Raw genomic sequence first — 144,179 nt, forward strand, 5'->3', positions numbered from 1 at the left:
CCTGTAGCTTGAATTTCACTTGACTTGGGTCTTGAACAAGATCACATCTTTGTAGCTTGTACTTGCATTTCTTGAAATGGATTAAAGTGGTTTTTCGTTCTTGACTTGAAGCAAAGTGTTTATAGCGGTGATGCAATGTCTTGATCATATATACGAATGAGCTACACAAGACATAGATTAATGTTTTGGCACCACAAAATTTCACAACCAAAAGAGCATAAAACTATAGCACTTACAGATTGCCTGGACTACATCGTAGCCCCAATCACACTCCAAAACAATAGCATTCACATGTGATAGTCCAAGATGACATGTGATAACCAATTTAAATATAAATCTCATTTGAGCATTTCAACAAACCCATAGTGCACATGTTATTATACACAGGTATTTCATCCATAAGGCACATAATAGTAAGATAGGTTATAGGAAGGAAATTGTAACTATAGATAAGGGGGTTGAGAATCCTATCTCAACATCCTCATTAAATCCATTTCAACAAGCATTTTCTCATTCAAGCATTTTATCAAACACTTAGGCTACACATATTAACATGCATGTAACAAATTAGTTATAACCTATATTATAGTAAATCCTTTCACAAGGGAGTTGCCACACATACGACACTCATGTATTATCAATCAATAATCATGGCAAGCACAAATCATAATTCCATATTCAATCAAACATTTCAACTAGCACATAGATTGTATTAAAACAACATAGTTTACATATATGTGTAATATACAGAAATATCGTAACTAAGCACATGTGATCGCAATCAAATCAGTCATAAATCATTAACTGACATTGAAAGCCTTGAAAATCATAACCTAAACATTTATAGTCCGCACCTTTTGCCAGTAAACTCGTATCGAACTCAGTTCGAACGCTATGCCTTTGTCTACGGCACAACGACTACTTATGGCATGAAATAGGTTAGCTATTTCACCATTTACTCTATTTGGATACCTAAAACAGGTTAGGGTTAGGATTTATTACCCAACATGAAATTGGAATTGCCGGTGAAGTGATACGGGAGAGATGAATCAGCACGTAGAGTGGTGGGATCAAATCTCAGCAACTATCTCTCACTCTCTCTCACTTTTCCTCACTTTCTCGTTCTCTTTTCTCTCTTCTCTCTCCTAGGGTTTTTAAAATTCGTATGACATGGGAGAGAGGGGGTTTAAGGGCCTTATATATGCTCAAAAGCGAGCTCAATGGCCCCAGGGCCATGGTATACTTAGGTTATAGCCAAATGGCGGCTGTTTCGGGCCAATGGAGGTCATCTGGAGGCCCATTACCTGCATACGGTTTAGAGAAAGTCTCCTAACAATGGATTTATGCTAGGTTACATTTTTTGTCCCATCAGATCAGTGGATTGACCACGGTGGACCTATTCCAGGTCAACGGTCGTCGTCACTCGATCAGGGTCACAAGTACACTGACCTGTGTAAGAAAATTTTCCTGATCCGAGGGTGTAGTTGGGTCAGAATCTGATGGTCTGAAACCTTAAATTTGGCTTGCAAGCGAATGACCCAATTCACTTAATTTTGAGTTCATTTTTTGAAGATGTTCGCATTTCTCACACACTTCGCTCCGGGCTCAAGTTGTGCATTTTTGGATACTATTTGGACTTGATTTTCGAGATGGTTGTCAAGCCCAATAAGGCGGTCATTATTGTATAGCTTTGCGTTAATCAGACTTTTGACGCGTGGTCCAAGTTCGATATAGAGTTTCGTGATACTCCCGAGAGCAACTGGGTTTTGAGATTGATCTTAGGTTTCTAGGTAATGTAGCGCTAACGATTCTACTGGTTTTGGCTCTTACAGATCATATAGAAAGTGGTTCAAGCTAATTTACCGATTAATTCAGCATAGTACTTAATTAATTTTTATCTGAATTTTAAAGGATTCGGTCCTTAGTGATTTCTGCCTGAGGTCATACTCGGGTTTTTGTACGGATTTTTTTCGAGACGTTACAATCTACCCCCCTTAAGAAAAAATTTCATCATCGAAATTAGTACCTTTTTGTACTCCTCGAGAATCTGAGGGTAGTTCTTTTGGATCTCGACTTCTGTTTCTCAAGTAGCCTCTTCCTCAATATGATGTGTCCATAGTACCTTCACAAGTGGGATAACCTTACTGCGCAGCACCTGCTCCTTCATGTCTACAATATGTGTCAGTCGTAGGACATAAGTAGCATCCTCACTCAAATGTACCTACTCCTATTTGATGATGTGGAAAGAATCAGGAACGTATTTCTTTAGCATCGAAACATGAATACATTATGCACGCCTGCGAGTGGTATGGGCAAAGTAAGACGGTACGCTACCACACCCACTCGATCTAGTATCTGGAATGGGCCAATGAATCTCGACGTGGGCTTCCCATTCTTTCTAAACCGAAGAACTCCCTTCATGGGAAAAACTTTCAGGAACACATAGTCCCCAACCTTGAACTCTAACGGTCGTCGCCTCGTATCGGCGTAACTCTTTTGTCTGCTCTATGCTACTAGAAGTCAATGCCTGATAATGTCAATCTTCTCTGAGGTCGCTTACACTAACTCTGGGCCAATCAAACTCTTCTCACCAACCTATGCCCAGTAATGCAGTGCTCGACAGGGGCACCCATACAGTGCCTCATAGGAGGCCATGCCAATACTCGCCTAGAAACTGTTGTTATAGGTGAACTCAACATCAGGAAGACAGTCATCCCAACTGTCCTTGAAATCAAGTGCGCAAGCTCACAATATGTCTTCCAATACCTGATTCACCCGTTCTGTCTACCCGTCAGTTTGTAGGTGGAACGTGATGCTGAATTTCAGTTTCACACCCATTGCTTCCTGGATACAAGTCCAGAAGATAGATGTGAATCACGTGTCTCTGTCCAACACGATCTCCATAGGAACTCCATGCAGACGTACTATCTCCTTAATGTATAACCTGGCTAAATCATCTGCAGAGTTCGAAACTCTAATGGGAGAAAATGAGCCAATTTTGTCAACCGGTCCACAATCCCCCAAATGGAGTCATGTCCCTTTCTCATCTTTGGTAACCCTGAAACGAAGTTCATAGAGATGAAATCACATTTCCATTTAGCTATGGGCATGGGCTGAAGCATTTCAGGAGGTTGGCGATACTCTGCCTTGACCTACTGGCACGTGAGATAACGAGACACATAATCTGCTATGTGAGCCTTCATTTTGTCCCACTAGTACGAGCACTTCATATCCTGATACATCTTTGTACTACCAGGATGCATCGCTATCTTCAAATTGTGAGCTACCTCTAGAACTTTCCTTCTCAAGTCATGAAGATTTGGGACACAGAGGTGGCCACGATAACGTAAACCCCCATCGTACCAACTCTCCATTCAGAGTCTGCATCGTCACTGACTCGCTTCCCCAACTCAACTAACCATTCGTCTTCCTTCTGAGCCATAATGATTCGGTCATCGATAAGTGGCTGTATGCGAATATGTCCGACGCTCTCGAACGACTTCTGCTCAAAGTCTCGCACAAACTCTACCATGTTCCACTCGTCTATCATTAGCGGAGCTACAAATGTTATAGTCTTCTTGCGGCTCAATGCGTCTACCACAAGGTTGGCCTTACCGGGATGGTAGGAAACCTCGAACTTGAAGTCTTTCAAGGTTTCCATCCATCGTCGTTGTCTCATATTCAAGTCTCTCAGTGTGAATATGTACCTGAGGCTCTTGTGGTCATAGAAGAACTCGAACTCCTCTCCATAGAGGTAATGTCTCCAAAGCTTTAATGCAAAGATCATGGCTGCCAACTCCAAGTCATGTGTAAGGTAGTTCTCCTCGTGTTTCCTCAACTGTCACGATGCATAGGCAATAACCCTGTCCTTCTGCATCAGAACACAACCCAAACCCACACGAGAGGCATCGGTGTATATCGTATACTTGACCCCTTGCTCTGACAATACTAGCACAGGGGCGGACGTCAACTTGTCCTTCAGTTCCTAAAAAGATGCTTCTGCCTTCTCACTCTAAGCAAACTTAAGACCCTTCCGAATTAGCTGAGACAATGGTCTGACTATCTTGGAAAAATCCCTAATGAATCGATGATAGTAGCGACCGAGTCTAAGGAAACTCCTCACCTCTGTAACCGAACCAGGCTGCTCCCAGTCCTGACCTGCTGCCACCTTGGCGAGGTCCACAGCTATCCCTTCCTTGGACACCACATGTCTCAGAAACTTGACTTCTTCTTTCCAGAAGTTGCACTTCTTGTACTGCGCAAACAACTGGTTCTTCCTGAGAGTATCAAAGACTGCTCGCAGGTGTTCCTCGTGATCCTCCTGACTCTTAAATTATATCAGGATGTCATTTATAAATACAATGATGAATCGGTACAAATATGGCCGAAACACCCGGTTCATCAGGTCCATGAACATGGTCAGTGCGTTCGTGAGTCCAAATGACATCACTAGGAACTCGTAGTGCCCAAAACTAGTTATGAACGCTGTCTTTTGGACGTCCTCATCCCTGACACGTAACTGGCGATACCCTGACTGTAAGTCAATCTTCGAGAAATACTGCGCCTCCTTCAACTGGTCGAACAGATCATCTATCCTGTGTAAAGGATACTTGTTCTTCACTGTCACCTATTTCAACCTGCGATAATCAATACACAATCGCAGGGAACCATCTTTCTTCTTCACAAATAGCACGAGTGCTCCCCAAGGAGACACACTAAGCCGTATGAAACGTGACTCCAAAAGGTCATCAATTTATCTCCTCAATTCCTTCATTTCACATGGAGGCATGCAATACGTGGGTAAGGAAATAGGTGTCACACTAGGCACCAGGTCGATAGTAAAATCGATCTCACATTGTAGAGGTAATCCAGGTATCATTTTAAACACTTTCCAGAAGTCCTGGATTACGGGTGTGTTTCCAAGCGTCAGACCATTATGATCTTTCAATAAGGCATCATAGCAAAGAACCCGGAAGGGGCAACTGACCTGAACGGGGAAAGTGAAGGCTGTATTTTCGGGCCCGTATGCCATCACCAGTCGGGTCTCGCAGTCGATCTCGACCCTCATTTCAGTAAGCCAATCCATGCCGAGGATGACGTCAAAATGGTATATCGAAGTGACAATCAGGTCAATGCATATCGTCCTACTCCCTAAATCTATTAAGCAACACTCACACAACTTAGTGGCATCTATAAAAGTTCATGCTGCTGCGATAACTCTCACCCCTACCATAGGGGTCGTACTCAACTCTAAATGTTTAACTGTCGAGCACAAAATCATCGAGATCGTAGATCCAGTGTCCACCAATAGAAATACTGGTGTACCTTGTATGTGGGCAATGAGCTCGAAAGCCAAAGGGACTGTAGCTGTTGACTCAGGCGCTTCAGTTGCAAGCGCATGTGCTCGCGTCTGTTGAGAACGGTTGGGCTGAGGTGCCATAGGCCATGGAGGCGGCTTAAAACGAGGTGTAGGCGGCTGAAAAGATGGGTGTGCTAGTGCTGACCATAGAGGTGGGGCTGCAATAGCTTGAGGAAGCTGGCGATTGATACTCTGAGGCAGCGAGAAGTCGTTGTCCCTCATCCTGGTGAAACAATACTATTCATGTAGCCTGACCTCTTACAGTAGGTGCACCACATGCCTGCTCACCTCATTGGGATTGGTGGAGCTGGAAGTCTGGGAGGCGAGTCTGCACGGGGCCTCTTGCCGAGAGACGGTCTGCTCGGCAAATCCGGTTGAGGCCTAGGAACCATAGGTACACGTGTATGAGACAGCCTGTCCCCATACTGCTCAGCTCGCAAAGACATGCCCACTAGTTCAACATAGTTAGATATGCTAGTGCAACACATCTTCGAGCGTATCTCAGGTCGCAGACCCTCAGAAAATCGCCGCATTCGCATCTGCTGGTCTACCAATATCAGGAGAGCATATCTGGCTAGCTTCGTGAACCTGTTCTCGTACTCTGCCACGGTCATCCCTCCCTGATGGAGGCGAAGAAATTCACTCTCCTTCTCATTATAATACGTGAGGGGAAAGTACTTCTCATGGAAGCATGTCTTAAATGCGGCCCACGTCCATACATAGCCAGTAGCCACGATCCGAAGGATGTTGTCCCACCAGAGACTAGCTTCCATCTCAAACATGTATGTGATTAGCTCAACTTGCTCTACCTCAGTGCAGTGCAGTGGCTTTAACATCTTAGAGATGAGGTCAAGCCAATACTTGGCCTCCTCGGGTCTGTGCGTACCCGCAAAAGTAGGAGGTTGGAAGCACTGAAATCGCTCGAATAAGCCGCTGGCGCTCATATTTCCAGCAGGCTGCACTGGTGGTGCAAGCGGGACCGCGTGTATGTTCTGGGCAATAGCCCCCGCAATGGTGGCCAAAAACTGTTGTTACTACTGTTGCATCAAGAGCATCATCTGCTCCAACCTATCAGGAGGAGGAGCTGACTGAGGCACTGAGGCGTTGAAGTAGATGTACGGTTCTACTTAAGAACTGGTGGTGCAACAGGTGTCCGCCCATTAGTGGGGCCAGTGGTCGGCTGAGAATTCGGCATAGTCTCGTGATCCGTGCCCAAACTGGAGTCCGTATGGCTATCACTGAGGGGAGGTGCCCCATCACTCGAGTCGCCAAGTGTAAGATGTGTCGTACTTCGTGTGGCCTTAGGTGGCATCCCCTATATATAACATAGGGTGCAACCCGTGTCAGATTCAGCATAAGAATATACACTCATCCACACATCATTCACATTCCCAACCAGAAGAAACTTCATGCATTTCATTTACCAAAATCGTCACAATACATGAGATATAGATTCACATGAGTCATGACAGAAGATGCATGTGAGCTAATTTAAACAAGCTTTAACCACTAAACATACTAACGACCAAACAAGTCTACTAAGGCTAGTACAAAGGAAGACTAACAGCAAAACAAACTAAGAGACGACTACACATGTGACTAGTCAAAATCTGGCGATGGTGGAGGAACACCCTTGTCTTGCAAACAACACAGGATAGCTCTCAAGGTGCGAGACACTTTACTCAATTTTCACTTCACAAAGGCCTAATTCTCTTCAACTTTGGCTTGGGTCTCTGTGATCTCTTGTTTCAGGATGACTTTGCCCTCCTCGATCTAAGCCAAACGGGCTTCTATAACAGCCCGATCATGGTGGGGCTCATGTGTAGTAGGTGGAGAGCCCCCACCAGAGTCTTGGGCCTCCTCTTCTTCCTCTTCCTGCTCCCCTCCTTCATCACTGTCCTCATCTTCACTGCCTTCCTCACCACTTTCTTCTTCGTCGTCACCACTTCCTTCCCCACCTTCACTTTCCTTAACATCATCACTTTCTTCTTTTGTATCATCACTCTGCTCCTTAAGGCGGGCTTGGCGTTGCCTTTGGCTAATGCCCATGTTGTCTTGCGTATTTTTGCTGATAATCTGGATCGGGGCAACGTCCTCCATTTGGAGTCGAAAACAGTAATGGCGGGCAATTTTGCAAATCAATCGACCAAAAGGTAGCAAGGAGCTTTCTCTCTCAGACCGCGCAGTGCGGATTATCTGGGATAGGACAAGCGTAGGCAGGCATACTTTTTCTCCTTGCCCAACTCTGAACAAGAAATCTACCATGAATCTTGTGCATTCGGTGTGGTTACTTCACCTAGGATACACGTTATACGTGCATATGTGGTGGAGCAGGCAGAAGTCGGCCGTCATCTTAGATGAAGCGAGACTATTTTCCCACCTCCAACGCTCGAGTTGACCGCATAGGAAACGTGTGCGGAGTCTCTTCTCTCACTCACTAGTGAGGTTCTTCTCACTAGCATGCACCACACCTCTTTTGACTCCTATAATGCGGGCAATCTCGTCCACACCAACTATGATCTCCTGCCTTCCCAGAGGGATAGTATACTGGAGAGGCTTCAATAGTGGATTCTGAATGAGGGCTAGAAGGTGCGCACAGTGTGTTCACTCGCATGAGTGTTCCCTTCAAATATGGGACCCCACCCATTATCCAGGAGAAAATCAATGGCTAGATACATCCTAAACATCTTCTCATCGACATGTGCCTCAAATACGACCTTGTGGTTGCGAAACTTACCAAGGTCGACGTTCGGCAATAGCGATCTCTCCAACGGAATCTAAGGATCGAGGTCCCGCTTGGACCTCCGTTCACGCTCGGCACTCATACTGGCTTTGGCATTCGCCCTCCTCATAGTACGGCGTGGTGGGCTCGGCCCAGCCTCATCCGGGGCCGCTCTCTTCTATCTCATGAGAGAAAGGAGCGTATAGATTGAGAAGATGACGGCGACAACCTCGAAGAAAGCCATTGAAAGTGGAAATGCTTGAAGGATGAGATGGGTTGATGGGTTTGAAAGGTTGTGAGCCACAAAAGAGGGCTTTTGTGCTCAAATGGGTGGAAATAGGGAAGCTAGAAAGATGAAAATGATGGTTTCATGGCAATGGAGGTGGGTAGATGCAATGGGTAGAGAATTTGGAAGATGGATTTGTATACAGGAGGGAGTTTGAGAGAGAAATGAGGATTTGAGGGGTTTAGGGGGGTTAGGAGTTGAATGAAATAGAAAAAGGGGAAGTGAGGGGGGTCAAATAGAGGCCTCACACATGTGACATGGCCCACCTGACCGGGCAGTGGGCAGCGTGCTGCAGACCTGGCGTTGTGAAGCCGGGCGATGAGCCACGGATCGGGCGGTGGCTCCGCCTGGGGGCGATGTCCACCCCTCCCCGGGGTGCCGAAAACACACGGGACCCCCCTTGGGTCCCTCTATAAATTACGGTGTGGCCCCCCACAATAGTTTGAAGTGCTTTCGGACTTCAACTCGCACGTATTCACGCTTTTTTGGCATGTTCTGAGCGTGGGATTCAGTGAGTCATTGCCCAAACCCGTCAATTAATAGTCTAGGAAGGGGTTGGGATCATTTTACATGATCTTACATGCCTACAGGGTGAAATTCAACGGTCAGATTCACTTCAATGGTCATATAAGCACCGACGGGCGAAACTTGGGATCCTAGGATCATTTTACATTTTAACGCTCCCTCCTAAGTCAAAGTACCTCAGTGTGCATCGTGTTACCATAAATCAGGTCCATTTTAATTCAAATCATGCTTTGATACCAACTTGTAACATCCTGAAAATTGGGGGTCGAGTAGGAGCCCAACTCCCGAATTCTAACACATCACTAATGCAACATAGATAATGATTATTAAATGTTGTCCATATTAGTGCATTAAACATGAGTGAGATTATACCAAATCAACATATCATACTCCATAGACAGTTAAATTATGCAAGCGAAAGACTGTGATAAGTACATATAAGCATATAAGTGGTAAGTCCCCAGAGTATCAGCATGTCGCCAGGTTAAGTAAATTACATGTATAATTTCCAAAATTACAAAATGATAAAATATAATGTCTGCTAATCCATAACCCTGTAGCCCCGGTGACGCAACTCCAGATCTACATAGACCCATCAGAGAGTTGTAGGTAGGAGAACTCCTCCTCATCATCGAAGAAGGCCAGTTCCAGATCGTAAGCTACATCATCATCTGCAACTACAACAGGGTCTGGTTGGTGTTTTAAAACACCGTCCCAGAGTGGGAGTGAGTGATCAACTCAGTGGAGCTATAAGATAAAGGTTAACATGTTATCAATTCAGTCAAGCAGTAATGATAAAATAATATAATAAGCATTCCTAGGTACTCTGGTTAATGCAAGGATGATGTATGTTAATGATGCATCCCCTCGCTTATACTCCCTCTGCGATATCATCTCACGATCGCGACATGCACCCCTTCCTCTATGCTCAACTCCAATGCCAAAGGCACATGCAATGTGGTGCATGTACGTGATTAGCCAAGTTCTTACTTAGTCTTATTCATACAGCAGGTTGAGAAGCTATGGCACCTCCCGTTATATCATTTACCCAAACAATGATCCATCTAGGGTCGTCAATCCTAGTTAATCTCATACGTTAACAGTTTTAGGTGGCTACGGAGAGGCTCATCACCTTACCGCATGCCTAGTTTATACTCGAAGTCACTACGGAAAGGCTCGTCACCTTAGCGTAGTCCTAGTGTATACTCGAGGTCACTACGAGAGGCTCATCACCTGATCGTAGGCCGACAGCTCGAATACAGTGTCCCATACCACCGTATTCGGCTCACGAGTTTGGTTTGCTCACTGGACACTACGGGGAGGCTCGTCACCCCAGCGTAGGCCGACAGCTAAACCACGGTGTCCCATACCACCATGCTCGACTCATGAGTCTTAGCGGATCGTGGTACTAAGGTTAAACGGATTTTTCACTGGTAGGTTGGTACTTTAAATTCAAGCAGAAGCATCCATACATGGTGAACATACATTAGGTCAATCAGGTTACTTGACAAGCTCGAATAGTACGAACGCACATTGGATTAATCGACATGGAGCGCGTAAGCACTCCGCGTGGCCTAACCACTGTCGACAAACAGCGTACGACTCGGATTCATCAAACATGTCTTGTGTGGCGAAACAACCTTGGCCACTGGTTCAGGAATCATTACTGATTGCCTGGACTACATCGTAGCCCCAATCACACTCCAAAACAATAGCATTCACATGTGATAGTCCAAGACGACATGTGATAACTAATCTAAATATAAATCTCATTTGAGCATTTCAACAAACCCATAGTGCATATGTTCTTATACAAAGGCATTTCATCCATAAGGCACATAGTAGTAAAATAGGTTATAGGAAGGAAATTGTAACTATAGATAAGGGGGTTGAGAATCCTATCTCAACACCCTCATTAAATCCATTTCAACGAGCATTTTTCTCATTCAGACATTTTATCAAACACTTAGGCTACACATATTAACATACATGTAACAAATTAGTTATAACCTATATTATAGTAAATCCTTTCACAAAGGAGTTGTCACACATACGACAAACATGTATTATCAATCAATAATTATGGCAAGCACAAATCATAATTTCATATTCAATCAAACATTTCAATTAACACAGAATGCATTAAAACAACATAGTTTACATATATGTGTAATATACGAAAATATCGTAACTAAGCACATGTGATAGCAATCAAGTCAGTCATAAATCATTAACTGACATTGAAAGCCTTTAAAACCATAACCTAAACCTTTATAGTACGCACCTTTCGCTGGTAAACTCATATCGAACTCAGTTCGAACGCTATACCTCCGTCTACGGCACAACGGCTACCTATGGCATGAAATAGGTTAGCTATTTCACCATTTACTCTATTTGGATACCTAAAATAGGTTAATGTTAAGATTTCTTAACTACAATGGAATCGGAATCGCAGGTGAAGCGATACGGGAGAGGCGAATTAGCACGTAGAGCAGTGGGATCAAATCTCAGCAACTATCTCTCACTCTCTCTCACTTCTCCTCACTTTCTCCTTCTATTTTCTATCTTCTCTCTCCTAGGGTTTATATAATTCGTATGGCATGGGAGAGAGGGGGTTTAAGGGCCTTATATATGCTCAAAAGCGAGCTCAATGGCCCTAGGGCCATGGTATACTTAGGTTATAGCCAAATGGAGGCTATTTCGGGCCAATGGAGCTCATCTGGAGGCCCATTACCTGCATACAGTCCGAAGAAAGTCCCCTGACAATAGATCTATGCTAGGTTACATTTTTGGTCTGATCGGATCAGTGGATCGACCGCCGTGGACCTGTTCCAGTTCAACGGTCGTTGTCACTTGATCAGGGTCACAAGTACACTGACTTGTGTAGGAAAATTTTCCTGATCCATGGGTGTAGTTAGGTCAAAATCTGATGGTCTAAAACCTTAAATTTGGCCTGTAAGCGAACGGCCCAATTCACTTAAGTTTGAGTTCATTTTTTGAAGATGTTCACATTTCTCACATACTTCGCTCCGGGCTCAAGTTGTGCATTTCTGGATACTATTTGGACTTAATTTTCAAGATGGTTGTCAAGCCCAGTAAGGCGGTCATAATTGTATAGCTTCATGTTAATCAGACTTTTGACGCACGGTCCAGGTCCGATATGGAGTTTCATGATGCTCCCGAGAGCAACTGGATTTTGAGATTAATCTTAGGTTTTTAGGTAATGTAGCACTAGCGATTTTACTAGTTTTGGGTCTTACAGATCGTATAGAAAGCGGTTCAAGCTAATCTATCAATTAATTCGGCTTAGTACTTAATTAATTTTTACTAAATTTTCGCATCACAAAGGCCTAATTCTCTTCAACTTTGGCTCGGGTCTCTGTGATCTCCTGTTTCAGGGTGACTTGGCCCTCCTCGATCTAAGCCAAACAAGCTTCTATAACAGCCCGATCATGGTGGGGCTCATGTGTAGCAGGTGGAGAGCCCCCATCAGAGTCTTGAGCCTCCTCTTCTTCCTCTTCCTGCTCCCTTCCTTCATCACTGCCCTCATCTTCGCTGCCTTCCTCACCACTTTCTTCTTCGTCGTCGCCACTTCCTTCCCCACCTTCACTTTTCTCGACATCATCACTTTCTTCTTCTGTATCATCACTCTGCTCCTTAAGGCGGGCGTGGCGCTGCCTTTGGCTAATGCCCATGTTGTTGTGCGTGTTTTTGCTGATAATGTAGATCGGGGCAACGTCCTCCATTTAGAGTCGAAAACAGTAATGGCGGGCAATTTTGCAAATCAATCGACCAAAAGGTAACAAGGAGTTTTCTCTCTCAGATCGCGAAGTGCGGATTATCTGGGATAGGACAAGCGTAGGCAGGCACACTCTCTCCTTGCCCAACTTTGAACAAGAAATCCACCATGAATCTTGTGCATTCAGTGTGGTTACTCCACCTAGGATACACGTTTTTCGTGCATATGTGGTGGAGCAGGCGGAAGTCAGCCGTCATCTTAGATGAAGCGAGACTATTTCCCTGCCTCCAACGCTCGAGTCGACCGCATAGGAAACGTGTGTGAAGTCTCTTCTCTCACTCACTAGTGAGGTTCTTCTCACTAGCATGCACCACACCTCTTTCGACTCCTATAATGCGGGCAATCTCGTCCATACTAACTATGATCTCCTGCCTTCCTAGAGGGATAGTAAACTAGAGAGGCTTTAATAGTGGATTTCGAATGAGGGCGTAAAAGGTGCGCATGGTGTGTTCACTTGCATGAGTGTTCCCTTCAAATATGGGACCCCACCCATTATTCAGGAGAAAATCGATGGCTGGATACATCCCAAACATCTTCTCATCGACATGTGCCTCAAATATGACCTTGCGGTTGTGGAACTTACTAAGGTCGACGTTCGGCAATAGCAATCTCTCCAACGGAATTTAAGGATCGAGATCCCGCTTGGACCTCCATTCACACTCAGCACTCGTACTAGCTTCGGCGTCCGCCCTCCTCATAGTACGGCGTGGTCGACTCAGCCCGGCCTCATCCGGGGCCGCTCTCTTCTTTCCCATGAGAGAAAAGAGCATAGAGATCGAGAAGATGGCGGTGACAACCTCAACGAAAGCCATTGAAAGTGGAAATGCTTAAAGGATGAGATGGGTTGATGGGTTTGAAAGGTTGTGAGCCCCAAAAGAGGGCTTTTGTGCTCAAATGGGTAGGAATAGGGAAGCTAGAAAGATGAAAATGATGGTTTCATGGCAATGGAGATGGGTAGATGCAATGGGTAGAGAATTTGGAAGATGGATTTGTATGTAAGAGGGAGTTTGAGAGAAAAATGAGGATTTGAGGGGTTTAGGGGGGTTAGGAAGTAAAGGAAATAGAAAAAGGGGAGGTGAGGGGGGTCAAATAAAGGCCCCACACTTGTGACATGGCCCACCTGACTGGGCGGTTGGCGGTGCGCCACCGACCGGGCGGTGCCGCTAACCGGACTCTGGTTCGCTTGCGGTGGCTCCACCTGGGGGTGGTGTCCAGCCCTCCCCGGAGCGTCGAAAACATGTGGACCCCCCTTGGGTCCCTCTATAAATTACGGTGTGGCCCCCCACAATAGTTTGAGGTGCTTTCGAACTTCAACTCGCACGTATTCACGCTTTTTTGGCATGTTCTGAGCCTGGGATTCACCGAGTCATCGCCCAAACCCATCAATTGATAGTCTAGGAAGGGGTTGGGATCATTTTACATGATCTTACATGCCTATGGGGTGAAATTCAACGGTCAGATTTACTTCAATGGTCATATAAGCACCGACGGGCGAAACTTGGGATCCTAGGATCATTTTTAACATTCATTCATGACATCAAGAAATCAGGTAGAAGATCACTACTAGTAATGAACATTATAAATTTTCTACAGACCAGCATAAATGTTTTAAGGAATTTAATGTAAGGGACTATGTGATGGTCTGCATCAGGCCCGGGCGATATCCTCTGGGGGCCGTTAGTAAGTTACACACGCGTAGCATTGGACCCTTTAAAATTATAAAATGAAATGGTCTCAATGAGTATGTAGCAAATCTTCCACCCTCCATGGAAATTAGTTCCACATTCAATGTGAAGAATCTAGTTGCATTTCAAGGGGTCATTGATGCATTGTCTAGCTTTTCGCTTAACCATTCTGATTTCCCAGATCTTTCCCTTGATCCATGGCCCCCTCTCGACTCATATTCCCAGCCTTTACCTCTCATACTTACCCTTCCCGACCAATTTTCACAGCCTCTACGTCCCACACCTAGCCATCTCCGTGCGGCCAGGCTCATGCGCACATGCGCCAGGTCCTAGCACTGTCCACACACATGGACTTTCTTCGGTTCAGGTTTTCCTCCTTATTTTCCCTCTTTTCATACCTATTTTCATAAACCCTAACCCTAGATTGCATTATCCTTAATTTATTTACCGCTTTCCTCACCCTAGGGTTCCTTGAGTTGAAATTAGTGAATCCCTTGGATTAGGGACTGATTACTGTGCATGTGTGGATGATTATTTCTTATCTTTGAGTATCATTTAGTTCATAATTTTTATTGATCTAGCCCTAACATGTGTAGGTCTGGACCTGCATAGATTCCCCTTAATTGAATGTTCGGATTTTTTATGTGAGATATGGAATTTGTGTCATTGTTTCTGAACTAAGGTGATCTTACACCCGAAATCTTACACATCATATTTTAATTTCATTTCCTGCATCACCATTCCTTGAGCTGGTCAAACTCAGCCTAGCTTTGCCCCCTCCCCTCAAGCGAATAAGGCCACACCCCATTCCAACCGACCACAACACATGGGAGACGTAGCCTACTGATATTTGGCACTCGGGCGCTCATGTATTCACTCGGTCTCGACGTTGGAGCAACCTCTTGATACCATAAGGGTTCTGGGACTTTCACCCAAGAACATCCTAAGTGCCCATAGTGCTAGAACTAAATATTTTTTATGTCCAATCCTGCCATCCACGATATGCCTGTGGAGGCCTTAGAAACTTTCCTTCTTTTTTTTTAAAAGAAATTAGGTTTTTTTTTTAGAAACTTTCCTAATTTGTTTTTAAAAACTTTCCTTTTTTGTTTTTAGAAACTAGGTTGCTTTTTTTTAGAAACTTTCCTTTTTCATTTTTTAGAAAGTAGGTTGTTTCCTTAAAAAAAAAAAAAAAAAAACTTTCTTATATTTTGATAACTATATTATTGAATTTTGGTAACAATGCGTAGTTTTCCTCATATAGAGTCTCATAGGATCATTTAGCCCCATTTAGTTGCATATAGTCCTAGTAGAAAGTCCTTAGGTGGAGTTAGCAGTCGTATGCCACACGCACGGGTCATGGTTTTGGCTTGCACCCTACACTAAACATGGAACAACTGCTAGAGTCACTAAACAAACTGTCCTAGAAGATTGAGTTTTTGGGTAAGCGTTAGGAACAACATATAGACCAATGCTTTGATCAATTTGAAGTGCGCATTACCCAACTAAAGGCCTCCGCCGGGACAAACCCCACCATTGGGGTAAATGTCTAATATCAGGTAGGTGGTCAGGATGATAGACAAATAAATGGAGTCAGCCAAGGAATCAGTTATGGGCGTGCACCCGTACACCTACCCCATGAGGGACATTACGACCACTATTTTGAGGGGAACAACATGTGCGGCCTTGTGGTTGGAGAGAGTGCACCAGAAGCTAGTGTAGAGTTACCCACTGAGGTCATTCCGGTAGTGGATGAGTTACGTGATATCTTTACTGATGATCTACCAGACGAGTCTCCCACTACGAGGGATATAGAGCACACTAGAATATGAGACACCGTAATACCTACAGCCGAGTTTGCGTTTAATAGTTCTATTGATAGGACCACAAGTCTCGGTCCTTATAAAGTCGTTCTTGGTTATAAACCTGAGAAACCTATTGATCTTGTCCCTATGTCACTGTCTCATAGGCCGTCAGAGCCTGTAGAGTCTTTTGTGCAACATATTCATTCATAACATCAAGAAATCAGGTAAAAGATCACTACTAGTAATGAACATTATAAATTTTCTGCAGACCAGCATAAATGTTTTAAGAAATTCAATGTAAGGGACTATGTGATGGTCCGCATCAGGCCCGAGTGGTATCCTCTGGGGGCCGTTCATAAGTTACACGCGCGTAGCGTTGGACCCTTTAAAATTATAAAATGAAATGGTCTCAATGAGTATGTAGCAAATCTTCCACCCTCCATGGGAATTAGTTCCACATTCAATGTAGAGAATCTAGTTGCATTTCAAGGGGCCATTGATGCATTGTCTAGCTTTTCGCCTAACCATTCTGATTTCCCAGACCTTTCCCTTGATCCATGGTCCCCTCCCGACTCATATTCCCAACCTCTACCTCTCATACTTACCCTTCCCGACCAATTTTCACAGCCTCTACGTCCCACACCTAGCCATCTCGACCCATTTTCCCAACCTCTACCTCTCATACCTACTCTTCTTGACCTTTCTTCCCAGTCTCTACTTTTCATACTTAACCTTCACACACCCAGAGAGGAAATAAATGATATCATGGACCATCAGATAGTTTCAACGTCGGACGGTGGGTTTCAGAAATACCTAGTTAAGTCTCTATGTCACTGAACCTTCCTTCGATGTCATCAAGCAAAGCTTCGATTCATCGAACATGTCTTTGAGTCATCGATAAAGTGTCCAAAATGGTCTAGTGAGTTGCTCCATAATTCCTCAATAAATGTCACCCCACAAACTCGGAAACTGGGCTCACAAAATTCCCGATCACTGAATTTGGTGTCGACAGCCTCCGTAGTACCCCATTCTCGGCTCCCAGTGTTCACACGCCAGATTCCAATCCTCAGATCCTACAAGGAGAATTTTTCAACGTACATTTATCTCGTAAGAAGCATAACCACAAGTTTACCCAAATCACAAAGGCAACATCATCATCACATATCCACTAATAAAAACATTTGAATACAGTGCTGAAAGGGAAATACATATATCAAAAATCAAAGCTTCAAAAGACAGCTGCACGCTTCAAGCTCAACGCTGCTGCGACTTAACGCCACCTGCACGTATTTATGGCATCCCATATAGAAAAAAAAATTCGGTGTCTCATCTGGCCATCCACGATATGCCTGTGGAGGCTATGACCCTGATGTCGTTATAGCGTACGGTGATTATATCACAAGTTGTGAGATGCATGAGTCAAACAATCCAGTCATGCATCAACCCTGCGTGTACCACGCGCTCATGTGGGACAACTCCACCTATCAGGGAGCTCCATAATTACCTACCCAATGGCACATGCTATGCTCAATCACTCATAACAAGCATGCAGATAATGCGTATGGACATGTATCCTGAAGTATACCAAGCATGATTATAATCGCATACATCACTGTGGGCTAGTATAAGATGGCCCATGGCCTGTATAGGTGAATGGGTGGTGTGCAATAATCACCTACACATGGTAGGCCTCATACATATAACGGTCCTCACACATATGATGGGCCTCATACATCACAATTGAGTCTCATACGATCATAATGAGCCTCATACAATCACACAATAGGCTTCATACAATCACCATGTGCCTCACATAATCACAATGGGTCTCATACAGTCTCACAATGGGCCTCATACAATCACAATATGCCTCTTATAATCACAATAAGCCTCACATGGTCACAATGGGTCTCATATAATCACAATGGGCCTCATATAATCACAGTGGACCTCACAATGACCTTATATAATCATAATGCTATGCTAATACGTACTTAGTGCGTAGATTAACATAGTTATAATCAATAATCGGCCTATATATGGCGGGTCCATAGAAGGACGGCATATCTGATCCATGATATGAGGATCGGTCCTCAACAGTGAATATACCACAGATTTTTCTACCTATGGCTAGAGGTGATGATGCATCCTCCTTATAACAAGGATGGGTCTAGATGGCCTACTCATGAGCCTTAGAGTGGACTTCTAAGTTTGAGTATTTCTATTAACATCAATGGGGACCCAAAGAATTAGGATAGCCCAATAAGGCGAGATGGATCATACTAACAATAATAGGGGTCCATCAATTTGAGCTAGTCCACTAAGGGAAATGAGAATAAGTCTAATACAATCACAATGGGCCTCGTACCATCTCAATGACTTGTATGATATTATACTAGCACGTGCTTATAGTCGGCATCGATAATCGGCTTGTACAAAAGGCGGGGTCCATAAATGGACAGTAGACCCATAACATGAGGGTTAATCCTCAATTGTGGATATACCAAATCTGAAAGCATGGATCCTTTCGCCTACGATGATGATGAACTCTCCTCATATAAAGGTTGGGCCTAGGTGGCCTACCTATGGTCTAAGGATCCGGAACGGGCTTTCTTCTCCATACTATCGTATGACCCACTAGATGCACTGGGGTCTTAAATGGACTCCAAGATTAAAGACAACCCTACTGGCAACCAATGGGGGGCCCAACATTATGGGTTATCCCAATATGAATAAATGGATCATGCACATATCAATGGGGCCCAATGGTTAGGGTCAACCCATTTAGAGAATAATGAGAATGGGCCTAACAAAGCCTAAGGGAAGGTCACAATATGGACATTTAACCATCATTGCCCCATCACTGTGGACATTCAACCAACATCGCTCCCAAGGAGTGGCCCACATAGAACCGAACATATAATGGGCCCATGGCCTCATACAAGGGCCTCATATATACCACATCGGGCCCCACTCATGGGCCACATATGCACCACATTGGGCCTCACCAAATGGACCTCTCATACATCATAATGGGCCTCATCATAAGGGCCATATATATGTCACATCGGGCCTCATCATATGGGCCTCATATACATCACATCAGGCTTCATTAAAGGCTACAAATATATCACAATGGCCTCGCAAAATGGGCCAAAATACATCACAATGGGCCTCACCAAATAGGTCACAAATACATCATAGTGGGCCGCATCACATGGGTTGCGCCAATGAGCTTCATATACATCAAGTGGGCCACATCCACGGGCCGTACCAATAGGCCTCATATACACCAAGTTAGGCCAATCATCCTAGCGGGAATATTTTCACCACTTATCTATTATTAGAGATCATTTTAGAGCATTACCCACAAAATGAATCATATCGGAAGATCATCTAGACCATACCACAAATAGCAGTGGAGATAATGATTTTCACCGTTTAAAAATTCTAGGGCCCACCATCACGTTTATTTTCCATCCAGTCTGTTCATAAGGTCATAAAGACCTGGTTGAGAGGAAAAACAAATATCATTTTGATCCAAAACTGTTGTGGTCCTAAAAGGATTTCAATGGTAGGCGTTCATCTCTCCACAGTTTTCTGCAGTGTGGCCCACTTGATAGATCTGCCTCATTTTTAGTCTCAGGCCTAAGACGAGCTTGCCAATTGGATGGACGGTTTGGATGTAACACATACATCATTTTGGACCCGCAGAACTTGCTGACGTTCGTACAGCAGTGGTGGGACCCACTGATGGACGGTTTAGATATGACACATACATCATGTAAGGGCCCCACAGATGGCGGTGCAGACCACACATGCATCTCGGTGGCATCTACCGTCCAGACATCTGGACGGTGTGGATGTAAGGAAATACATCATGGTGTGGCCTAAAGCAGGTAGGTTCCCACGTGGGGCTCACCAGATACCTATTATATATAATATATATTATTATATTTCCCTTTTTCTTTTCCTTTTTTCTTTTTTTTTTTTTTTTTTTAAACATCAGCGTGTAGCCCACTGTCCAGCCATCTGGACGGTGGATTACAACATATACATCAACGGTGGTCCACCGTCCAATCATCTGGACGGTTGGAATAAAACACATACATCACAGTATGGTCCAGATGAAAAATTGATGGACAGTGTGGGTATAAAACAGATGCACGGCGTTGATATAAAATAGATGGATGGCGTTGATGAAACATATATATCACGGTGGGGTCCACTGCTGGCTGCAATACAACATCCATATAACTGGTGTGAGGCGCACCAGCCAACCTACTTACATTCAACAGGTGGGTCCCACGTAGTGTGGCCCACCCACTATATATATAATATTATTAATATATAATTATTATACAAATCATGGCGGTCCCATGTGCAGTGGGCCACACATTGGATCGAGCTGCTACTTGTGCTCCCCTTGTCCATGCCGGTCAGCAGCAAGGTGGGCGGCCCACAGCTGGACAACATGGATACATACATTACAGTGGGGTCCATAATACATAGGAGAGAGAGAGAGAGAGAGAGAGAGAGAGAGAGACGCGTATGATGGGAGGGACCCCGGCACTATGGGTCTTCCCTTCCATGCATTACAAAGCATACATCAAGTGGGTCCCATTATATGTGGGCGCACCAATCAAAATCAATGGTGGAGATCCCTTCTCCGCCAAAATGTAAGGTCTAGTTGACCCTTTTTTCATACAAGGAAATTAAACATCATGATGGGGTCCATGGAGAATGGCCCCATCATGAGATGATCATAGGAATCATGGTGGGCCATCGGCCACACCTAGGGTCCAAAGTAAGATCTATACCATCAATCAGTAGGCCCCACTTGGCCCATCATTAAAAATAAAAATCTAAGCCTATCAAAACACCCACCTAAGGATCTTCTTGGTCCGATGGAATGCCAAACTCCTTCGCTCTCACTTTAATGGAGGTTGATGAGGAATGGAGGGCTAGGATGAGGGATCTTAAGGTAGGAAGTGGGCCACACACAAAGTTCTCTCTCCTTAGGATTCTTCTGCCATGGTTGCTTGGAAATGGTGGAGAATGGTGTGAAATGAGAGAGGACTGGGGTTGTGTAAGAAGGATGGAATGAGAGGAATGGGTAGTGTATGAGAGGGATGGGTGTGTGTAAGAGAGAGTTGACTTATGGGGGCTGAGGTGACATGGGTTATGGGTTGCTTGCCTTTGTTGGTAAGAAAGGGATGGAGAGGCATGGGTTATGTACTTGACTTGTGATTGATTGATTGATATGATGAGTTGTAGAGATTCTCTGGTAATTCGTAACGCGCAGCGTTTCTTCAAAATATTTGCGGGCCCACATCTCCTAACCAGGGTATCGCATCGGTGCGCAAGACGGAGCGTTGGAACCGCGGCGACGGCACGGTCGCAGGGGTACAAGTTTCGAATCGAGCCGATATAGATATACAAGATACGACTTAGGGTCACACGCAAACACCGATTATAGGTCGCGGGTTGCCGAAATTCGACCGGGAGGATCGCAAGAGCCTTAGGAACGGTACAGATTACGATACGGGTATTACAGAGGGCCCTACCGTTGATCTGGTTCGATGACGACATCTACGAAGGGCATCTTAGTTAGAGAATAAAGTTTTGGTTCATTAGAGTGAGCCCGATAATCAAGTAAAGTCTATCATGGGATCTTATGATCGGGGCCGACCAGTCGGATTAAGTTCATAATTTAGGTTTTGCTTATTTATATTATTTAGAACATCATGAACGCTTTATATTTCTTTAATTGGTTTTTATTTTAATTTACTTCATCGTAAAGTAATAGGTTGCGAACATGGCGCGAGTTTTGGCGTATAAGGTTTTCTTATAAATAGGCACCCCTTATAGTTCTTTTAATTCAATGAAGATTAATAAAAAATTCTGTATTTTCCTGCTCCTTTCCGAGTTATGAAAACCTAATTGGGTGCGAAGCCCTCCTTTCTTCGAAGGGCTAACTACCGTGGTGCGAAACCACATCTATCCCCATCCACCCCTACCCTATTCCATCCATATCTCTCACTTTCTACAATCATCCTTGCTTCGAATCCACAAGTTTTTGCAGCCGTTCTTCTTCCTACAGCCAGTTTCCAGCCTGGATAAAAGATAAGGGTTGACGACTTGACATCAATTAGGCGGCTCGTCCCAGAACTTTGCCAATGAATCATAAGAATAGCTTTCTTGAATATGATTGGAGAAAAATGATCCATAAAGCTGAACCCAAATAGTCGGGACAGGTATGATGATGATAATGATCAAGCTTTTATAAAAGAAGACAATCATGTTTTAAACACTAAGAACAAAAACAAAAAATAAAAATAAAAATTGTTAAATTAAACACTAAGAAGGAATAAGGTTCTGTTGAAGGTTTACAATGTGAATGTTTTTCTACAATAAACCAGAAAGAACATTACATAAACCAAATAACTATCTATATAAAGGCTAATAAAAGAAGGAAACTAAAATGCCACATAAAATCAATGCATTGTTCACCTGATCATTATGCAACATAAAGTACTGGGGCCTATCCACCAATGTTTATGTCCCATGAAACGATTTGAGAAGTTACAATCATGACATACAATCTAATAGAATATTATGAAAAACAGAAGTACAAGACTTGGACTTTTGAAATTATCCGGATATCACACTCACCAGATTTCATATATCCATCAAACTGCAAATCTTCAATCTTGGGAGGCAATAATACAACTCTCTTATTGAGAAACCAAATAAGCAAAAGGGTAACAATATACCTATAACATGTAAGTGCAATGATCATCAGAAAATTTACAAAACTGTTTGAATAGGTGATATAAATCTTTGTTTCACAACATATTGAATATGCATTTAACGTGAAAGTTCCAAGTTTGTATCCCATGAATATCATTAATATGACAAAAATATTCCTTAAAATCATGCAAGCATAAATATTTTGGTGAATAGCTCATGAATATTTCAAGTATCCAGCACTAGATAAGGTAAGATGGACAACTCAATTTAACAATAGATGCCAATGCACTTATGTATGCGGTATGCCACACCACATGCACTCAATATGCTAAGTTTCAAGGCTGAAAGAAAATTTGTAACAAAACCAACAAGAAAAACAGCCCACATGATTTTTCTACCCTAAGCAATATTGTCCCAATAGATAACATAAAGCATAAAAATGCCACACTCAGAGGCCTGTTTTCATCATCTTTCCTGAATTCAACTCAACATCTATATTTCGACTTCTAACGAAGACCTATAGACACCTAATTTTGTCCATTTCAAATTTCCTAATTCCTTCCTTTGAACAAGATTAGGGAATTTTAAACGGACAAGCATAGGTGTTTGTAGGTCTTCTATAATTTAACATCTAAAGAAGACCAATAAAGACCAACTTCTCCATTCGAAATTCTCTAATACCAAATTAGAACAAAAACCAAAACAACTTCCCCTTTAATTACAAAATTTATCCTTAACGAAAACCATTTCAAAACTTTTAAATAAATAAATAAATAAATAAAACCAACATAAATAGCTCCAAAATCAATGAAACATTCAACTGACAAATCTTCTCGATTGGTTACTTGGACCAGAGCCAAACTAGTCTCTCTTCTAATGTTAGCATGACGCAAGTAAGAAGGGTTGTTAACAAGCCTTCTCACTGAACTTCTTCCTCCCATTCAATGGTTGGGGGTTGTGAACAGTGGATCCACATGCTGCTTGAACAATGCTCCTATCAATTGGCATAAATGATGATAAGCACCCAGTGGCACATGATCAGATGGTGATTAGTCCACTGAAGTCAGCTTTAGCAAAGGGTGAGTCAACCGATTAATGGTGATTAAAACTGGCCATAACCCACCCACAATGTTTTTCATGGTGGATTCGAACCACATTGAGAGACCATTCTCAAAGATGGTGTCCACTGTCCAATTCCTCACAGGGTCTTCTCATCACCACAACATTCAGGGTATTGATCGCGGTCCAGAACCACTCGAAGTTGCTTTCCACCAAATTGAACATTGTTATAAAGAATTCCAGCCCACAATGCCAATGTTCATTTTCAGCATTTTTTCACTATTTTATAGCCGCAAAAAATTTGTTACACTAAACTGTAAATTTTATCAGACAATTCTAACATGCAAACTAAATTAAATTTTAATTATCCTACCTCTTTTAATTCTTCATATTTTTATTGATTACTTTGAATATAAGAAGCCTAGATGAACCTATTGAGAAAAGCATCAAATGTACCGTATCAAATCAATAGTGCATCAGATTGCCCGAGGTGCCAATATGATGCAAAGAATGATATTTTAACCCAATGGTATCAACATGCAGTGGGCATATCATATACAAATTTGTACTGTAGTGCCGTATATAACCATGTAATATTGGACTTCCTTTTATTTTAAGGGAATATTTGACTCTGAATAGAAGTCAAATAAATGAGATGAAAATAGTGTATCAGGTGGGAATAAATCCTTTGTAGAATGACTCACTGATGGAACATCAATCAGACATAAATTACAGTGGTTGATTTAATGGCTTACCAGTTTACTTGGTATTCTAAAGAATTACCAAAGAACTGCTAATATTCAAAACTCAATGAAAATTTCAGTTATCATTTAATATGCAATTCCGGTATATGTTAATGCTGATTCATAACCTAATCAGTACCACCTTGTGATTCTATCAAATCAAAATGCAAATCTGACCGGCAGATGCACAAGTCTAATGAGATGAATGGGTGAAACCAGAAAGAAGAACATGATACCACAAACGAAGAAATGAGTATTGAATAGGGATGATGTGCCAAGAAGCCAACCTCTGCAACTACTAAAGGATCTCACGGATCATCCGCAAGTGCATACCACAAGAAGAGAAGAAAGAAGAAAAGAGGAAGTATTGGGAGAAACCTTGTGACGTTTCAGTAGAGAATGATTTGATGATAATAATGTGAAGAAAAGAGGAGAAGATTGAGAGAGGAGGAGAGTTTGGGAAAGATGTTGTGTTAGGCTTGCTTGCCCTAACACACAATATTTTATTATAATAGAGCATATAGTACACCGCAGGAGAAGAGGAAAGTGTGCACATGCACTTACACTAAAAGGGCCACTACTAACCACATATACAATACACTAGCATTCTCTATACTCCCCCTCAAGTTGGAGCATAGATGTTGAACATGCCCAACTTGTCATGAACACGATGAAAAACATTTCAACTCAAGGACTTTGTAAGAACGTCAGCAAGTTGATCCCCAGATTGAACAAAAGGAGTGATGATTTCTTTAAAAGCTACTTTCTCCTGAATACAGTGATAGTCGACCTCAATATGCTTGGTTTGCTCATGGGAAACCGGGTTACGAGCAATATGGGTGGCCGCTTGGTTGTCACAGTGAAGAGGAACAGGATCCGAAGGAGGATAGCCAAGTTCTTCAAGAAGGTTGTGAAGCCACACGAGCTCACACGTCGGGTGAGCCATAGCACGATATTTTGCTTCAGCCGAGGACCAGGCAACAACCAATTGCTTTTTGCTCTTCCATGTTATAAGATTGTCACCTAGCTAGGTACAGAAGCCGGATGTAGAGTGGCGATCATAAGTACTACCCGCACAATCAACATCGGAATAGCTAGAAAGATGAAGATGACCATGCAACTGAAAGCAGAGGCCAAGACCTGGGGCCGATTTTAGATACCAAAGTATGCGATAGACAGCCGTGAGATGGGAAGTACAGGGAGCTTGCATGAATTGGCTAACAACGCCCACTACAAATGAGAGATTTGGGTGAGTAATAGTCAGGTAAATAAGCCGGCCTACAAGATGTCGATACATCACAGGATCAGTAAGGAGAGAACCATCATCTGGTCGAAGCTTCTGCGAAGTATCCATGGGAGTGGTAGCAGGCTTGCACCCTAACATGCCGGTCTCCATGAGAAGATCGAGCGCATATTTTCGTTGTGACAAAACCAATCTGGATGATGAGCGACCAACTTCAATTCTGAGAAAGTAGCGAAGAGGACCAAGATCCTTGATCTCAAACTCGGTCTTTAAAAATTCTTTGACCTCCCTAATTCCAACAGAATCACTATCGGACGAACAATATCATCCACATAGACAATGAGAACCATGATGCTCATCGATCGACGACATATAAAGAGAGAATGATCGGCATGACTATGAATAAAGCTGAACTCCAAGAGAACCTGACTGATTTTTTCGAACTATGCATGTGGGGATTGTTTGAGTCCATAAAGAGCCTTCTTCAACCGACATACAAGCGCAAGGTTGTGAGAAGCAATAAACCCAGGAAGTTGATGCATGTAAACTTCCTCTGCAAGGTCCCCATGGAGAAATGCATTCTTAACATCAAGTTAAAACAAAGGCTGCGATAAATTAACGGCCAAGGAGATCACAACGCAAATCGAATTAAGCTTAGCCACCGAAGAGAATGTCTCAAAATAATCCACATCATGAGTCTGTGTGTAACCCTCAGCAACAAGACGGGCTTTATAGCGATCAATGGAATCGTCTGGAAGAAACTTGATCGTATAAACCCACCGACATCCAACAGGTTTATGACCTAAAGGAAGTGGCACAAGGTCCCAAGTATGATTCTTCTCAAGAGCAAACATTTCTTCTATCATCGCATTCGTCCAGTCAGGACTTTGAAGAGCACGTGAGTGAGACCGAGGAATAGTCTTGATGAAACGGAAGCTGCAAACGACTGAAAAGACGGTGAAAGATGATCATATGAAACGAAATTACTAATGGGGTGTTGAGTACAAGATCGTGACCCTTTGCGTAAGGCAATGGGGAGATCTAAACTCGAGGTAGGAGAGTCACCTGAGCCAACATACAAAGTGAGCGGAATGGTGGATGGTTAAGTGTGTGAAGATTTATCTCGACGATGATACACCCGCAGAGGCTTAGGCTCACTCAAATCACCAATAGGATGCTAAATGGAGGGGAGAGGAATTTCCCCATGATCACTAGTGGAAAGAAGAAGAGGATAAGAGTCATACTCCCCCTGACTCAAGAGGATCACAGAGGGATCGGCTTGGAGCTAAGAAAAAGAAATATCCTCAAAGAAAGTTACATTGGCAAAGATATATTTCTTGCGAGTCAATGGGTCAAAACATTTATACCATTTCTGACTCCGAGTATACCCTAGAAAGACACATTTAATTGCCCTAGGGCTAAGTTTATCATTACTTCCATCCAAAATTTGAACAAAGCATGTGCAGCTAAAAACTTTAGGTGGTAGAGAAAATGGATTATCATGAGGATACAATATAGTAAATGAAGATTTGTAAGACAGAATATGTGAGGGTATACGATTAATAAGAAAAGTAGCAGTTAGAAGAGCATCACCCTAAAAATGTTTAGGTAGATGCATACCGAGCAGAAGGGTGCGAGCAACTTCAAGAAGATGACGATTCTTTCAGTTTGCATTACCATTTTGTTGAGGTGTACGAGCACACGACGTCCTAGACAAAATACCATGTTCCTGCAAGAAGGACAGAAAGGCAGTAGACCCCCCCCCTAAAAAAAATAAAAAATAAAAAAAATTATCAGAATGGAGGGTTTTGATAGAACATTGAAATTGAGTGCACACTTCATAATAAAACACTTTAAACACATTAAACACTTCACTTTTAGATGTTAAAAGATAAAGTGGTGGTAACCGAAGCTGGTCCCTAGCCATCCGAGTGAACCAGAGCAAAAGGTTGAGATTTCCTCCCAAAAGAGCAAGGAGGAAACGGAGCGCGATGATGTTTAGACAATTCACAAATATTATAGCATAACAGTTTAGTGACAAATAAAGAGGGAAACAAAATTCTCAATCTAGCTATTGATGGGTGGCCTAAGCGGCAGTGCCACAGAGTCATGGACTCTCGATCTAGAGAAATGGTACTAGAAGCGGCAACGGGTGTATCAGCGAGAAGATAAACGCCTCCTCGCTCATGCCCCCCACCAATCACTCTCTTCATTGTAGGTCCTGAAACAAACAGTAAGAAGGGAAGAAGGTAATGGAACAATTTAATGATTTAGTAAGAGAGCTTACAGACAATAAGTTTGATGGAAAACGAGGCACATGCAAGACTGAGGATAGAGACAAGAAAGAAGAAAGAGGGATGGAACCAATCCCAAATATGGGAGTTTGGGTTCCATTTGCGATTGTGACATACTGAGTATGAGAAGGAGAATAAGAGGAAAAGAATTGAGACTTACCAGTCATATGGGAGGAAGCTCCAGAGTCTATAACCCAGGAGGTAGGAGAGGATGACGCAAGAAGAGCAGTAACTAATTGGGCCGAAGCTGCGTGAGATGGCTCAGGAATGTGAAGCCGCATAAGGGCATCATATACAGCCCGAGAAATGATAAGAGACTCCCTGAAGTAGACTACTCAATTGTCGGGGTGGAAGACTGTGTCTCAGGAGCAACTGTGGATGCAACAAAAGCAGTGACATACGTAGGACGACCATGTGCTTGCCAGCAATAGTCAACGGTGTGATTAGTTCCACCGCAATGTGAACAAATGTGAGAATCATCACGTCCACCACGACCATGAAGACTATAGCCGCCACGACTGCGATATCCCCCACGGCCTCTACCGCCACCACCAAAAATGCGCCCTGAACTCAAGGATGGTACCCGAAGGCCAAGAAAGGACTGATCGCCACAACCACAAATGAATGAGAATGAAGAGTAAAGACAATTCATGCTGACACATGGCATAGACTGTCATCAATGGGAGGAGAGGATCCTGCATAACAACTTGATCTCGAACATGAAGATAATCGGAATTCAACTCAGCTAGGAACTGCATGATATGAGAATCATCTTGCTGCTTATGTGCATGTTCATAATCCTCTTTACATTTGGAGGGAAGAGGCTGATACATATCCAACTCATCCCACATACCCCGAAGCATCGAATAGTAATCTTTTAATGATCTGGAGTTTTGTTGGAACTGACCAATTTCTTGAATAAGCTGGAATACCCCTGAAAAATTCTAAGATTCCAAGAACATATCATGAAGCGTATCCCAAATGCCTTTAGCTGAGGATAAAAACATCAGTGAATGGCTAATCGAGGAATCTATACTATTCAACAACCATACAATAACTTGATAATTCTCTTTTGTCCAAGACTTGTAGGTAACATCTGTAGAGCTTGAGGGATCATCCAAAATATACGACAACTTCTCACGGGCTCCTAAGAACACTTTTACAGATTGTGCCTATTGAAGATAGTTATTACCATTCAACTTAGTGGAGGTAATCTGTAAGGGGTTGGATTCAAGAGACCATATACTAAGAGATGAGAGCCCATTGTCAGTCATAGGAGAGTCCAAGAGTGATAAACCTATGCCAAGAGAGGCCCTATGCCAAGAAAGATTGATTCAAACAACTCTATCTCACTCAATCCTTCAAGATAATAAGAGATAAACCTCAAACAAATAGCAATCATCCAAAATAACATGAAACTCAGTCAAAAACGGCCCAACCAAGTGAAAAACAGCCCAGCTGCATGTCCGTTTAAGGTTAAAAACCTCTCAAACATTGATCTTAAGTAAAAAATCCTCCATAGGTAGCTTGCGAGGAAGATTTCGATCCATCTTGAGGAAAGAAACTAAAGAAAAGTTTATCGATTTGAGGTAGATCGAAGAAAAATGGAAGATGGGACCGATTTTCGAATTTCTCTATTTCGCCCAAAATGTCATGAAAGGAGGTCCAAAAAATTTTGAAAAAATCATGACAAATCTTCTAAAATCAAGATTTATCAAACCCCTAGACCTTTAGCTCAAACGGAGTCCATGTGTCCGTACAACGTTAACGTCAGCCGTACGACTGCTGACGTCAGTAAGGTGACGTGTCGCCTCTCAATCTGTTGGATGCGGAATGCCTGAATTTATTCTTTGATACCAAGTAGAGAATGATTTGATGATAATAATGTGAAGAGGAGAAGATTGAGAGAGAAGGATGAGAGTTTGGGAAAGATGTTGTGTTAGGCTTGCTTGCCCTAACACACAATATTTTATTATAATAGAGCATATAGTACACCGCAGAAGAAGAGGAAAGTGTGCACATGCACTTACACTAAAAGGGTCACAACTAATGTAACGCTCTGAAAATCGGGTGTCGAGTAAAAGTCCAACTCCCGAGTTCCAACGCATCACTTATGCAACATAGATAATGATGATTAAATGTTGTCTGTGTTAGTGCATTAATCATGAGTGGGATTATACCAAAACAGTAATTCATACTCCAGATCAATTCATATAACGCAAGCGGAAGACTGAAAAATGTATATAAACGTGTATGAGCCAAAAGGATCACGATCGGTCTCCAGAGTATGAATACATCACTGAGTCACCATATACATGTAATAGTTCAAAATAGTTCAACTACAATAATAAACCCTATAGCCCCGTTGATCCGGATGGCCTAAACGAAACCACCGGAGAATTGCATACATGAGAACTCATCCTGATCATCATAGTAATCGGGCTCCGCCTCCTGAGTCGCATCATCATCTACAACTAAGACAGTCTGGTGGGTGTTCAGAACACTGTCCCAGAACGTGGGAGTGAGTGATCAACTCAGTGGAACTATAGAGCAAAGGTTAACATGTTATCAATTCAATCAAGCAGTAATGATAAAGCAGACATATCAGACATTCCTAGATACTCTTATTAATGCAAGGATGAGATGTAAGCATGATGCATGCCCTCGTCTACACTCCCTCATGCGACACCATCTTACGGTCGCGGCATGCTTTCTTCCCTCTGTGCTCTTCAACCCGGGGCATATGCAGTGCGATGAAATGAGCGTGATTACCGAGTTATAATTAGTCCCTTTCTACAGCAGGATCGGGAAGCTAAGGTACCTCCCTTATATCAATTCCCAAACAATGATCCAATCTAGGGTCGTCAATCCTAGTAAATCTCATACGATGTTACGATTCTAGGTCGCTGCAAAGGGCTCGTCACCTTATCAGTGCAGGCCTAGTGTACTCTTATTGCTACGTAAGGGCTCGTCGCCTCTACGCAGTCTTAGTGTACGCTCGAGGTCACTGCAAAGGGCTCGTCACCTTATCAGTGTAGGCCGATAGCTCGAATACAGTGTCCCATACCACCGTATTCGGCTCACGAGTCTGGGTTGCTCACTGGTCACTACGGGAAGGCTCGTCACCCCAGCATAGGCTGACAGCTCGACCACGGTGTCCCATACCACCATGCCTGGCTCATGAGTCTTAGCGGATCGAGGTACCAAGGTTAACGGGGTTTTCATTGGTGAGTTTGGTACCTTAGGTTCAAGCAGTAGCGTCCATACATGGTGAACATACATCGGGTCAATCGGGTTACTTGACGAGCTCGATTAGTACGAGCGTACGTTAAGTTAATCGACATGAAATGCGTAAGCACTCCGTGTGGCCTAACCACTGCTAACATCCCAAGTATGGCTCGGATTCATCGATCACGTCCTATGTGGCGAGACAACCTCAGCCACCAAATCAGAACCTGTTACCGATTGCCTGGACAATTTTATAGTCCCAAACACATTCAATTATAACGGATAATCATACAAGCTAATCAGAATAGCAATGGATCAACAATTCCAATCATACAAGCATGTGAGCATTTGATGGATTTTAACTTAAACATGAATTCACATATAGGCAGTGTCTAAGTAAAACAGACAAAGAATATAAGTTACATGGAGGAAATCATACACATCGTTAAGATAGTTGAGAATTTCTTCTCAATATCCATATAAAGTACAATTTATTACACACTTGTTCATTCAGACATTTCTACAAACACTTGGACTACATATTCCAACATACATGACGTATGTTGGTGATAGCACGTATTAGGGCAAATCCGTTTGCCGAGTTGTTACACATACAACTAGCACAAACACATGACAATTAATCATGGCAAGCACACGTTCAAATTTCATACGCATACGATACTTTCTACATATACATGGAAGACACTAATCTCAATATAGTTCATATATATCAGAAACGCGATACAAACATCGCATTTGGCATGTGAAATTGCACCCACATCAGTAATAAACCATTAACTGATATTGAAAGCCTTGAAAACCATAACCTATACGTTTATAGTCCACACCTTTCGCCAGTAGACTCGTAACGAACTCAATTTTAAAGCTAAGTCTTTGTCTACGGCAGATTGGCAACCTATAACATAAATTAGGTTAGCTACTTCATAACTTACACTATCTGAAACCCTAAAACAGATTAGGGTTAGATTTTCTTACCTAAGAACAGGATTGGTATCGCCCGTATAGCGACACAGGAGTGGTGGCTAAGCACGTAGAGCGTCAGGGAAAGATCCCAATATCTATCTCTCACTCTCTCTCTCTCTTCCTCACTTTCTTCTTCTCTTTTCTCTCTTCTTTCCCTTAGAGTTTGCAAAATTCGTATGGCATATGAGAGAGAGTGTTTAAGGTCCTTATATAAGCCCAGGTTTGATGGGAATGGCCCCAGGGCCAAGGTATACTTAGGTTATATCCAAATACGGACTATTCCGGTCCAACGGAGTACTTCTGGTGGCCCCTTTTCCACGTGCGGTCGGACTTAAGCTCCCTGACCATGGATCTAGGTTAGGCTGAGTTTTTGTTCTGATCGGATTTACAGATCAGCTGTGGCGGACCAGTTTCAGTTCAACGGTCACGGTCACTCGATCAGGGCCACAAGTACATCGACATGTGTGGGACATTTCTCCTGATCCGAGGGTGTATTTGGGTCAGATTCTAACGGTCTGAATCCTTATATTTGGCCCGCAAGCGACACGACTCAGATTACTTAAATTCGGATTTTTATTTCTAAATATTTTCACGTTTCTCACACTCTTCGCTCCAGGCTCAAGTTGTGTAGTTCTAGACACAATTAAGACTTGATTTCTGAGGGGGTTGTCAAGTCCAGTAATGCGGTCATATTCGTATAATTTCGGGGTAATCGGACTTTCGACGTGCGGTCTAGGTCCGATACGAAGTTTTGGTATGCTCCCGAGAGCAACTGGGTTTTGAGATGGATCCTAGATTTCAGGGTAATGTAACGTCAATGATTCTGCACGTTTTTGGTCTTGCAGATCATATTTAAAGCGATTAGTGCTAATCTCATAAGCACTCTAGTTTAGCACTTGCTAGCATTAACCTAATTTCTAAAGGTTTTGGTCCTGGGTAATTTCTGCCTGCGGTGGTACTCGGGTCTTTGTACGGGTTTTTCCGAGATGTTACAACTAACCACATACAAAATACACTAGCATTCTCTATAGTTTTTGCCCCCTTGAAAATTACAAATAAGACCTTATTCGAACCCATAATCCAAAAAAAAAAAAACCTTCTAACCACATTTCTCAACACTCCCCTTCAAGCCGAGCATAGATATCTATCTTTCCCTTCTCAATAGGAACAGATTCTAATTTCTCTTTAATAACTCCCTCAGTGAGAATATCAACCAGCTGGTTCGCAGTTGTTAATGAAAACTCATATGTAATCAAAAGAGGAAGAGAGAAGCAGGTTGCACATTATCAACCTCTCTTTCTTAATCCTTTATTTATAGACAATTAAACTAATCCTAGTTACAATTGGAGTCTAAAGGAGAGAAGAAAACAAAAGTGATTAGAAGACAAAGGGATTTGGAGACTAAAACCTAATCCTATAGTACACTGTGGACGCATACAAATTTGTGTTCACCAACACTCCCCCTCAAGCTGGTGTATGGATTTCATTCATGCCGAGCTTGATACTAATAGTCTTGAGATGCACTGTTGACATAGCTTTGGTGAAGACATCTGCTAACCGATCTTTTGAACGAACAAACGGCGTTTATAAAAGCTTGGCAACTAATTCTTCCCAAATGAAGTGGTAGTCAACTACAATGTGCTTTGTGCATTCGTCGAAAACCAGGTTGGATGCAATATGGATGGCTGCATAATTATTGCAATGAATTGGAATTGAAGAAAATGTTGTGAATACCATATCGTTTTTTTTAAAGGTGAATACACACACTTTCTTACACCCACACACACCACATGGGTTCTCAAACCCATGACCTCAAAGTAGAAACACACAATATCTACCATTGGGCCATGAGTAGAGACCTGCGAATACCACATCTTGAAGGATGGATTTCACCATAGTAGTTCGCCAGTTGCACAGTACATTGTATGGTACTTGGCCTTGGCAAAGGAGAAAATGACAATAAATTGCTACTTACTTTTCCAAGTTATTAAATTTCCTCTTATGAACATGCAATGCCCTATAGTCAAGCTTCAATACAAGGAAGAGCTAGCCCAATAAGCATTGCAAAAACCATTGATGTTCAAATGTCATAGTTTCAGCAGAGAAGATCATGACCACGAATAGCTTTTTAGTAACAAAGGATTTGATAGATTGCTTCAAGATGGTGCCGACAAGGTCATTGCATAAACTGAATTTCCAACAACATAAGAGATGTATGGACAAGTAAAGCTGAGATAAATTAGACAACCCACTAGTTGATGATACATGCCCAGATTATCAATTTCATATGACTGTCTCTCATGTAACTTATGATTTACCTCAATACGTATGTCAACAAGGCGAGCACCACGTAAACCTACCTCAGTTGAAAGATCAAGTTCATACTTACATTCAGATAAGAATATTCCATGTTTTAAGCAAGCCACTTCAATTCAGAGGAAATACTTCAGCATCCCTAAATCCTTCAGCTTAAATGATGTGGCTAAGAATCTCTTAACACTATATATTTCAATTATACTCGTGTCAGAAAGAATAATATCATCAACATATACGACAATAATTGTTGTGTTTCCATCCATGTGTTTTACAAACACAGAGTGATCAAAATTGTTCTCTTTTTAAATCCAATGTTGGAAATCGTATTACCAAGTTTTTCAAACCAGGTTCGAGGAGACTATTTGAGGGCATACTCATGCAGGACACATGATTTAATGCTAGCATGCAACATGGAGATTATCAAAGAGTCCATAAAGTAATTCAATTAACAAAAGATGCATACCTATCAAGTAATTAAGAGTAAACAATAGGAAATAAAATCTGATTTAACCTAAATCACATGCCCGCATGCTATAAGAAATCACATAAATTAATTAAAACTAGGACCGATGGAAGGATAGAACTTCCAATTTAGCTAAGGCACGTTCCATACTCAAGGGGCAGATTTGTAGGTTTTATGATTAGGGTTAGGATGGGAAAAATCTGAAATTTGAAGAATTAAGGTTCATGGAAATTGAGAATTTTGGAATTAGGGCTTTTTTAGAAATTGGGGAAAATCTAAGAAAGTTAGGGATTTTAGGTTTAGGGTTAGGGTTTTGGATTGTGGATGGGTATGGGAAGGTAGGGTTTGGGAGAAGACGAAGATCTGGGATGGAGAGAATGAATAACCTTAAAAAAATACCTGGATGAGGAAGAAAAGAGAAAATGGTATGGGGATAGCGGAATGGAGAGAATGAATAACCTTAAAAAAAATGCCTGGATGAGGAAGAAAAGAGAAAATGGTATGGGGATAGATGGAGACCTCGAACCTTCGTTGATGAAGATTAGACTCGCACCAATCTACCTTCCAAATCGCATGAAGATAGAGAAGAAAGCAACAACTTTTCTCTCTTTTTTTTTTCTTTTTTTTTTTTCTTTTTTTTTTAATCACAAAATCCAATAAGGTTGGATCTCCACCCCCCTGTGCTTTTATTATTAAAAATTCAGCATAATTACAATTATGCAACTCACTTAAGTAAAGTGGCCCATCGTCCAAAATAAGAAAACTAAAATATTTATTATCAATCTCAACCATTGAATAAATCTTAAAAAAATAAAATAAAATAAAATAAAGAAAGCAAGATCAGAGTCCAAAGGACCCATATCTAAAAGATCTGGCTGCCCGATGGCCTGATCGACAAGATCTAACGATCAGATCGACACGAAATAGAAATCCTAAGCATCCCACATGCATCATCCCAAGGTGGGGTCTTCCTGATGCACATCCAATGAATGTGGGATCTTTAAAGTGGCCCAGCAGGCCCCATCTGGAACTTGTCTCCCATCCACAAAGAAAGTTGCGCTAATGTGGATGGTCGTCTCTGTCTTTGGTACACCTGAGTAGGTCCTCTGATGTCCCCATCACATAAAAAACTCTCCAAAGACAACAAACTTTACCAGTCTCCTCCCTAAGCTGGAAACTAGGAGGAAGGGCATATATATTTCTTTATGAAGATCGTCATGAAGAAATTTGCTTTTGACATCCAACTAATGCAAAGGCCAATTACCATTTACGACGATAGACAATAGAATGTGAACAGAGTTTAATTTTTCTACTGGAGCCAATTACTCATCGTAATCTTTACCATGCTTTTGGGTAAAGCCCTTGATAATTAGCTAAGCTTTGATCCTATCTATCGATCAATCTGCGTTATATTAAATGTTAAATACCTATTTACACCCTACAGTATATTTTCCTGTGGGAGAGTTTCTAATTCCTAGATATTTTGTTTTTCAAGGGCAACCATCTCTTCTTTCATGGCTACTTTCCATTTAGGGTCGCCAAGGGCATCTACCATCTTGGTCGATATAGAGACGGGTGATATAGAGGAAAGGTATGGGTGATAAGAGGGGGAGAGATTTTTTTTATGAGACGTAGTTACTAATGGAATGATGAGTACATGACTTGGTTCCTATACAGAGGACAATTAGGAGATCCATTTGTTCTGGTTCAATCAAAGAAGTGTGATAGTGCTTGGGAAGAGTGGGGATTTCTTTCACTGATAATACACCTTGAGTTCTATTGTTGGGGGTGGATGAGGAATAAAATTAATTCAAAATAACCTCTAGTGCTTGTTAAAGGGCTAGAGAGAAAAATCGGTGCAAGGAGTCTTGCTTAACAGATCTAGAAGTAATAAATGGTCTATGGGTCTGAATGTGGTCGGAGCTTTGAATTAGACTCCAATAGGTGGCCCACAAGGCACTTCCGATAGTGATAAAGGCCCCCCTGCATTCAAATCTGGTCCAAAAAAAAGCCCCGAATAGAAAATCTTGTGGTTTATGACATCAACAAATGCATACCAGGGGTGGAGTTCCAACAAAGGGAAAATGAACTCTGGTGAGATCCAACAACCCTGGACAAGTCAAGGAATAGTTTCGATGCCAAAAAAAGGCCCTAGAATATTTTATGTGACTTCCGACAGACTTGATGAGGTTTCTGGTGAGATCCGACAACCCTAGACAGGTCAGGGTGCAATTTCGGCGACTTTCGACAACCTGAAATGGTTTTTGGCAACCCTAGATATGTCAAGGTGTTGTTCTGGCACCAAAATAAGAGTCTTGAGAATATTTCAGCAAATTCCGAAGATGTTGGACTGCGCACGATAAAGATCTAATGCCAAAAATCATATCTAGACTGATTTTCCGGTGGGTTGAGAGGGCTCTAAGGTGATTTCCGATGAGATCCAGAGGTGATACACTACTCCTTGAGAAGATCAGGCGCAGAAAATCAAGCTTGATGGATTTCCGTCGATATGAGATGATGCTTGTTATGGGTAAAATTGAACTGACCTAATGCCTAGGGCGTAGCAAGGAGATTATCAAAGGAAGCCCCCCAAAAAGGGTCAGGGTACCAACCCGACCTCAAGTGTTCACCCCAACCTCCGCGACTAGCCCAAGTAGTGGCCACAAATCCTGACTTCGGCTACCAAGCTTAAACCTCACATGATAGTCTCGGCAACTGACCTTGGAGGTCGGCCCCTGCTACCAACCTTAAAGGTCGGCCTCGGCTGCTAACCCCGGAGGTCGGTCTCAACTACCAAACTTGGAGGTCGGCCTCGACTGCCAACCATGGAGGTCGGCATCGACCATCGACCTTGACCTTAGATATCGACCACTCGTTCAAAATAGAAAACATCCAGAGAGGATCCCCACCATATATGGGTAGGATTGCCTAGAGAGATCTCAGCCGAGGATCACGCCAATCAAGGCGCAATCTGTAACGCCCTGAAAATCGGAGGTCGAGCATCGGCCCAACTCCCGAGTTCCAACACATCACTTATGCAACATAGATAATGATGTCAAATGTTGTCCGTATTAGTGCATTAAACATGAATGAGATTATACCAAAATAGCATATCATACTCCAGAGACAAGTGAGTTTTGCAAGCGGAAGACTGTAATACATGTATAAGATATATGAACTGTAGTAGGTCTCCGAAGTGTGATCATGTTACCAGGTTAAGTATATACATGTATACTCCCAAAATGTACAAAATGAATATACATGTGTGCTCCAAAATACAGAATAATAGTGTAAGGGCATCTAGTCAGTGTCCCTGTAGCCCCGGTGATCAGGACACGACTCACATGAACCCGCCCGATAACTGCATGTAGGAGAATGCCTCCTCGTCATCCTCGAAGTCTGGCTCCGCCTTGTCGGCATCGCCACCACCTGCAGCTAAGACAAAGTCTGGTTGGTGTGTACAACACCGTCCCAGAACGTGGGAGTGAGTGATCAACTCAGTGGAGCTATAAAGCAAAGGTTAACATGTTATCAATTCAATCAAGCAGTAATGATAAAGCAATACAACAAGCATTCCTAAGTACTCTGGTTAATGCAAGGATGTTATGTATTAATGATGTATGCCCTCACCTACACTCCCTCTGCGAACTTCATCTCACGGTCGCTGCATGCATCCCTTCCACAGTGCTCAACTCCAACGCCAAAGGCACATGCAATGTGGTGCATGAACATGATTACCGAGTTTTTAATAGACCTTTTCATACAGCAGGATTGGGACGCTAAGGTACTTCCCTTATATCATTTCCCGAACAATAATCCATTCTAGGGTCGTCAATCCTAGTAAATCTCATACGATATTACGGTTCTAGGTCACTACAAAGGGCTCATCACTTGATCAGTGTAGGCCTAGTTTATACTCTAGTTGCTACGGAAAGGCTCGTCGCCTCAACGCAGTCTCAGAGTATGCTCGAGGTCACTACAAAGGGCTCGTCACCTGATCAATGTAGGCCGACAGCTCGAATACAGTATCCCATACCACCGTATTAGGCTCACGAGGCAGTGTTGCTCACTGGTCACTACGAGGAGGCTCGTCGCCCCAGCGTAGGCCGATAGCTCGACCATGGTGTCCCATACCACCATGTCCGGCTCATGAGTCTTAGCGGATCAAGGTACCAAGGTTAACGGGGTTTTCACTGGTGAGTTTGGTACCTTAGGTTCAAGCAGTAGTGTCCATGCATGGTGAACATACATCGAGTCAATCAGGTTACTTGATGAGCTCGACTAGTACGAGCATACGTCGAGCCAATCGACATGGAGTGCTTAAGCACTCCGTGTGGCCTAACCACTGTCGACAACCCAAGTACGACTCGGATTCATCGAACACGTCCGGTGTGGCGAAACAACCTCAGCCACCAATCTAGGACCTGTTACCGATTGCCTGGACTATACCATAGTCCCAAACACACTCCAAATACAATAGGAATACGTATGTGCTAGTCCAAAACAGCATGTAGCAGCCAACTTAAATATAAGTCTCATTCGAGTATTTCAACGAACACATAGTATGCATATTAGCATACATAGGCATTTCAACCATAAAGCACATAGTAATGTATAGGATACATAAAGGAAAACTATAACCATGGTTAAGGGAATTGAGAATCCTATCTCAACACCCTCATTACATGTATTTTAACAAGTAGTTCCTCATTGAGGCCTTTTATCAAACACTTAGACTACACATATTACATACATGTAATAACTTAGTTAAAACACATGTTATAGCAAATCCTTTCACAAGGAGATGCCACATATACAACGATCATATATTTACAATCAATAATCATGGTAAGCACGAATCATAATTCCATATTCATTCAAGCATATCAACGAACACATGGATTTCACTATTTTCAACATAGTTCATATATATGTGTAAAGTGCGGGAAACATCACATCTAAGCATGTAGTATCATTCAAGTCAGTCATAAATCATTAATTGACATTGAAAGCCTTGAAAACCATAACCTAAACATTTATAGTCCGCACCTTTCGCCGGTAGACTTGTAACGAACTTAGTTTAAAAGCCAAGTCTTTGTCTATGGCACCACAACAACCTATAACAGGGAATAGGTTAGCTATTCCACCATTTACACTATCGGAAACCCTAAAACAGATTAGGGTTAGGTTTTCTTACCTAAGAATGGAATTAGAATCGCTGGAATAGCGACACAAGAAGGGTGGTTAAGCACGTGGAGCGGCGGGATTGAATCCCTAGAACAAATGACAGCTCTCTCTCTCTCTCTCACTTTCTCTCTTTCCTTCTCTTTCTTTTCTCTTCTCTCACCTAGGGTTGGAAATTCGTATGTAAAGGGAGAGAGAGGGTTTAAGACCCTTATATAGGCCCAAGACTGATGGAAATGGCCCCAGGGCCAAGGTATACTTAGGTTATATCCAAAAGGCGTCTGTTTCAGTCCAACGGAGCTACTCTGGAGGCCCCTTTTCTGTGTGCGGTCGGACTTAAGCTCCCTGACATTGGATCTACGTCAAGCTGAGTTTTCAATCCGATCGGATTTACAAATCGACCGTGGCGGACCAGTTTCAGTTCAACAGTCACCGATACTCGATCAGGGCTACTAGTGCACTGACATGTGTTGGAAATTTTCCCTGATCCGAGGGTGTAATTGGGTCAGATTCCGATGGTCAGAATCCTTAGATTTGGCTTGCAAGCGAACGACCCAATTCACTTAAGTTTCAGTTCGCTTTCTAAAGATATTCGCGTTTCTCACACACTTCGCTCCAGGCTCAAGTTGTGTGTTTTTGGGTACTATTAGGACTTGATTTCCGAGGTGGTTGTCAAGTCCAGTAATGCAGTCATAACCGTCTAGTTTCGCAGTAGTCGTACTTTCGACATGCGGTCCAGGTTCGATACGGATTTTCAAAGTGCTCCCAAGAGCAGCTGGGTTTTGAGATGGATCCTAAGTTTTAAGATAATGTAGCGTTAATGATTCTATACGTTTTGGGTCATGTATATCATATTTAAAGTGATTAGTGCTAATTTTACAGGTACTCTAGTGTAGCACTAGCTAATTCTCGTCTAATTTCTTAAAGGATTTGGTCCTGAGTGATTTCTACCTGAGGTGATACTCGGGTCTTTGTACGGATTTTTCCGAGACGTTACACAATCGGAGAAATATCTGAGGCCAAATTCATTCTACAATATGGGTCCCCCCAACTAATCCACCCTAATACGTAAGTGATCCAGAGGGCTTATAAAGAGACCCCCTACCATGGAAACAAGGTAGGCACAACTACCCTGATCCGACTACCCCCAATATGAGCCTGTCCATCTAATTTAAGCATTGGAGGGTCCCCAGCCATCACCGGTACCCCTGGTGTCTTCCTTATTCTCCACTGATTTGCAGGTACCCATCGGGCTTGTAGGAGGTTGAACAGGACCGTCCAAATTCAAGCATCAACAATGCTGACCTGATTTAGATGAAAATATGGTGCCGAACAGGACTACCCTAGGCTTCTCCAGTGAGTTCAACTTCCAAAGAACACTCCCAATGGAAGAATCCCTTCTAAATGAGACAATGGATGGTATGATTGTATTAGTAAGATGGTGATGGAAGCTTTATCCTACTTTCACCATCTTACAGAGAGAGGAAGGAGGTTTTGATTAACTTTCAAACTCAAGTTTTGTTGCAGAGAATGGAAAGAAGAAGAAGAATGATTGGAAAGAAGGAAAAAGAAGCTCTAGACCAGAGAAGCCTTGATACTATGAAAACTCAGATGTAATAAGAAGAAGAAGAAGAAGAAGAAGAAGAAGAAGAAGAAGAGAGAGAGAGAGAGAGAGAAGGGTGTTGCACGTTATCACCCTCTCTTCCTTAATTCTTTATTTATAAATAATTAAACTAATCCTGATTACAATTGAATCTAAAGTAGATAAGAAAACAAAAGTGATTAGGAGAATAAAAGGGATTAGGAGAATAGAACCTAATCCTATAGAACATTGCAGGTGCATACAAATCTGTGTGCACTAACAATTACAAATGGTAAACACAAATCTTAAGAGATAACTTGCTCAAGAATGAAGTGCCTGTCAACTTCAATGTGCTTGGTATGATCAATATTGAAATGGATTTTGTGTTATGCTAATGGCTACCCTTTTATCACAAAACAACTTCATAGGAGCATTTGCCTTGATTTCCATGTCATGTAACAAAATTCTCGGCCACGATAACTCTGTTACACCACATGTCATAGCCCTTTAACCTGCTTTAGCACTAGACTTAGCCACCCCACTTTATTTCCCGCTTCTCCAAGTGACCAAAATTTCCCCCACAAAAGTACAATATCCTATAGACTTTATGTCATCGACACTACCAACGAAATCTACATCAGTGAAGGCCTTTATGCATAGATGGCCATGATATGCAAACAAAAGACCCTTCCCAGGAGATGCCTTCAAATAGCCGCCTCCAAGTGAGGGACCCATGGATCTTACATAAACTGACTCCCCACACTTGTTGCTGCATACACTATATCAGGTAGGGTAAGAGAAAGAGTAGTCAACCAACCAACCTCTGATACATCCCTTTATTCAATAACAACTCCCCCTCACTTCAACTTAGCTTATGATTAAGCTTAATGGGAGTGTCTGTTGGTCAGGAACCTAGCTTACCAGTCTCCTTCAGTATCTAAGGAGTACTTTCCTTAAGATATAAAGATACCTTTCTTTGATTGAGCAACCTTATACCTAGAAAATATTTCAGATGTCCAAGATCCTTGATCTCAAATTCTTTTGCCAAAAAATCTTTTAATTTTTAAATATCTTGGGAATCATTTCCAGTCACTACAATATCATCCACAGAAACAATCAACTGTCCTCATCACCTCACAAAGAAAGTTTTGTCGCGACTCTAGGAATAACCAATCCTCTTCATGGCCTGACTAAACCTCTCAACCCAAGCCCAGGGAGATTGTTTTAGTCCATAATTAGACTTCTTCAACTTATAGACCTTTCATTCACTATCAAGGAACCTGAAACCAGGTGAAGGAACCATATAAACCCCCTCCTTCAAGTCTCTGTTGAGAAACACATTCTTCACACCTACCCGATACAACACCCAAGAAAATTTTTTTGCAAGTGACAATAGAATGTATATGGAGTTCATCATGGCTACAAGTGAAAATGTTTTCTTATAGTCAATTCCGTACATCTGAGTGTAGACCTTAACAACGAGTCTGGCTTTATACCTTTCAATAGAGCCATCTGCCTTGTGCTTTACTATGAAGACCCATTTGCAACTCACTGGCTCCTTTTCTTTGGATAAATCTACAAATTGCCATATGTCATTTTTCATCAATGCCCTCACCTCTTCCATCATAGCCTCACACAACTTTGGATTGGAGAACGCATATTCAAATCTAAAAGGCAAAGGAACAGAAGAAACTGAAGACAAGAAAGAATAATAGGAAGGAGACAAAGTTGCATATGAAAAAAACTTAGATAGGATGCAAAGTACACTGACACTTCCCTTTGTGAAAGGCAATGGGATGACTATCCTCAAAGGAAGAAGAAGCATTCGAAAGAGAAAAATTACCTAGTTCCATGGAGTCAGAATTAGTGAATGGGCCTGTTGCAGTGATCATCCCTTTTTTACTTCTCATGTATACTTGCAATTCCTTCGCCTATGAGTTTTGAACTGCATTAGTAATGTTATTATTAGGCAGCCCTGGACTTACTGGGACAGCAGGAGAATGACTACAAGAAATAGGAACAGGAAGGGGATGAACCGGAGGAAGGGAATGAACTGAAGAAGGATGTCTCTCTTTCAATTCACTCTTCCCTGGAAGAGAGGTAGGATTACAAAAAAAAAAAAAAAAAACAATGCATGGACTCCAAAAAAGTGGCATCCATAGCGACAAAACGTTTCTAGGACATAGGATCAAAACACTTGTATCCCTTTTGTGTGGACGGATAACCCAAAATAAACCCCGAATAGCTTCTGGGTCTAACTTGGCCCGATTAGGACCCAGGACAGAATGAAATGCACACACCCAAGACACAAGGTGGAACAATGAAAGGGGGTTGATCTGGACAGAGAATCTGATGTGGGGATTTCAACTTCAATACTCTGAAGGGCATACGATTAATAAGCTAGGCGGTTGTAAACACTACGTTAGTCCAAAATGCTTTGGAACATACGTCTCTGTCAAGAAGCTCCAAGCAACTTCAAGTAGATGACAGTTCTTCCATTCTGCCACTCCATTTTGTTAAGGACTGTATGGAAAAGAGCTTTAATGTATCATCCCATATAAGTCCCTATTTGAACCCATATTATAGAAAAATCATACAAACATGAGATTATCCATTCTAATAGGCCTGAGAAAGGATCCAGTTGGTCAACAGGCCAGCTGGCTCAAGCCTTTTCTTAGTCAAACAAGGAAAGGGTCATAATTAAAGATCCCTCCTCAAACAAATCTTACAAAATCGTCATACAAACATGCGACTATCCATTCCAATGGGCCTGGGAATGGATCCGGTTGGCCGATGGCCCAGATGACCCAAGCCTTTTCTAAGTCAGTTTCAGGCTTAATGGATTGCAGGTTGTATTTAGGCCAGAAAATGACCATTAAATAAACAGATCATGCTTGGACTGGCCCTAACCCAAGCTGCTTATAAGCACCTAATAAACAGTAATATTATTGTTTAATACCTAAACCTCTTAAATAGTAATGATGGGCCTAAGTGAGATCTGTTAAGTAAATGGGTCAAGTTGAGTGGGGCTTGGCCAAAAATTTGTTTACAGGCTGGACCAAAGGGTTGAATTCTATACCCCTTTAGTAAATGGGTTGGGCATGCCTTGCAGGAGGGGTTGTGGGTCCAGCTCAGGTTTAAATTCTTGGCCCATTTAGTAAACAGAAGGGGCCTGGACTGACCCTGACTCAACCTGAGCTGACATATTGCGACCCCAATTCTAAACTGTGCTTTGTGTATTGCTTAGTCTTGTGTTCCTGATGAACACCATATTTTATGGATCTTAGTTATTATCCCTTAGTTGTCTTTTAGATATCTTTTAGTTATTTAATTTGTTTTGGTAAATAATCTCTTTCTAAACAGAAGATTATCTTTGTAGTCAGGAGAATAAATAAAGGATTCTAGAGGAGAAAGCACACATTCGCTCCTCTTCTTTTCCCTATATCTACATAAACAGATTTTCCTCTACCGTGGTGACCATCTAAGAACTCTCTTTTTCGCCCCTCTAACTAAGCTAAACCTACGCACACACACACACACACAAAAAGGAGTTAACATCACACTTATTAATTCAAGATTCAGTATGGAACATATTCCTATTTGCCTAATAAGGGTGGAATATAGGATGTTCTAATGTTGGATTGCAGTGGCAGCCTCTACAATATGTAGCACGCTATTAAACTGTTGGGCCTCAATTTTACAAATCTGGCCATTGAATGGCATGCTGACATTATTGACCTTTTTAAGTAACTAGAAAAAAAAAAAAAGAGAAAAAAAGTGATACAATGGACTATAGAGAACATACTGAGATGCAATGGTAGCAATGGCAGCACCAGTTATACCGAGGCGGAAAGAATATATGAATAATGGAAGTAAAATTACAGCTGAAACATTACCCACTCCTGTATAAGACCACTCGTACAAGTTAGTATGAAACAGAAGCATGTTAAAATAAAGCACATGGCCAAGATGTGATGATGATTAGGGATGATGACAACTTACCATTTTATATGTAATAAAACACATGGCCAAGATGTGATTATGACTGTACAAAATCATCAAATTATTAAGGAATGGAAACCTCGCCAATTACACATGGAGGAGCTTGTGCCATTCTCAAAACGAAGCATCTTGATGTTCCAAATAATTAATATCTGGACCACAACCAGATGCTTGCTACTTAGCATCTAAAGGGACATTTTCAGTGGCACTCACTGACATAGAAGAACTCAGCATGTTTTTTGGTATTTGGATAGAAGCATGTCATGAAGTCCTTTATTACAAACATAGTAAAAAATAAAATTAATACAAAAATTGTAAATTTGTATTCTTGATAACCCTTGAGGGTATTCTGGTCCTCGTACGATTATGTTGAGTCCTTAGGATTGCATGGTGAGTTCAAGTTGTTTCAAGTAAATCCTTAATATCATGTACATGACATGAACATTTGATTAAATCTACAAAGGCAAAGCAAAGCAAAAACCATTGTTCGAAGTATCCTCGATATTATTGAAATATCCCCAATATTATCTGTATCTCCTGCTCAGCAATACCGCTAACACTGGTAGCGATGCTGATAACACTGGTAATATCAGAAATTCTAGGTATCGGTGATGTATCGCCATTGTATCAATATCACCAATGTATCGCCAATACTTTCGATTGTGTAAATTCTAGATGTCGCTTGTATTAGCAATGTATTGCTAATATTTTAGATTGTGTAAATTCCAGGTGTCTCTTGCATCACCAGTGTATCGGCGATGGCGATATTTCAATAATATCGGCAATATATCGATATCACGAAAAAATTGTTTATTAAAAAAATCCATTTCAATTTTTATTTTATTTTTATAATTTTAGGGGTGCATGGTTGTATGCACTGTTCAATTTGTTGACGATAATATCAATAATATCATGATATTATTGTTATTGCAACATGGCAATATCAAGACAACAATTTTTCGTTTCCTTTCTAGTTGTTAACGATTTCTCGACAAAAATATCAAGTGTTGTCAATATTCTGAAATATCGATTGATGTTTGGATGGAAGGTTGAATGGTTGGATGGGTAGATGGGATGGATAGATGAGATGAATGTGATGGTTGGACTGATTTCTCATGACAACACATGATTTTAGGCCCCCATTAATTGGAAATTTATTATGCATGCATTCTTTTTTGCAATTTTTTTATTCCTATATATGTAAATATATGTATTTTAGTATCTCCTGAAGTTTCACTGAAAAATTCCACCGTTTTCCCCAGGTTTCCCCACATTTCTGATTATTGTTGGTATTATTGGCAATATTGATATCGTTTTTGTTTCCCCAGCCAGCGAAACTTGTGGCAATATGGATACTTCGAACAATGGCAACAGACAAAGAATTACCAATGGAATAAAAAAAAAAAAAAAAAAATTGGAAATAGACAATTGAACAGATTAGGTGTCATTCAATTTACATTACACCACCATCCAGTTTGCAAGTAATCCTTCATGGCCTTATATCCCATGCCCCAAACTATGGAAGTGTGTAATTGGAATTGATCCATAAGAGGTGAATCACTTGGAGCCCTAAAAACTAATCCTTAGAAAATGCACAAAATACTAGGAACTTGATTATGTGAAATTTTAGCTCTATCTAAATTCTCCAATCACCTGCAACAAGATGATGTCATTAATAGGATGTATCAATGTTCCAAATATTAGTGATATTAAAGATAATATCACCGATATTATTGGTATTGCCAGCCTTGCAATACCGAAACCCCTGGAAACTGCGATATTTCCCTGTTGGGGATAATATCGCCGAAAGGGCCAATAAATCAATACAATGTCAATACAATGAAAATATCACCACATGCTCATTTGTTTAAATAGCTAGTGTCAGCCACACTAGCAATATTATTGCCGACACCACTTCTCATAGAAATATAGTCGTTCATGTAATAATACTTGAAATTAAAAAAATAATAATAAAATAGAAAATACATTCATTTGAGAGATTGTTTTAGGGGGATCAGTTGGGTGGTGGATTTCGACTTACCTATCTGATTTTTCTTAGCAAGAAGCTTCAATTTGGGGGAGATTCAAGCGACGATGGGACGGATCTTCAAAGGTGAGTTTTTTTTTTTTTTTTTTTGCAAAAATATTTATTTTTCATAAGATTTGAGGTTTGATTTCAAAAATACTTTTCTTAAGATTTGAGGTTTGATTTCAACCCAAATCTATATCTATGCATGATTCCCATGCATTGACATGAACTTGAGTTGAAAATCTCAACATTTGAGGTTCAAATTTGGGAAATTTTTGAGGAAATCTCATTTTTCCCCATTTTCTCCTCTAAAATTACTGATTGAGGGCCCATATGTTATTATGTTGATGAAAGTTGGTCAATCTATCCATTCATGTAAATTTTCTGATATTTCAGAAAATTTTAATTATTTAAAATTTTAAAAATAATTAAAAAAATCTACTTTACTTGGAAAGTTAACTATTTGTTTTGTTTTATTTCTTTTTTATTCATGGTTGGATGTTGATGGTTGATATGGTTCATTTTTTTAGATATATATTATATTTTCAAATTTTTTTTAAAATATGATAAATAAAAAATATGTTTATTTAAAAAATATTTTTCATTTCAAAATCAATTTTTACATGGATGTAAGGTTATATGATATATTTATGAGTGGATGGATGCATATTTTGAGGAATGGAGACATGCATGTACTATGTAATGAATGCATACTGCATGTATGTTTGTCTGCATGGATGGATGGAAGGACAGATGGATGGGTGGATGATGGATCAAGCATTATATATTTAAGTATGTACATACACATGGATGGATGGTTGGATCATTCATATACATATATATGTATGCATGGATGGATAGGTTTGAGGAATAGCCAGATAGGTATGCTTTTCATTCCCTTTAGTCTTCGGATGTCTTAACTATTGTTTATTACCTACATTTGTATGATATGAACTTATTTTGCTTACTATTGCACTGGCCTTTTACGACAACACATGGTTTAGGGCCGTATTAAATGGAAACTTATTATGTGTGGTTCTTTTCTTCTTCTTTTTTCAAATTTGTTATTCCTAATGATGTAAACATGTGTCTTTTAGCATCTCTTTTTATTTATTTATTATTTTTTTTAGAGAGCTTGATTACTCTTTCCTCTCACAACCTTTATTTATAATCATTCAGGATACAAAGCGACAATCCCAAATTAAATACAATACAACCATAATCCAATCATTTGCTCTCGCCGTTCGCTATCCCCTTCATCTATATGGTTCTTTGTAATTTTTTTAGTTTTTTAGAGAGCTTGCTCTCCTCTCACAACCTTTATTTATAATCATTCAGGATACAAAGAGATCATCCCAAATTAAATACAATACAATCATAATCCAATCAAATGAAATACAAAAGATATTCTCTAGTATGGTGGACTCCATGTACACTAATAAGATGGTGTACTACATTTACACACCGCAAACACACGGATTTGGAGAATGTTTTTCTGTATTTCAGACAACCCTAAAGGGTTGAATATATAGAGTTTTACAACAACTATACAAGGTAAGATGATAAATACAAAATCTTCTATACAAGGAATGTGGGCTGTCTAACATCCCCCCTCAAACTAATGCTTGTCATCAACAAGTAATAGCTTGCTAACTAGAAATGAGTAGGGTGCAGACGTGAGGGACTTCGTGAAAATGTCAGCAAGCTAATCATGAGATGTGACATGTGGTAGCGATATGATCCGAGATTGAAACTTCTCACGGATGAAGTGACAGTCAACTTCAATATGCTTTGTCCGTTTATGAAAAACTGGATTTGAGGCAATCTGAATGACACTTAGATTATCTACATGGAGTGGAGTAGGATCTTGCAGATGAACACCCAAGTCAGAAAGAAGTCCACGTAACCAAATAATCTCACTACAAGCTGCTGACATTGCTCTATACTCGGCTTCTGTACTTGATTTAGAAACAGTGGTCTGCTTCTTACATTTCCAAGAGATGAGAGAAGTGCCGAGAAAAACACAGTAGCCAGTGGTAGACCTACGTGTAAGAGTACAACCAGCCCAGTTAGCATCTGAATAAGCACGAAGGTCCAGAGGAGCCGTGGAGGAGAAGAACAGAGATCGATTCAGAGTTCCACGTAGATACCGTAAGATGCGCAATACTGCAGTCATATGAAGGGTTCGAGGAGCAGAAACAAATTGGCTGACAACTTGGACCGCATAGGCAATATCAAGACAAGTCATTATTAAGTAAACCAAACTCCCAACCGAACGACGGTATAAGGTGAGATCCGCAAGGAGTGTACCATCGTCACGGCCATATTGAACATTAAGTTTCAAGGGAGTCTAAACTGTCTTCTGATCCGTTAAGGAGGCCAAGGCAAGAAGATCCTTGGTATATTTATGCTGGCTGACCAGGATTCCACGTATAGAATGCGAAAATTCAAATCCAAGAAAGTATGTCAGATTACCCAAGTCCTTCATCTTGAAGGATGACTTCAGAACTTCCTTTGAAGCCGAGATGCCAGTATCATCGCTACCAGTCAGAAGTAGGTCATCAACATATACGAGAACAATGACAATTCCATGCTCAGAGGTGCGCAAGAATAATGATGGATCATGACCACTTTGAGTAAAGCCAGCTCCTGTAACAACATCATGAAAACGTTGGAACCATGCCCGAGGAGCTTGTTTGAGACCATATAGGGCTTTCTTTAAGCGACAGACTTTATTGGCATGGATTAAAGATCCAGGAGGAGGTTTCAAATAGACTGTTTCTTGGAGATCTCAATGAAGAAAAGCATTTTTCACGTCCATCTAAGTGAGGGGCCAAGAGCGAACTGATGATACTGCTAGAAGAGTGCGAACAGTTTTCATCTTGGCCACAGGAGCGAATGTCTAATCATAATCAATTCCGTATTCCTGTTTGTATCCCTGAGCGACAAGCCGAGCTTTGTATCGATCCAATGAGTTGTCAGACTTAAGCTTCACAGAATAAATCCATTTACTGCCAATTAATTGGTGGTCAGGAGGTCGAGTAACAATGTCCCACATATGGTTATCATCTAATGCTGTAAGTTCTTCTGCCATAGCCTTCTTCCAACAATCATGACTGGCTGCCTGATGATATGAAGTAGGAATAGATACAGTATCCAGGGTAGTATTCATGGCAGACAGAGTATATCAAGCGATCAGGCTGTCGATGTTTACGAGTAGAACAATGTACCAAGATAAGATCTGGATCGGTTACAGGTACAGCAGGTGCGAGAGTAGTGGGTGATAGATCTGTACGTGGTCGTCGTGAATAAACCTGCAATGGACAAGAAGGTGGACTCGATGCAATCAGAATGTCAGGAAAAATAGTAAGACCAAGAGAGTTTGGTGTGAGTGAAGGAGGACCAGATGAATGGAAGGCAATATGCTTAAGAAAAACAACATGTCGTGACTCCCATACACGACGAGAGACCGGGTCATAGCAACGAAAGCCCTTCTGAGTTTCTCCAAATCCTAAATACATAAATTTTACTGATTTTGGGGAAAGTTTGTTACGTTCACGTGAAGCGAAATGAACATAACATACACAACCAAAAACACGAAATGTGGAATATGTAGGAAGAGAACTGGTGAGAATAAAGTAGGGAGATTTACTATTCAGAACTGTGGTTGGCAACCGATTAATCAAGTAGATTGAATGCATCATAGCTTCCACCCAGAAGGAACGAGGAACACTCATAGCTGTCATTAAGGTATTGACAGTTTCAACAATATGGCGATTTTTGCGTTTAGCCACCCCATTCTGTTGTGGAGTATCAGAACAGGTGGTCTAATGAGTAATCCCATGACCCTGAAGATATGTACGAAAATTGGTGGAGAGATACTCTCCCCCTGAGTTAGAGCGAAGAGTTTGGATTTTTACTTGAAATTGTGTGTCCACCATAGAATGAAATATTTTGAATTTTTCAAACACCTGTGACTTAGAGTGCAGAAAGTAAATCCAGGTGTAACGGGTGAAATCATCAATGAATATAACATAATATCGTAGTCCAGAGAGAGACATAATTGGGGAAGGGCCCCAGACATCCGTATGCACCAGTTCAAACATAGATGATGATTTTGTAGTACTTAGAGGAAAGGGAATACACTTACTTTTTGAAAGGCAACAAGAAGAACAAGAATAATCCAAACCACTTTTATTAAGAGAAATATTCCCTAACATGCCAGAAGAAAAGAGCTGAATCAAACGATCAGAATGTGGATGACCCAGGCGAAAGCGCCAGAGTTTCCACATTTTATTTGTCGAACAAATATCCGAGGAAGAGGGAGAGAAGAAACAACGAGCTGGAGTAACTGATGAGTGAAAGTCCAGCACGTACAAACATCCATGCCGCCTACCCTTCCCAAGTACCTTCCCCATTGCCAGATCCTGCACAAAACAACAATTTGGAAGAAATATGACTACGTAGTTATTGGATGTAAGTTGACCAACTGAAATTAAATTTAAGGAGAGTTTAGGGATATGAAAAACATCACCAAGGGTAAACTAGCGATGGTCAGAAGGAGAGAAAGTTAACGAACCAACGGACTAAATTGGTAATTTAGTTCCATCTACAGTAGAAATAGCTTGATTGCCAGTGTAGGGACGAATATTACGAAGATGGGATACATCACCAGTCATATGATTTGAAGCACCAGAATCGAAGAACCATGGTGAAGTGTAATGCCCTGAAAATCGGGGGTCGAGCAAAAGTCCAACTCTTGAGTTCCATCGCATCACTTATGCAACATATTTAATGATGATTAAATGTTATCTGTGTTAGTGCATTAATCATGAGTGGGATTATACCAAAACAGTAATTCATACTCCAGATCAATTCATATAACGCAAGCGGAAGACTGAAAAATGTATATAAACGTATATGAACCAAAAAGATCACGATCGGTCTCCAGAGTATGAATACATCACTGAGTCACCATATACATGTAATCATCCAAATAGTTCAACTACAAAAATAAACCCTGTAGCCCCATCGATCCGAATGGCCTACGCGAAACCCCCAGAGAACTGCATACATGAGAACTCGTCCTGATCATCATAGAAATCAAGCTCCGCCTCCTGAGTCGCATCATCATCTGCAACTAAGACAGAGTCTGGTGGGTGTTCAGAACACCATCCCAGAACGTGGGAGTGAGTGATCAACTCAGTGGAACAATAAAGCAAAGGTTAACATGTTATCAATTCAGTTAAGTAGTAATGATAACGCAATACAAGCAAACATCCCTAAGTACTGTGATTAATGCAAGAATGATATGAATAATGATGCATGCCCTCGCTTATGCACCCTCAGCGACTTCATCTTACGATCGCGCATGCAACACTGCCACAGTGCTTGACCTGCTATGCCAAACGCACGCGTAATGCGGTGCATGAGCATGATTACCAAGTTCTTATTAGTCCTTTTCACACAGCATGATTGGGAAGCTAAGGTACCTCCCTTATATCAATTTCCAAACAATGATCCATTCTAAGGTCGTCAATCCTAGTAAATCTCATACGATGATACGGTTCTAGGTCGTTGCAAAGGGCTCGTCACCTTATCAGTGCAGGCCTAGTGTACTCCTATTGCTACGTAAGGGCTCGTCGCCTCTACGCAGTCTTAGTGTACGCTCGAGGTCACTACAAAGGGCTCGTCACCTTATCAGTGTAGGCCGACAGCTCGAATACAATGTCCCATACCACCGTATTCGGCTCACGAGTCTGAGTTACTCACTGGTCACTACGGGGAGGCTCATCACCCCAGCGTAGGCCGACAGCTCGACCACGGTGTCCCATACCACCATGCCCGGCTCATGAGTCTTAGCGGATCGAGGTACCAAGGTTAAAGGGATTTTCACTGGTGAGTTTGGTACCTTAGATTCAAGAAGTAGCGTCCATACATGGTGAACATACAATAGGGTCAATCGGGTTACTTGACGAGCTCGATTAATACGAGCGCACGTTGAGTTAATCGACATGAAGTGCGTAAGCACTCCGTGTGGCGTAACCACTGCCGACATCCCAAGTATGGCTCGGATCCATCGATCATGTCCTATGTGGCGAGACAACCCTAGCCACCAATCAGAACCTGTTACCGATTACATGGACTATTTCATAGTCTCACACACATTCAATTATAACGGATAATCATACAAGCTAATCAGAACATTAATGGATCAACAATTCCAATCATACAAGCATGTGAGCATTGATGGATTTCAACTTAAACATGAATTCACACATAAGCAGTGTCTAAGTACAACAGACAAAGAATGTAAGCTGCATGGAGGAAATCATACAAATCGTTAAGGTAGTTGAGAATCTCTTCTCAACGCCCATAAAAAGTACAATATATTACACACTGATTCATTCAGACATTTCTACAAACACTTAGACTACATATTCCAACATACATGACGTATGTTGGTGATAGCAAGTATTAGGACAAATCCTTTCGCCAAGGAGTTGTTACACATACAACGAGCACAAACACACGACAATTTATCATGGCAAACACATGTTCAAATTTCATACGTATACGATACTTTCTACATATACATGGAATACACAAATCTCAATATAGTTCATATATATTAGAAACGCAATACAAACAACGCATTTTGCATGTGAAATTGCACCCACATCAGTACTAAACCATTAACTGACACTGAAAGCCTTGAAAACTATAACCTATACGTTTATAGTCCGCACCTTTCGCCGGTAGACTTGTAATGAACTCAGTTTAAAGCTAAGTCTTTGTCTACGGCAGATTTGGCAACTTATAGGATAAATTAGGTTAGCTATTTAATAACCTACACTATCAGAAACTCTAAAACAAATTAGGGTAAGGTTTTCTTACCTAAGAACGGGATTGGTATCGCCCGTATAGCGATCCAGTAGTGATGAATAAGCATGGGAAGAGGCAGGGCAGAATACCAGGAATCTTCTCCAAGTTCTCTCTCACTTTCTCTCTCTTTACTCTCTTCTCTCTCCTAGGGTTTTTCTCAAATTCGTATGGAGTGAATGAGAGGGTTTAAGGTCCTTATATAGGCCCAGATTTGATGGAAATGGCCCCAGGGACAAGGTATACTTAGGTTATATCCAAATACGGACTGTTCCGGTCCAACGGAGCACTTCTAGTGGCCCCTTTTCCACGTGCGGTCGGACGTAAGCTCCCTGACCATGGATCTAGGTCAGGCTGAGTTTTCGTACCAATCGGATTTACAGATCAGCCGTGGCGGACCAGTTTCAGTTCAGCGATCACGGTCACTCGATCAGGGCCACAAGTACATCGACATGCGTGGGACATTTCTCCTGATCCGAGGGTGTATTTGAGTCAGATTCTGACGGTCTGAATCCTTATATTTGGTCCGCAAGCGACACGACTCAGATTACTTCAATTCGAATTTTATTTCTAAATATTTTCACGTTTCTCACACTTTTCGCTCCGGGCTCAAGTTGTGCATTTCTAGACACAGTTAAGAATTGATTTCTGATAGGGTTGTCAAGTCCAGTAATGCGGTCATATCCGTATAGTTTCGGGGTAATCAGACTTTCGACGTGCGGTCCAGGTCCGATACGGAGTTTCAAGATGCTCCCGAGAGCAACCGGGTTTAAAGATGGATTCTAGATTTCAGGGTAATGTAGCGTCAATGATTCTACACGTTTTGGGTCTTGCAGATCATATTTAAAGTGATTAGTGCTAATTTCATAAGCATTCTAGTTTCGCACTTGCTAATATTAACCTAATTTCTAAAGGATTTGGCCCTGGGTGATTTCTACCTGAGGTGGTACTCGGGTTTTTGTACGGATCTTTCCGAGACGTTACATGAAGATGCGGTTATACCTAACATACCGGCCGCAGAAAGGGCCTGCACGATCTGCTGGAGCATCACAGGATTTAAAGGTGAGGAAAGACCATCAACAGAACCAGTGGATGCAGTATCACTAACAGAAGGCTTGGAAGAAGTAGGCACAGAAGTAGCAGAAAGAGCACGACCACAGCCATGACCTCGACCACCATGTCCACGACCGAATGAGGATGCGTAGGCACGTGAACGACAGTCCTGAAGACCATGACCAGTCCTTCGACAATACGCGCACCAATCTTTGCACTGAGCGACGACATGTCCCACTTTATTATAGCCGCGACAAGTTAAAGGAGTGGAACCACGGTTTGGTGCAGAGGTGGATACAGTAAGTGCCAGGGCAGATGGTCCCTGAGATGTCCCCTGAGAGAGGACCTGCAGTCGTTGTTCCTCGGCTAACAAATCATTAATAACCTAATTCATTGAAGGAGTTGGGCTATGGTTCAGGAGAGCAGCCCTGCAATGCTCAAATTCCGGACGCAGTTTCATAAGAAACTGTCTTACTTGTGCACTCTCGCTCATTGTGTGGAATATTTTAAAGTCATTTGGGAAGTCAGGATCCATCATAGCCATCTCTGTCCAAATTGTAACCATTATAGAATAGAAAGATTGAATACTTTTGTCACCCTGAGTAAGGTGAATCAGATCTTGTTCCAGGCGGTATAACCTAGCCGCATTACTCTGTTGATATATTCTCTGGAGATGCTCCCACATAGCCTTAGCAGTGCGATGTGGCGTGAGGCCAACAGCTATTAATCGATCGACGGAATCAAGAATCCAGGTAATAATCAGTCCATTTTTCATTTCCTAATTAGTCATTTTGTGGATATCGATGGAAGCGGGAACAGAAACAGATCCATCAATCAGTCCCCACAAGCCACAATCCTTGAGAAAATTTTGAAAGTGGATGGCCCATAGATTATAGTTGGTGCCATCGAAACTACATCGTGGGGCCTCTATACGGGAGTCTTTGTCCATAGATAGGAAAAGATATAAACTACGCCAAGGAAGAAGGTACCTTGCAACAGGAGAGTTGGTTGCAGGCAATAGAACCGCAACAGATCAGAACAGCAATCAGCAAGAGGGTTTATATCACCACCAACAGATCAGAACCATAACTAGCAAACGGCAATAGATCAGAACAACAAAAGGAGGGAGCGCAACAGGGGGGGGAGCCGGATCAGATCAGAACAACAACAGCAGTAGGGGCATGTGCAATAGTAAAAGGATGAGCGCAACAAGGGCTTGCGTAGCAGCAATAGCAAACAGATCGGACATGCGCAGGGCGTGCGCAACAGCAACAGCAAGGGCGAGCGCAGCAGGGGTGTGCGCAGCAGGAGGGGTCGGACGCAGCAGGTGCGACCGCAGCAGGTGTAGCAGGGATCGGATCTGGCGAGCAGGATCGGATCTGACGAGCATAACCAAATCTGATGAGCAGAACGAGATTGTTAATGGAGAGCAGGACCAAATCTGATGTGGATCTGGAAGTTTTTGTGGTCGTACAGGAGGTATAGGCCGCCGGATCTGGAGATGGTAGAGACTGGCCGCAACTACAGCGGGATCTAGAGATGGTTTTTGACAGCGAGCACACTGATGGAGTACAATGGAGATGATGGCAGGTTGCAGAGAAGATGACAGAGCCACCGGAATCAATGGAGGAGGCTGTCGGAATCGTGGACTGCCGGAAATTGAAGAGGGACCACCGGAATCAAAGGAGGAGCGCCGGTTCAGAAACTTGGCTCTGATACCATGTAAACACACGGATTTAGAGAATGTTTTTCTGATTTTCAGACAACCCTAAAGGGTTGAATATATAGAGTTTTACAACGACTATACAAGGTAAGATGATAAATACAAAATCTTCTATACAAGGAATGTGGGCTGTCTAACACACACAGAACTATGTACACTAACATACTCCATAAACAAGCAATGCAATTATCGAAATTTGCTAGGAGAAGAGAAAAGAAGTATCAAATATGATCAGTTTAATTGAATAAAATCAGAGGCGTATTTTATTAGGACTTGGAAGCAGTAAACTGCATAATAACTTCAAACGTAGACTGACACTTGCCCAGACATAATAAAGGTGTTCTTGTATCCTTAAAACCGCAGAAGATGCCTTGAATAGCCAGAGAAAGTACTACTGCAGGAGCACCAAGAGCCCTTAGTGAGAGAAATCTTTGTGCTGGACTGCGCATGGGTGAAGCCTGATCAGAAAATGAGTTTTAGGAAACAGTCCCTCCCTACAAATGAAAAGTCATGTATATGAAAGAAATGAAAATAGCATAAAACTGGAAGGTGAGAAGCGAGAACAACATGCTGGATGAAAGAATGCAGTATCAGAAAACAGTAAAACACCTCTATTAGGTGGCAACCCAAAAATATAGAGAAAAAGGAACTAGCTTGTTGTTATCTTACATAAAAGAAGAATTGATACAGAGGCTTATTAATTCTAATATTCATGTAGACCACACTTCCTCTACACATGGACACATGTCCAGCATGGTGCGCGTGTGCAAGACCCAAGCCATTTATCAAGTGGGCACATTGTGTAAGTTCCCTGGCCCATGAATCAGAATGGTCCACACATTAAATAGGCAACCATAGCCTGACTACTTTGACTTTCCTGCCCACCTGATCAGACTGATTTATGGCCAAGGACACATACAATGGGCCCACCTGATGGATGGCTTGGATCTCCCACATGTAACATTAGGCATATGCAGCTGGGTGTAGAGGGATGGAGCTAAAACATGCGTAGAATAGCAAACCATATGGATACAAATTCAAAAGATGCATAACTTACTAATGGTAAGCCCATCACGTTGAGAAACATTCCAGTGCCCAAGTACAAACCTGCAGCTTCAAGGATACCAATCCCAGCTGCTAAAAACAAGGCAGTAGAGACTGAGGGTAGCTGCATTCTTCTGGTGACTCTTCAAAAAGCGGTTTACCTACACCATTCTCTTCTTGAGAATCCCTATCTGTAGAAAATTCATCCCAAGTTCAGATAGATAAACATAACCCCCTTGTTGAATTGTTCTCCCTATAAATGCAGTAAATTCCATATAAAATTCTTATTGGCAGGAACACATTAGATGTCTATCCAGACTTACCTAAGACATCCCTGTGGGTATTCTTGGCAATGTCTTCAGCCACAAATGACGTTGTGATGCTAAGGAGAGGAATATTAAATAGCCTTGATACGATGTTAAAGATTGAAATTGAAACACCAGCCGAAGCCAACTCCAGGGGACCTTTTGGAAACAACCAAAACAGATAATTGAGATCTCTCTATGTAATGGACAACAAATAGGATTTTCAGGAGATCTTATGCTCAAAAACAAGTTACATTATAACAAATCAAGAATAATACTGCAATGGCTACTCACAGGAGTTGGATATCAACTGCTACAGTCATTCCACATGTGTGTGATCCCCAGGACATTAATCAGGTGGGGCCCATTCTGTATACACTGTGGCCTGAAAATAAGGCCGGTCCAGTCATCAGATGGGCTAGACGTGTATGACGATTCATGGTGTGGACTGTATTTCCATTAACCATCCTTTTTCCCATCATGTGTGACTCACCTGATAACACGATCTGTACAATTTTCTGGCCACCACATATATACAGCAGCTTCACCACCCGCACATGATACATTGGCACGTGTTGAGAGAGTATGATCGGAATTCTACACTTGTGAATAGGGCATTGAGTTTCTCAATAATAAAAAGTACTACGAAATTAGGTTGTGTATCAAGAACTAGGTTCTTAGAGAACTGACGAGAAGAAGCACTCGAAACGGATTGCTTTTCTAATCTATAACAGTATGAAATTGATCTGCTTTTGCAAAATTGAAAGACCAGATTGGCCTATTAGACAAAACCAGTGTTCCATGTCAACTTCGGTATAAATAGACATCTGATGCCTAACTTGGGTTAAATGGGCCACTTCTATTTAAAATATAAAATAATGGGCTGAAAAAATCTCAGGAATTTCTATGACTTAGATAAATCTGTTCCCTTCTTTTAGTGGGTATTGTTTTGGAAATTGTAGTGACTAGGCAGGGGGGAAGCCAATTTGAAAAGCCACCATGTCGCATACAATTACGAACAACTTAAACGGTAATTTGAAAAATAAAAAAAAAAAACAAAGAACCTGACAATCAAAATATCATTCCATAATATTATGTTCCAGCAAAAAAATGATTTGGGACAAAGGCTGTTGTTGATGTCTTAAATCTGATGGTAACAGGGTCTGTCGATGCCATTGACAAACCACTTGATGCCATCGAGCAAACGTCGATGCCATCGACAGGTGCTAGATTCCATCGAGAAAATCCAGAAAATTCCATGTTTGTTGCTGGCAGTGTTCAAAATATCGGTATTGCACAATGTATCGCACCCTTGGGATACATATACGTATCAGTTATCGGATGGGATATATCATTTGTATCGCGTAATTTATCGCACTTTTTGGGAAACATGGGGAAACATTGGGAAAATAGTTGAATTTTTCAATGAAATTTCAGGGATTATTAAAAAAGACCTTAATACACACTTTTAAATCATAAAGTCTCAAAAAAGAAGTGCACATAATAGGTTTCCTTTGTATAGGGTCCTAAGCTATGCACTATCCGATTGAACTAAGATAACTATATCCAGTATCCACCCCATCCATATCATTTTAGGACATTATGCAAAAAAAATAAATAAAAATAAAAATAAAAATTGAAGCAGATCCAATAATCAGGTAGACCATATCATAGGAAACAATGGTGATTGACCATTAGTAGGCCACACAAGTTTTGGATCAAGATGATAATTGTTTTTTCTCTTCATTCAAACTTATGTGAAGTTATCAGCAAATTGGATGCCTAACAAAATATAGGGAAAATTAAGGTGCACCTTAAGAAGTTTTTAATGGTACCATGTTCAACTACCACTGTTTCCTTGAGTATAGTCCACCTGATAATTGGATCTTCTTAATTATTGGGATCATGTTGTAAAATGATCTGAAAAAATGGATGGACAGAGTGGATACAAAATACACACGTCAAGTTGGGCCCCACAGTAGGGGTTGTTCAGTCTTGAGTGAGGTTCCATTCCCTCACCGTACTTAAATACGCTATTATAGTACTGAGTAAACTTTGTTGGGCCCACCGTGAATGTACATGGTTTATCCACATTGTCCATCCATTTTTACAGCTCATTTTAGGGGTTGAGCACAAATTTGAAACATATCCAAAGCTCAAATGGGCCATACCGCAGGAAACAATAGGAATAATGATTTCCACTGTTGAAACCTTCCTAAGGCCTACAGTGATGTTTATTTCTCATCCAACATGTTCATAAGATCACAAAGACACAGATGAAGGAAAAGATCAAATATCAACTTGATTCAAAACTTCTTTGGCCCCCAAGGATTTTTTAATGGTAGACGTTCAATTCGCACTGTTTACTTTGGTGTCGTCCACTTGAGCTTTGGATATGCTTCATTTTTTGGGCTAAAAGCATAAAATTATATGGTAAAATGGATGGACGAAGTGGATAAAATACATGAATTACAATGGGCCCCACAAAATTTACTCAATACACTAGTCACTACGTGATCCACTTCCCACCACATTGCAAAGGTGGGCGCTGACGCTCCTCCAACTTGAGTTGTATGAACGGTTCAAAGTTAAATGGGCCCCACAATAATTTATTTATTATATCTATACCGTTCATGCATTTGGAGAGATCATTTTAGATCATGAGCCCAAAAATGAGTCATATCCAAAGCTCAAGTGGACCACACCACAAATAGCAGTGGGGACTAATTCTCACCATTAAAACATTCGTAGGGCCCACCATAACGTTTATTTTTCATCCAATCTGTTCATTAGGTCACACAGATCTGGATGAAGAGGAAAAACAAATATCATATCGATCCAAAATTTTTGTGACCCCCAAAAGGGTTTCAATGGTAGACGTTCAATCTCCCACTGCTGTTTGCAGTGTGGTCCACTTGATCTTTGGATCTGCCTTATTTTTCGGTTCAAGCCTTACGACGAGTGGACGAACAACATACCTCATGATGGGACCCACGAACTCGGTGACGTCAACACACCAGTTAGGTCGGTGGTGTGCAGTACACCAGCCAACTCGATTCCATAAAAAGGGCTCGAACGTCCTTTTTTTCGAAGCAGAGAGGGTTCTGGCCTCCCAAATCTCACATATCTTCAGATTTCAGCGAAGATTCTCCAGATTTCAATGAGGATTTCCTCAGATTTATTCGGATTTTGACAGATTTCTCTCCCAAATCGGAGATTTTGTTTGCACTAACCTATGAACGAAGCTTCAATTCAAATGGCCCACCAAATGGAAGCTTCCGATCATGGCAATCTTTTGTACAAGTACCGAAATTCACCTGTTGAAAGTTTCTCATTTTAAAAAAAAAAAAAATTTCAGATTTTTTCGAATAATGACGCCGTCCACGTAAATTTATTTTTTATTTTTACTTTCTTGGTCTCTTTTGAAGGGTATCATGTCGTTGGACTGCGATATCAATAATATTGGCTGATCGTATCGAAATTTTGAACACTGGTTGCTAGAACGTTTTAGTGTTGCTACTTGATGCCATCGAAGTAAGTTCGATGCCATTAACAGATCCTTAATTCGTGGTCAATGCCATCGAAGTCCCATCGAAGATGCACATAGAATTGCGTTAAGTGCGGAATTTGTTTCCTATTACGTTTGTGATGGTATGTATATCACTTTGTGTAATCGGGATTAGGGTAACAGAGAGGGCTTTCCAATTCGTTCCTAAGGGTTTCAAGGGCATAGCTGGGCTTGTGAAGTGGATTCGAGGCTTGTTCGAATCAGTACACTCTATCCCTTGTAATTTCTGCTTTCATAGTGCATTACTCGTCGCTTTGTGCCGTGGTTTTTTCCCGTAAGGGTTTTTCCACGTTAAAATTCGGATTGTTATTGTTTAGACTTGGTTGTGTGATTGTGTGTGCTTTGCTTGATTCGTCTTTGGGTGTTTCCACTGTTTCTAACAAGTGATATCAGAGCTAACGTTGGGATGCAGATCGAATTTGAAAGCAAGGTATCAATGGCATCTAACCCGAACTTCGATGCAGAAAAATACTCAGGCAAAAATAATTTTGAACTATGGAAAGTTAAGATGAACGGTATCCTAGTTCAGCAAGGATCAGACGAAGTTCTCCTTGAAAAGCGACCATAATCTATGACAGAAGATGAATGGGACAAGATGGATAAGAAAGCTAGAACCTCTATCCAATTTTGTTTAATGGATGAGGTCTTCTATAATGTCATGAGAGAGAAAACTGCAGCAAGTACATGGGCGAAATTAAAGAATATATATGCGAAGAAATATCTTAAGAATCGTTTGTACTTGAAGATACGGTTGTTCAATCTAAAGATGGCGGAGGAGGCTGACGTTAAAACCCACATTAGTAACTTCAATAGCTTGATTTGCAAATTGTTGGATGTGGAGAAAATGATGAAAGATGATGATCAGGTATGTATATTGTTGAATTCTCTCTCAGCATCGTATGAGTCATTCAAGGACTCTGTGCACTGGTAGAACGACCATTAGTGTCGAGACCATTATCTCATCTCTTCAGTCGAAGGCGATGAGAAAGAAAAGCAGTGATGTGGGTGCTCCTACAGATGCACTGGATATGAGAGGGCGAAATTCTGTGAGGGACAATGTATCTTCACAATCGAGGTCCAAACCAAGGGCAATGACAAAGACAAGTTGAAGTGCTGGAATTGTGGCATGTCAGGGCACATGAAGAAGGATTGCCAAAATCCTGAGTCAAAAAAGGAGAATTCATTTAGTTCTTCCAGGGAAGCCAACATGCAGAATCCAGTGAGAAAATGAACAGCAGTGACGTGCAAACCGCATCAAAATCTAGGTACTTCGACGAAGAATGGATTTTAGATACAGGGGCTTTGTATCACATAACCCCTCATCAGAGTTGGTTCACCAGTTATAGTGAGTGCGATGGTGGCCAGGTGTTCATGGGCAATGATAATGCCTGTAAAGTGGTGGGCGTTGGATCGGTGCACATCAAGATGTTTGATGGCATGGAGCGTATATTGACTGAAATTAGACACATTCCTGATTTGAGGAAGACTCTGATATCTCTGGGAGCACTCGAGGCACTAAGGTGCAAATTCACCGGGTTTGATCTTATCCTTGAAGTTTCAAAAGGGACACTCATAGTCATGAAGGCACAAAAGAATGGAAACCTTTACAGGTTGATCGGGAGAAATTTATCGGGTAGAGTTGCAGCGTGTGTAACGGATTCCACATCTGCATGTATGTGGCATGCATGCTTGGGCCACATGAGCAAGCGAGGCATGAAGGTAGTTTCTAATCGTTGTGTAATTACAGTTTTTAAAAGTATTCATTTTAGTATATGCGAGCATTGTATATATGGTTAACAGTTAGGGTTGCCTTTTAAGTCTAGGAAACATGTTTGTAAGGAGGTTCTTGATTATGTTCATTCTAATGTATGGGGGTCGTCGCTTGTGGTTTCTGGTAGAGGGTCGTCATGGTTTGTCATCTTCATTGATGGTGGGGAATTCATTTTTAGAAAATTCAATTGGTTTTGTAAAAATGAATGGATCATTAGGCACAAACAGTGCACCACACACCATATCAGAATGATGTGACCAGTGTTCGTAATATTGATACTATCGGCCAATACTATCGTTATCGCAGCCCAGCGATACGAAACCCCTCAAAAGTCTCTCGAAAATTTTTTTATAAAAAAAATCTTGAAATCTGGTGTATCATGCGATATATCGCAAGATGTCACAAAATATCGTGAGATATCACCAATATCAATTATGTATCGTAGGATAATGCTTGATGTTCCAGATTTTTGCTTGATTTTATATGCGTTATCACAGGCGACATCTCTTCTCATCCAGAAAGTTTTTTTTTTTTTTTTTTAAAAAACATCTCCTCTCATCCAGAAATTGCAATATATATATATATAGAGAGAGAGAGAGAGTGAGAGAGAGAGACAATATATATATATATATAGAAAAATTTTATCTTACCTTTGTGATCTACTTGAGGTGGCTTTCGATTGGATTTGGGGGGCCGCAATAGACATCCCCGGATCATGTAAGAGAAACCATAAGACTTTTTTTGTTCGAAGATAATTATTCTGGGAGGAAATTGTATTTCCGCCGAGGATTATGGGATTTCGGTTGGGATTTGCCAAATAAAAATATTTTCGAAGAATTTTCGATGGATTAGGGTTATAGACTTGTGACCGTCTTTGATAGAGAAGAGAGTCTTTCAAACTCTCTCTCTATCTCTCGGTCTTTAAGTCGGATAGCGTGCTAAGTTACTCCGTACGCTCTATCGTACTGAGTAAACTCAGTTGGGCCCCCCTTGAATGTATATGGACTATCCACGCCATCCATCCATTTTTCCATCTAATTTAAGGGGTTGATCCCAAAAATGAAGCATATCCAAAGATCAAGTGATTCATACCACAGGAAACAGTGGGTATAATGATTTCCATCATTGAAACCTTGCTAGGCCCCACAGTGATGTTTATTTGTCATCCAACCTGTTCATGAGATCATAAAGACATGGATGAACAGTAAACACAAATATAAGCTTGATCCAAAACTTCTATGGCCCCTAAGAAATTTTCAACAGTAGACGTTCAAATCAACTGTTTCCCGTGGAGTGGCCCATTTGAACATTTTATATGATTTGTTTTTGGGCTAAACTACTAAAATTATCTAGGAAAATGGATGGACGGAGCGGATAAAATAAATAAATCAAGGTGGACCACACAAAGTTTAGTCAGTACGCTAAGTGTAGTGAGTTACACACTACGCAATCCGCTTCCCTTTAAGTTAGGGAGTGGATTAGGTGTTACGCAGGTAACAACTGAGTGGGTGTTAACCTCACCATGTGGGGCCCATCTTGATGAGTTTTTTAATATCCACACTGCCCATTTGTTTTCTCAGATCATTTAAGGGTGTTATGATATAACTTAATCATATTCAAATCTTGAGTGGACTAGACCATTGGAAAAAGTTGTGAATCACCATTAAAAGCATTTTTTTATGCCATAAAAGTTTTGGGTGAATCTAATCTTTGAATTTTCCCTTCATTCACTATAATGACCTGAGATTTTGGTGCACTTGCATGCATGTGCATGTTGGAAATTATACAGATTAATATATTTCTGTATAATGTGGAAACCGAAAATTGCAAAATAATCAGAAATCAGGACAGGTTGAAGCACATCTAAAACGTTGTCCTTAAAGCGTTATTTGCCCCTACTCAAGTGAATTGAGTATGCTGATAGGTTACAGGCAAACAGCTTCTAGGATACGATGAGCCTGGTGTGGGTTTGCGTTCAGCAAACACGAAAGCCCACCAAATAAAACTCAATTACACACTTTCTGGCAGTATTACAGTATAAAGGAAAATTCCCAAGAGTAGAAGAAAAGAAGAGAAAAATAGTTTCGACTTCTGCACAGGTCAGTTCAAATCTTTAGCCACTGGTTCAGTTGAACCATCCTAGACCACACCGCTAGTCTGTTCTTCAAGCTAAGGTTTAAGCCTTGCTACATTGCTGGAAACACTAGAATATATGAGTGGAGAGGGGTTGGCTGTCTCAGTTCGTATGGGTTTGTTGGAGTGAGTTGAGATGGTTTGGAAACCCATCCAGGTCCTCCTTTTATAGGCTATGGTGGCTAGGGGGTTATGGTCCAGAGACTTAAATTCCATTAAGCCATTTCTGGCTATTAAAAAACAAGCCATTTTATGGCCGTTTTTTCACTGTTGTGCATGAGCCATTAAGCTGTTGCATGCTGACTGTTGTGAGACAACAGCTAGCCGTTTTCTAGCTGTTGGGCTAGCCATGCAGCAGTTACAGCTGGACTCTACGCTAATGGCTCAGCTGTTACAGTTTCTGTTGCAATAGCTCTTTTCAGTCCCTCTATTTATACTGAGAGATTTCTCTCTTAGTCGTTTAGTCTCTCTGCTAACCAACCACCCGCCCGCGACCCTCTGCGACACGATGCGGACGTGCGAAGTGCAAAGTGCGCCACTAGCGCCTCTATAGCCACACTGCTTCACATGCCCACACCCTCGCACCGAGCCCGAGACCGAGACTGAGCCCGTGCCCGAGCCCGAGCGCGCACACGGGTACGCACTGGCAAGGTCCATAGTCCACGGACTAGGCAGGTAAATATTATAATACTCCACATCCTTCATATAAACCACAGTTTTTTCTCCTCTTTTCCATGTGGGACTATTCCCAAAAACCCACAGAAAAGTGTTTTTCAAAACAACTTTTTATATATTATATATTATTTTAGTATTTGAAATATATTTTATTAAAATCAATATTTTTTGCAACAATCCCCCACTTGATTTTATAAAATTATTTTCTCGGTTAAACAATACTGCCAGAATAATCAGCTTATATGCATAAAGAAAGATAGCTTTCGATTTTAATCTTTCCTTAGTGTAAGTATTTCAAAACTCTGTCGAAATGACTGGTATTGCAGCTTTGAACCATTTATTCCTAGATAACATAATTGAAAATACCACACACATATTCATTATGTGTTTGTTAGAGTTCCCACAATCTTGCTTAGTACAATTAATGGCCATGTGCTTATCCTAATTCGTGAACGATCCCGAGAGAAAACTCCTAACTCTCATGAGAGACGGCACCATCTGTACGTTCATATTGGTGAAATCCTTCCAGTGTCTCCGTTACTTATAAGATACTTATCCTTATAGACTGGATTTCATTAAGAGTTCTAAGACTCAACCCTCTATCGTAATGCTCAGCACTTATCTATTATGGATGAGGTTTTATAATTTAGTGCTGAAAACTTTCCACATGCATATCGATGACTTGTTCTTACCCATTAAACCCAAAATTAGAGATTTTCTGACTTTAGGTTGGGTTACCATCACTAGTGGAACTTTGGTTGAAGAGTTTCAACCCCATCCCTCTAGATGTAGTCTTTACTACCTCTCTCGGTAGAGGTTTAGTGAAAGGATCTGCCAGGTTATTGCTTGATTTCACATAAAAAATAGCAATGATTCCATCTCGAATCAATTGTCTGACACAATCATGTCGAAGACTAATATGTCTAGACTTACCATTATAAGTGCCGCTATAGGCTCTAGTTAATGTGGCTTCACTATCACAATGTAGTGACACAGCCGATATAGGCTTTACACAGAAAGGAATTTCTAATAGAAGATCCCTTAGCCACTCAGCCTCTTTGCCTGTTGCAGCCAGGGCTATAAATTCAAACTCCATAGTTGAATGCGTTATGCAAGTCTGTTTCTTGGATCCCCAAGATACAGTTGCACCTCCTAGGGTGAATATCTACCCTTTAGTAGACTTGTTGTTCCCTGCACTCGATATCCAGCTCGCATCGGTATATCCTTCCAATACAGCAAGAAACTCTGAATAAAATAATCCTAAGTCTTTGGTTGCTTTTAAGTAACTAAGGACTCTTCTTATTGCATTCCAGTGTTCAGTACTGGGGTTACTAGTAAACCGACTAAGTTTACTTACAGCATATGCGATATCAGGTCTAGTGCATTGCATAGCATACATAAGACTCCCTATAAGACTCACATATTCTAATTGTGCAACTATTCTTCCAGTATTTTCTTTTAGTTTAATACTTGGATCAAATGGGGTCTTTGCTTCTTTTATATTTAGATGGTTAAACTTGTTTAGTATCTTCTCAATATAATGAGATTGACACAAAGCATAACTCCCACAATGTTTTTAAACTTTAATACCAAGAATGGTATCAACTTGTCCAAGATCCTTCATTTTAAATACGGAAGATAGAAACCTCTTTGTTTCAGTCACACCTTCCATTTTATTACTTATTATTAATATGTCATCAACATACAAACAAATAATAACGATGTAACTACCATCTACTTTAGAATATATGCATTTCTCAACTACATTATGCATGAAACCATGAGATAGCATTTTGGAATCAAACTTCTCATGCCACTGTTTTGGTGCTTGTTTTAATCCATACAAAGATTTGACTAATCTACATACTTTGTTTTCATTTCCTGGTAGAATGAATCCTTCAGGTTGTTCCATAGATACCTCCTCGTTGAGGTCACCATTCAGGAATGCGGTCCTTACATCCATTTGGTGGATGTGAAGATGATGTATGGAAGCTAGCGCAAATAATATCCTAATGGATGTTATCTTAGCTACAGGAGAGTATGTGTCAAAGTAATTTATCCCTTCTTTTTGTCTAAAACCCTTAGCTACTAGTCGAGCTTTAAAGGTTTGGATAGTCCCATCAGTGTGATATTTCTTCCTAAATACCCACTTACAACCTATGGGTCTAGAACATGGAGGTAAGTTAACTAGTTCCCATGTTTGATTTGATAGTATAGATTCCATTTCATCGTTTATAGCTTCTTTCCAGAAAGCTGAGTCTCTAGAGGATATGGCCTCTTTATATGTTTTAGGATCATCTTCTATAGTCATTACTATAGGTATTTTTCTTATAACATTTTCTCTTTCTCCTTCTACAAGATGGAAAATGACATGTTGTGAGTCTATACAGTCATCTCCTAGACTCTTCTGTATTCTTGTCCTTTGACTCCTACAAGGCTCAATAGGAGCTTCCACTATCTGTGGAGCTGTGCTATCTGGTTCTCTATTAGGAGTTTGGAATTCATTATCCTTTGACTCCAAGGATAGTGAGTTCTCAAAGAACTCAACATCTCTTGATTCTATGATTGTATTAGACTCTATGTCTAGAAGTCTATAAGCTTTACTATTTTGTGCATATCCTACGAAGGCGCACTTAATAGCTCTTGGTCCTAACTTAGTTCTTTTTGGATCAGGGGTTCTGCAATATGCAAGACACCCCCACACTTTTAGATATCCTAGGTTAGGTTTTCTACCTCTCCATGTTTCATATGGAGATATTTTATATTTTTCAGATGGAATTCTGTTTATTATATGGCATGCTGCAAGCAGTGCTTCTCCCCATAGACTTAGTGGCAACTTTGCTCTTATCAGCATTGAGTTGACCATTTCTACTAATGTTCTATTCTTCCTTTCAGCTATTCCATTTTGTTGAGATGTGTATGGCATTATACATTGATGTATCAGTCCATGTTCTTCACAGAAGTTATCGAATTCATTAGAGAAGTATTCTCTTCCTCTATCGCTACGGAGAATTTTTATTTTTTTATTTAATTGATTCTCTACTTCTGCTTTATATATTTTAAACATATTTGATGCTTCATCTTTGCTCTTTAATAGGCACACATACACATACCTAGAGCAATCATCTATAAAGGTTATGAAGTACCGTTTACCTCCACAAGTAAGAATGCCGTTTAACTCACAGATATTACTGTGCACAAGATCCAATACTTGAGACGATCTTTCAACACTTGGAAAAAGTTTCTTTGTCATTTTGGATCTTATGCACACTTCACATTTTTCGGTTTCATTATCTGTGTATGAGATTAAACTATTCTTAGCCACGAACTTCAAGGTACTATAACCTATATGGGCTAGTCTATCATGCCACAGTCCAGCGGATTCAACCATATACGCAGAAGTGCTACTTTCATTCAGAGAAAACTTAACTATTCTGTTACAAGCATATCCTTTTCCAACAAAATTCTCATTTTTGGACAGAATCAATTTACCTGACTCATACACCACCCGTGTACCTGGTTTTCCCAGAAGATCCCCAGAAACTAAGTTTTGCCTCATGTCTAGGACGTGCAATACATTAGTTAGAATCACTTTCTTTCCAGAGGTGAATATCAGTTTGACAGTTCCTTTGCCGACGACCTTCGATCGGACTTTATTACCCATTTGGACTTCTTGACCATCGGTCAATTCCTCATAGGTTTTGAAGGCTGATTTGTCGTAGCACACATGTACAGTAGCGGCAGTATCATACCACCAACCTGGAACTTTGCCTTGGATGGTATTCACCTCAGTGATCATAGCCACGATATTGCCTTCTTTTACTGCACTTGCCTCATTTTTAGATTTGCGATAGCAGCATACTTGAGCATAGTGCCCTGTTTTTCCACAGACATGGCATGGGCCCTTGAACTTTCCGTTCTTCTTTTGGGTGTTCTTCTTGGATTTTCCTTTATTAGGTTTCAGGGAATCGTCCTTCTCGGGATGTTTGTTATTAGTACTTTCTACAGCATGTACCTTGGACGAGGTATTCCCGTTATCATTTTTTCTATCGCGGTTATGGGATTCTTCCTCAATCCTAAGGTGTTTCTGGATTTGTTCTAGTGTGTAGTCCTCGGTTTTATGCAGCAACTTCTTTCTATAGTATTTCCACATCAGTGGCAATTTGGAGATTATAGCCCCGACTTAGAATGATTCAGGAAGATCGATTTTTATCACTTTTATTTTGTTTACTATCAGCTGCAGTTCTTGGATTTGGGGCAGCAGCGGTCGATTATCTACCATGCTGAAGTCAAAATACCTGGCAATGAGAAACTTGTTGGTACCTTCTTCTTCAACCTTGTATTTGAATTCCAGAGCGGCCCAGATCTCCTTTGCTGATGACGTCTGTTGGTACAGATCGTACAGGCGGTCGGAGAGAGCGTTCAGAATGTGTCCTCGACACAAGAGTTCGTCTTCAGCTCTTTTGGTGCGGGCAGCTACTTGTTCAAGTGTGTCTTGATCAGATGCTTTAGGTAGTGCTTACAAATTTGGATCTAATATGTAATAGATCTTCAGCACCATCAGGAGAAATTTCAGCTTGTCTTGCCATCTTGTAAAATTGGTTCCATCGAACCAATCAAGACGTATCAAGTCCTGATTCATCAACTTGATGGATGAAACACTGTCGGCTTCCATCAGAATAATAACGCTTTAAGATTGTTGGAAGTTATACAGATTAATGTATTTCTGTATAATGTGGAAACCGAAAATTGCAAAATAATCAGAAATCAGGACAGGCTGAAGCACGTCTGAAACGCTGTCCTTAGAGCATTATTTGCCCCTACTCAAGTGAATTGAGTATGCTGATAGGTTACAGGCAAACAGCTTCTAGGCTACGACGAGCCTGGTGTGGGTCTGCATTCAGCAAACACGAAGGCCCACCAAATAGAACTCAATTACACACTTTTTGGCAGTATTACAGTATAAAGGAAAAATCCCAAGAGTAGAAGAAAAGAAGAGAAAAATAGTTTCGACTTCTGCACAGGTCAGTTCAAATCTTCAGCCACTGGTTCAGTTGAACCGTCCTAGACCACACCACTGGTCTGTTCTTCAAGCTAAGGTTTAAGCCTTGCTACGTTGCTGAAAACACTAGAATATATGAGTGGAGAGGGGGTGGCTGTCTCAGTTCGTATGGGTTTGCTAGAGTGAGTTAAGATGGTTTGGAAATCCATCCAGGTCCTCCTTTTACAGGCTATGGTGGCTAGGGGGGTATGGTCCAGAGACTTAAATTCCATTAAGCTATTTCTAGCTGTTGGAAAACTAGCCCTTTTATGGCCGTTTTCTGACTGTTGTGCATGAGCCATTAAGCTGTTGCATGCTGACTGTTGTGAGACAACAGCTAGCCGTTTTCTAGCTGTTGGGCTAGCCATGCAGCAGTTACAGCTGGACTCTGCACTAATGGCTCAGCTGTTACAGTTTCTGCTGCAACAGCTCTTTTCAGTCCCTCTATTTATACTGAGAGATTTCTCTCCCAGTCCTTTAGTCTCTCTGCTAACCAGCCACCCGCCATAGCCACTTAGTCACACCGCGACTCGCACACGTCTCACTCAAGGTTGCGAAGGAGCAACCCTCTGCGACACGATGCGAACGTGCGAAGTTCAAAGTGCACCACTAGCGCCTCTACAGCCACACTGCCTCACATGCCCACGCCCTCGCACCGAGCCCGTGCCCGTGCCCGAGCCCGAGCGCACGCGCGGGTGTTCCAGTGCTACGCACTGGAACACGCAAGGTCCATAGTCCACGAACTAGGTAGGTAAATATTATAATACTCCACATCCTTCATATAAACCACAGTTTTTTCTCTTCTCTTTTCCATGTGGGACTATTCCCAAAAACCCACAGAAAAGTGTTTTTCAAAACAACTTTTTATATATTATATATTATTTTAGTATTTGAAATATATTTTATTAAAATCAATATTTTTTTGCAACAGTGCATACATGCACATTTGCATGCATCTAAATATCCATGCATAATCCTTCCATTTATTCATGCACCCATGCATGCATGTGCACATAAAGTATGCAAGTTGTGATACGTGTGATTGATAATTTGTATGGTTTTAGTGTGTATGTATGTATATATACACTCTATTTACTCATACACCTAAGATCAACCGTTCATTCATTAGCTCAAATCTGAAACATACACTAAATTCAATCGTTCATACGCCGTATAGGGTATGTGGTCACCCACTCATCCATCCATTTTCAGGACTGTAGTTTAATCATCTAAGCCGTTTATTCGACGATCCATCTAATCAACTAAAAACCCATCTTGCACCTATCTAAATATGAAAGTAACCTTACATTAACTTATATAAAGGATTAGATTCTTAATCATTTAATTATTTCACATATATCTTATCATTCAACCATACATCATACCTGGATCCGCCAATTGGGCCACCCAGAAATCAAACAAAAATCACTATGATGATTCTCACATTTTTTCGGATAAATTTACTGGAATACTTCTTACATTGGAATATGGTTTAACATATTTTAGAGGTCCACAAGCCATATATTTTGGTGGTAAACTCATAATTTTAGAGGAGGAGAAAACTATCCATGCATCCATACGTACAATTGTAAATTCGATGCCTCATATCTCACAATCGGGTAACCAATTCATAAAATCAACTGTACATCGACCTATCTGCTCATTGAGGTACCACATGGTCCACTTAAATTTTATTTTCAAAACATCCCAACCATCCATTCATGTAGGATATAATTACTTAATGTAGTATATCATAAACGTGTGTAGCATGCCTATTTAAATTCTAACATTATAAAGTTTTAATAGCATGTTTTAAATATTATTAATTTTTAATAAAATATAAATATATTAATTCGTAGTAAAGTTACTAGCACGTGAGTGTTGGATTTAGAAAACATAAAGTATGTGACTATCATCAGGGGTCACTAATCTAGACCACCCATCACAATGACCAAACCAATAATTTCAAATGGTGCAAGTTTTATTATAAGATCAGTCGACCACCCATTTGTTAACTAAAACCAACAAATAAAATCGTTAAATTCATACACAAATCAACACCGTCCAAAGAACTTCTCAATAAGTCATCCACCACCCAAATTCATCCATCAATGTGACCCATCAACTCACCCACCTGATCAACCATCCATTATACATTAGTGATTTTATATGGACGCCCATGTATACACTGCTCACACATGCACAACCATGCACATGCACAACCATGCACCACATGCACAACCACGCAACATATGCATAACTTGCTATACATATGTGATATATATTTTTTATAATAAATGAAACTAAATTGTGGGTGTTTCACTTCCATGAGATGCCATTTAAAGTTAACGTTTTATTTTATTTAAATTTTTTTTCCCACATGTGTGTTTTATGTATGATGGGACCCTCTAATATAAATAGGGTGGTGTAATTACATGAGAAGGGAAAGTGTAAGGAAAAATAATAGGAAAAAAATAAAAATAAAAATGAAAGAGAGAAAAAAAAAAAATCTTCATCAAGATTTTATCAAGGTGGGTGATCCATTGTGACGCCCCGTCACTGTTGCACATGTGGGCGGGAACACATGGGCGGACGCTGATGTGGGCAAGGCCTAAGGGTCTGGGCAAGCTACCAGTGGTTGGCAGGCTACTGTGTATGCAGTGGGAGGTTGAACGTTGCCCCACATCGGAAGCGCTATTCGAAGTAGTGGTAGTTTTATGTGTGATTCGGACCTTCCTTGTACGAGGCCTTTTAGGGACGACCCCGAGAACAAAACCGTATGGGCTGTGCCCAGAGCGGACAATATTGTACAGTGTTGGTCGGGCCGTTACATCCATCTCTAGTTCGAAATTTTTATAATTGTTGTTATTAAATTATTATTTTAATCAATATAGTTAATTTCATTTAAATTGACTTTTGCAGCTAATTATTGTTTATTGTTGATATTTTTATTCATGAAATATTTGATGTTCAATAAGATTAGAGTAAAAAATTATATATAAATTAGAATTCTAAATTACTAAATTTAATACAAAAAATTTTTAAAATTATTTGAATTATGTAGGAATTAAATTCGAAATTATTCTGAATCCTACTTTAGATATATTTTAAATTAAATTTGCTGACATAATTATGTACATTGACTTAAATTATAAATTATAAATTTTTTTATTATTATTCAAGACTAATTAGAAATAATATATTAAAATAATTCATACTAATTAAAAATAATGATATTTATAATATTAGGCAAATTTTAATAATAATTAAAGTCTAAATTTAATAATTTTAAATATCTTATTTAGCTTTAGTTAAACATAAATCAAGTAAATTTTTAGTTTAGGAATATTAATGTATGATTAACTAATTTAAACTTAAATTTGCTTTAGTATTGTTTAACTTAGTTTGATTATTAGTAGTTTAATTAGATTATGAAATTTAGAGTTTGATTTTGAATTTTAGGGATTATATAATTAATTTCGATTGGAAAAATTTAAATTCTAAGATTAATTCTAAATAAACAAAACAAATAATTACTTATTCTAATTTTAATAAATTAAGATTTAAATCTTGAAAATTAGTGATTAGTATAGATTTTCAATCTATGTACTTACCTAATCCTAATAGATGAAAGCGTACTAATAGATGATATTGAATTAAGATTTATTATTATCTTTCTTAAATTCAACTAGTAGGGTTTGAATCTGATTAATATGTTTAGAAGATATTTTTCCTTAATTTATTATAGGTAAAGAATTATTATAAAATATTCGTATTTTATTCATATATTATTAAATTAATTAAATTAGAATTACTAAATCTAAATCATACATTATATTATTTGAATTAATTTGGGATTTAACATGGTTACTTTTAGGAGTTTCTGCACTTTACTGATTTACAATTTCATAAAGAAATTTTAATTTGAATTTAAATAAAATTGTAATTTTGATAAATTAATTATTAAGTTATATTAAAAATTAATTCTAAATTTATAATCGAGGATATTAAGTATTTAATTAAAATAATTACTGATTTAATAGCTATCGAACCTTATAATGACACGTATGCATAATTTGATAATAACGAAGAATATGTGATGAAACTATGTAGTTTGTAACTAACTACAGTAAGTTGCATATTTCATCAATTTGATTTGAATTGATGGTGATTATTCGTATTTTGTGCATATTTATTTTTAATTAAGAATGAATGTTGGAATGCGGGTGTGCTGCCCTGGGGATGTCCCTAAGGGCCTGTTTGATTTTCCAGCTCAAGTGTAATCACCATGTAAATGGGTAATAATTATTTACCTAGGTAATTACCACATCTTTCCCAACGCAGATGTGACAACTTACTTTTTTTAAAACTTTAATTGAGAAATTTACAACATCAATGTGAGGCCCATCATGATGTATGTTACTTATCCACACCGCTCATTTGTTATGCTAGCCGAATTTATGGCATGAACAAAAAAATGAGGCAAATCCAAAGGTTAAGTGGACCACACCACAGGAAACAACGGGAATCGAACGCCTACCATTAAAATCTTCTTGGGGTCCTTAAAAGTTTTAGATCAAGCTGATATTTGTGTTTTCCCCTTATCCACGCCTGTGTGACCCTATGAACGGGTTAGATGATGAGAAAACCTCAATGTGGGCCCAGTGAAGAAAATAACTTTTAATGGTGGACGAATTAAGGCCACTGTTTCCCTTAGTGTGGGCCATTTGAGTGTTGGATCTGCCTCATTTTTCGGTTCATGTTCTAATAAAATAGATGGACGATGTGGATATATCATATACATTGCAGTGGGGTCCACATATTTAAGTCAACACTTTTGTTTCGATTTTCGAGGTGGAATTACTCTCATATTTTCAAATATGGTGAAAAGGTAATAATTACTTGTTTACCATGATTTACATTGTATCATGGAAAATCAAACAGGCCCTAAAAGGCAAAAGCAGGTAGGGCGATTATGTCCCTTGGGTGAAAGTCCCTAAAGCAAGTAGGAAAGGCAATTGTGTCCCTTGGGTGGAAGACCCTAAAACCAGCAAGTAGGGCAATCGTGTCCCTCAAGTGAAAGACCCTAGAACCCACTGGATCCTTTGGAGTCTCCTTGGTGTATGAAGTATGAATACAATTGTGTGTGCATATACGCCAGAGGTATAACTGGAGCAGTAGTCTGACCAACTAACGTATAAATGGGTCCCTCACCTCGAGGTACTAGTGCGTGAGCGTTAATGCAACGTGGCCATCCACTTGGGTACGATGTTGTAAAAGATAATGGTTATTTAATTTTGTTATTTATAGAATTCATGGAAAATTTGACATTTAAAGCATCATTTCTATTTCGGTATTGCATTCATCTCATCTTTTAACATTCAATACTTTAATTCATGTTTTAAACTTTAAACAAATTATTTCATTATTTGTACATTTTATATAATTATACAAATTTCAGATTTGGGTTGGATATGATCCCATGAGCTGTTATGCTGGATATGATCCCACGAGCTGTTATGTTCACACCCACATTAACAGTGTTTCAAGGCTCAGATATTAGTCAAGGGTGAAGTGGAGGGACGATCTAACCATCTATCTGGTCATAGTGATCTGTTCTATCTTTGTGATTAAAAAAAAAGTATAGTGAAAAAAAACTCAAAAGTGAGTCTAAACATTGTATTAGATGAATATTTGATTTATTATAATATAGTTTTTATTAAATTAGTAGTTGAGAATATTTAAAATTTTAATCACAACCTAGGATTCGAAGTCAGATCTGGCCAACTCAGGCACCGAATTTCGGGGCATGACATTCAGTTCTGGTTGATCTTATCAACGGGTTGGATGACAAATAAACATCATGGATCTGCTTGCAATGGGCCTTGGGAAGTTTTTAATGTTGAGCGTTCAATCATCACTGTTTCATGTGGTGTGGTCCACCTGAGATTTGGATGTGCTTAATCATTAAGAATGTCCTAAATGGGCTGGAAAAACGAATGGACGAAGTGGATATATGGTAAGGGTAACACCAACAGATCTATTACTCGGGTAACACCTAATTCGGGCCCCTAGATTTGGTGCGACTCGGCTATACCAAAGACGGTGCGACCCTTATGTTTTGTATATCCATTCCATCCATCCATTTGGATAGATCACTTTAGATCATGAGACAGAATGAGGCAAATTGAAGGCTCAAGTGAACCCCACCAAAGAAAACAATGGGGATTGAACGTCCACCAAAACCTAGCCCGGACGCGGATTGCCTCCTAACTTGAGGTGGCTACTAACAGTGCTTTGTGGGCCCCACCATGATGCATGTGTTATATCCATGCCACAAATCTATTTTTTCATATTATTTTATGCAATGATCCAAAAAATGAGGCAAATCCAAATCTCAAGTGGACCACATAACAAGAAAACGGTTGTGATTGAATAAATGCCATTGAAAACTTCCTAGGGCCCATTGTAACAGTGGGTGTTCGATTACCACTGTTTCTTGTGGTGTGGTCCACATGAGATTTGAATGTGCCTAATTTTTTGCATTATATTATAAAATTTTCTGGGAAAATGGATGAACAAAGTGGATTAAAAACATACATTATGGTGGGGCCTATAGACCACCATCTAGTCTACTAACTACTGACATCATCATTAAGCAATCCACGTCCGCCAGGACCTAGCCAGAGATGGACGGTATGTGGGGCACATGGTGGGGCCCACCATGATGTTTGTGAGAAATTCACTCTGTTCATCCATTTTTCCAGAGCATATTAGGGCATAAGCCCAAAAATTAGGAAGATCCAAAGCTCAAGTGGGCCACAAAACATGAAACAATGAGGATTAAACGTCTATCATGCCCATTGTTTCTTGTGGTGTGGTCCACCTGAGAATTGGATTTGCTTTATTTGTGGGCCCATGCCCTAAAATGAGTTGGCAAGAAGGTTTGAATATAATTGCATTAATTTAGTCAGACGGCACAACTTAGGACCCTATACAAAGGAAACTTATTATGTACACATTTTTTTTGAGATGTTATGATTTAAAAGTGTGTATTAAGGTCTTTTTTAACAATTCTTGAAGTTTCATTGAAAAATTCAACCATTTCTCCAATGTTTCCCCATGTTTCCCAAAAAGTGCGATAAATTATGCAATACAAACAATATATCCCGTGCGATAACCGATACACAGCGCAATACCGATATTTCGAACACTGGATGTGACTGAGCGGATAAATCGGACTCTCTTGGAAAGGGCCCGATGCATGATGAGCAATGCTAGTTTGGGCAAGGAATTGTGGATTGAGGTAGTCAACACGGCTTGTTACTTAGTGAATCGATCCCCATTTATGGCCATTGAATGTAAAATTCCAGAGGAAGTGTGGAGTTGTCAGCAGGTAGACTACTCGGGACTGGGTGTGTTTGGTTGCGATGCCTACTCTCACATACTGTTAGTTAAGAGAGATAAGCTGGACAAAAGGGCTAAAAAGTACATCTTTGTCAGCTATGGTGGTGGTGTGAAGGGGTACAGGCTATATGATCGGGTCACATAGAAAATTATCCTTAGTCGTGACATCAAATTCGACGAAGGATCCTTGTTCCGTAAGGATAAACACAAGGAAGTCGAAAATTTGGTTGTGGACATCCAGTTAGACAAATATGAGACATAGGCTGATACAAAGACACAGACGGAGGTACAAGAGCAGGTGGAGTAGCCACCTGTGAGAAGGAACTTGCCAAGGGATCATAGGTTACCGGCAAGATAAAGGGATGACTCAAATCTCGCAATCTCCCTCATTACAGATGAGAGGGATCTGTCTACTTTTCAAGAGGTTCATGATGAGCCAGATGCCGAAAAGTGGAAAGAAACGATGAATGATGAGATCGACTCCTTGTACAAGAATGAGACGTGAGAGTTAGTGGAGCTTCTTGTTGGTCATAAAGCGATCAGGTGCAAGTGGATCTTCAAAAATAAAAATAAAAATGATAGGTACAAGGTTCGATTGGTAGTAAAGGGATATGCTCAGAGAGGTGTCAACGTCCCTGAGATATGTGCACCTGTGGTGAAGCAAGTATCTATCAGATTCGTGTTGGCGTTGGTTGCCCGATGCGATCTCGAGCTTGAATAAATGGATGTGAAGACTTCCTTACATGGAGGATTGGAAGTGGAGATTTACATGAGGCAACCAAAAGGTTTCGAAATACAAGGGATAGAGAACAAGGTGTGCAGGTTGAAGAAGTCATTGTACAGCCTGAAACAGTCACCTAAGCAGTGGTGCATGAAATTTGATTCTTTCACAGTGAGTCAGAAGTTTACCAAGAGTAAGTATGATCATTGTGTCTATTATAAGACATTGAGTGATGGAAAATTCATTATCCTGGTTTTGTACGTCGATGACATGCTTATCGCCAATCATAGCATGTTTGAAATCCACATACTTAAGACTCGGCTATCAGGGACATTCGAAATAAAAGATCTAGGGGCTGCAAAGAGGGTTCTTAGCATTGATATACACAAAGACAGGAAAATGAACAGGTTATGGTTATCTCAGGCAGAATACCTTGAGAAGGTATTAATGAAGTATGGGATGGACAAGGCAAAGTCGATCAGCATTCCCCACGTAGCTCATTTTAAGTTATCTTCTTAACAATGTCCTAAAACATATAAAGAAAAGCAGGACATGCCTCGTGTGACTTATTTGAGTGCAGTTGGCAGCTTGATGCCATGGTTTGTACAAGACCGGATATTTCACATGCAGTGGGTGTTGTTAGCAGATACATATCTAACCCCATCAAGTAACACTAAGAGGCAGTAAAATGGCTACTTTGATATATTCGAGGTACGCAGGACTACATCTTATCATTAGAAAAATCAGAGGACAAGTTAGTAGGCTATATGGATTCTGATTACGTGGGCAGCGTGGACAATAGAAAGTCACCTTCCGGTCACTCATTTATGCTAGCGGGTGGAGCGATCAATTGGATGTCGAAGCTTCAGTTTATGGTGGCTCTTTCCACAACTGAAGCTAAGTATATGGCAGTGACAGAAGCATTCAAAGGTGTTTGGTTTAGGGGAATGATAAATCAGTTGGGGCTTCAACAGGAGGCAGTGCCAGTTAATTGTGACAGTGAAAGAGTGATCAATTTGGCTACAAATTTTATTTATCACTCACGTACTAAACACATTGATGTGCGTCACCATTTTATCCGACAGGTGCTTGAGGAAGGAGGCGTGACCCTAAAGAAGATTCACATGAGCATGAATCCGTCTGACATGCTTACTGAGGTAGTTCCCACCGAGAAGTTCAAGTTCCGTGCAACTTCTCTGGGCTTGGACAAGGTGTAAATGGAAGATGGAGTGTGCACAAGAAGCGATGGTGGAGCTATGATGGAAGGAGAAATTAGAGATGGTGATCGATACGAAGCTATAATGAATGAAGATTGAAGACATGATGGAGATTGTTGTTAATGTCTTAAATCTGACAGCAACAGGGTATGTCGATGCCATCGACAAACCACTCAATCAAGCAAACGTCGATGCCATCGACAGGTGCTCGATTCCATCGAGAAAATTCATAAAATTCCATACTGGTTGTTGGAACATTTTAGTTTTGCTACTCGATGTTATCGAAGTAAGTTCAATGCCATCGATAAATCCTTGATGGGTGATCATTGCCATCGAAGTCCCATCAAAGATGCACACAAAATTGCATAAGTGCAGAATTTGTTTCATATCCCTATTGTATAGTATCTATATCGGGTGTAATCAGGTTTAGGGTAATAGAGAGGGCTTTCTAATTCGTTTCTAAGGGTTTCAAGGGCATAACTAGGGCTCATGAAGTGGATTCAAGGCTTGTTCGATTCAGTAACACTCTCTTGTAATTTCTGCTTTCATAGTGCTTTACTCGTCGCTTTGGGCCATGGTTTTTTCCCGCAAGGGTTTTTCCACTTTAAAATTCATGTTGTTATTGTTTAGACTTGGTTGTGCGATTGCATCTACTTTGCTTGATTCGTCTTTAGGTGTTTTTGTGGTTTCCAACAAAAGCAACGGTCCTCCTCAAATACAGTTTTAGATATCTAAAGTTTCTACCTCAAATCCACCAAAAGAACATTATCTATTATCCATTGTTAAAGCCCATTTCATATGTAATAAATGTCATTTTTTACAAATGTTAGAATTTGTTCCGACTGGAGAGCAAAGAGAATTGCACATTGGTCAAGCAAACTGCTAAACCACAAGAGAATACATTTTCGAAATTATAAGTTCTTTCTTTGGGGGACCGGTAGAGATTTAGAGAGATCTCAACAAATACACATCTTAATTAATAAGGAAATATCCTAACCTAATCAAATTACCCTAATAAACTCTAACATCACCCAAAAAAAAAACTCAAAAGTGCACTAAAAGGAGTAAATTGAGTTTGAAAAGTACAATGAACATTTATTCAACAGAAGAAAATTTTAACAGTAACATGGTGACAAAACGATGAGTGACATGAGGTGAGCAAGCACTTTTGACAACTTCTGAGATGAAAACCATTGGCACTTTCAACAACTAGCAAATAATCCAGTGGCACTTCCCGATTGTCAAGATTTCAATTATTACTCTGCCAGTCGATACACACTTCTAATGGCTTAGAGCTTAACCGTTGCTCTTCAGGTGGCTCTAGATGTTCCAACAGTAAAGAAAAATATATCAATCCATACTCCCAACACAATAACAAGTCTGGTCCATACACCAGGCACAAACCAAAAACACATCTTGTCAAAAGACCTAAAAGGGAAAGATACATCATCAACAGTGTGTGAAGGCGGTGATTGTTTAAGGCCCATGATGCTAAGAAGATAAGGAAAAGTGCACTAATCAGACAACATACCAATTCGCTAGAAAGAAGGGCAGCAACAATGTGTTGGAATAATACAGCGATGTTGGAGATAGTTGATTAATGCTAGTGTCTAGGCACCAACAACGAGTTAGGATGACAACTACCATCAAATTCAATAGAGAATCCCCAGCTTCCAATCTCCCAAGAAAACCCACTTCAAAAATTGAAATAAATTCTTGAATTGCAACATTCAAAACTAAAAGTAACACCCGGAAGCCAATCTTTCTTCCAATTAACAATGAAATCCCACACCTTCAATCCTCTAAAACAAAACCCACTTCCAAAAACAAATCCTTCTGTCATATTCACAACAAAATTCAACACTCCAAATCCCATTCAGCAAAACCCACCTCAGAAAAGTGAAAAATAAAAAATAAAAAACAATGGAAAACACCCTACCTTGTAATTCCTAATGCATTTTGAAAAACAATGAACGGGGATGGGTTTTCGATGAGATGGCAATTGTCAAAGATCTGGTAGTGACAGACAAGGCAGATCTTAGATCTATTGCAGGAAAACTAATGATCCCAAGGATCAGGTGCAATAGGGGCCATTAGAGAAATTGCATGTGGTGGTAGGTCCAAAAATTGACAGTAGGGAATCGTTGGAAATGATGGCAGCAATGGTGGTTTGCCAGCAATGGTGGGTTTTTGTTGTAGCAGATCTGCGATGGGTTCAGTTAGAAACAAAAATATCTGACCTTCGATGGTGGCGATGATGGCCGGCAATGGAGAAGATGACTATGCCAAGAGCATAGGAAGATGGACCAACGACGGGGATTGGTAGGAGTAGAGAACGATGGTTCTGTGGTAATTGGTTTTGTTGATGGTGGGTTAAAGCATGGGATTTCGACAATAACAGAGAATCAAGGGTCTCAGTAGTCGAACGGTGGTGATGATGGAAAGGGATTTTTACAATGCTAGATATGGAGAAGGGTCGTGCTGACAGACGTGGAGGCAGTGGCAACAACAGATCAGGGTTTGTAGTGATCGATGATTCATGCTAAGATGGGGCACTTGCAGCGGTGCAACCTACGACGATAATGATGCGATCGAAGCTCTGCCCTTGAGAGGAAGGAAGAAATAAAAGAGGGGAGATAGAAGCTCAGGTGGGTTTGGAGATGGGTCACTGGAAACGGAGGTGGCAGCAATAAACTCTGAGAATAGATAAATGGAGCCGAAAACAATGGGTTCCCAGAGATTGCAGCAATAATAGTGAAACTGGCAGTCAAAGATTCCAACAATTAAATTGGACACAAGATAAGGAGTTGTGTGCCGAAATGAATGGGGGTGCAACAAGGCTAGATCTGGAAGGCGATGAAGATGGGCGGAAGATCCGGTAAGGTGATGAGTTGACCAGCGACTAGAGTTGGGCATCAAGTCGAGTCAGACCTAGTTAGGGCTAACCCGACCCGCTCTGGTTTTGAAATATACCCGACCGGAACTCGACTCGACTCGTTACCGAGTGCAACATTCCTGGCCCGATCCAAGTCCGGGTATGGCCTGGACTAATCCAGACCAAGTCTGACCCGATCACAATGACCGTGTCGGGTCGAGCCAGCACCGACTCGGGTCAAGTTGAGCTTTTTTTCCTTGTCTTTTTTTTTTTTTCCTTACTTGAGTTGAGTTGTTCAGAATAAATATTGTCAAAGACTCAAAAGTAATTTCTAAAAAAAAAACGAACAAAGTAAATAAAGATTGTCAAAAATCAAAAGTATATTCAAAATCTCATATGGAGTTTCACATACAAACCAATAAACCATTCATTCATTCAATATCATCTGTATGATGAATGCCTTTGTGGCGTGTAACCCGAGTAACCTTGTCCATAATAGTAACCCCCTCCTCCACCTTTTGTCGCTAGAATCATCCTTTAGTTCTCTTTTTACGGCTTGAACTGTGGGTGAACTATGGGCTAAGTTCGAGCTGGAGGTGTTTAAAAGATGGTTGTTTACCTCTTTTGAATCGGATGATGGATATGTCTTTCCATCGTCCTCATTCATAGATTTAACAAGTTTTTTTAGCCTCTTTCCATGATCCGATTTATACGGGATTCCCAACCGCCTATAAAATGCTGCGAGACTTTTAAAAAACTTTGATAACTTATCACTTGGCTTATGTCCCGTATTCGTGCCTGCTTCAGCATCATGTTATCTCTGAAGGAGTTGATGTTGTCTGGTCCTGGATGCTAATTTCAAGCTTTGTTTTACGACTTCTTTATAATCTCGTTATTATTGTTCCCTTAATAGTATGTCTTCTTCTCTACTAACTATGGGGATAGTGCCTCTGCTTGACCCTTCTTCAATTATATTAGGCCTACTTCTATATCTTCTACGCCTAGTTGTATTGGTTGTAGGGGAAGGGGTGGTGAAAGCCTTTGTATTTGAGTCTTGAATGACTCGAAATAAATCCCAAACTTTTGAAGGAGCTTTGCTACATGGGGTAGCATCTCCTCATTGACAAGACAAATGTAATTTTAACTGATTTGTTTTGTTTACAAATTGTTTTCCACATAACTTGCATTGCAACATTATCTTTCCATCCTTGGAGTAGACTTGGGCTACATAATCCCAAATATCTGCCGATAGATCATCTTCCGATGAAATATCTATAAGTGTGCATTTTGAAAAAAATAATATTTGGTTAGGTCGAAGCAATATAAATAATTAAGGAATGAAGATAAATAAACACAACCAACCAACCCTATGAGATTTAAGCAACATTAAGTCATTTAAAAGCATAAATGAAAAGAGAAAAATATATAAAAAAGAAACATTAAAATAGATAAGCTAATAAGTGCTAAGCATAAAAAATATCCATCCAGTCATCCACCCATCAAATGTTAAAATTCAAGTCCACAAATAATAACTATCAAATTGTCGTAAGCAAATACAAGGAAAATAGAAGGCAGTAACTCATCCTACTTCATGCAATTGTTACAGGTACTGTCTCATCCTGCTTCTCACTCTCCTCTTCCTTGAACTCCTCATCAACAGAGTTCCCTTTTCCGTAGATCGGACGCAGTCAATTCTCTGTACAAATGAACTCTTCAATTGATTCCGGTGTGAGCTTCGATACTTGTTCAGACCCTACTCCCCATGCTAAAAGCATATTCTAATTCCACGATTGAAATTAGAATTGACAATATGTCTTGTGCCATCAACGAGAGCACAGGGTACTATGATTCACGAGCTTTCGGCTGTTCAGACCCTACTCCCCATGCTAAAAGCATATTCTAATTCCACGATTGAAATTAGAATTGACAATATGTCTCGTGCCATCACCGAAAGCACAGGGTACTATGATTCACGAGCTTTCGGCTTCCACCAGCCTAAAACATCAAATTCTTTACCTTTGTACTTTACAAGTGGCTCTTTGAGATACTGGTCAAGTTTTGTTTGCGTTGTCTGCGTTTGAGTCTCAACTTATGCCATGAAAGACATAAAATTGTCGATCGTGTTTCATTGTGCAGCAACGTTAAAACTAGAACAAACTTAATGAGTCTGACCTATGGTATTATCTTTTGCAGCCCCTGAAGTTTCTACATAGAAATTATACAAATCTTCAACTGCATCACGTATCTTATCGACCTCAGTTGCACTCTTCTCACCATACAACTTTTAAAAAAATGAATATAACCATAAACATCTTGTATCAAGGATCAAGAACGACTGCAACAGCCATTACCAGACTGCACTCAGACCAATACTTATCAAACTTTAACTGCATACCAATAGTCATTAATTGTAGAAAGTCTGGTCCACTACAGCTTCTGTACAAAACATCTTTTACTCTCCAAAGTTCTGACAGAAATATATTTGTTGTTGGATACTTGCTTCCTGAAAAGATCTTCGTCGTGTCGTAAAAAACTGAAAGGAGCATGTGAACTGCTTCAGCTCTTGTCTAATCATCATCAGAAGGCAACTACTGATACGCACTATCACGCTTCTCATAGTGAGACAATGCATATCTGAAAGCTATCGCTGAATCCAACATTTTGTCAGTTGAATTCCAACGTATCATGACATCCACCTTTATCATTCTCTGAGATGACAAATTCAACCATTTTACAATCTCATTCCTTGTATTTAATCGTGAAGGTGACCCCCGTATGTACTTCACACTCTCTTATGTTCTCAATCGTTGGCTCAATTATTTTAAGCCCATCTTATACAACCTAGTTTAGGATGTGGGCACAAAACCTAACATGAAATATTTTCCCATCGAACTACAAGTCACCAGTGGCCTTAAACTGGTTCTGCAAATTCGTTATCACATTATCGTTTGCAGAGGCATTGTCCAAAGTTATCGAGGAGATTTTCTTCTCAATGCCCCACCCCACAAGGCATCTGTAGATGCAGTCTAAAATCATCAAACTAGTGTGAGGAGACGTAAGATAACAGAAGTTTATAACTATTTTGTAGAGCCTCCATTCGGCATCAACGTAGTGGGCAGTTAATGACATATACCCCTTTCGTTGATTGGATGCTGTCCACAAATATGATGTAAGGCTGATTCGAAAAACTGATGTCAACTGTCCTTTCAACTTGACCTTCTCGCTTGCATACATCTTCATGCACACTCTCTTTATTGTTGTACAGGAGACCTTCTCGTATTAGAGGTTAACACATCTGCTAATTGGACAAAAGATGGACTCTCTAACATATGAAATGGTTTTTCATTTGCAATAATAAATCCGGTCGTCAACTCATTCACATGGTCCCTGTTATACTTATAGGTGAATAAGGTACCTTGAGATGGATCCATCAATGATTGGGTAATTGGCCTGAGGTCTGGCTTCTCAATTTTTTATGACACTTCAATAGGTGTCTCTTCAGAGTTATGGTCGACCCATCTACCTGTTTAGCATATTGAGCCTTGCAGTACTTGCATTGTATCTTCACCGTATCGTTCTTTAGGGTTACTTCTTCAAAATCTTCCCACACTACCAATCTTTTTTTCCTTTTACTGAACTTTGTGACTGTTAAGGTACTAATCTCAATGGGCACTTCTTCATCTTGTAGACCTAATCCTTCATCCAAGATCATCGGCGAAGTGACTGACAAACTACCGGGGGTATTAGGAATTTCCTCACTAATCATCTACTAATTGAAAGATACTAAATCAAATTAGCACTATGATACCTTAAAAGTTTATGCTAAATCCTAAATTAGTCACTTATCCAAAGTTGGATAGATTGTAATACTTTTATATTTCCATTTAAATGCCCACTCCAAAATTCCGTCAGCATCTCCCCAGGTCTCTCCAGATAAGTTAATCTTCCATTTCATTCTCATGCCAAATATCTAAGCGATGTGAAGATATTTGACATGAGAAATAAAAAGGAAGAAACATATCCAGAGAGAAATGGGAAGATGGAGCACAGAACAGGCATGAGCATTTAAATAGGTTATATGAAAGCATACTATCTATCTAACCTTGAACTATCCAAAATGGGACAATTTGAGTGATTTCTATGCTACCAAAGATACACTATGTCTATGTCTAGCCACATAGAAATCCTCAAATGGGCAACAAATTGTCTAATTCACAAAAATAAGCCACATTAGGCTAATAGTCTAATGCACAATAATAAGCTAAGCAATAAGCAATGTAATCCATACACATTACGCTAACTATTTAATGCACAATAATAAGCTAACAATAAGCAATGTAATCCATACACATTAGGCTAACTATCTAATGCACAATAATAAGCTAAGGGCCTATTTGGATTCGCGTATTAGTAGGCGTTGTATGGTAGTAAGGGTCCTGATTTAACGTGTACGTTGTTTGGTTTGGAATTGAAAGGCTAAGAATACAACACGCGCGAATACATACAAAAACCAAAATTTTGAAATGGCGGTAGAGCGTTGTCATTAGACGCTGCTGCCAGGAGTACGCTCTTTTCAATGCACTGTAATATTGTGCGAGCAAAATCTGAGAAATGCAGAAGCGCTATCTCAACGTCCTGTGGGAGAACGGCCAGTATCCTACACCAGCAGCTCCTAACCTCATCACCGCCATTGTGCATGCCGCCATCCAGTGATTGTTTCTTCCCTTCCGATGGTACTGTTCTAGTTACTGCAGCCAGGATAACCTCTTTGAGGACGTTGCGGGTTGGAAATCGATCATTCGCACCACCGACCTCCGAGGCGGAAGGGCGATCATACAGGTATGATCATCTCTCTTCCTGTTAGATCTACGATAGGTTTGGAAGTGTAACCATGAGCCGATTCATGATTTTTTGTTGCTTTGCCCTCATCGTTTGCAAAAGCCCCTTCTGCGTTGATGGCGTGTTTATACTCAGCCGTATACACACATATGCTGCCAACCCCCTATTCCTCTTACCAGTTATCCCTACACCGCTGAGGGTAGAAATTGAGGAAAATATCAAGTCCTCGAATCCAACTATGGATTTTGCAAAATCCGTCTTGGAGGGGTGGGGTATTGGAAAGGACGGATGCATGCCACCCAGAATCGGATATTGGATTCTGTCTGTGGCTTGCAGAAATTTTAAAAATTGGAATGCTTCTGTTTATAAATACCCACAGTCGTGAAATCTTTGCAAAAATTCTGTATTTGGAAATATTTCTGTTCTCCTAAGGCTCTCCATCTACCAGCTTGATCTCTCTTTGAGGTATTTCACTTCTAAAACCCCTTTTCTGTTAAAATGCACGCTTTCGTATATGTCTACCATTTTCAGCAATAAAGTCCTTGTGTTTTGTTATGCGAGACCAGTGTAGGATTTCCCCTTATAACATTGTTATATGCCTACTTACAATTCCATTCTGCAAGTTAATATACGAAAGCACTGAGATTTACAGTGGTAGCTTCATGCTATCAGAGCACGCATTTTTTATTGCCATCTCCTTAATCAAATGTTTTAATCGTCAAAACAAACCCTAACCCCTACAACTAATCATGCGCCGATGCAGACATTAGAAGTCTTGCAGCTCTCGGTGCAATATTTCCAAGTCTCTACAATCTCCAATTCAAAGAACAGGTATGTGAATACTGATTTTGATATTCCCATGTTTATCGATGATGATCAGCTGGTTGGATAAACAACTATAAACACATATTCATTATTGCATAAATAACTGTAAACAGGTATTCGGATTTGCTTAAGTGACTGAAAACACATTCATATATGGTGACATAACTGTAAACAGATAGTGAATCCAAAGCTTAAATGTTTGTAAACAAATATTCATGCATCCAAAAATTGATACAAGTGTTGATTTTCATGCTAGTAGACCCTGAACTTGGAAGTTCATGATTGGATGTGTAAGTGTGAACAGATTCATTTCTGTTTACATAACTACAAACAGATATTCATGGTTCAATATGTCTACTGTATGTTTGTTCATGCTTCATTCAACTGTGTACTGAGATGCATGCTTCATTCAGCTGTAAGAACAAATTCATCCTTCATTCAACTATAAAAAGAGATTATACAAGTTTTTTGATTCATGCTAGTAGACCCTGAACTTGGAAGTTCATTATAAGGATATGTAAGTGTAAACAGATTCATTTCTTTTACATAACTATAAATAGATATTCATGATTCAATATGTCTACTGTATGTTTGATTCATGCTTTATTCAACTGTGTACTGAGATGCATGCGTCGTTCAGCTGTAAGAACAAATTCATCCTTCATTCAACCGTAAAAAGAGATTCATGTTCAATTGGAAAAAAAAAATGGTAACTAGATAATGATTTGGTTTGCATAAAAACAGATGCATGAAAATCTTTCCAGCTTCTCTGTTTTGACTATTAAACATCATTTGCATATTTTTCAATAATTTTTATGGTTCATTGTAATTTCCATTCAGATAAGTTTCATCTATAATAATCTTGGCCTCCGACAGCGGGGAAAATAGTGATGAAAGGTCCTCTGCCAGTGATTGGACCGAGAGTGAAGTAGCTGCAGCATTAACAGCCATTGCTACCTCTGCATGTGTAATGGGCGCTGCTGAATATTATCACCATTACTGTATTAAGGCAAAGCAAATGGATTGTCACATTGATAGGGATAGATTTGTCAATGGCTTAATAAGAAAAAGCGATATTGATTGTCTTGCGGAGTTGAGAATGTGTAGGGACAATTTCTTCGAATTATTTTCACTGTTGAGAGATCGCAACTCCTATCCGATACGAGGTGTAGTATGGAAGAGCAGGTTGTTATGTTCTTACATACTATCGGACACAATGTACGTAATTGTGTGATTGGTCATCGATTTACAAGATCTGGTGAGACTGTAAGCAGATACTTTACTAGGGTGTTGGATGCTATTATCGGTCTATATCTAGAATATGTGAAGTTCCTTGGATTACACACACCCAAAGAAATATCCGACAATCCTCTATGGAGTGCATACTTTCAGGTAATATTATACAAGTGCATGATGTCATAGGTGAGAATTATACGTGGTAAAAGGAAGTAACTGATCACGTGGCACACCTTTGATTGTAGGACTGCATCAGTGCCCTAGATGGCACCCATATCCCAGCTTATTTGCCAAAAGAAACGAGCTCAATTTTCAGAAATAGGAAAAGAATTCTGTCTCAAAATGTTCTTGCTGCATGTACTTACGATATGAAATTTGTGTACGTGCTTGCTGGTTGGGATGGTTCCGCATCTGATGCACATGTCTTACAACATGCATTAACCTATCGCCCAGATTGTTTTCTGATTCCTCATGGTAATCATATATAGGGGATGTTTCTTTACATTTTAAGAGTTTATTTATGAAACATAATGATAAAATGTCTTGTAATGTGTAGAAAAATATTATGTCGTTGATGCTGGATATGCACATTCGCCCAGGTTTATGGCCCCCTATCGAGGTGTGTGATATCATTTGAATGAGTTCCGGACTGGAAGAAAGCATGTCAATCAAAAAGAACTTTTCAATTATCGTCATGCCTAGTTGCGAAATGTCATAGAGCGGTCTTTCGGGCTTTTAAAGGGCCGCTTTCCTATCCTACGTACTCCTCAGTTCATGTTTAAAACTCAAGTTAAAATTGTCATAGTTTGTTGTGTCCTTCATAATTTCCTTCGAGTTAACGGTGATGACGGACTGATTGAGGTAGTAGAGGACAATGGAGACAGTACAGAGGATGTTCACCATCCCTTGTAGAGATAACTAGCATGGAGGAAGGACGGGCTTTATCTCGGGTGACGTATCGCGGTCGGGAAGAGTGGGTGACGAAAAGAGACGAGATAGCTGAGAGAAAGTGGAATGATAGTCTTCCACGCACCAAACAACGTATTTAGTTTTCACTGATTATGAACTGATCTGCTATGTTTATAGCAAGAATATTTTAACTAATTTTTACTTTTAAACATGGATGCTATGATTAGATAGACTGTAAAAAAAATTTGTTCCCTCATGAATGATTAACTGTGTGCATCTTGCAAATGCTCGTCATATTGCTATTAATTTGTTAAGGTTATAGGTCAAATGAATTTCCTGAGGAATACTACGAAAGATCCGAGGAATAAAAACTTCGAGTCATCACCTTCAAATAGGGGTGGTCATCTAGCCATAAGTCCAAGATCACCAACACAACCTCTTTCAACTCCAAAAAAATCTGCCACGTCCGCAAGGAAAGGGCCCTCACCAAAGGGTATATCTACCCTGAGGCGTAAGACAACCTCTACGAGTAAAATAAGTAAAGTACAATGGTCCGACATTATGGACAATTCGTTGGTAGATGCCTTGGTTGAACAAGTCAATCTCGGCCTTAAGAGTGATATCGGGTTTAAACCCGAGGCCTACAAGGCAACCATCAAAGAAATCCATGATAGTTGTGGCATTTTACTTGAAAATCATCACGTATCTAATTGCCTGCGAACCTTGAAGAGATTGTATTGGGCTATAAAGGACCTGCTCAATGCATCTGGTTTTGGGTGGGATGAAGACAGAAAGATGGTTGTCGCTACCGATAATGTCTGAGATGGATATATCGTGGTGGGATTTATTATTATTATTTTTTTCAATTCCACAAAGTTCTGAAATTTAATATATGATGTTTAATACATTGTCTTTGTGTGTACAGTCACACCCCTATGTTGAACAAGTGCGTGGAAAGCACATTGACAGATGGGATGACTTGGTGTTTATATTCGGCAATAAATGTGCACATGATTCATATGCAAGCATGGCTTACTCTTCACCTATTTCAGGGAAGCGGCGCAGTCGTAACGAATTGAATTCTGATGACGACTCTGATGAGCAGGTTTCTGATACTGTACGACTCTCATCCGATGATGAGGATGATCAGAAGCCTACTCCCCGCACTCGCGGTGTCAATCGATCCACAAAAAGGGCTACGGGATATAACAAAAGCCCAATGGAGACAACGTCAGGATCTCGTCACAGTTGCACAGATGCGAGTGACAATAGTCCTCATAGGAAGGGTAAGCCGAGCGAACAAATAGGGGACAGGATGGGGGAGGTGGCAGAAGCTGTAAAGACCCTGACCATAACTATGGCACAGGGCAAGAGCATGACGCATGTGCAGCGGCTCCTGGGGATACTTGAGGACGTGGATGGTCTTAACAGTGAGGAACAGATTCGGACTGCAAGGGTGCCGCAGTCCGATTTAGTAAGTACCGGGTATTTTATGAAGATGGGACACGAAAGAATAAAGGAATGGATACAAAAAGTTACCCTTCCTCAGAGTGGCCAAGAGTGAATTTTGGGTCACTTATCATATATTTCTTGACAATGGTGTTTTGGACATTACTTTCTTTTTGCTGGATGGGTGTGGTTACTGTTTTTTCCGGTCCATACATGGAGTGGTCTTTTGGGATTTAACTTTAATACTGTGAATGTTTAAATTATTGTTGGATTAGTAATTCTGATGACCAACTTGACCTGCCTATATTGATTGTGCTGTATATCTGAGAATGTTGCAGGTTTTATTACAGGTCAAATGGGTCATGTTGTAGGGTTTAATGCAGGTCGAATGGATCATGCAATTTGTGCATGGTTTATGTTGGTTAGTAGAAATTGTGGCAGTTATGCGTGGCCACTGAACTGTTCCAAAGTCTGATTACAATGTTGCAGGTTTAACATTCTTACTGCTACACTTCTGGCATGAATCATCCTGCTAGTCAGGGAGTTTTGGTTCTCAGTTTTGTTCTCATAGGCAGATAATCTTCACATATTTCATAATGATACTGTTCTGCTACTCAGGGAGTTTCGGTTCCCAGATTCGTTATGATAGGCAGATAATCTACACATATTTGTACTGATACAGTTCTGCTACCCAGGGAGTTATGGTTCCCAGATTTGTTATTGCAGATAGATAATCTGCACATATTTGTATTGATACAATTTTGCTACTCAAGGAGTTATGGTTTCCAGAGTTGTTATGATAGCCAGATAACTTTCATATATTGCTATTGTTACAGTTCTGCTAGTCTAGGTGTTTTGGTTCCCAGATTTGTTATGCGAGACAGATAACCTTGACAGGTTTTCAGTGATACAATTCTACCGGACAGGAAAATCTGGTTCCCATTTCTGTTTGGATTATACAGTTCAGTGATACAATATTGGTTCAGTTGTCTACCACTACTAAAGTTGGTTTGGATAATATTGGCAGGTTTATGTTGAATTACTGTTTCTGATTCACAGGATTTCCGATACACTCTTATTTTGCATCTTTCGATAGGTACTATTGACATCATATCACTGAATCAGAGCTATTTGAATTAGTTTCATACAGATATACTTCTTTCCTCGTTAATCTAACATACCATCACTTTCATTTTGCCTGCTTCTTATACAAATTGTGAAGACATTTGGTAGACATCAATCGATCCCCTTTTGCACTGACAAACTGTACGTTTACCAAATGCAAGAAAAATGAAGAAGAAATTTTACGTGGTGTTCGTCGAAAGGAAACCCGGTATATATGAGTCGTGGGAAGAATGCAAGGCACAAGTTCACGGATTTTGTGGGTGCAAACATAAGTCTTTCACGTGTTGTGAAGATGCCATGATTGCATGGAATCAATACAAGGTTGGTTGATATGCTTTAAAAAATCGTATGTTTTAATATATGATAGTTAAAGCAATGATTATTAAATCTTACTAGTAGGAGTATTAACAGAGAATATGCTTTGTTTACTATTTCATTTAGGCCATCGCCATCGATAGAGCAACCGAAGAAACACCTGGAGGTCGGCATGTTAGTGTATCAAGTCATCCCGCGATGGTGGACAGTGGGACGTTTGTAGAAATACCCATAGAGCAAACCATAACAGGCGACATTGGCTCAGAAGAAGACATGCATGAAAGAGTGGCAACTAATGCTGTAGGAAACGAACCAGTCATCGATCGTCCGCTTGTTGCTTTCCTACTGGGGCTGTTCATATTGTTTGTGGCTGGTAGGGAGCTTATTTTGTCATTGCTTACGTGACCGTGACCGTCCAGAGAAGCCAATTTCAGTCTCAGTCTGAATCTTTTTTAGTTCTGGAGGACTGTTTTAGACTAGTTTGTTAATGATCATAATGGCGTTTTTTGTATGTGTGTGTATATATATATATATATAGTTTTTTTTTTTTGGAACATACTATAATTCCGATTTTTCCAGTGACTTTCATTCTGGTATGAAAAATCGGATCAGATGTGTGCTGAGCGTTTTACTTAACTCAATGAATATTTTACTATGATTTTTATTTTAAAATTATGCGTCAATTTTTTTTCTTAATGTATGGCACAAAGGTGGACCCCATATCAGGTTTTGTTAGCTCCTAGAAAACCGATGGACGGTGTGGATGAGCGCTAACCTCATCGTGGGGTCCACAACTGGCCCCCTATTTTTCGGACGGAGTAGGCCTCACTATCATGTTACTTTGTAGATCAGAGCCCTCCATCGGTTGCTTGATTTTGTCACACTCAATATCGGCAGGTGGGCCTCACTAACGTGAACCCTATGGATGGTTGGATAGGATTACCCAATAACGAACATGTTGGACGGCTAGGATTAATGATATCAACTGACGATGGGCACCAACTCTTATGAAATGGACGTTAAAATTCAAAAAAATCATTCTGTACAGATGTTGTACGACGGTACAATACGCAGGCTCAATACGTCGTATCTAAACATTGCATAGTACAAGAAATTGTATACTTGCCCGAACAACACGTCCTATCCAAACATTGAATAATGGCATGGTGATTTGGATGTATTTTGAAAACCGTCCAATGTATACATGAACAGTACCCAAATGCAATACAGTACAATACTATACACGAATCCAAACAGGCCCTAAGCAATAAGCAATGTAATCCATAATTCACAAAAATAAACCACTAATTATTTAATTCAAAAAAATAAAACACATTAGTCGTTTAGGATTTACGGTTTAGGTTTTAGGTTTAGGGTTTAGCTATTAGGTTTAGGGTTTAGGGTTTAGGGTTCAGGTTCAGGATTTAGGTTTAAGGTTTAGGGATTAGGTTTAGGGTTTAGGTTTTAGGGTTTAGGGATTAGGTTTAGGGTTTAGAGATTAGGGTTCAGGTTTAGGGTTTAGGTTTAAGGTTTAGGGATTAGGTTTAGGGTTTAGGTTTTAGGGTTTAGGGATTAGGTTTAGGGTTTAGGGATTAGGGTTTGGGTTTAGGGTTAGGTTTAGGTTTTAGGGTTTATGGATTAGGTTTTAGGGTTTAGGGATTAGGTTTAGGGATTAGGGTTTGGATTTAGGTTTTAGAGTTTAGGGATTAGGGTTTGGGTTTAGGGTTTAGGGTTTAGGGTTTGGGGTTTAGGGTTAGGGTTAGGGTTTAGGTTTTAGGGTTTAGGGTTTAGGGTTTAGGGTTTAGGGTTTAGGGTTTAGGGTTTAGGGTTTAGGGTTTAGGTTTTAGGGTTTAGGGTTTAGGTTTAGTGTTTAGGGTTTAGGGTTTAGAGTTGGGGTTTAGGGTTTAGGTTTTAGGTTTTAGGTTTTAGGGATTAGGTTTAAGGTTTAGGTTTTAAGGTTTAGGGATTAGGTTTCGGGATTGGGTTTTAGGGTTTGGGGATTAGGTTTATGGTTTAGGTTTAGGTTTTGGGTTTAGGGTTTAGTGTTTGGTTTTGGGTTTAGGTTTACAGTTTAGAAATGGCTTAGCCTGAGCAAGCCCAGATGCACCACAGCTAGCCCCGCCGCACCTGAGCCAGCCCAGACGCACCACAGTCAACCTGACTACACTCTAGCCAACCCGGATGCACCACACAGTCCACAGCCAGCCCGGATGCACCATAGTTAGCCCGACTGCACTTTAGCCAGCCCGGATGCACCACACGGTCCACAACCAGCCCGGATGCACCACAGCCAACCAACCTAGCCACACCACAATTGGCCTGGACGCACACCACACCCAACCTAGGCGCACCCAATTTCAACAATAACTGACCACCCCCCCCCCCCCCCAAAATTATAAATTAATAAAATAAAATAAAACTATAAGGTTTAGTAAATTGCCTTGATTAGGCAGAGTTAGGTGGCCAGGTGGGTGCAGATCGTTCGAACGAGCTGTTGCGGCATTGCCTAAGTCGAGACAAGCAGCTGTCAGGCTTGGTCAAGAGATGAGGGAGGGAGTGGATGGGAGAGAGAGAAAGTGGAGGGTGGCCTGGTGGATGGTGGTGGTGAGTAGCTGTCAGTAAAGGTGGGCATCGAGCCGAGTCGAGTCAAGGTGGGCCAAGCTCGGCTCAGCTCGTCCATGGTGTCTCGAGCTCAACATTGAAGCTTGGCTTGTTTGCCAAAGTTGTCGAGTCGAGTTCGAGTCGAGCTAGTGGTTCGAGTTGAGTCAAGTTTACCTCGAGTCGAGCTCGAGCTTGTGGTGTGATTTCTTCAAACATAAGCCATCCTTCACGGGTTCAACCAGATGACCAGATCTAATTGATATTTCCAACCTACCAGGCTACCACACGCACAGTGGAGAAACAGCTCCACCATATTCCACTTCTTCTGGCTCTACCATACTATGTTTCTTGATCATAAACAGGCAACAATACCACACCATGTGGCACCGTACAATCTTTCACACCAACACACCACTTGTATAGAAATCAGAAACGTGAAAACGGTGGCCCCCACCCCAATTCAGTAGAAGAAGAAGAAGAAACAGATATGGGCACTCACCCTGTCGGGATTGGGCGCGGTTGCTCTGGTACGCTCGGCGAGATCGGGTGGTGGTGGTCCAATGGAGTGCTGGCCGTGCAAGCAGCGTGCTGGTCCTGGTGGTGGTGGTAGTCCAGTGGATTGCTAGTAGGACGGGCGTGCGGCGGGCAATGGCTGGGTGGGGTAGAGAGAGAAGAAAGGAAAAGGGAGAAAGGGAAAGGGTGTGCGGGTAGGGCCGGCCGTAGGGTTTGGTAATTTGAAAATTATTATATATAATATATTTAATATAAATATTATATTATATATATATATATTATTTAAATTATTACTAATCGAGCTGAGTCAAGCTCGAGTTCAAGCTTCGAGTCAAGTCGAGTTAAAATGCCCCTTGGTCGAACTCGGCTTGAACTCAACTCGAGCTACAAAAAAATAGCTTGACCCGGCTCGAGTCAGCCATTTAAGCCGAGTCAATCCGAGCTGATTCGAGTCGAGTCGAGTGAGTTATTCAAGCTAGCTCGACTTGTGAACAGCCCTAGCTGTCGGGCTCGGGAGAGGAGGGAGGGAGAGAGATCGAGATCAGGTCTAGTGCAGTAGTGCGGAGGGTAGGGTTTAGACTTTAGATAATTAGTTTTTTATATATATATACTACCCAAACCCAAGTCGAGTCAGGTTTCGGATCAAGTCAAGTCAGAACGAGTCAGGTTTCGGTCGAGTCAAGTCGGGTTAATGGGTTTCTCGGACTTGCATCAATTTGAGTTCAGATTGGGTGAAGTCTACTCGGTTCGGATCGACTCACCCACTCAGTTCGGGTCGAACCGGGTCTGAACGAGTCGGACAAGTTGAGTCAGCCGAGTCAAGTCATCCCGTGCCCAACTCTACCAGCAACAAGGGTTCTGATGGATTGCAATAGAGATGGCGTTGCTGGACAGAGGTGTAAATCTAGTTCAAGCTCCGATTGAGATGGAAGGTGTGATGGTCGTCAGTGTTACAAATAGTGAGATGGGTCTGATTATAAGAAATCTAGAGAAAGGAGATGGCCTAGGATGCAGACAATGGCTACTTGATTTAATGGTGACAGAGATGGGTTTAGTGTGAGCATACGCCGGAAATGATGGTAGTGTTGAAAATGGTGACAGACTGCGAGATTTACAATGCCAGTTATAAGCTCTTTGACTGGGAACAAACGGTGGATGGGAAGGATGGTGGTGGAGACACGGTAAATTAAAACCATAGCTTTGATACCATGTTAGACCACACGAGACTACTTTATGGAAACTATAACTTCTTTATTTCTCAAAGAATAACTGGAATATATAAAAGAGATGGGAGACTTGTAAAGATTTGAAGAGATCTCAATAGATACCCCATCTTAACTAATAGGGAAATATCATAATCTAATATGAATACCTTAATTTACTCTAACACAAACCAAGCACATGGGCTGGTTTGGTTGTTCAGGAATTCATTCCTTGGTTTTTATGTTTCATGGGGAATGTTAGAGTTGGCCTAGTATTTCTTAGGAAATGAGTAACCTTATGGTACCATTAGTAATTGCAGTACATCTTTGTAGAAGCATCTAAAGTTACACCATAGCAGCAACAGTCTAACTTGATGACTTACATAACATGAACATGCATGCTTCACGCGGTCAAGATTGAAATTCATATTATGCATGTGCCCTTTATTTTTCTACTACACGTGTTTTACTAAGCAAAGAAAAGTTAATACATTATGCAAAAGCCTAAAGGTATCTAACAAGAGGTCTTATAGGATGCTTGACTAAGAAAATAATATTTTTTTTTATCAACCCAAAAAACGTACAAGTGGGACCATTTGATCTTGTGGGCATAATCATGGATGGCACATGCCCTCATATCATCCCCATCAGATGATCCTAGTTGATGAGCAGATTTCAGGGTATCTCACCATCTACCATGGGGGGGCACCATATGACCAAATTCGGATCACCATAAGGTGGGCTACACTTTGTTGGGCAAAAACAAAGCTTGATTGAGCATTTTGTATTTCCTTAAACAATAAACATCTACAAGACAAAGTATGATTTTCAGCGATTAAATTATGCCTAAAGGAACAAGAAAAAGCATAAATGAAAATTTCCAACAATGAGCAAGTATTAAAAGAATGGTGTTAACACTACTTCAAAGTCCATAGGAAACAAATAATGAAGGCAAAGATTTTCCAAGGCATTCAAATTGTAAGAAGATGAAAAGGTCATGCACTGAAGCAAATTTGAATTTTGATGTCCGGATATTTTGTTTCTCTATTTAAAGCTCTATAGGGAGGAGAACATCGAGCCACATATTGAACCATTTTTGAAACTTAAACCCCAGGTTTTGTTGAATGCAGTCATTCTTGCTTGACTGTCTACTTCGAGGCCATTGACCGAATGGTAAAGATCTTTCAGGCTAGAAGATTTCAAGTCATCCCCTATCTACAGTGGGTCCCATCAGATCAACAACTTGGATCACTGAGCCATGGTTCACGCATACAGAGACATACAGATCAGCAAACTACGTTTTCTGATGAACAGACATAATTCCTTCAGTACCAATTTCTGCAAATCAGTTTCGATGTATTATATCGGACATTACTTATATGGGCCATATCACCCCTGTATCAGGCTGTTTCGGGCCTATACAACCATATAGTTCATGGGCAATACCAGTACATATAGAGTGATACGTACTGGTTTCTGATGAATGTCAAACCATGTTGTGGACCCTACCTCTTGATCTTAATAAAGCAGTGACTCATGACTCCAGATCCACCGTGATCTCTCTTCTCCTATAGTCCTACAAAAATGAATTCTAATATGACCATTACATGGAGGGTGTGGAAATTGCCAACTGAATGTCCAATTCAATTAAACCAAACAAGTCAAAATATGATTGGAACACATCAATCATCATGGTCCAGAACTGATGGATGAAAAAAACAATCATCCTTGATATAATAGGCAGAATAACAGAAACACGAATGTCATATTTGATGAAGTACTGAGGAAAGATCAAATAAATCATTTTCTAACAAGATCAAGATGAATAGATATGTTTATTGGAGTACATGTAGCAGCGTAGAAAGAATACCTAATCTACCAATAAATGCTGTCTCCATCAATTGAGAGAGGGGTTCAATTGCTTGTCCTATAATTGCTGGTAAAGCAAGAATTATAAGCTCACTATCGACACTGCTAAAACGTGGCCCGCTGCTAGGAATTCCTATCAACTCACTGAGAACAAAATGAAATGGGAAGCAATCATTGAGAAGGATTACAAACCTAAAACATTAGAGTGTAAAATTAAATATCATTCAGAAATTTACAGAAAACATAGAAGCATGGTATTAACATAAAAAACATGGAACAAAAATGAAGAACCACATACATGCGCACACAACTCATCGACTTTTCCTTTTTCCTTTTATTTACTTGGAGTTCCAATCCATGTGAATGACATTAATGGTGGTGGCAAAGCTTTTATAGTATCTCTTGCAAGTTATATTCTACTTTATTGACATCAAAGATCCGATGGATGAGAACATGAAAACAAAAGACTTTCATAAACTATTATATCCAGACACAATCAACACACATGATCGAATAAAAAATAAAGGCAAGAGAAACCTACCAAAGGAATGTTGAGTCCAACAACGCTATAAACTTGACTATTATATGATTACAAATCTCGATGCTCACACCAGTGCAAACTAAGAAAGAGAAGATCATTGACCCATTCATAATCCAAGCAGTGAACAAGTGTACAGTTCAGTGAGGTCTTCAGAAGAAACCCAATCACTAAGAATGTTTTTCTTTCCCAGCACAGAGATTCTTAGCGCCCATTGAGTTGGACATATCATGATTATTTCAGGCGAAGTAGACTGATAGATACTGCCAAAGTCACCTTCTGTGGTAGACCTGCCAAAGTAACCTTATAGAGATAGGAGAACTAGAAGGAATAATAAATAATGCAAGAGTGCAAACTCGTTGATTGTAATCAACCTATGCAATAGAGTATTAGATAGCGCCTGATTGTAATCAACCTATGTAATAGTCTATTTCATTGCTCCTGTGGGAGTTTATGTTGATAACAATGATGATGATCCCGAGGATGGTAGAATAGCAGCTTATGTTTCCAAGAGAAAGAAGAAGGATGGGGATGGAATTATGCTGAATTTAGTAGACAAAAACACATAATCCAGATGAAGAATAGACAAAGTAGAAATTAGTAGGGAAATAAGTCCAGGAGAAAAGAAGCAAACTGAAACTGTGGTGTATATCAGAGTACCAGAGAAAAAGTCCATAGAAAGTGAATATTCATAGCACAAGTATGGAAAATTCGTAATATGAGAAAATAAGAGAATGAAGCTACAACCATTGGACTGTAAACAGAGAGGAGCTGAAAGCTTTTGTGTATTTGAGACAACCCAAAGGGGTTGAATATATAGAGATTACAGCATCTATACAAGGAAAATAATAAAATCAGAATCCTCTACCTATGGAAAGGAACTATACAAGGTATGCTAGCTATACAAGGTATATGTGAGTCTGTCTAACATGGACAAGAGTGTTCTTGAAGGAGAGTGGGTGTTGGAGAGCAATTGGAGTGATGGGCTGTTGAGGTTGATGGTAAGAAAAGGGGTTGCCAGTACGAAACCATGCCAGCAGGCCAAACACCGATGGTTTTCTTTCATGAGAGGTTGGACCTGAACCTAGGTGGGGATCTCAATGCGTTTAAGAGAATGAATGGAGTCAATGAAGAAGTTTCTCCCATCAATTGATTGTGGGCAACATTTTGCTGAAATCCATTCAACAATTGAACAAGGACCATTTAGGTATCTTTTAGCTACATTTATAGGTGTTAGGAAGCTAAAAGCATTTCATTTATAGGTGTCAGATTGCAGGTTTTGGCCCTTTGGAAACTTCTTGAAGCTTAAAAGAGGAACAAAATATACTCCCTATACAATATATTCAAAACTAGAGAGACCATTCCAAGCAACAAACGCTCTTAATATTCTTAGAACATTATTAACTTTAAGAGCATATAAATTATGACTATCCTACCACACAATGACCAAAACTCTAGGTCATAGAAAATAAATCGAACAGATGAACTACAAGAAAATAGGATTTTTTTTAAGGTACAAGATAATATGATCATCCCTACAACCATATAGGAGTATTTGTGAAGAACCCACCTAAAGGATTAAAACCTGAGAACTCAAAGATCCAAATAGCAATAAAGTCTATGACATTAAGCATTACATTGTTTCAGCCTGAAGGATTAATGGATCATATGATGCCTGCCCCTGAAGATCATATGTAGTTATTACAGAGTTTGGGGGACATCTTTCATCTCACATCTATCTAATGGGTAAGTCAATTTATTTCTATGATATGTAGTTATTGAATCTTAAGGAGTTTTGTATCTTTGGCACAACTGAGACAAGTTCCATCACCGAAGGTGCATGCTTACTTATTCTGACGGAAAGAACAACAGATGTTGGCTATAGCTCTCTTTGGAATCATTAAAGAGATGAATTGTTGCTTCTATGGGTGATTGAGCAATGGTGAGACCTCAATTTCACAGCATGTTGAGAGGGGACCTTCAGGACTGGAGATCCATGTCAAGTGGTGAAGAAGCAATGTCCTAGTCCTAGTGCATTATAAGGTGTTTCATTTTCTATTTATAGCACCGGTCTCCCTTGCTCGTTTGTATTCTTTTCTTGGAGGCTGTCTGGGTTGAAGATGGAGAAATGAGAGGTCACTTTTGTATCTTGTTTTTCATTTTGGCAATTTTCCCTCCTTTTTTTTCTTGTTGTTAACAAATTTCAAAAAAAAAAAAAAAAAAACCCCACAATGGTCTTACCTTGCCAATTTTTCTAATGTGTTGCTTTCAAGCAGCCTCTTTTGTTAATTCATCGCTCGCTGGTTGGTATAATCATCTTGACATATATTCTATGCTAGAGGAGAAGCCATATCTCCATAAAAACACAAGTGACTGATAACATAACATATAAGTTGGAGACCAAGCAGGCAATAACTATTGAATAAAGATATCCCCAAACCCTTTTGTTTGCATTTATTTCATGTATTGCCACCAGACAATGGTAACTCTTCTTATGGCTTGTATGTTGGCATAATCGTAAGTAATCTAACCAGAGTGATGAACTCATATAACATAAGCTGACTGGAAATATGGCATATAAAGAAAATATATGATAAAGTTCCAGTTTTTAAAAGCTTAAACAAGTAAACCTTTATAAAGTTGGTAACATTGAATATATCGTCCACATTATTGTCTGGGTTGTGTTTGAATGCAACAAGAAAACACCCTAAAAGAGAGTATCCCCATATAGAATTAAGGTTATTGCCAATGTGGCACCCTTTGAAATAAACATCCAATGGTCCATCATGAGAGCTCCCATACATTGGTTGAATGTAAAGGAAGGCATGCTTGAAAACATTATACAACAGTAGAGAATGGTGGTGGGTCTCGAAGCTTACGAAATCCTCTCCATAAAACTGCCTAGACGATCTCCCTTCTTTCCTGTAAAACTCCCCTCATCATAAGGACTTGCACTGTAATCTGAGCGAGATTGGCTATTGACCACTGAAAAGACACGCTTTCTGTAGGCCATCACTGGTGAAAAGAACAGCTTATTATGGCCACCAGCCAGATACGAATTCTTCACGATGTTGGAGGCACTAATTTCATTCTTGTCCATTATCATGAGATTATGGATTTCAACTGAACATCCAGATGCAGAGGACCTTATCGTTTTTTTCATTGGTTTCTCTTTGTGTTGAGTAGCTGACAACCCATTAGGAAGCAGGCCTCTTAGTTGTGTGACCTTCATGGTAAGAAACTTCCAGTTATTTCTTCAGATTCAGGTGCCAAGCATCAGGTTAACAACTGCACATAAAGCAAAGAATGTGTCAACATCTACAATTTTCAGAACAATAACGTGTCTCTGTGTATGTCTGTATGTATATGTATGGAATGACTGCATGTGTGCACGTGCACACACACACACAATAACATGTCTCTGTGTATGTCTGTATGTATATGTATGGAATGACTGCATAACGTGTCACTGTGTATGTCTGTATGTATATGTATGGAATGACTGCATGATGTCTGTATGTATATGTATGGAATGACTGCACGTATACGCACACGATAAATCTTGTATCCCACCTGTCCGATACAAAACTCACAAGTAGTGTCGATATATCCCACATGTTTGATCCGGTGAGCATTTTCAATTTCTGATCCCCCTTTTTTTTCCTGAAATTATGTTAAATCAGTATCAAATAGTTACAAATCCATTGGTTCTTCATGTTTTGCATGAAAAAATATAGAGTTGGAGCTTTGATTTTGATATCCATTGGTTCTTCATGTTCTCCTTTTTTTTTGCGAAATTTTCCTTCAACTAGCTGTCAATTGAGACTAATTTCAAAGAATTTATGAGTATTTGATAAAATGATCATCACATACACTCTAATTTCGAAATTTAAGTGTAGGTGATCCAATTTGGGGAAAATTGGTAAAAAAAAATTCAAATTTTCTCCCAAATTGTTTGCAATGTTGCACTCCAAACATGAAATTAAGCATGAATGAAGGTTGATCTTCTGATTTTTCAAGTCCTTATCAATTTTTGAAAAATAAAAATTATTTTTTAATTAAAAATTAATAATAAGAATGTTTATTAAAATATTATTATTTTTTTAATTTCCCTTCAACCAACTGTCAATTAAGACTAACTTCGAAGTATTTATGAGTGTTTGATGAAATGATCATCACATACACTCTAAATGTTATGTATTCAATTTGAATATAGTTGCATTAGTTCAGTTAAACAACACATAGCTTAAGACCCTATATAAAGGAAACCTATTATGTGCACTTCTTTTTTAAGATGTTATGATTTAAAAGTATGTATTAAGGTCTTTTTGTATCAATCCCTGAAGTTTCGTTGAAAAATTCAACCATTTTCCCAATGTTTCCCAAAAAGTGTGATAAATTATCCGATACAAACGATATATCCTGTGTGATAATTGATACGTATCTGTATCCCAAGGATGCGATGCGATGTGTAACGCGATACCGATATTTAGAACAACACTTATCCCAATTAATTGGGGTCAGCTACAATCCTATTCCACCATTCCACTCTATCAAGGGCCATGACCTCAATAATACCATGGCCCCTCAAATCTTTTCTTACTCCCTCCACCCACGTTGTTCCAAGCCTTCCCCTTGCCCTTTTACAGCCTTCAACTTGACACTCACTCCTAATTAGTGTAATTCTTGGCATCCATTGCACATGGCCAAACCACCTAAGTCACTCCTAACAGGTATAGTTCTTAGCCTCCGTTGCACATAGCCAAACCGTTCAAGTCCACACACACACACACACGGCCAATGATCCAAGTCCACACACACAAGCCCAACCTAACACACGAGTGCAAACTCAACATAGTAACTCCTAACTCCACTGAATGCCATTCGATTCCCAAAGTCTCATGCCCAGTCACTCAAAACTATCCACTATATGGTAGCATAGGCCAATAAGCACTAACACATACACAATTCATCCGAACACTCTCAGCACGCTAGGGATTCAATAATACAAATACATAATTGTGATTGGAGGTAAGCATGCCTTAACTTGTGCTTATTCATCTTATGTATCGCTACAAAAGACAATTGCACCTCACATATTTCCTCATCCTGAATGTACCTCCCACTTGGACATCAAAGGTGGTCGATTCTCATGCAAGTGGGGAAGATTGACTTGTTGATGAAAAAGAAACAAAGGATATAATCCACCACTAATGATCTCAATGCCTAAAAAATTGACCATACGAATATTTAATTGATGTGTGGATATTTAGAAAATTCATTTCATAAAACAAGACCTGGATCACAAATAATGTAGAATGGAATCTCTACCATCATAACTAGTTGGGAGTATAACCGAAAATCTCACACAAAATTACTACACTCCCACTTTTAGGAAAGATATCAAGCTCTCGTGAGTCCCATCTACCTGACATATATTTCAAAAGTATCTCTAGTAATCGATTTTGCCATGGGATCAACTAAAATCTCTCTATTGGGAATATATTTAAGCACAACATGCCCATCTTTCACCTAATTTCTGACGTAGTAATATTTAATCTCAATGCATTTGGTTTTCCTTTAGTGTTTTGGATCATTCACAAGGTCTACAGCCGATGTGTTACCCATTCTTTTCAGGAGAGGACCTTTAGCAGCAGGAACAACACCTAAGGCTCTCAAAAATCTCATAATCCGCACACCCTCTTGAGTCGTTGCACAACATGCAATACATTAGTTTCATAGTTGAAAGTGCAGTTGAAGATTGTTTCCTACTACACCATGAAATGACACATCCATTCAGTATCAACATGATATGTAGTACACTTACTTTATCTTAATCATCTGCCCAAGATGAAAGAGAAAAGCCTACACCCTTAGCTCGGCACCTTCATAACACAACATGTAGTCCTTTGTTACTAGAAGACAGAAAATCCTCTTGATTGCTTGCTAATATGCTTGGCCTGGGTTACTTTGAAGTCGACTCACAAGACCTATAGCATGATATGTGTTTGGCTAGTACAGAGGATGGCACACATAAGGCTTCTCTCCTCTCTCCCTTCCCTCTCTCTCTCTCCTCCCTCCCCTGCTCCCACTGCATGCTAATACCCACTCTCTCTCTCTATGGGTGTGTCTGGATGGTAAGTTACTTATGCCTCAAGTAACTTATCTTGGTTTCTACTTAATCAGTAGATAAGCATGTTTAGTAAGTATTTTTTTTATATAAAAAAATACCTTGTCCAAAAAGCAAGTTTGGTTAGGAAACACCCAATCCGGCAATGTCGTGATAGTGGGGCCCACCTTAATGTATGTGTTATATATCTACTTCATCCATCCATTTTGCCAACTCATTTTAAGGTGTTGGCCCAAAATTGAGCTAGATCCAAATCTCAAGTGGACCACACCATAGGAAATAATGGTCATTGAACACCCATGATTAAAAACTTCCTTAGGCCCCACCATAATGTTTATTTGCCATCCAACCTATTGATAAGGTCACATAGATCCGAATGAAGGGAAAACACAAGTATTAGCTTGATCCAAAACTTTTGTTGCCCTCAAGAAGTTTTTAATGGTAGGCATTCAATCATCACATTTCCAATGTGTGGTCCACCTGAGATTTAGTTCTTCTTCATTTTTGGGCTCATGCCCTAAAATGAGCTGAAAAAATGGATGGATGGCATGGATATACAACACATACATCAAAGTGGGTCCATCATCACCACTTGACTCAAAACGCTGTTACCTAACTTTGATGGACGTGATTGCTGAATGAACGCAACTCTACGTGCCTATGGCCCACCGCGATGTTTCTTATAAATCCACCCCGTCCACCCATTTACCATATCATCTTTCCAAGGCCCACTATGATTATTATGTGTCATCCAAACCGGTCATAAGATCATTCGTACCCCATAAGATCATATGAAGAAACAGGTGGATATTTCAAAAAATAAAAAATAAAAAAGTAGGCCTCGTGACTATTTTAACAATGGAGGTTCAATACCACTGTTTCAAGTAGTGTCGCCCATTTGAGTATTGGATCTGCCTCATATTTGGGCCCACAACCTATAATGGGCCAATGAAAATGGATGATAGGGTGGATTTCTCAAAAACATTACAGTGAGACATTTCAATTTTTTGGGCTCGTCCGTTCTAACTTGGAGTCTAATAATACTTTTTCAAGCTTTGTAGCCTACTTGAGTTTTAGATCTTCATTATATTTGGACACACCAATTAAAATGAGCTGAACTTTCGATAGACATAGTGGATTTTTCAGAAACATCATAGTGGGGGTGTTCAATACCATTGTTGCAAGTTGAGCAGCCCACTTGAGTGTTGGATTTACCTCATATTTAGGCCTACCCCTTAATATGATTTGAATAAAATAGTCAACGGGTTGGATTTCTCAAAAACATCACAGAAAATATTTCCCAACATAGCACATCCATTCATCAAGCTCCAAGGCACGCATGCCGCTCACAACGACCCAATATAAGTTACTTTTGGTAAGTTGAAAAGCAAAATAAAATGACTTATCAAAATAAGTTACTTTTTGACTTTTTGTTATAAGTTACTTATTTAGGTTAATTAACCAAACTAGCTTAATTAATAAAAGTAGCTTATTGACTTACATAAGTCAAAAAAGCTACTTATTTGATTGTATCCAAACGTGCCCTTGTAATTTGCTTAAGATAAGCTACTTATTTCACAAGTAACTTATCTTAGTTTCTACTTACTGAGAATATAAGTACGTTTGGCAAACAACATACTTATCAAATTCTCTTCTATTTCGTCTCTCCCGATGCCTCTCTTTAGCAACACATGAAAAGTAGAAAAGCTTTTAAAAAAAAACAAAAAACTGAAGTAATTATGTACTTTTAAGTAAAAAAAAGTTACTTATAACTAATCATAAACCAAACTCACTTATCTGAAATAAATCACTTATTTACTGTTATAAGTAGAAAAAGTAACTTATTTGGTCGTATCCAAACGACCCTAAATAAGAGAGGTAGAGAGGTGGTGGGCCAGTAACTTTGGTCTCAATGGGCTGGGCTGGGCTCGGCCCAGCAAAACAAAATTTTGAGTAGGCTAGGCCTGTCAGACCCAGCATGAATAGTTCAAAATCTGGGCCGAAGCTAACTCCAAGCCCGGCCCATTGACGTCCCTAGTGGCACATGCTTGCAAGATCCAGGCCGTTCATCAAGTGGGCCCCACCGTAGTCCACCACTCAAAAATCGGGCTGGTTAAGTCATCATGTAAACCACACAAGTACGAGCATTTTTTATAAACCGTCAATTTCTACGACCTAATGGCCGGACTCGCCTAATTCCTCTACGACAGAAAAACCCCCAAAAGGCCCCGCTACCTGGACGACCAGCTTCTTTCCAAATCCTACCATCAGGAGGGAAAAGATTGTATGATGTGTACACAGGCACTGCGTCCATCACCGAATGTGGTGGGAATCCAAACCATCGATTCAATTACGGGATCCCATTTCCGAGACGTGCGTCAAGATCCCCGCCACACCTATTCATCAGCGTGCACCATTGAACTAACCAAAATGTGGGGACTGTCATCCAAACCGTCCATTAGATACAGATCCACACATTACCCATAGCCCATAATCCTTATCAGTAACTTATGTGGACCCCACCAAAGGAAACAATGGGCCACATCGGAGAGGGGGATGCACACCATAGAAACTCCCAGACGGAATGTGGGGTCCACCGTGTTGTTAATATCCCATCCAGGCCATTCATCAGGTGCAACACACCAGGATGAAGGGACACACCAAGACACATGTGGACCACACCGCGTGAATATACACATTTTAGGCGGGACCGTACATTGGTTCCTGTGGTGTGGCTCAACTGATTTTTTTCGCATCGATATGATTCTTGATCAACAGTAAAAATGAAGATTTCGCACCAGATGCACGGTTTGGATTTCAAAAAAAATAATCATGGGTAGGCCCCATACAGCTTACAACGTGTACGCAAGAGGGAGAGAAACGTACCTGTACTCTCTGTGGAGTTGAGAATCTTGAGAGGACGAAGAAGAAGGGCATCTACAGAACATATTTTCCGGAACCGGAATCCATGCAAGAACCTTTCAACAGATGTAGAAATGGCTCCACTTTCCAACGCCTGTGATTGCATATCTCTTTCGAATATTGTGGGCCCACTATCCATCCTTCATGCATCGTTCCCAATGCGAAGGTGACAGGATCTGGGACGCGGATTTCCTGCAAAAGCCTTTCGCATGAAGTTGCAGCGCCGGGATGTTAAGTGGGCCCACCGTGATGTTTGTTAGATATCAACCCCGTCCATCCGCTTTTAGAGATCATTTTAAGACATTTGAGCGAAAATGAGGTGGATCCAACGCTCAAGTGGGCCGCACGAGAGGAAACAGTGGGGATTCGGTGTTCATCATTGAAATATTTTTATGGCCACAAAAGTTTCGTATGGACTAAATTTGTTCATGTTTTCACTTCATCCCAGTGGTAATGACGTTATAAACGGTTTGGATGGAATGTTAACATCAAAGTGGAGCCTAGGAAGGTTTCAACGGTAGGAAACTCTTTCCCCAGTTTTTCCCTCTCATATGTCCCACTTGGGTTTCTTCATCCCCTCAGTTTCAGCTGCATGTCCTGAAATGATCTCTTAAAGTGGATGGACGGGGTGGATTTCTCACAAACATCACGGTGGGCCCCACTTATCATTCCAGCGCAACTTCCTGGCAGTTATTCGTCACTGAACCCGCGAGGTAAAATCTGTGGGGTCACCGTGATGTATGTTACTTATCCACGCCGTTCATTCCCTTGTGCCAGCTCATTTCAGGGAATGAGAGAAAGGAAGTTCCAAAGTTGAAGTGGACTACATCACAAGAAACAGTGAGAATTGAACGACTACCGTTAGAATGTTTTTGAGGACCCTAAAACTTTTGGATCAAGCTGATATTTGTGTTTTCCTTTTATCAATGTCTATGTTACCTTACAAATGAGTTAGATGAGAAATAAACATCATTGTTTCAGCGGTGGAGATTACACGGGCCACAGTTTCTCGTGGTGTGGTTCACTCGTGCTTTGGATTTGCTTTATTTTTTCGCTTATACGATTAATATATTAATATATTATGTTAAAATAGATAGACGGCGTAAATAAGTTCATCTTTATGGGGTTACTATTTTAATGAGGCAATTTTCGGTCATTTCCGAGGTAGAAAACTTTCTCTTTTAGAGGTGTTTGTTTTATATCCAGGTATTTTTTTGATACGGCAGCCCGCTCTTCTTTTTTTCTTCTTTTTTTTTTTAAGAAGAAAATGGAAACAGTGTGAATTGAACAGTATACCCTCGACAAATTCTTAAGGGCCACGGAAGTTTTGGATCAAGTTTATATTTGTGTTTTACTTTCATCCATGATTTTTTTATTTCATGAACATGTTGGATGACAAGTAAACATTACTGTAGGGTCCAGCAAAGTTCCAATGATGGAAATCATTATTCTCATTGTTTCTAGTGGTACGGTTGACTTCAACTTTGGATGTGTTTCAATTTTGATCTGAACTCCTTAAATGAGTTAGGAAAACGGATGAAGGGCATGCATAAACCACATGTATTCAAGGCAGCCCAGCAGAGTTTACTCACTACGATATTATCATTTCATGTATTTTATTTTTTGTGTTTTACCTTTGCAAAATGACAGTAATGCCCCTTTTATCCCGATCGAGCCGACTCGGAGATGGACACGCATGGGAATACGTGGGTCCATGTTAATGTCTATCTCTGCATGAAGATAAGTGCACAACACATGAACAAGGCCGGTTGTATGTTCATTTCTTTTAAACTAACATCCTTAGATCAGGTGTTAGTGATGGATCTAGACCATCAATATCACACTGATCACACGTATGTAGTTATGAATTTAGCTAATGAGCCTGTGCAGCTGATATTTTTCTCACCTTAACTGTTTTTTTAGACCACCTCGCGGGTGAACAAGATTGATCTTTGAGTGTTGTACTTGGCTTGGTGCTCATCCACATTAGTACCATAATTCAGACGGGCTCGGATTACAATGTACAAGAGAGTACCAACCTTGGTGTTGGATAGAGGTGACAAAGTTTTGTGAGCCCCAAATTTCTTGGGGCCATTGTGTGGCCATTTTGAGCTCCATATCTGCTTCATTTTTTCGTGCATACCTCAAAATGAATTGGAAAAATAGATGGACAGAGTGGATTTCTCACAAACATCAAGGTGGCCCAACAAACAGTCAAAGTTAGGTATGCACGACAATCAATATCTGTTAATGGCAAACGAGAGGTTTGATGGACATTTTAAGTCCAGAGGGAGAGGGTTGCTCGATCCAGGTGGGCCCCACCATGATGTATATAACAAATCTAATCCATTCATCTGTTTTTCCACCTCATTTTAGGATATATATCCAAAACATGAGGCCGATCTAGAGCTAAAGTGGGCTAAACGAACATAAAATTTTGAGAATTAAACACCCATCATTAAAGTATTCATCAGGTCACCGGATAATTTTTTTTTTTACTAATCCATCCCGTCCATCTGTTTTTCTGCTCATTTTATGACTTGTGCCCAAAATGAGGCCTATAGCAAGCTCTAGTGGGCTACACAACAAATTAAGTCCAGAGGTTGTTTGACAATAGTGGGGCTCACAATGATGTTTGTGAGCAATCCACTCCATCCATCTGTTGTACCACCTCATTCTAAGGCATGAGACAAAAAATGAGACTGATCAAGAGCTCAAGTAGGTCATACGATGAAACAGTGGGGGTTAAAAGCTCACCGTTAAAACACTCCTTGAACCACATGATGTCTGTGACAAATCCACCACATCCATTAGTTTTTCCAGCTCATTTTATGCTATGGAGCAAAATATGAGGCCAATACCAAGCTCCGGTGGACCAAGTGACAAAAAACAGTGGGAATTGAATGTACCCCGTTGAAGAATCTTAGGGCCATTATAGATCCCACCTTGCACTTTGGATTTGGCTCATTTTTAGGCTCATGCACTAAAATGAGCTGGTAAAACAGATGAACATGATAGATTTTTCACAAATAACAACGTGGGCCCCACTTACAGTCGTCAGTTAAAGGTGGTATGCACATGAATCCAAAATATACAAATACATCCGTAAACTAACAGCAAGTGGTTTAATCTCTAACCATGAAAAATATGAACGAATTTACGAAAATAGTTTAAAAGTCGAAGGTTTTCATTCCTTAGCCAAAAGAAATAAGGCAAATGAAAAAAAAGGCCTTCTATCGTGCATGTTATTGCTGTAATGATTATATCCACATTGAGCTTGTTTGAAAGCTTCTCAAATTCGTACTTATACCATGATATTTGTATTGTATCCATATCGTTCATCAGTTCTGCCATTTCGTTTTAGGGCATGAGCCCAAAAATGAAGTAGATCTAAAGCTAACTGGACCATATAATAAGAAATAATGGGAATTGAACGTCTAATGTTGAAAACTTTTTAAGAGAAAATTTGAATCAAGTTGATATTTGTGTATTTCATACATATTAGTGTGATCTTATGGACAGTTTGGATGATAGATACACATTCCCGTGGCCTTTCCAAATATTTCATACACATTTGTGATCTTATTTCATACATATTAATGATCTTATGAAGTCATTAACCACTTGTATCCTCCCTGTGATTTGATTCACTTGAGCTTCCAATCTGCCTCAGCTTTTGACTCACTATGTTATAATAAGATGGTAAAATGGATGGACAGTTTAAATCTCAATCTCTCTCTCTCTCTCTCTCTCTCTCTCTCTCTCTCTCTCTCTCTCTCTCACACACACACACACACACACACACACACATATATATATATATATATATATATATATATATATATATATATCACTGTGGGACCTCATTTTAATAGAATGGAAGCTCTAAGGGATTTCATGCTTTATGGCATGTTTTTGAAGCATATTTATTGAAATATTACCTATTAAACAAACATCTCTCATATGTATGCATATAAAAAACAAATACCCTATCACAGGCTGTCAGCAGGCCGGGCCGGAGGTAGGTTTCAGGCCGAATTTTGAACTGTTTCAGGCTAGACGGTCGGGCTATACCTATTCAAAATTCTAATTTTCAGGCCCAAGACCCGCCCATTGACACCCTATCACTCCCTAAAATAATGCAAATGGACGCGATTAGTTGCTACTGAAGTGAAGTCACCAAGTTATGTGGGGCCCACCTTGATGTATCTGTTATATCCACATTGTCCATCCATTTGAAGAGATCATTTTAGGGCATGATCAAAAGAATGAGGCAGATCCAAAGCTTGAGTGGACCCATAGCAGAAAACAGTGGGGAGAGTGATGCCCACCGTTGAAACCTTCCTAAGGTCCACCATGATGTTTTTTTGAAATCTAACCTATTCATAAGTTAACACAGATATTAAAGAAGGGAAAACAAAAATATTAGCTTGATCGAAAGCTTTTGTGGTATTTAGAAGTTTTTAATGGTGGGCACGACTCTCTCCACAGTTTTCTATGGTGGGGTCCACTCGAGATTTGGATCTAATTCATTCTTTGTATCATGCCCTAAAATGATCTCTTGGTGTGGACACAAAAGATACATCATGGTGGGACCCACGTAAATAAGTGACGTCACTTCGGTAGCCGGTCTGGCTACTCAACTTGTCCATAGCTAATCCTCGTCCCATGAAAATGCCCTACAACTTCCACAACGCCGCCAACAACTCAATGGTCACCACTTAGGAAGTTAGCGGCTTCCCACATCAGAACCTCCATCGTGAGACGGTCCCACCATAATGAATGTATTGTATCACATCATCCACCCTTTTGAAAAGATTATTTTAAGGCATGAGCCAAAGAACGAGTTAGATCTAAAGTTGGAATGGACCCCACCACAGAAAACAGTGGAGAGAGTAATGCACACCGTTGAAACCTTCCTAAGGTCGAGCATGATATTTATTTGAGATCCAAGCTGTTCATAAGTTTATATAGACATGAAAGAAGGGAGAACACAAATATCTAACTTGATTGGAAACTTTTGTGGCTATTAGAAGTTTCTAATGGTCGGCGTCACTCTTTCTGTGGTGAGGTCCACTTGAGCTTTGGATTTGACTCATTCTTTAGCTCATGCCTTAAAATGATCTCTCAAATGGATGGTGTGGATACAAAACATACATCATGGTGACCGACGTTACCACGTAACTTGGTCATGTCGCTTCAGTAGTGAGTCTCGCTACTCAATTTATCAGTAGCTAATCCGCGTCCGTTCACGGGACTCGTGACTTGGATAAAGTAGACTTGGGTCACAATTGCAACGTCACACTCGGGTGAGAGATCCTCGCCCCCTCATTAGGTGCATCGCACATGTAAAAAGGCAATGGACAGTTGGGATGAGATTGGCCTTATGATCCACGCTCACATGTTAGCCACTTGATGAGCTGACGCACCTGATGCTGCAATTTGAAGGCGTTATTGCAGGGGAAGCGGTTGGTTAGTGTACCTCACACTAGTTATATAGCTGTTGTATTTACGTCAGCAAGTTCTGTGCATCTGACCATGAGATATGTGTTATATCCAAACCGTCCATCCATTGGCGAGCTTGTCTTAAGGCTTGAGAAGAAAAATAAGGCAGATCTAACTATCAATTGAACCACAATACAAAAAAGCAATGTGGGATTGAACGTCTACCATTGAAACCCTTTTTGGAGTTCAGAAGTTTTGGGTCAATATGAAATTTGTTTTTTCCTCTTCATTCAGGTCTTTGTGACCTTATGAACAGATTGGATTGAAAATAAACTTTATGGTGGGCCCTACGCATTTTTTAAAGGTGAAAATCATTATTTCTCCTGCTATTTGTGGTGTGGCCCTCATGATCTTTGGATATGATTCATTTTTTGGATAATGCTCTAAACTAATCTCTAAAAATAGATGAACGACATAGATATAATAAATACATCACTGTGGGGCCCATGTAACTTTGATCTCCTTTGAACTGTTCGTACAACTCGGAGCTCGAGGAGCGTCAGTGCTCGTCTTCGCAAGACATGTACCTACAACAGCTATATAGCTGTTGTGGTACGGCTAGTTTACCACACACCAGCTATACAGCTGATGTATTGACGTCAGCAAGTTCCATGGGTCCCATCATGAGGCATGTGTTATATTCAAATCGTCCATACATTTTGCGAGCTAGCAGTAAGGCTTGAGACAAAAAATAAGACATATCTAACGACCAAGTGGGCCACACTGCAAAAAGCAGTGGGGGATTGAACGTCTACCATTGAAACCCTTTCGGGGGTCACAAAAGTTTTAGATCAATATGAAATTTGTTTTTCCTCTTCATCCAAGTCTTTGTGACCTTGTGAACAGATTGGATGAAAATAAACGTTATGGTGGGCCTACCAATTTTTTAACAGTGAAACTCATTATCGCTATTTGTAGTGTGGTCTAGTTGATCTTTAGATATGATTTTATTTTTTTTGATAATTCTCTAAAATGATCTCTAAAAATGGATGAACGGCATGGATATAATAAATACATCATTGTGGGGCCCATGTAACTTTGATCTCCTTTGAACCGTTCGTACAACTAGGAGTTCGAGTAGCGTCAGTGCTCATTTTCGAGCGACACGTACCTATAGGGGTGTACATCAAGTCGAACCGAGTTAAGCTAGCCTTAGCTCGACTCGGGTCGGCCACTAGCTGACCTCAGCTCGAACTCGGCTCAACTTGGTCCTCGAGCCTGACTTGCTAGCTCGGCTCAGTTTGGTAAGCAGTTCGAGCCAAGTTTAAGCCAAGATCGAGTCGAGTTCACCATTACAATATTTTCACAAATACCTAGACTGCACATTCGAAATCTCACTGTATTTGAGATAGCAGCAATGGTTTTATTAGTATTTTATCAAACACCTTTTAAGCAACATAAAAATCAAGAAAAAATGGGTGTTGGTTTCATATACATGCCTTCCTTGCCACCAGCCATGCTTCTTTGAGTCATTTCATCAAACACTTGGTGAGGAACATCAATATCAAAGTAACCGAATCACCGAACTGGTTCGATCCGAGTTGAGTCGAACTCGGCGCGAACTCATTTTCAAGCTCAAAAAATCAGCTCGACACAGCTCAAACTCAGGTTCGAACCGAGTCGAATCGAGCTTTTTCGAGTCGAGTTGAGAGAGCTAACCGAGCTAGCTTGGTTCGTGTACACCTCTACGTACCTACAGCATGCAGCAATCACCAGCCAATCCGCTTCCGCTCGCACGAATGCACGAATTACCGGAGAGTGTAACGCGTTTACGCAGGAGAGGAACGAGACCCGCGAGTAGGATGGATAAGAGGCCTGACACCCACACGTCGCGTGTCATGTGTGCGAGATCCAATCCATTCATCTGGTGGGGCTGACAGAATATCAAGCAGACCCACTCATCAGGCCCACAATCGAATATTGCATATGGACCCATCCCTCTCTTTTCCTTTCTCTCTCACATATACACACATGTGGGTCAACCTGATAAGGGAATAGCTTGATTTTAGGCCGCGACATGTTTACAGTGGACCCACCAAATGAATGATCTGGATCTTGCACGTGGGGCCACATGCTGGATCTACTGATTTGAACCATCCATATTGTCGTTAACACCAATGATCGCGAACATCCATTAAGCTTTTTTTTTTTAAGTGTGGCTCGGTCGAAAGGATAAGAGTAAAAAACATAGATGATTCAGATCATCAGACCACTCAGCATATCAAGCCCAATGGATGGATCACGAGTCTTGATGGAGGGCAAATATATTCATTTTCCGGTCAACTAGGTGTCGTTTTCGACAATGACACCGTGTAAAAAGGTAGCGATATAGACCTAGTTCAAAAATCTGAGTGTTCGGTGGGGTGGCTCAAAGATCTCGGCTGACTTGATTTGACTATATGTCCAGCCAGGTAAGATCAACTTGAAAACTCCACCCAAGTTGGCTATTATAAATTTAAAAATAAAGTTAGATGTTTAATATTGTTAAGTATTGTAATATAAACTATCGACGTGTTTGGATGGTGGACTATCATGGTAATTTGATGGAAAAATCACATCACAACATTACAAAGATTGTGTTGATGTGACATGGTTTCGCAGGCTCCACCCTGATGTATAGATAATGTTACTGGAAAATGCAGTCCGACCACTTTCGAAAGCATCATTCGGTTCCTCGAGCGCGGATCCGTTCCGTGTCATCTCACAAATAGAAATTGGCATTCGCTCTCATGGGTATAGTCTTTTGCAGGGCATGACTCTTTAAGTTTTTGCTCGCTTCTGCCCACCAAAAAGATTGGATAATTTGGTAAGGCCAAGGGACCACCGAGAACAGATGAGACTCAGCGAAAGACTAGTTCTGAGCTATAGCTTGGATTGATTTTTTCTTAATTAGCTCGGCTCATGTCATCTTCGGTTAACCAGTGGAGCTTGGGTCGGATTAGTTCAGCTTAGGACGTCTTCGGTCGACTGGCAGAGCTCGGTTTGGATTAGCCTAGCTCAGACCACCTCCCATCGATTAGCAAAGCTCAGCTTAGATCGCTTCGGCTCAGAATCCCCCATCGGTAGCACACAATTCGACAATAACCGCCACTGTCCACTTGTCGCGTAATCGTCATCCGCATGATTCAAGGGTAACAACCCATATCCATTACTTGCGCACGTCCTGCCCAAGGGCTTAGATCGTGCCTAAACTGACGGACTGTCCTACCCTATAAGCACTATAAATAGGGAGACCATCGACAAAAGAAGGTATGCAAAATCTCTTGCCCAAAAACCCCTTGACACGACCAGACCCAAATTCCTAGCCTGACTTTGGCATTGGAGGGTCCCCTGCTCTAGCCATGGTCTCCTTTCTCTTCTTTTTGTGCAGGTGCTCGGAGGTCGAAGGAGGGCGATCCAGATCCATGCATTAACATTTTGGCATTATCTATGGGAGACAACATCAAAGTCATTCCTGCTTTATTACAGGAAAAATAATGGCGAAAGCAAGAAAGAAAACACTTCCCGCCGCCGCCGCCGTCAGCCCTAAGCCCGCTGGACAACATAACCTTTAAAATTCATCTTCTCAGCTTCAAGCCTCAGATCCTATAGGACCGACACAACGATCTCGAAACCGGGGATTCCTTGCAAAACCAAGTCGAAATGTTGGCCAACAAGCTTGGCCAAATGTGACAATTGCTGGAAAGGCAGCTTCCCCTCCCTAATCAAGAGGCGGTGGTCCCAGTAGTTATCGAAGATTCCACGCCCGCCGGGTCTCGAAGAGAAGCGTCCTCAGGCATATTTGCCCAAGCACTATCCACGTTTCAGGGACCTCGGTGTTGGAACCTTCCGACCTACGTCATGAACCAAAAAAGAAAAGGCGTGGAAAAGCTCTCGAGGAAGATCTGGCCCTCGAAACTGTCACCGAAAATAATGACCCTTAGGAAGTCCAGCTTGACGAGCTAGGGGGCCAGATTGGCATCATGTGCCAAGCATACCAAGCGCAAGCTCCAACCACAATAGATGTAATGATGGAGGAAACAGAACTGCTATTCACCAGCGAGATCATGAGTTTGACCTTACCCTCAAGGTTCCGAATGCCGCCCATCACCCCGTATTCGAGTTCCGGAGATCCTATTGAGCATCTGAAATCCTGCAAGCCTTGGATGGAACTCCAGTCGACTTCCAGGTCGATCATGTGTCGCGCTTTCTCCTTAACCTTGACGGGAGATACGCGGAGCTGGTACAGGCAGTTGAAACCAAGGTCCATTAGCTCCTTCAGTGACCTCAGTAAAGCATTCCTGACACAGTTCATTGTCGGGAAAGAACGACGGAAGCCATCCACTCATCTGCTCACCATCAAGCAGAAAGAAGGTGAAACTTTGAAAGATTATATCATGCGATTCAATGGTGAAGCGGTACAAGTCGACGACTATTTAAATAAGATAGCTCTGACCGCCATAATAGTCAGTTTCAGAGAAGGAAGGTTTCTCTTCTCAATAGGAAAAAAACCCTCCGACAACACTAGGGGAGCTCATGAATCGGGCATGAAAGTATTCTAATGCTAAAGACCTCTTCAACTCTCGAAAGGTTACTCGAAACTATGAAAGCTCGGCAAAAGATAAGAAATGTCAAGAGGAAGCTCCTTCCCAACCACAATCAAGCAAGAAGAGGTCAGATGAGAATATAACTAGATGACAATGACCGAACAAGCGTCTTGAGAACCACTTCAGCTCGTACACCCCTCTCAATGCCTCACTAGAACAAGTCCTTCTAAAGGTATGAGATCAACAGCTGCTGAAATGGCCGAGTTGCATGAAAACCAGCGTGGATCAGTGAGATAAGCGGAAATATTGCCGCTTCCACCGCGATCACGACCATAACACCAGTGACTGCTTCGATCTCAAGGAAGAAATCAGGAGCCTCATCCACAATGAATATTTACGGGAATATGTCAAAGAAGGATGATCAGGCTAGAAGGACAAGCAACCGAGCAAAGAAACTGGCGGTAGCCTCAAAATCCTCACCATTTGTGGCAGACCCGCGGGGGTGGTGATTCAAACCGAGCTCAGAAGGCTCATGCTCGGAGCACTAACTCGAGCCATTATGTTCATCTTGCCAGCAGGCCATCCAAAGAGCAGCAAATGCACCCATGCAGCTTAACGTTCTCTAAGGAGGACGCCCGTGACATCTAATACCCGCACGACGACGCTCTAGTCGTAGTTATGACCATAGCTAATCGGAAAGTGTACCGCATTCTCGTGGACACTGGTAGCTCGACTGACATACTCTTCTCTGAGGTGTTCAATAAGATGGGAGTCGACAGGTCACGTCTTTGACCTGTTAAAACTCCATTGCACGGCTTTGAAAGAGACAAAGTCATCTCCGAAGGTGCTATTCTACTCCTTGTCACTGCTGGAGAAGGAAAGAATCAGATCGCCACTATGGTCGACTTCTTAGTGATAAGTTGCCCCTCGATCTATAACGTCGTCCTCGGGCAACCATCTCTCAACACCATGAGAATCGTGGTATCAACATATCACCTCATGATGAAGTTTCCTATTGAGGACGGGGCAAGCTATCTCCAAGGAGATCAACAAGAAGCTTGGCGATGCTACTCGACCGCACTGAAGAGAAAGACCCCTATACAGACCTTAGTGATCAATTTGCTCTACTCAGGGAAGACTCGTCAAAGAGAAGTTCTCTAATAGAAGGTCTCTTGATTGTCCCCCTTAATGAGGAGTAGAACGGTTTAGATTGGGTCATTGCTGACCCTTGACCACCGCGAGCGAATTATGAACCTCCTCCGATGAAATGTTGACGTATTTGCCTAGTGCCATCAAGATATGTCAGGTATTATGCCTAAGGTGATCGTCCACAAGTTAAACGTAGATCCTGACTGCAGACTGGTCAGGCATAAAAGGAGAGTATTTGAGCCAAAGCAGTATGCAGTAATTGCAGAAGAGGTCGGCAAACTCTTGGACGCTAGATTCATTGAGGAAGTCTACTACCCCAACTGGATCGCTAATGTCGTCCTAGTGAGGAAGTATAACAGGAAGTGGCAAGTTTGCATCGACTATACCAACCTGAATAAGGCCTGCCCCAAGGACAACTTTCCTCTAACAAGGATCGACCAATTAGTCAACAGCACGTCCGGGCACAAACTCTTAAGCTTCATGAATGCATACTCTGGATATAATTAGATAGCGATGCATCCGGCCGACAAACAGAAAATTACCTTTGTCGCGGACAAGGGCCTCTATAGCTACAGGGTCATGCCCTTCGGACTAAAAAATGCTAGAGCTATATATTAGTGGCTAGTAAACAAAATGTTCGCTTAGGAGATTAGACGGTCCATGGAAGTCTATGTCAATGACATGCTAGTAAAGAGCGTCGAGGCTGCTGACCACATAGCCAACCTTGACGAAACTTTCTCAATCTTGAGGTAATATCAAATGAAGTTAAATTCGACCAAGTGCAAGTTCAGGGTCAGCTCGGGCAAATTCCTCGGCTTTCAGGTTAGCTAGAGAGGAATCGAAGCGAATCATGACAAGATTAAAGCCCTGTTAAACATGGAGTCTCCTCAGACTGTGAAAGAGATCCAATGCTTCACTGGGATAATTGCTGCCCTCAATCGCTTCGTCTCCAGGGCAACTGACAAGTGCCTCCCCTTCTTTCAGCAACTGAAGGGTAATAAGAAGGTAAAATAGACCACGGATTCTGAGCAGATGTTCCAATAATTAAAATAGTACTTGGGATCACCCCTGTTATTATCGAAGCTGGAATTAGGAGAGCCCTTATTGCTATACTTGGCAGTCTTCACAACAGCCATCAACTCGGCCCTCGTCCGAGAATTTGAAGGAAAGCGACGTCTGGTATACTATGTCAGTAAGGCCTTAGTTCCAGACGAGACATGATATCCAGGTCTAGAGAAATTGGCTCTAGCCCTGATAGTCTCTTCTCGATGACTCCGCCCTTACTTCTAAGCTCACACAATAGTGGTCCTGACCAACCAACCTCTCCGCCAAATACTTCAAAGGCCTAAAGTATCGAGAAGGCCCACCACATGGACTGTCAAGCTCAACGAGTTCGATATCAAGTACCAGCCCAGGAGCACCATCAAAGGCCAAGTGGTGGTTGACTTCATTGCCGAGCTCACCATCCAGGAGATCAAAGTGGCCCTGGACAGTTCGGGATAATCTCTCGGTCCGACCAAGATGGCGAAACTCATGAAGCTAGCCATCCAATTATTGAAGCAAATTTTATGGGGCTCGATCAGGTGGCCGAGAACGCTCAAGCGACGGAAGCAAACCCTGGCACCTGGACACTGTACGTAAATGGATCATCCAACTCTAAATGTGTTGGGGCTGGAATTGTCCTCCTAGTCCTCACTCGACGACCGTCTAGTATACTTTGAGGTTCAGTTTTCGAACTTCGAATAATGTGGTTGAATTTGAAGCGCTACTGGCAGGGCTCAGATTGGCGATCACCATGGGGGCTCAAAACCTCGAAGTTTGGTGCGACTCTTAACTTGTCATCAACTAGATCTCCATGAAATATTAAGAAAAAGAGGGACGAATGATCGTGTACTTGAATGAGGCTCAGAAACTGATGGGGAATTTTTAGAAATGCAGTGTCAACTTAATCCCGAGAGAGGAAAATTCGTGGGTAAATGCCCTAGCAAAACTAGCATCGGCAACAGAAGGAGACATCCCTAAGACCATCCCGACAAAGTTCCTTGCCGAGCCAAGCATTGCTCGGTCCAGCCAGGAAACCATTTAGCCCATGCATACAGCCCCAAGCTAGATGGACTCGATCATGGAATACATTAAGGAAGGAAAGCTTCCCCAAGATAAATTGGAAGCATGACAACTCAAGCTCAGGTCAGCACGGTACGTAATGATCAAAGACACCCTGTACAAAAAAGGGTTCTCCCTGCCCTATCTGAGGTGTCTCCAACTAGAAGAATCCGATTACATTTTGTGGGAGATTCATGAAGGAATCTGCGGCAATCATTCAAGCGGCCGAGCTTTAGCCCATAAGGTTATCCAAAAGGGTTACTTCTGGCCAACTCTCCAAGAAGATGCCAAACATTTTGCTCGGAAGTGTGATAAGTGCCAGAGATTTGCAGCTATCCCCAGATAGCCCGCTGAAGAACTGACTCCCATGAATGGACCGCCGTTCGTCTAGTGGGACATCGACATTATTAGGCCATTACCTCCGGGCAAAGGACAAACTAGATATGCAATTGTAGCATTTAATTACTTCACAAAGTATGCGAAAGTTGAGCCCGTAACCAGGATCATCGAATAAAAAATCACCAACTTCGTATGGAAGAATATCATATGTCAATTTGGCATCGCATACACCATTGTCTCGGACAATGGGAGACAGTTCAACAATGACAAGTTTTGTGGCATGTGTCAAAGGCTCGGCATCCGGAATGCCTATTCATTACCTCAATACCCTCAATCGAATGGACAGGTTGAAGCAATCAATAAGATAATCAAGAATCATCTCAAAACCAAGCTCGAGAAGGCAAAAGGTGTGTGGGCCAAAGAGCTCCTTTTTGTGCTATGGGCTTACAGGACCACGACTCAGTCCTCAACTGGAGAGACTCTGTTCTCTCTCTCCTTCGGAGTTGAAGCTGTCATCCTAGTCGAAGTGGGGCTCCCTACAGCACGCGTACTATCCTATGCCGATGACTAGAATATCAAGCAAATGTCCATGTACCTCGACCTCGTCGAAGAAACAAGGGAGTTGGCCAAGCTTAGGTTCGTAACTTGGCAACAACAGGTCACTCGATTCTACAACTCTAGGGTCAAGGTCAGACGGTTCCGGCCAGGGGACCTTGTCCTCCACAAGACATTCCAGAACACTGCAGAACCTAGAGCGAAAACCTTAAGACCAAATTGGGAAAGACCTTATTAGATATTCAGCTCAGCTCAGCCTGGTTCCTATTGACTAGAAGATCTAGAAAATCAACCTGTACCTCATCCATGGAATGCCGAGCACTTGAAAATCTACTATTCATAAAATAAATTGCGAGGAGAAGTGATTGAGGTTAGGAACTGCCTACGTTTTATGTAAAGCTCTTCCTGGTGTTATTAAGAAGATGAAAAGAAACTCCCCGACAAGGAAATTTCTGCCTCAATACACCATCCACCTACTCACACTACAGAGGATCTCCGATATTAGGAGAAAAGTTCATCTAATGGGATGCCCCTTAAAGTAGTCGGATCCTTAAACTATAATTACGCGTTCCACCGAGGACCTCCCCTCAAATGCAGGGGAAACGTTCCTTTGATGACCCGACCCTTAAAGAAGCAGTTGGTTCATCAACTAAGTCGACAAACAGGCTAAGCCAAACAACGCAACCAATTACCGCTACATATGAACGCACGGCTCAACATATCAACTAGATAAGAATGTAAGGGAAACCAAATAAAGTAAAAATGTTCTCTAACTATTAACAAAAGATTTTTATAAAGTTCCTTCACCATAACAAAAAAAGAGAGAGGGAGAAATGATATTTAGTCTGCTTGAGGAGGGGGGTGTTCGGATGGAGGGGCTTGCTCGGAGGGCCCTTCCACAGCTTCATCGCTGATGAGAGCGTCCAAGTTCAAGTCGGGATATAAGCACTTGACATCCTCGACACAGGTATTGTAGCCGCAGTTGTAGATGATGTCGACCTCGCTAGATTGCTTTGTCAAAGCCTTATATTCTTCAACGGCAGTGGCCTTGATAAATGGAAGAGATGCCTCAAACTTGGCTTGTTGATCAGCCAAGGCCTTCTCAACCTTGGCTACAGAACTAGCCTTCACACTCTTCAGTTTGGCCATAAAACTGGTAGCGTCAGCTGTGACAGAAGAAATATGAGCCTTCACCATCTCTAACTCGCTCTTCGCAGAGTTGAGGTGGGACTTTGTCCCACTGAGCTCAGCCATCACCAGGCCATCCTTCTCTCAGGCCTCCGCTGATAGGATTTTCAGAGCATCCCGCTCCTCCCCAGCGGACTTCAGCCCTTCCCTCAGGGTCTCAACCTCGACCATCTTCTCCTCAAGGGCCTTATTCAATGCCTTGATCTCAGCCATCCTCTCTTTAAGAGTCGCCTTGGCAATGTCTCGCTCACTAGCCACATGCATTACTTTCTCCCGAGTAGATAGTAGCGTAGGGACGATCTGAGCAAGAAGTAATGAAATAAGTGAGACCGAAAATGCAGAGAAGAGTTAAAATTGAAGGAACATGACAAACCTTATAGCAAAGTGCGACAATATCAGTGAGGAAGCACTTTGGGCGGGAGGTCATGAGGTTAGCAACATCCGCCTCCGGAATATGCATCACTGCCCAACCAATCAAGCGAGACATATGATGACCTGGTGGATACATCCTCGCCCCTTCGAAGACCTGAGGAGTTAGGCTAGCGACCCCAACAGCTTCACTAGCAACAGCCAGAGGATTAGATTCAGCCACTGTTAGCTCGAGCCCCTCGATCGGATGGGCGGTCGCATCCGAGGTGAGGAATACGAATTCCTCGGCCGTTAAACTGGGTAGGACCCCTTCAGCCATTGAAGCCTCAAGGACGAGAGGTATCCCCTCTACATCTGCCTTGACAACCTCCTCAGCTCTTGGCCGAGGAGAGATGACCGGCTCGGGGACCTCTCCCCTTCTCGTTCCAATAGAAGATGGCTGGGCGGCCAAGGGTTGCTCGGCCTTAGCCCCCGACCTCGAAACTGGATGACGAAGGGAGTTGTCCTCTTTCGCGCTGTTGTCTTCGTCTGAAGCATCTCCTCGACGGAAGGGCGCTCCCTCTTCCTAGGTTTGTGAGGCTCGGCCATACTTACGCAGCACAACTCAATTCAGATAAGCATCAACACCAAAATTCTAACTGACAGACAAGTACTTACTAAGGGAGGAGAGAGAAGGATTTAATCTGCATAGTCTAGATTGGTGTAACAGGTCGGGAGTAATGAGTTTGCTCCAGATGCGGAGTTCCTCCTTCAACACCCTCACTCTGCCCACTTAACCGCGGAGGAGGGGAGATAGGTTGGGTGAACCCTTTGGAAAAACTATAAAAGTTCAAAAGAAAATAGATCAGCAGAAAATCCAACGACGGAGAAAGAAAATCTACATGGTGCCGCACTAAAATTTGACCTGGGATGGTGAATTTAGTGCGCACTCTAACCCGAAGACTAGCAAGCTCGGCAACAGGCACCTCCCACTCCCCTGATGCCCAGAACCACTTCTTCTTCCATTCTTTATTGGAAGAATAGAGTTTAGAGACAAGGCTCCGACCTCGGTTTGTCCTTGACGAGAAATAATAATAGGTCGGCTCTATGGGATTGTACTTAGTCTGGTATAAGTAAATGAACTCATCTAGCATCAGCTCTTTGTTCCTGAGTTGGAACCAGATAATGTGTGTCCCGAATAGCACCCTCCAAGTGTTCGGTATGAGCTGCCCTGGAGCTAGCCTCAAGCGCGCAGTCATTGCCTCACAAATGGATGGAGCGAGAACCGAAGTCCACATTGGAGGGAGCAATAAATATGACAACCTCTCCTTCAACCGGATCCCCGGGAATGTCAAAGGGGCCGGTGCTCAGATATGTACGGAGTCTGGGATTTCGTATTCAGGGCAGACTTCGACAATATCGGCTTCAGTTAAAACCAACCCCTCGGAGACGGCCTCAGAGGGTCGCTCAGCCTGTGGTTGGGCAGTTGTCCTAATAGATCTCAGAGGAATTAGAGAAGGCGGTTCCGGCGAGGCCCATGTCCTGGAGTTTGCACTCCCCAGGTCAGTATCGCCCCCAAAGGCATAGACTTCACACACATCATCTGAACTGTCTGACATATCGGATCCTTGACGGAGGAAGGGAATGAAACAAGCGAAAAAGGCTAGGAAAAAGGCCGGAGAAGGGGAAGGACTCACTGGAAATCGCCTACTCTTGGAGTCTATGAGCAGTGAAAATTCAATCACAGAAGAAAATAGCCGAACACATGCGGGAGGCGGTAGCTTTCATAACCTTGCTCGGTTGGGAGTAATCATTGCAGACATTGAATGCCGAAGGCGAAGAGTTGCCCTCCCGAGCACCGCCACATATGTGGCAACACCTGATTAGTCCTGCTAATGTGAATCCTCGAGCCACGCCAAATTGTTGATGGGTGACATTAAAGACTGCAGGCAAAGGGTCGCTTCCGTGCCCACTACTTTACACATGGTAACTCCCCATTCACCACGATAGTTCATGCTCTCGGCCTGCATCATGGGTCCGCTCCCCACAGGTCCGCAGTCGAAAAGCTGCCGCCAAGGAGTACGACACCTCGATTGTGCCAAGCCATCATTATAGATTTTCCTTGACTCTGCTGCCCACGCTCGCTGTCAATTAAAGAGTAACGGCCCGCTCGTCCTTCCATCTCCATTTCATCAGTTTACTCCCTAAACTCACACTGTAAACTCATGAAGTAGGGTGCTTCTGTTATGGGAAAATGCAGTCTGACCACTTTTGAAATCAGTTCAATTCGACAAATGCCCAACTTGTTCCCGCATCATCTGATAAATATAAATTAGCATCCACTCATGTGGGTACAGTCTTCAGTAGGGCATGACTCTAAGTCTCTGCCCACTTGTGCCCACCAAAGACTGGATAATTAGGTAACACCAAGGGACCATCGAGAACAGATGAGACCCAGCGAAGGACTAGCTCCGAGCTACAGCTCGGATTGATTTAGTCTTGATTAGCTCGGCTAATGTCATCTTCCGTCGACTGGTGGAGCTCGGCTCAGATTAGTTCAGCTCAGGACATCTTCGGTTGACCGACAGAGCTTGCTTTGGATTAGCCTAGCTCGGATCACCTCCTATCGATCGACAGAGCTTGGCTTAGATCACTTCGGCTTAGAATCCCCCTCGATAGCACACAATTCGACAATAACCACCAGCGTCCACCTGTCACGTAACCATCCTCCCGCGTGATTCAAGGGTAACAGCCCATATCCGTCACTCACGCACGTCCCACCCAAGGTCTTATATCATGCCTAAACTGATGGACTGTCCTACCATATAAGCACTATAAATAGGTAGACCATCGATAGAGGAATGTACGCAAAATTTCTCACTCAAAAATCCCTTGACACGACCAGACCCAGATTCCTGGCTTGACTTTGGCATCGGAGGGTCCCCTGCTCTAGTCAGGGTCTCCTTTGTCTTCTTCTTGTGCAGGTGCTTGGAGGTCGAAGGAGGGCAATCTAGATTCGTGCATCAATAGATAATATCCACACCGCTCATCCCTCTTACATGATCATTTTATGGAATGAGACGAATGAGGTAGATATAAAGTGGAAATGAACCACATCACAACTAGCATGAGTACCCAAAACTTATTGGGGTCTAAGTGTTGGATCAGGCTCAGTTTTGGGGAGACACCCTTAAATAATTTTACAAAATGGATGCAAGTTGTGAATTTAACACATTAATAGAAATACATCAAAGTATATCCAACCAACTAAAGTACTTTACAAGTCAAAAGTAGAGTTGCAAAGAAAGTATCGTATATGGACACTACTTTATTTTAATTTTAACTATGGTAGTAATGATAATCATTACTTTTGTTTTACTTTATGCTACAACATATTACTGTTGTTTCTGCAAATCCAAACACACCCTAAATCCTATTTAGTAGAGTTGTCAATGAATTTGGCTAGCTCACTTCATGTTGAGCTTAAGATGGAGTACCAGGCTTGAGAGTTGGGCTCATGCTTAAAATTTTTACATGTTTCTCATTTAAGTCGGGTTTAAATTGTCTATGGTATCTCAGTTGAGCCGACTATGTACACAATATGTAAAAATCCACATTTACTCAGACGCAAGGTCAAGATAAACTATTTTGGCTCGCCATGAGCTTGGTCGACTCGGGCTTATGTGGAGTAATATGGACTGAGTTTGGAGAAAACTTGGCCCGGCCCTAACCAATACCATTGAAACTTCAAGCACCAAGAAACCATTTAAGGCCGTTTGGATACTGTTATGGGAAAAATGGGGTGACCCATGAAAGGAGGTCGAACCAACAACCAACATAAACCAATGAGCCAAGCTACTCGAGAGATAACTACTGTTAGAAAAGGGCCAACCATAGGATAGTTCGGCACGACCATAGGTCGGTATAACCTCCAAGGAGCTTCCCTGAAGAATGGTCGGATGGGGCTGCCAGACCCTACAAAGGAAGCTAAATACTACTAGAGTCAAGGACATCCTAAACACACTTGGTCGATGTTATCATCGGAACGATACTGACCTACTGGTAGCTCGGTATTGTCCGTCTCTGAGGCGCTGTCTGCCTCTACCGTCCGACCTTATCTATGGGTCGAACGGGTCTATCGCCTTTCGACTGATGTTCAATCTTATCCAAAGCAAACGATCCAGGGATCTCTCCTAAGACCTCAGGGGATAGGGTCAGAATCCCAGAGATCTCGGACGTTGAAGATCCTGGGAAGATCTCCAAGATATGAGGAGTTCTAAAGAGAAAGGATCTCCAACGATGTGATCTTCCCTCAAACAAACAAGATCTCCAACAGTGTGATCTTCCCTCTAATAAAAAAGATCTTCTGACTGTGTGATCTTCCGTCTCTTATAAATGGGGAAGCCCATAAATGGTGAAAGGTACATACTAAAATACAACCCAAATTTTTTTTTATAGATTATTGACTCTTTTCCTTTAAGATCATTTCTACAAAGACCCAGATTCCTGACTTTGACATCAAAGGTCTCCTGTATAAGCCAGAGTCTTCCTTGTTTGTTTCATGTGCAGGCACCCAAGGGTCTAAGAAGGGTCTACCAGAAAATGCATCAACAAATACTACCAAATAAGTTACTTTTTAACTTATAGTAAGTAATTAAGTTACTTTTTCACTTAAGTTAGTTTGATAAGCATCATTAGAAAAGTTACTTATTAACAAAAAGCTACTATCTTAATAAGTTTGTTTTTATATATATAAAAAAATCTTTTCGACTTATGATGTTTCTACTTTTCTCTCTCATAATCCATGTTAAAGGATACTCTCTCTCATGGGCCATATTAAAGGAGGCCCCACATGGTGGACTGACTGCATTAGAGGTGGGGCTCATATGGTGGACTCGTAATATTGTATGGGGAATTGCAAGGACCGTGCTATACATCAGATATGGAGATCTAAAGGGCTAGATGGCTTACCTTGTTGGGACGCCATTGCTGAAGATAGGATGCCAAGGTCTTCCTTTCCTTATACCCTTTAAAGAAGCTGTGATGGGGCTATAACTTCAGTCGATGGTGTTGGATTAGTGACCTAGACCTATTCTTATAGCTATAGAGGGTAAAGGAGTTTGAAACCCATCAAAACTCCTCTCCCTATGGATCCACACGAATTTGATAATCTCAATCCTACTAGGATACTGTCTGTGTATTACAGCTATATCATTCCACCCCTTATACGAATTCTAGAAACATCACAACTTAGTGGGGTCCAGTGTTGCACCCGATCACATTATCTAACCCTTAGAACAATCTAGACTTTTGATCAATAAGGCCCACTTTATAAAATTCTTACATTCTCCCACTTGGGCCACATTGATCAATTTCAATGATTAATCTTTTCAAAAATATTTTTTAATTTTAAGAAAACATCTAAATGGTTAACCAATTTGATTATTGGATAATACAGGTAATGCTATGACAGTTTGGTCCATCAAGACTGTTAGTATCGAATTGCAGTAGTCATCATAACATTTAATTTAAGCGAAGTAAGATTAAGCGCGGTCATAAATACTATTAGTCTTAACAACATAGATGTAAAACTAGGAAGTGTGGTATAAGGATTACACAGGTAATGTAATAATGTGTGCCTATCCTTAATAGGTCTTGAAGCTTTTTAAAAAAATGTCTCCAAGGAGACACGACTGTAGTTCTAGACTGCGCATACTTAAAAAGAAGCAGAAATAAACTTTATATCAAAATCATCAAAACTTTATCAAATGAGATCTCTTCAATGTCTATGAAAATAAAACATGCTCAATTCCCACTAACTAAAAACATCTGTGGGATCAATGACTCACATAGATGTTACATGCTCTTGAAATGGCGTGATAGGGAGCCCTTTAGTGAGTAAATCTGCAATCATCTGCTTAGTACTGATGAATTCCACAGACACTTGACGATTGTAAAAAAAAATTACAACAAGATACTTAATGTTGATATGCCTCGACCTTGATGAATGCTTGTTGTTACTAAAGAAAGAAATCACAGCTCAATTATGGCAAATGATTCTCAATGGTTTTAGAATATGCTTCAGTACCTACAAACTTGAGAAGAAACACTGTAGCCACAATGCCTGATTAGAAGCCTCAAGACAAACAATGAATTCAACTTCTGTGGTGGATGAGGTTGTGGTTGTCTGTTTTACGCTTTTCCAAGACACAACCCATCCAACCATCATAAAGACATAGCTAGAGGTGGACTTCTTAGTATCAATGCAACCAACACAATCTACGTCTGAGTATCCAACCAACTCCAAATGATCAGACCTTTTGTATGTGAGTCTGAAGTTCTTGGTTCTTTGCATGTTACGTAACACTTTCTTTGCAGCTATCTAATACTGTATACCTAGATTAGATAGATACTTACCCAACATTTTAACAACAAAGGCAATATCCGGTCGTGTGCAGACTTGAGCATACATGATGCTGCCTACAACTGATGCGTATGAAAAATCCTTCATTTGATTATTTTCCAAATCATTCTTAGGACACTGATATTGGTCGAACTTATCACTCTTTATAATGGGTGACTGTCCATGAGCATAATTTTGCATGTCATACATTTCGAGTACCCTAGTAATATAGGCCCTCTGTGACAAGTTGAGCAGTCCACGTGATCTATCGCGGGGAATCTCAATGCCGATGACATAAGATGCGTCACAAGGTCCTTCATTTCAAATATTTTGAGATAAGAATTTCTTGGTGTCACTCAGCATCCTGATGTCATTGCTAGCTAAGTGAATGTCATCAACATGCAAAATCATCATAATGAATTTACTCTCACTGATTTTAATGTAGATACATTCATTTGTAGTGTTTTCTATAAAACTATATGAGGAAATCATTTCATGAAACTTTAGGTACCACTGTCGTGATGCCTGTTTCAACCCATATATGAATTTCTTCAGTTCATAAACTATATGTTCCGAGTCATCAACTAAAAAACCTTCAAGTTGTAACATATATACGTTCTCATTAAGATCCTCATTGAGAAACGTAGTCTTTACATTGAGATCCTCTTATGTCATTGGCTCATATGGATTTGAAGCTGCCACAAGAGTCATTATGATCTTGAATGAGTCTTTCTTAGATACTGGTGAGAAAGTCTCCTTAAAGTCAATGCATTCATGCTGGTTAAAACCCTTGACAACAAGTCTGGCTTTATATCTTTTGACATTACCCTTAGAGTCCCATTTGGTTTTAAATATCCATTTACAATGGCTTTATTCATGAGGGTAACTCTACAAGATCTCATACTTTATTGTCCCTCATAGATTTCAACTCATCCTTCATGGCATCAATCCAATGAGAAGGATCACTACTCTATTTGACTTGTGTAAAGGATTCAGGATCCTTTTCCACCCCTATATCAAACTCGTCCTCCTGTAAGTATATGATGTAATCGTCTCGATTTACAAGCCTTCTCTCTCTATTTTAGATATTCTTAATGGCTTAGACTTTTGGGCATGATTTTGATTTCCCTCATCGGTGGGTCATACAGGAGGTTCATCATGGTGTTCTGCAGTGATTTCAGGCTCAACTACAACATTTATATCCATGTGATTTGAAATGACTGTGACCGGAGTTATAGTCCTTTCTTCCTCGAATACAAAATTCTTAATGTTTATGCTCGCACTATTTTCAATGTCCTCAATGAATCTGGCATTCCCAGTATCAATAATCCTCATGCGGGTTATAAATTTTGGCCTCAGTAGGACATCCTCAAACATGTAGATATTAGAGACTTGGCTTTCTCCCATTCCATAACTCAAAAGAGGTTTTACTTACAGTCTTACTGGGAACCCTATTAAGGATATGAACTGTAGTTTTGATTGCATCACTCCACAGAGATTTTGGTAATGTCAAATTTCTTATCATGCTTTGCATCATGTCCATAAGGGTGTGATTATGCCTTTCAGCGACACCATTCTGCGTTGGAGTCCCAGGCATGGTGTACTGGGCAATAATGACACAATCTTGTAGGTATTTACGAATGGCCCTGGATTGCAACATGATTTGTCATATCTACTATAATATTCACCAACACGGTCAGATCTGACGACTTTAATCTTTTTGTCAAGTTGATTTTCAACTTCAGCCTCTTAGATGTTAAAAACATCTAAGGCATCTGATTTTTCATTGATAAGATAGAGGTTCTCGAAACGAGAGCAATCATCTATAAAGATGATAAAATATTTGTGTCCACTCCAGGATACTGTAGGGAATGGTCCACAAATGTCTGTATGTATCACCTCTAACTGTCCTACACTCATTGTTGCACATTTCTTTCTGGTTCTGGTATGTTTTCCTTTAATACAATCAATACATACTTTATAGTCGGAGAAGTCTAAAGAATAAAGAATCCTTTCTCGCATATTCCTATCTAATCTCTCACGAGATATATGGCATAATCGTCTATGCCACAACATGAAGGAATTCTCATAGTCTAATCTTATAGACGTATGAGGCATTCAAGTCCAGTTGGTATAGGTTGTTCACCATAGAGCTAGTGCCAACTTTAATTGAATCAAAGTAGATACTTAATCTTTTATTATCGAATTGGAAAGAATAAACTTATTTATTCAACCGAAAAATATAGATCAAATTGTCCCTTATAGAAGGCACACGAAATGTATCTACTAAATCTAATCAATGACCTTACCTTAACCTAAGCCTACAGACTCCCACTGTATTCACGTCAACTTTAATGCCATTGCCTATGTATATTGAGTGTTCTGCATCAGTTGGTGGCCTGCTCTGAAGCAAGTTCTACACAGAAGTACATATGTGAATAGTTGTTTCCAAATCTATCCACCAAGAATCTACCGACACATTAGTTAGATTGGATTCAAAACAGACTAGAATTGTATTATTGCCCTTCCTTATGAGTCATTGTTTGTACTTTATGTAGTATTTCTTCAGATAGCCCGACTTCATACAAAAGAAGCAATTGTCCTTTTTAGCCCACTTATGTCTCGATCGAATCCCATGTTGATGGTCAACTAGAGAACCGGGAGGACCTGAGGATCCCTCATTAGAACCATGTTTCCTTTTTGCTGTTTCCATTATGTCTAGGTCCATGTCCTGAGATCGTAAAACTAATATTCTGACTATTTTCAAAGGATTTTGAAGGTTCAGATTTTTTTAGAGTAATGTCCAAATGTAAGCATCCTAGGATTGTCTTTATGGCCTCTATCTGTTAAACATAATCAGACCCGATTAGGATGAGAACTTGATGCGTTTGAGTTGGAATTTTAATTGGTTGCAAAATATACTCACATTAGCAGATTGTTTACATAAAATAATTCATAAATAAAACTAAATATCAGGCAAACTTATCAATTCAATTGATTAGGGCTTTTAACTGAACTATCCAAGATGAAGATGGGCCCAAACATCCGATCCTGGTGAGAGTCGGTTGTATCATCATTACTCGTCCTGTGGGAGGTAGTGATAATATGCAAGTGATCCTCCTGAACATGAAGCTAAGCGATGCTAATTATGTAAATCTGAGACACTCAACACCTGCAGGTAGGATGAGTCTTTCAGCTTTACATCATAAGCACCATTTACTCCACCCCGTTCATGTTCCTGCCAAATGGTGATCGTCCATGTTTTCGTCACCGTTCACATGCAACGTGAATGTAACTTAATGCAATCCTTTAACTGAATTCCCAATTTCACAAGTCTTGATTCGTGAAAATTTTCACAGATTGAGGTTATTGTGGTGGCTAATACAACCAGATACAATCCCACAAATTTTGACTTTGGATTGCGATTTTAATCCTACCCTCAACTGATTAACTATATAAATTGGTCTGATTTGGCCCACAAGGCGGTTGATATTGATCGTTGGGAAAATGAGGAGACTTAAAGAGAAACAGACGGGTAAGTTTCACCTTACTCATTTCAACGGTCTATATCAATTCCAAAAGGATGGGTAATGGGCTCACAATTGAGCCGAATCAAGACTCTATATGATATGATCATCATTAATGAATGATGCATGTTTGGCCCTTAACATTTATAGGATAACAATCTAGATAGAATGTTTACCTGAATCAGGTGGACATTTAGGTCCTTGTTAGGTTCCATAAAGTAGACCGCTCGGATCTAATACTTAAGTGTCCATATGATTGAAGGTCTATATTTTTTATTGTCCATCTAGTGAATGATCTAGATTATACGCTCAAAACAGACAGTTTAGATCTAAGAAACAGGTCCCAAAATTAGCCCCAAAAGGAAAGGCCCAAACACTAAATGGGAATCCAATATGCTTTAAAATTGGACTGAAAAAATATATGGATCTAGAATAGGAGTTTTATATGGTTAACCACTAGGCCTTAGTTAGGCCCAAAATTAACTGGAGTATGCCCATCAAATATCAAATGAATGTGAACCAAATTTGATGGCCATGATCTAATGTTTAAAAGTCCGCATGATGATGAATTTGGATTCTAACCTGGCCATACAATGAAGATATTCAAATAGCTTGTGCACATCATACATGATGGATTGTTTATGGCTAGCATCAAATATTCGTAAGTGGGGCTAATCGAGAGGCCCAACACCAGTTTATAGGACCAATCCCACTCGGCAGCCCAACGAATAGGGCCCAGAACAAATTAAAAATTGCAAAGGGCCCACATCATCAGCTGATATCTTAAAATAGGCTTTTAAGCCTTATATGAATTGAATACAAAGGGAGAGAAATGAGGGGGGAAAATCTTTAGCATCTTGCCCTTGCCCTGTTGATTGCTTGCCTCCAAGTGCAGAGGTTCGTAAGTAGTATCCCGTGAATACAGGGTCGATCCCATAGGGAGATGAATTGTGAGAAGGAAAAAATCAAATGTAAAATAAACTAAGTAATAAAAACTAAACTGATGATTTGATTTTGGGATTTTTGAATGGATGTAATTCAACTGAATAAAATAACACCCAAGCTTCAAAGTTCCACACATAGGTTAATGTTATAAAATCATGATGACTTGGATAACACAATTAGGATCTGAGCACTATGGTCAGCTTAATTGGAAAATAAAATAGTTTAAATATTTTAATAAGTGATATAAAATATTAGAAAATCATGGATTTGCACCATTGATATATATTCTCAAGTGTCAGTGATTTTAAGAATTCAATATCAATGAGATAATGAAAATCAAAGAAATGTAACAGGTTGAGAACCTCTCCTATCTAGGAAATTTGACTGATCTAGGGTAGGCCTATCCATCAATGTGGATTTCATATGATGGAAACATATGGATCTCGCAAGAGGATAAAAAACAAAACCTAAATAATAGATAATATGCATACACCATTCTTCTCATCATTAAAACAATCAATCATCATAATCTTAAAGAATTATTAAACCCATGTGCTTCCCTTCTAGCTTGGGCTAGAAGGAACTTAGAAAAACTTAATTAAAATAAGAAAGAAAAAAAATAAGAAGAAAGAAATAAATGCAAATAGAAAAGATCTAAAACAAAAAACCTATAAAACTCTAATAAAATTTAAAAATCTTTAAAAACCCTAAATTTTTCTTTGGGATGCCTTGAATGATGCTTAGGAATGCCCTAGGAAGCCCTATTTATAAGTAAAGAACTCCAATTTTTGTACAAAGTTGAAAAACCTTAGAAATCGCCTCAAATATATACAGTTTTTCAAAATAGATTTATCGCTGCACAGTTTGTTTAAAATAGATTTCCTGCTGTGTAGTTTTCCAAAATAGACCGTAGAGCTTTAGAATACACTTTTTCAGGACGATTTTAGGATTCTTTACTTCAAATCTTCGATTTTTTTCATTCTTCACTTAGTTTTCTTAGATATTTGGTATGTGAATTCTTCAATCTTGATCTTCTAAGATCCATCCCTTGCCTTGGTGATTTGAATTTCATGTTTGTCCCACTCAATTTTATGTTTGCCCCACTTAATTTCATGTTTGCCCCACTTAATTTCATGTTTGCCCCACTGAATTTCATGTTTGCCCCGTTGAATTTCATGTTTGCCCCGCTGAATTTCATGTTTTCCCTGCTGAATTTCATGCTTCCCCCACTGAATTTCATGTTTCCCCCGCTAAATTTTATATTTCCCCCGCTCAATTTTATGTTTCTCCTGCTCAATTTTCAATTTGCCCTGCTCAATTTCATGTTTGCCTCGCTGATTTTCTACTTTACCCCGCTCAATTTCACGTTTGCCCCGCTGAAATTCAAGCTTCCCTCGCAGAATTTCATGTTTGCCCCGCTCATTTTCTAGTTACAAAGGTAATAGTGTATGATAAATATGAAGCGATATGCATTCCTCTGGCCTTTGGTTTTAAAGCTTGGTGTTAAATCAAAAACCTGCATTTGTCTGTCAAATTATGGATGTTGTGTTCATTATTGTTCATAGAGTAACAAACATACTTTGGGAATTCGAAAAACCCTAATTGTCTAATTTGGGGATTGGAATATGAAATCCCCAATTACACTAATTTGGGAATTCGAAATCCTAATAAGCATCTGGATTTGGGGGCTTGGGGGTATGATATGCCCCAATTTTTAGGATTCAAAATCCCTAATCAATGTCTGGATTTGGGGTTTTTGGATCTGAATTCCCCAATTGTGGGATTTTGTTTTTCGAAATCCCTAATTAGTGACTGGAATTTGGGATTATGACCTAAAATTCCCAATGTTGGATTTGGGATTTGAAAACGCATAACTAATCTCGATTTGGGATCGAATTTGAAATCCCAATTGATGGATTAGCTACATTCAATCATCCATACCTTATGCATAGAGGCTTTGATACCAACTATAATACTGTATGTGGAATTGCAAGGACCGTGCTATGTATCGAATATGGAGATCTGAAGGGCTAGATGGCTTACCATGTTGGGACGCCATTACTGAAGATAGGATGCCGAGGTCTTCCTTTCCCTACATCCTTTAAAGAAGCTATGATGAGGCTATAACTTCAGTCGATGGTGTTGGATTGGAGACTCATCTCTATTCTTATAGCTATAGAGGGTAGAGGAATTTGAAACCCATCAAAACTCCTCTCCTTATGGCTCCACACGAATTTGATAATTTCAGTCCTACTAGGATACTGTTTGTGTATTACAGCTATAGCATTCCACCGCTTCCATGCTTTTAAGAAGAGAGTTTCTTACTCGTAGATTGAAGAGCACGAGGATCCTGCCTGAAGTTCCAACCATCTGTGTTGAAGATTTGGACTATCCAGTTGTCCGGACTAGATATCTTGGCCATTTCAGGAATGCAGATTGATTTGAGGAAAGGTCGGGACCTTCTCAATGCCTAAATCAAAGGTCGGGACCTCCATGGGATTGCTATATCCCGGGACAGGTTCACCGAGTCTGTTTGGCATGCCTGTCATATTCCGAGATTTTACCTTCCAATCCCTTCCAATCTGTCCTACCAGTAAAATAGAGGAATAAGAATTACTAGCAATCATGTATGTAGACTAATAATCAATCATGGATAAGTTGAAATTGATTGGGGTGTGGTTTGGGTCAGTGCACATATGTAGACTAATAATCAATCATGTTACATCTCTTCCTTCATCAAGAATTACTAGCAAATATGGAATTTTACTACTGCAGTTTATTAGGTACTTAAATAAGAGGGGGAAAGTCGATGATGATTTTTTGAGAACTCTGAAAAAGGGGGAATGAATGAAGAGCTCTAAAGGGTATGTAACCCCATTTGGGTCAGTTTTCCTTCCATCCATTACAAGAGCTCTTTTACAAATAACAAACCTTCCTGTAATCGATGAAACATTCTACGGAAGCAAGTTTGGTTGCTATACCGCTGGGTTCAATTTGTTAGGAGTTGTGATGGATATGGAAGAGGTGTACAAATTAACTGCAGATAATTTCACATTTCCTGAAGCTCTATCTACTGTAACTAGAGAAAGTGTTCTGCTGAACGTAGGGTCGGTTTAAGATCAATTATAAGTAACTTTTTTACTTAAAGTTACTTAATCACTTCAGTTTGAAAAGTAAGAACCAAGATAATCTAATTAACGCATAGGTAGCTTATATCAAGTTTTCCATCAATCAATGTCAAGTACAAGCCTTACCTCAAGTACATCAACACATCCTTACTTTTTCAAAAGTCCACTCTCTTTCCACCTCACCATTCCTCTTTTTCTCATTTTCAACCACAACCATCTCTCTTTCCCATCAATATCAAACTAAGTCATACCTCTCATCATCCTTTTCTTACAACCACCACTCTACCCATCCCTTCATCCATTACTTCTATCTCTCCCTTTCATTCTCTAGTAATTTTTCAAAATCTCATGAGAGCTCCAATATCCAAGCTCTCTCTCAAATAACAAGTGTGGCCCACCCTCTCATCCCTCATCTCCACCATCAAAACCCCATCAACCTCCATCAAAGTTGAAAGCAAGGAGCTTAGGAGCCTAAGGGAGCAAGGAGAAGACCTAAAGGTGGGTGATCTACCGTTGTTTTCAATTTTAAGGGTTCACTTGTTGTGGGACCCACTTGATGTATGTGTTGTATCAATGGAGGGCCCATAGTGGCGATTTCTCTCTGTCTCTCTCTCTCTCTCTCTCTCTCTCTCTCTCTTCATTGTGATGGTGTGGATCCTACCAATATGTGTTATATCTACCCGTCCATCGACATCAGACGGTGTGGGATTGTATCTTAAGTGATGATCCACACCATCCACTTGTTAGATGGATCCAATACACCTTTATTTATATATATTATATAATATATATAATGATATATATGATATATATAATATAAGATATATACTATATATTTATATACATACGTGGGCCACTTACATGTGGGGCCCACCACGATGCCAGTGTAAAATCCACCCCGGGTCATTAGGAGACGCTGGACGTGAGGACGGGCGTGGCCAACACGGAGTGTGTACACTAACAGTGGTGTGTACTTACAAGCTTACAAAAAAACGGGGCCTTTTTGGAGTGGGTTGTCCATGCCGGCCCCACCTAATATATGTACTTAATCCATGCCGTCCATCCACTTCCTTGGGTTATTTTAGGCGTTGAGTAAAAATTTGGGACCAATCCGATTCTCGACGGGCCATACCATAGGAAATAGATGTATCACCATTGACACCCACTTTGATCCTTCCATTCGCCAACAACACGTTGCATATTGGTCTCATTTGTCGATCATGATTCATAGAATCCTATGGTGAGCTCGGATCGGACGATGTGGGCCCTACCATGAAAATCAGTCGACTAGAAAATTTCTTTAAAAAAAAACAAGACAAAGGAGGAAGCAGACTGTGGCCGCTGCTGGCAGTATCAGCCGCACGACTGCGGATGAGCTGGCCTCATGGCTCAAGTGGGCCCTACCGTGATGCGTGTTGACCATCAACACGTGCATTTGATGGGTCCCCTCGGACCAGGAGGTTTCCCCAAATATCGGTGGATTCGAAACTTAGGTGGGCCACACCATTTAAAATCATGTGAAGACAAGCCTAAACATATAAAAACACTTGGTGGGGCCTACCGAAATTTGGATGCGTGAAACTTGGTCTACCCTTACCCAAGTGGGACACACATATTAGATGGGCTGGATTTGGGAACCACATTCGGTGGGCCCCAGTTTCTCTGTCCACGTGACCTTTTAACAGGGTGGATGCAAATAAACATCATCATGGTGCCTATAAAGGTTTGACCCTATGAACGGATTAGGTGGCAAATGAACATTCCGTGGGCCTGGTCCGTGGGCCCTACCTGGTCCAGGCGACCTATCAACAGTTGTATGGAAAATAAACATTTCGTAGAGCTCAAGTTGAGTGAATAAAAAAAAAAACATTACGGTGGGCCCAAGTTGGGTGGAAAATAAACATTTCAATGGGCCTGATTTGACCAGGTCTGGGTGACCTTGTTAATGGGATGGAAGGAAAATAAACATTATGGTAGGCCCACTTGGAACCCACTTAAGTATGTATTGTAGTCCACACCCTCTATTAGTGTGGGCCCCACCATGATGCATGTGTTTCATCCAAACCATCCAATCATTTTGGAAAATATTTTAAGGCCCATTGTCGAGGCCCACCTTAAATTGTATAAGCCTATTGTGATGTATGCAAGGCCCATGTGACTAGGCCTATGTTGATGCATTTGTGGCCCATCATTGAGGCCCACCTTAATGTATATATACGAGACCCATGTATGAGGCCCATTTGATGTACTAGAGGCCCATGGGTCAAGGCCCTATAGGATGTACATAAGGCCCATTGTAGTATGATTTCACCATGATATATGTGTTTATTTTATAGCGGGCTACACCTTGGGAGTAATGATGGTTTGATGTCCACATTGTAAGCATGATGTTGGATAAATGTCCGCATTGTCACTCTCTCCCTAGGGCCCATTAATAGGCCCATACCTGTAATGTGTAGGCCGTCAGGCCCATCTTCATTTTGATCAGAACCCATCACCACATAATATGCTTAGTATAGATTCATGATCATATGCATCATATGTATGCGTGATGTGAGGATTGACTGATCATAGCATATGCCTTAGCAGATCGTTTATGGGTTCCCCGATAGGTAGAGTTGCCCCACATGAGCACTCGATGCGCGCAGGATTGTTGCATGTCCGATAGTATGATTTATGCACTTTCATTGTATGATTGTGATTATTGTATACCCTAGCAACATCAAGGTCATAGCCTTCACAGGCATATCATGGATGGCTGGGTTGATACCGAAAATGTTTGGTTCTAGCATACGGGCACCTTAGATGTCCTCGGTGAAAATTTCTAAACCCGATGGTACCGGAGGATGACTCCAACGTCGAGACCGAGTGGATATATGAGCGCACAAGGGCCAAATACCAGGAGGTCGTGTCTCCCACGTGTCGTGGTCGGTTGGAAAGGGGTGTGGCCTTACTCACTCGAGGGTAGGGGGCAATACTAGGCTGAGTTTGACCAGCTCGTGAATGGGTCCGCTATTGACGTGCCGGATGGGTATTGACAGACTATTGGCCAGGCGGATAGTGAGGTTTCTTACGCTCATTTGGACTGTGTGGCTTGGAGAGCGGCAGTGCCTCTTGGAGTGTACTAAACCCCGGTGATTATCCAGAATGAGAACTGTACTGATACATGATGAGGATTGGCATGCTTGAGTTGCATCTCGCATCGCATGGCCGTGTTATGGCCGATAGCATTCATATCTTGCACCGCATAGCCTTGGTATGGCTGATTGCATTCATGTATTCATCACCATGATTTCACATTACTCTGACCTTGCATCCTGAGCACGCTCATATTGCGCACACACTTACACTACCCTCTAAGCTTTCTATAAGCTTATGCATGATTGATGCAAGTAGGTGACGCTAGGACGCAGCCGTAACATAGTAGCAGCAGGAGCGTGCAGACGAGCTTTGAAGTTTCTATCTTTTGCATTATCTTGTATGCCCTTCAGATGCATTGTACTTAAAAGTTTTTAAT

The 144,179-nt window shown here is 40.8% G+C and overlaps 1 protein-coding gene and 1 pseudogene across 1 annotated transcript; one reads left to right on the top strand and one right to left on the bottom strand.

Moving 5' to 3' along the window:
• Nucleotides 1-22,531: 22,531 nt before the first annotated feature.
• Nucleotides 22,532-111,035, bottom strand: LOC131237064 (protein DETOXIFICATION 45, chloroplastic-like; annotated as a pseudogene).
• Nucleotides 95,020-95,617, top strand: LOC131237063 (uncharacterized). The gene is made up of 2 exons (XM_058234711.1): nt 95,020-95,177; nt 95,298-95,617. Exons 1-2 carry the CDS (start codon nt 95,022-95,024, stop codon nt 95,574-95,576), a joined length of 435 nt encoding a protein of 144 aa, XP_058090694.1. The 5' UTR covers nt 95,020-95,021; the 3' UTR covers nt 95,577-95,617.
• Nucleotides 111,036-144,179: the final 33,144 nt, after the last annotated feature.

This window comes from Magnolia sinica, chromosome 2 (genome assembly GCF_029962835.1).
Source record: "Magnolia sinica isolate HGM2019 chromosome 2, MsV1, whole genome shotgun sequence".
Taxonomy (NCBI): Eukaryota; Viridiplantae; Streptophyta; class Magnoliopsida; order Magnoliales; family Magnoliaceae; genus Magnolia; species Magnolia sinica.

Excerpts from the sequence above, each read along its gene's own strand:
- LOC131237063 (XM_058234711.1), top strand. The coding sequence starts at position 95,022 with ATGAAGAAGAAATTTTACGTGGTGTTCGTCGAAAGGAAACCCGGTATA. Across the intron at positions 95,178-95,297 it reads TTGCATGGAATCAATACAAG|GCCATCGCCATCGATAGAGC; the intron begins GTTGGTTGATAT and ends TATTTCATTTAG.